The sequence below is a fragment of the Ahaetulla prasina genome, chromosome 3 (assembly GCF_028640845.1).
Source record: "Ahaetulla prasina isolate Xishuangbanna chromosome 3, ASM2864084v1, whole genome shotgun sequence".
Classification (NCBI taxonomy): Eukaryota; Metazoa; Chordata; class Lepidosauria; order Squamata; family Colubridae; genus Ahaetulla; species Ahaetulla prasina.
This window is the reverse complement of record NC_080541.1, coordinates 47,637,417-47,781,595: the sequence shown is the minus strand read 5'-3', so window position 1 is coordinate 47,781,595 and position 144,179 is coordinate 47,637,417. Positions and strand designations below refer to the sequence as shown.

At 37.3% G+C, this 144,179-nt stretch overlaps 1 protein-coding gene across 5 annotated transcripts; it reads left to right on the top strand.

The window, feature by feature from the left end:
- Window positions 1-65,711: 65,711 nt before the first annotated feature.
- On the top strand, window positions 65,712-143,252 carry FAM110B (family with sequence similarity 110 member B). 5 transcript variants are annotated; one of them, XM_058178175.1, is made up of 3 exons: window positions 65,712-66,109; window positions 126,374-126,447; window positions 140,373-143,252. In XM_058178175.1, the coding sequence occupies exon 3, from the start codon at window positions 140,705-140,707 to the stop codon at window positions 141,815-141,817; it is 1,113 nt and encodes a 370-aa protein (XP_058034158.1). In that variant the 5' UTR covers window positions 65,712-66,109; window positions 126,374-126,447; window positions 140,373-140,704; the 3' UTR covers window positions 141,818-143,252. The 5 variants fall into 5 exon arrangements, 3 of the variants coding, with proteins under 3 accessions (XP_058034158.1, XP_058034157.1, XP_058034159.1); XR_009154567.1 differs by lacking the exons at window positions 126,374-126,447; window positions 140,373-143,252 and adding an exon at window positions 78,124-79,082; XM_058178174.1 differs by lacking the exon at window positions 126,374-126,447.
- The last annotated feature ends 927 nt before the right edge of the window (window positions 143,253-144,179 follow it).

The following is a 144,179-nucleotide window of genomic DNA, read 5'->3' as shown; positions in this document are numbered from 1 at the left end:
ATTGCATGAGCTTCTAAGTAAATCATAAGAAAAATGCACACATTCAATTCTAAGATGGGAGTTAAAGTAATAAGAACCAGTTTGGTCTACTTCTAAGGCAGCACTCCAGAAACCAAGAAACCATGAGTGTTAGTTTCACATCAGACATGAAAACTGGCTGCATGACTTTGCGTCAATCATTCTCTCTCAGTCCAACCCATTTCACAGGGGTATTGTGAAGAAAATAGGAAGAGGAAGGAATATTAAGTATGTTCACCAATATGAACTATCTAGCTTACATAATGAATAGTCACAATTTTAGGACTCAGTGTGAATCAAATCAAGGGTAAGATGGAACATACTTGAAATGAATGTTAGAGTCAGTTTAACCCTTGTCCCTCTTCCTAGAAATGCATGAAAATCTACAAATTAAGGCATGGACCATGAATTTTCACTTCAGTATTGAATGCTTTTTGGTGAATGCCAATGTCAGGAATGCATTATATGTCACACATGTATAAAAACAAGCAAAGTAAACATATATATTAGTTATTGTCTGTTATTTATATGACTCACTCATCCAAAACAGCTGGCTAAAGATATTCATGTGCCACTATCTTACCTCCCACCACAGGCACAGATACATATATCCAAAAATTATGTGCTCCACTGTAGTAACACTATAAACCTAAGTCTTTGATTAATAGATGTTTATGGAGATTCTCAGTCATCCAGGTCCTGGTTGTCCCAAAGGTGCTTTTTTCAAGAGGCAACTGAACTTTCTGGTTTTTCTTTGAAGATGTTTCGCTTCTCATCCAAGAAGCTTCTTCAGCTCTGAAGAAGCTTCTTGGATGAGGATAGAAATGTCCAGTTGCCTCTTGAAAAAAGTACCTTTGGGACTTCAATTAATAGGTTTTATGTGGTTAGGGTTGGCTTGATAAGATGGTGGTAGCACATGTGTCATGCACCAGATTTTGGTCTTAGCACAGGTGTCCCCAACAAATGATGGGCAAGCACACATACACAGCTCCAATTGTATGGGCAGTGGGCTCTCCCCCTCCCCTTGCTGGGCCACCAAGCCAGAAAAGTTGGGGACTACTGGCTTAGCATATCATTAGAACACAGTCACATGGGGTTTCTGTTATATAGTAACAATTTATTGTACTATGAATATAATATCATTTTTTCTCAGGGCCTGAAACGCCAGAAAAGAATTCTGATGGCCAAAATAAAACAGGAATGTTTGTTAAAAATGGGATGATAAAGGAAGTAGAACCATTTTAAATGTTTTATTATTTTCTGTCCTCATAAACTCTTAGTGCATCCTGTAACAAAAACCCTTATGTGAAAGAAATTAAGCTGCTCTAGATTCAGACTAAGTGTAGCTTTGTTGCTGAGGCATTAATCCTAAGGAACATTCACTGCCTTTTTGGTTTAATTCATCCCCTGGACAACCACTTTATGCAAACAAAACCCTACTCCATTCCCACCAATGGAGAATTGATCTATACTTATAATGATGCCAGAAAGTCTCAACTGATCTACTGCCAAATGTACAAAAGGTATCAACTATCTCTCCAGGGCCAAGGTACAAAATCACAAGTCACATTATAAAACATATGTATCAAAGAATTATTGGCAATATAGTCCAGGATTTTCTTCATAGCATAATTGACTATGGTTTGCATTTTAATATGCTTCATTCTCAGTCCCTGTTCATTGTTTTCCAGGTGTTATTTTTGTTGCTAATAGCAAAAATTATATCTAGATAAGTATCAAAATATATTTTATAGAATGCTTAAAATAACATAAGCAATCACAGTTCTTCCATTTATTACTTTTTTACATTCAGAGTAACAGGAGGAAGGCAATTATTCTAATATCTTTCAGGTGGAGGGTTGTTGTTTTTTATTCCTATTCTGAAACAGTTCACAGAAAGCATGGTACATTGATTTTGACTAACGAGCTATAAACAAATTTACAAACAGAGAATGTATTTTGGGTTTGTGTTCATTGTTGAATTGATGTGCATCTTTAGTCCAAACAGATTGCCAATTATATTGAATCAAATATACTCATTTCAAAGTGATATAGCTTTAGGCATTACATTGCCAAAGAAGACATCTTTTCTTAATTTTAGCTATGAGTGTTCATTAAATATATGTGTAAAAATGTTGTATTAATAGATTTTTTAAAAAAGAAAGATTAATGTTACTGGGCTAAACTAATAAACAGAAGAGCTCTCTTCTTAATTGTACTCATAGCTACAGAGTTTAGACTGACTATGCTGTTTAAGAATTATAGGAATTGTAATCCAGCATATTTTTAAGATATCAGTTTGGGCAAGACTAATTAATTATCTATAGGGCAATATTGTACCACAAGACATCAGAAACAAAAATATTCTTCTGCCATCATCCTATGTATCAGTATAGCAAAAATCAACTTTTAATTAATGAGGCTTATGCCAAAGACCTTGATCATCTAACCGCTTGGTCTAAAATTTGGCAACTACAAATCTCAACCAGCAAATACTCAGTCTTACATATTGGAAAAAAGAACCCAATCACTAAGTACATGCTTGATGGACATTACCTTACAGATGACCCTCACCCTGTCAAAGACCTTGGAGTTTTCATATCTAATGATCTAAGTGCCAAAGCCCACTGCAACTACATAGCAAAAAAGGCTCTAAGAGTTGTTAACTTAATTTTACGTAGCTTCTTTTCCAAGAGCATATAAAACTTTTGCTAGACCAATTCTTGATTACAGCTCGCCTGTTTGTAACCTATACCACATTTCTGACATCAATACAGTTGAGTGTGTCCAGAGGTATTTTATGCGAAGAGTTCTCCACTCCTCCGTAACCAACAAAACACCAGACTTGAAATCCTGGGTTTAGAAAACTTGGAACTCCGTCGCCTCCGACAGGACCTGGGTTTAGCTCATAGAATCATCTATTGTAATGTCCTTCCTGTTAAAGACTACTTCAGTTTCAACTGCAATAATACAAGAGCTACCAATAGATTTAAACTTAATGTCAACCACTCCAATTTGGATTGCCAAAAATATGACTTCTGTAACAGAATTATCTGTGCTTGGAATGCATTACCTGACTCTGTGGTCTCTTCTCATAACCCCAATAGCTTTAACCAAAATCTATCCACTGTTGACCTCAACTCATTCCTAAGAGGACTTTAAGGGGCGTGCATAAGAGCACAAACTTGCCTACTGTTCCTGTCCTTTTGTTCTTTTCATATATATATATATATATATATATATATATATATATATATATATATATATATATATATATATATATATATATATTTATATATATTTATATATATATATATATATATATATATATATATATATATATATATATTTGTTTTCTGAGGTTTTCACGGGTGTTTGTATATAGGTCTTTGGTTGTTCGGGTTTTCTCCCGTGTAAAATTGGAAGTGTCTTGGCGACGTTTCGACGAAGTCTCATTCGTCATCTTCAGGCTTCAGCTTCGTGCTTCTGGGAGCAATGTGTGATCGCAGCTGTTTCTTCCTTTTAACTGCTAGTGGGGGTTTGAACTGATTGGGTGGGAGCTTGGCTGTGCTCTGATTGGATGGGGGTTTTTCTGTGCTCTGATTGGCTGGGGGTGTGTCAAACAAACACAACATCAAGACAGCATTCTGCACAAACAGAAAAATATCCACCATCCTAAGAAACCCCAAAGACAAAATTGAGTTAGAAAATCAAGGAGTATATGAAATCCCATGCACCGCCTGCCCCACCACATACATTGGACAAACCAACAGAAGAATAAGTGCACGCATTGAAGAACACAAGAACTCATTCAAAAAAGAGGAACCAACTTCTTCCCTGGTCCAACACTTTAAAGTCACAGGACATGTTATTGACTTTAAAAAGACCAGAACTATCGCCAAAACTGAACACTTTAACAACAGAATAATCAGAGAAGCCATTGAGATAGAAAAACGCCCACACAGCATGAACAAACGAGATGACACCTCCCGCCTACCAGCCATTTGGAAACCCGCCTTATTGACAAACGAGTCCCTAACACGAGGAATGACACCAGACCCACACTCACAAGGTCCACACAGGATGTCACCACCACATCCACCCAGAAAGCAGACCCAAACCCACACTGATCATGAAGCACGACCAAGGACCAGAAGCCAGACCGCAGCTGCAACATTAGCCATTTCAAACCCCTCCAATCCATTCATGCAGCAGACTGACACCCACTATGAAGATGTAGCACGACCACAAAGCCAAACAACAGCTATGCAGCTCACCAGCTCAAATCCCCCTGCAGCACAGACTAGACTGAGCACAACCAAACCCCCACCAACACAGAACACACCCCCAGCCAATCAGAGCACAGAAAAACCCCCATCCAATCAGAGCACAGCCAAGCTCCCACCCAATCAGTTCAAACCCCCACTAGCAGTTAAAAGGAAGAAACAGCTGCGATCACACATTGCTCCCAGAAGCACGAAGCTGAAGCCTGAAGATGACAAATGAGACTTCGTCGAAACGTCGCCAAGACACTTCCAATTTTACACGGGAGAAAAACCGAACAAACAAAGACCTATATATATATATATATATATATATATATATATATATATATATATATATATATATATATATATATATATATATATATATATATATATATATATATGCTTATACTTCCTTGTTTCTCCCCATATATATGTTTATATATTATATAATCTTTTTGTGTGATGCTTGTGTATATTGTTATGACAAAATTAAATAAATAAAATAAAATAAATAAATAAAGTAGCAATGCTTACTTATTTAATGAGATATCTAAACAAACTAAGGATTTGGAGAACAATCAACTATGATTTTTTTAAAAATTAGGTATTAGAAGTCAAGAGAAGTTCATACTTGGTTAGCCAATCTGATGAAAGCATTCTAAGTTAGTTTTCAATCTCTAAATGAGCACGATAATCACAAATATCTCAGATGCACTGGAATGCTAACGAACTCTATAATTCTGATGAAGCTCCTAAACTTTGGACAGGCACAGTTGAAACAAACATCTCTAGTTATAAGATTTAAAAAATAGAAACTAATAGTTTGAGCTATACTAGACTACGCATCAGGGGTGAAATGCTACCGGTTCGGACTGGTTAAGCCGAATGGTAACGATGGTGGCAGGTGGTTCGGAGAACTGGTAGCGATGGCAACATGAGGCTCCACCCACCCGCCCGGTCATTGTTACTTCCTGATTTTAACCAGGAAGTAACCTGTTTTTTACCCTCTGCACATGCACAGAAGAGTTTGCACATGCACAGAGGGTCTGCGCATGCACATGTGATGCATGCACACAGCACATGCACTTCCGAACTGGTAGGGAAGGTAAGTAGATTTCACCCCTGCTACACATACACATGAACCTGGCATCCGGATAGTAATCTCTGCTATAGTCAATGGGTTCAAACTGTTGTGGAAAGTCCATGGTCACATATAGGGAGCTTAATATCAGACGCATCCCTTACAGTCATAATGCATTGCCACCATTCTCATAGAGGAGCCAGTTTCATGCAGTGTTTAAGACACCAGGCTAGAAACCAGGGGACTCTAAGTCCTGGACTTATGCATGAAGTTCTAGTTTTTAGGGACTGATTTTAGGCATGAAGTTCTAGTCTTGACCTTAGGCATGAAGCCAGCAGAGTGACCGTGGGCCAGTCCCCCTCTCTCGACCCTACAAAGAAGAAACTAGCAAACCATTTCCAAAATCTTCAAGGAAAACTGCAGGGACCTGAAGGCATGTACATTCACTATCCACATTGAGAAACAAGTTTATTTCAGTTCAATGCACAGGTAAGAAAAATGTAAGTTTTGAACTTGATGGTGAATGGATGGAGAAAGAGGGGGAAAAATAGGGGAAAGAAAAGATGTTGCCTGAGGCTTACAGTTGGCAGTGTTGATTTTCTGCTCTAATAACAGCTTTAATGGAATTTGTAATAAAAATAGTTTATCAAAAAACCTGTGTCCTTGAATCTGTGCTTGCTAACCTTCATGTTCAAGTAATGATATGGGTGAAACATAACCAAAATAGTATTTCTAAAGGTGCAATTGAAGAGCAAATAAAATTAAATACTTTTTAAATACCTAAATTTTACTTTGTTAAGACTGCTTTGCTTCAAGACACTTCCTTTGAAAGTAAGAATCAAGTGAGATGACTTGGAAATGTACACATTTATCCAAAATATGAATTATTACAATTCTCTTTATTTCTTAAATATAGGCACAAGGTACTATAGGATTATAGGTGTTGAAATGATGTAGCAGAAGACATTGCTGAGAAAGAGCTATAAAGAAACCTTGATACAAGGTTTTAGAAGAAATGAATCACACAATATTAGGTACTATTGAGCTAAAATTCTGTAACTCATTTACATCATCACAACTCAAGTTTAACTGAAAATTTTCAGATTACAAGGTGTTTTTTTAAAAAAAAACTGGCATAAAATAGATTTTATCATGATCATTTAATTGTATTCCTCCTCAACAATACCTCTATTTATCCAGCTATGAAACTATTATCTTAATGTCATAAAATAGCAATTTGGTTGTATGGAAATGAATTGGATGCTACAATTGTAGATTCACACTTTAAGATCAAGAATAAATAAAGTATTAATACAAAAGTCCAGCAATCATCAAACTTTTCTGCAACTCAAGGATCAAATATGGAAATCTCTCTCACTTTCTCTGTTTGTGTGCAGACAAGTGGGAGAGTATAGCACTAAAAAGAAAATATATTAGTGAGACAACCTGGAAGGTTGTTTTGCTTCTAATTTCATTTCTCACATTCCAATACTTGACAGTTTTCCTGAATACACGAGTACACAGCATTCACCTCAAAGCTGTGGAATGTAAGCAATGGTATGCAAAAGACTACATTAGATATCTGTGGTTGAACAGTATGAGCAGCATGCTTGGAGTAAAACTGGACTTTAGTTGCCTGTGTGGTTTACAGGCCAAAATGTGCAAAAGCATTATAGATTATGTTATAGATGCAGCATGGTCCTTTGAGGAATTTCCTTATCTGTCTTGTAATTTATTTCTTCAGTAAGTAGGAACAAAAATAAATGAAGAAGAAAACATAATGCTAGATCTGTAAACACATTGAACATAATGAAGAAGGCCTGGAAATGCCTGCAGAATGATCCAGAGCGGCCCAATCTAGAAGAACTTTAGCTAGTGCTGTGGAAGAAGGGTCCATTCAGCAATAATTTTATTTCTTGGATTTGCTTTGGGAATATGGAGCTAGAAGAGAATTTGACCACTGTACCTGGTACAGACATTTGACAGTGGACATGGAATAATAAATCTCAGTTATAGGAAGGCAAGTTATGGTTTAGCAGAAGTGTTACAATAGCAAGAGCAATTCAACAATATGACCTACAACACAGAAAAATGAAGGAATCTTCTTTACTGAATGCATTAATCAAAGACTCAGAACTGTCTTTCTGGGATGCTTTAGTCCAAATTCCTGCATTAAGCAGGATTCTGAACTGGTTGGCCAAAATGGTCCTTCTCACTCTAATTACATATTTCAAACATATGTAATCATGGCCAGTATAAAAATTAAAATCTAGTTCACATTTTCTTAATGTGTCCTTCATAATCTTAAGACTTCAGGGCAAGTTTTCTGAGATATATATTCCTTTGCAATAAAAATATTCTGAATTGTAATACTGAAGAATCGTAATACTAACAAGATCACCTCTCTACATAGCCAAATAGAACAGCGGTCACTAACGGGTGGTCCGTGGACCACTGGTGGTCCACAAGAAAATTTTGGTGATCTGTGGAGAAATCTTTTTGCTGGTGCACCCTGGTAGAGGATCTGTGGCACAAGCGGGCCAAAGCAGCGATTGTGATGGCTGGAAGCTGTGGGAGCAAAGCACTACTTGCACTTGCGCAGCATCAGCATTCCGCTTTGGTATATTTCCCCAGCCATTGGCGCAAAGCAGCCCTTGTCTCCTGCCTCTTGGGACTTGGAGCTGTAAATGGCGATTGGTCCGGGGAACAGCTGGATTTTGCTCTTTCTTGCGGACACCAGATCACCCCCCTGCAAGCTCTCATCTCTCAAGTAGTGCTTGCTGAAGCAGTGCAGGAAACTTCGGCCGGGCTTCTCGAGAGATGAGAGCTTGCAGGGGGCTGGTCTGGCATCCACAATGGATAGCAAAATCTGGCTGCTCCCCTAATCAGACGCCATTTACAGCTCCAAGGCCCAAATGGCAGGAAACGAGGGATGCTATGCTCCACTGGCTGGGCAAATATACCGAGGCGGAATGCTGATGCCACACAAAATGAAACAGAGAAAAAGAGACAGAATAAAAGAGAGAGAATGAGAAAGAGAATGAGAGAGAGAGAGACATAGAGAGAATAAGAAAGAGAGAGAGAGAATGAGAGACAGAGAAAGAGAATAAGAGAGAGAATGAGAAAGAGAATGAGAGAGAGAGAGACATAGAGAGAATAAGAAAGAGAGAGAGAGAATGAGAGACAGAGAAAGAGAATAAGAGAGAATGAGAGAGAATAAGAGAGAGAGATAATGAGAGAGAGAGAGAGAGAGAGAGAGAGCGCACTGCCTTCTTGAAAGTTAAGTATCGACCCCCACCTCAATTTCACAAAGTTGGTGCAGCAGACAGTGGTCTTTCCCAGCCCGCCTTGTTTCTCTGGAGCACTCTGCCCCCCTCCTACTTTTGCCCACCTTCTCCTCCTGCCAGAGTCTCTGGGCTGCTTACTCAGCCAGAGGGAAAACTCAAAAGGCGCTCTGCTGCCTGGCTTGCCCACCTCCCCGGGGACATCGCCCAGTGGGCCGCTCTCTTTGCAGCTCTTGCTCGAAGCCTCCTGGCTCTGAAAGGAATGCACGGAGAATCAGAGAGAGAATCAGAGAGTGAGAGAAAGAAAATGAGAAAGAATCAGAATGAGAGAGAGAGAGTGGGGGAGAATGAGAGAATGAGAGAGGAAGAGTGGGAGAGGAAGAGAGAGAAAGAGAGGAGGGAGAGAGGGGGGAGAGAGAAAGAGAGAATGAGTGGGAGAGAATGAGTGGGAAAGAATGAGTGGGAGAGAGGGGGGAGGGAATGAGAGAGAAAGAGTGAGAGAGAGAGAATGAGTGGGAGAGAGAGGGGGAGAGAGAAAGAGAGAATGAGAGAGAGAGAGAGTGGGAGAGAGAGAGAGAATGAGTAGGAGAGAAGGGGGAGAGAAAGAGAGAATGAGAGAAAAAAGAGTGGGGGAGAGAGAGAAAGAGAGAGGGGGAGAGAGGGAAAGAGAGAATGAGAGAGAAAGAGTGGGAAAGAGAGGGGAGAGGGGAGAAAGAGAGAGAGAGGAGGGACAGTGCCTGAAGGACCCCATCCCGTCACTGGGAGTCCAGGCGCTTCAGCAAGTGGTGTGCTGGATTCATATTAGTGGTCAGCAGGATTTAAAATTATGAACTTGGTGGTCCCTGAGGTCCAAAAGGTTCGGGACCCCGGAAATAGAATGCATAAAATAGAAATAGAGTGAATAGATTGGCTCATCTCACATATGTATATTGATTATATAATCAATATATAAAATTGGCATTAGTCGCATTTTAAAAAAAAATTGTTGAGCATGATTGAATAAATCCTGTATCTCTTACCATTTTTCATTTGAGCCTTGTTAATATATCTCCCATTAAAGTGTGCTAAACCTCATCTAATGAATTTTTTACAGAAAGACTATCTATCAAGGAATCTTAGAAGAAAAATCTTTTCTTATTGATCCACAAGCAGATCCATTTTCACTTACTTCACAACTTCCCTCTCAGTTAGAGATAATGGAAATAAAAAGGCCTGATGAGAATGAAAAAAGAAAGAGAATCTCATCCCATTATCAATTCCCCTGGATATCAAAAAATATTATAGTATGTCATAATTTAAGAAAAGAAAAGGGGTTATTATGGCAGGATAAAGTAAACCATGAAAAACCTCTGCACAAGCTGCCTTGGAAATAAGATCTTCAGAACAAGGTTTGATGAGATTAACAAAACCAGTTGGGGAAGATAAAGAAGAATGAATATAATGAATGTGCAAGAATAAAGCATAAGTAAGAAAAAGAAACTAAGAGGTGTATAGGTTGGTCAGAAAAAAAGCACAAGAGCATACAATAACTAATGATATGATTTGAAGTCCAGTACATTTTATTTTTTATTTATTTATTTATTTGATTTTTATACCACCCTTCTCCCGAAGGACTCAGGGCGGTGTACAGGCAAGATAAAACCAACAATACAATATACAGGTTAAAATACCATTTAAAAAACTTATTTAAATTAGCCTGAAATTAAAATTACCGTAAACTAAAAACCCCGTTTAAAAATTAATAAAATTTCACATTAAAAAATCCAATTTAAGCCAGCCCCGCGCGGATAAAGAGATGTGTCTTCAGTTCGCGACGGAATGTCCGAAGGTCAGGTATTTGACGTAAACCCGGGGGAAGCTCGTTCCAGAGTGTGGGAGCCCCCACAGAGAAGGCTGGGGGCCGCCAGCCGGCATTGTTTGGCAGATGGCACCCTGAGAAGTCCCTCTCTATGGGAGCGTACGGGTCGGTGGGAGGCGTGTGGTAACATTTGTTTGTCATCATACTGAAGAAGGTTCTACAACAGAGTCTATAAAAATTGGGATAATTAAATATGAATCATGTAGAAGAAGGGAACTCGGTAACCGATCAGAGGCATACCACATTAGAAACCAGGTGACTGGGAAAATGATGAAACAGTCCACAACTGGAGAGAGAAAAGCACAGAGAAAAGTAGCAAACAGAAAATTTATGGTAAAAGTTAATAGAGAGCATTGTAAGAACTAACTCGATTGAAGTGGGATTCCTGCCTCTGCAAGGTAACAAGACAAGTGCTGGGATTATCTCACCACAAACTGAAATGCACCATCTTAATTGGCGATGAAGATAACATGAAAATGTATATTTCAGAAGTGGAACAGAAATGTCTGCCCTGTGGTTGCTTTGGCAGGGAGTAATAGAGGGCAATGTCATTTGTCATTTGCCTTTTAGGAACAGCTGGTTGAAATATAAAAATGAAGAAGCAACTGCACAATTAGACTTGCAAGATTCTGTTATAACCAAGCTTAGTAAAAGTAGTTTTAAGCCTTTTTGTGGTTTCCTTGTGGTACAGATAGCGATCTTAAAACTTCAATGAATTAGAGAAGTGTCTGGTCTGAGCTGAGTACAAATGTTATCTGTCATTTGTGCTATTAAGATTGGGATAAATAAATGCAAATTTATTATTTTGATAATGGACCTCTCCTATTTCTGTTAAGGTCATTTTCCTTTCTCTCTATACTGCTTGCTATTCTGGTGACAGGGCTGCCAAGCAATATATAGTAGATAAGTTGTGAGTCAGAAACATCTGATGTCACTTCTTTAAAACTTTACACAATTTCAAACATTCTGTGTCTGTAGGATGGAATCTTTTACGTGAACTGAAACTTCAAAAAAGAATTGTCTCAGCCACACACATGTAAAGCTTTTAGATATATGTAGGCTTTTTCATCTATGCTGGAAAAGATATTTCAGATACTTCAGGCATGAATATAGCAGAGCCACCATATGTATATCCCATATGCTCTACCATATAAGGTCTTCATCAGTCACCTTCCCAAGTCCTTCTACCTAGTTAGTTCGAATGGGTGGATATTGGTAACCTATTGACACTCCCAATAATCAAATGTCCTGTCTGAGATTATCTCATATTATTCTGGCTATATTTCAGAGTCAGTTAAACACATTTTTATTTGCCTAAGCCTTCAAAGTTGTGTTTCAGTATTTATTTACATTTTAGAATGTACTCTTTACCCTCCATATAGAGTTTGGATTTTAATTCATTTAACACTACTTTCTATATTGTTTTTAGATGTTTTATGAGTTCTTTCCATAAACTTGTAGATTTTAAATTTCCGTCATCATCTAGAGAAGTTGATTAATTGGATAGGACACATGCTATTTTCAAATTAAACTTCTCCACATACTTATATTTGTTCTGTTTTGGTCTAACTGTTCAATTAAATAGACTGATGTAAATGAATCTCCTTGACATGACAGTACTATACATTTCTCCTGATTCTTGTTTATAACATTATTAGATTACTTGAAGGTTAATCTAATTTTTTAATTTGTGAACCTTCTATTGATATAAAAGGTAAAGATAAAGGTTTCCCCTGACTAGTTGTGTCCGACTCAAACAAAAATATTTAACTCAATACAGATTTTTGCTAACTGTTTTAGCCACAATTGTAGCCATCCTCAGTTTCATCAAAATGACAAAAAATGTCATGAAGTAAAATGGTCTAAAACTTGGCAACTCCAAATCTCAACCAGCAAATGCTCAGTCTTACATATTGGGAAAAAGAACCCTAACACTAAGTACAAGCTTGATGGACATTACCTTACAGACGACCCCCACCCTGTTAAAGACCTTGGAGTTTTCATATCAAATGACCTAAGTGCCAAAGCCCACTGCAACTACATAACAAAAAAAGCTCTAAGAGTTGTAAATTTAATTTTGCGTAGCTTCTTTTCCAAAAACTCTACACTACTAACCAGAGCATATAAAACATTTGCTAGACTTATTCTTGAATACAGCTCACCTGTCTGGAACCCATACCACATCTCAGACATTAATACAATTGAACGCGTCCAGAAATATTTTACAAGAAGAGTTCTCCGCTCCTCTGAAAACAACAAAATACCTTATACCACCAGACTTGAAATCCTGGGATTAGAAAATTTAGAACTTCGCCGACTCTGACAAGACCTGTGTTAAACACACAAAATCATCTATTGCAATGTCCTTCCTGTTAAAGACTACTTCAGCTTCAATCATAATAATACAAGCGCAAACAATAGATTCAAACTTAATGTTAACCGCTTCAATCTTGATTGCAGAAAATATGACTTCTGTAACAGAGTTGTTAACGCTTGGAACTCACTACCTGACTCTGAGGTTTCTTCTCAAAATCCCAAAAGGTTTACCCAAAACTGTCTACTATTGGCCTCATCCCATTCCTAAGCGGACTATAAGGGGTGTGCATAAGAGCCCAAAAGTGCCTACTGTTCCTGTCCTATTGTTCCCTTTCATTATGTCAAATTAATACTTTTGCTTATATATATACATATTTAGCCTATATTTTATATTTTATACCTATTTTAGCCTATATATATGTTTATATGATATGTTGTTGTTTTTATGTCAATGTTTGCGTATACTGTTGTGACAAAATAAATAAATTTTAAAAAAGAGTGTAATATAAGCTCTGCATCTTGCACACATTTGTGCGGTATCATAACATAAATACAAAAGGGTAAATCCTGCTCTACAACATGCTTGCTTTGTTATTTGTCCCTTTGATGACAATAATGTGTACCATGGTACTACCAAATAATTATCATTTAAATACTATGACATTTATAATATCACCCCTTTGAGTCTTGATGGGACACTGTCATTTCAGACTGTGCCAAAAACAAGTTTGCTATTGAATAGTAATGAAATTCAGCCAAATGCTTTTAACATTCTCTATCCATAGATTTGTAATAATGTACAAATAGGTCACAATTGAACTTCAAATAATGTGATAGTCAGCAGTGCAAATTATAAAGTGATACTATCGTCCGGTCTCCAACCTTCGCTTTACGGCGAAGGTTGTAGAGAGTATGGTGGCATATCAGTTTCCCTTACACCTGGATGAAACTGTCTATCTAGACCCGTTCCAGTCCGGTTTCCGGCCCGGTTACAGCACTGAGACGGCTTTGGTCGCGTTGGTGGATGATCTCTGGAGGACCAGGGATAGGGGTTGTTCCTCTGCCCTGGTCCTATTAGACCTCTCAGCGGCTTTTGATACCATCGACCATGGTATCCTGCTGCGCCGGTTGGAGGGATTGGGAGTGGGAGGCACCGTTTATCGGTGGTTCTCCTCCTATCTCTCCGATCGGCCGCAGACGGTGTTGACGGGGGCAGAGGTCGGCCCGAGGCACCTCACTTGTGGGGTGCCGCGGGGTCGATTCTCTCGCCTCTTGTTCAACATCTATATGAAGCCGCTGGGTGAGATCATCAGTGGCTTCGTGTGAGGTACCAGCTGTCGCTGATGACACCCAGCTGTACTTTTCCACACCGGGCCACCCCAATGAAGCTATCGAAGTGCTGTCCCGGTGTCTGGAAGCCGTACGGGTCTGGATGGGGAGAAACAGGCTCAGGCTCAATCCCTCCAAGACAGAGTGGCTGTGGATGCCGGCATCCCGGTACAGTCAGCTGCAGCCGCGGCTGACTGTTGGGGGCGAGTCATTGGCCCCAATGGAGAGGGTGCGCAACTTGGGCGTCCTCCTGGATGAACGGCTGTCCTTTGAAGATCATTTGGCGGCCGTCTCCAGGAGAGCTTTTTACCAGGTTCGCCTGGTGCGCCAGTTGCGCCCCTTTCTAGACCGGGATGCCCTATGCACGGTCACTCACGCCCTCGTGACGTCTCGCCTAGATTACTGCAATGCTCTCTACATGGGGCTCCCCTTGAAGGGCATCCGGAGACTGCAGTTAGTCCAGAATGCGGCTGCGCGGGTGATAGAAGGAGCCCCTCGTGGCTCCCGGGTGACACCTATCCTGCGCAGACTGCACTGGCTACCTGTGGCCTTCCGGGTGCGCTTCAAGGTGTTGGTGATCACCTTTAAAGCGCTCCATGGCATAGGGCCGGGCTATTTACGGGACCGCCTTCTGCTACCGAATACCTCTCACCGACCCGTGCGCTCTCACAGAGAGGGACTCCTCAGGGTGCCGTCAGCTAGGCAGTGTCGTCTGGCGACACCCAGGGGAAGGGCCTTCTCTGCGGGGGCTCCCGCCCTCTGGAACGAGCTCCCCCCAGGACTTCGCCAACTCTCGGACCTTAGAACCTTCCGTCGTGAACTTAAAACACACTTATTCAGGTGCGCAGGACTGGATTAGATTTTTTAGCTTTTAAATTTTAAATTTTAAACTTTATACTGATTTTAATTGGTTTTATTATTTTTAGTTCAATTGGCCGGTTAAATATTTCATTTTAAAATTATTTTAAATTCATTGTCTATCTATGTATTTTAATATGGCTGTACACCGCCCTGAGTCCTTCGGGAGAAGGGCGGTCTAGAAATTTGATTAATAAATAAAATAAAATAAAAAATACCAGGTAGTGTGTAATGGACCCAACACTGAATTAATGTGAGGCCAGCCTGATGCTAATCTGTGTGTAAAATTAGTTATTTGAAAATGAAAAGGTATCCAATAAAACTGATACATTATACAGATTAAAAATACAGAGAAGACATAGAAAATACTTCAATGGGCAGAACTGTAGAAACTTCTATATTTAATATCTGCACAAGGCTTTCAAATTTGTTTTGAAATAAATTTCAGTTTTGGCTTTTAAGGTAGCCTGATCTGTTTCACAGAAGAATTTAAATCTGTTTGATTTTTGCAGAGGTGGGGTGAAAGAATCTATTCCTGCCAAAATAGATTTGAACCATTTACTGAATAATAGACAGAAAGTTGGACTTGGACCACAGAAGGTGAATTGATTTCCCTTCTCAGTCAAAAAAACCCTCATTTGGTACCATGTAAATTGATTGCTTATTTGTACCCTATGATTATCATTAAGTGTTGTACCTTATGATTCTTGATGAATGTATCTTTTCTTTTATGTACACTGAGAGCGTATGCACCAAGACAAATTCCTTGTGTGTCCAATCACACTTGGCCAATAAAGAATTCTAATCTTCTAATCTAATGTAACAGCTCTCAGAGAATTGCTAATGAAAGAAACAATATCTATCTATCTATCTATCTATCTATCTATCTATCTATCTATCTATCTATCTATCTATCTATCGTGTCCTGAACTTTATGGATCGGAAAGAAATGATAAACACATCTAAAACATCACAAATGCTTTCCTAGCCAAAATACTGCAAAGAGAAAAGTGTACTACAAGTTTCTAATGCCATTATTTACTCTCTGTCTGCCCTGGATCCAACTAAACTGATCAGCAAAGTCTAAATAGAGATGCCTCTCCCATTTTTTTAAGCCCTTGTAGTGATTTCTATAGAATTTCCCTGTCCTATTAATTTCTTCAGTTGTAAAGATAATTGTACTCATACTGAAGCTAAAAGTAATGGTTTCCCTGTCCAGTCGTATCCATTTCTATGCAGTGGTGCTCATCTCTGTTTCTGGGCCAAGGGAACCAGCATTGTCCAAAGACATTTTCTATGTGCATGTGGCTAGCATGGCTATATGCCAAAGGCACATAGAACACTGTTACCTTTCCACTGAAGGGTACCTATTAATCTACTCGCATTTGCATGCTTTCAAACTGCTAGGTGGGCAAGAGCTGGGACAAGGGAGCAGAGGTCACCCCACTGCAAGAATTTAGGTCTTGAACCTGGGCTGCCAGCTTTCCAGCTGACAAGCTCAGCATCTTTAACCACTGAGCCATTGTTGTTCCTTGCTCATAATGAAGGGAATTCTTCAATTCTTATTCTTAATATCTGTAGACATGTTTATTTTCTGTAGAGATAGGAAACAGCATGGAAACAAAGATTCTTTCATTGTCACAATCAATATGTCCTAAGTCTTCAGGCAGCAGTAGAGGTCTTACGATCAGTTTTACTACAATGTTAAAACTGTAGTAAAATTTTACAAGTAAAATTCCAGGATTTTTCCAGTCTGATCATCTCAGATGGCTTATCATAAAGCAGGACTGTTCAGGCTTACAAAGATGGAACATACATTTAATCATATGTCCCAGTTCTTTTCCTCTTTGCCTGAGCAAACCAGTGAGCTGTGCAGGCAAAGAGGAAATGGGTTTTGAAAGAATATTAAAGCTCACACTTCCTTTGTTTGGTCTATACAAGCCCACTGACTGTCTTGTCCAAAAACAAACAAACAAGCCTGGCTTGACCTCCCTAAACTATCCTGCAACCTCAATTTGTGTGTGTGGTGAGGGGAGATAAGTAAACAGATGCATCACCACTGCTAACATAAAATTTACAAAAGTCTGACTGGCTATTGAACAGAGTAGGAAAGAACTGCTGGGCAGTGATATATTCAGGCTAATACTCTAGAACAGGGGTGTCAAACTCAAGGCCCGGGGCCTAGATCTGGCCCATGGGGTGCTTAAATCTGGTCCATGGGGCTACCCTGGAAACAGCGAAGGATCAGCCCGCAGTGCCTCTGCCATTAAAAACGGAGCTCAGGAGGGATGCCCTTCTGAGTTCCATTTTTGCCCTGCAGAGAGTGTCAGAAGGCCACTGCAGCTGAAAACGGAGCTCGGGAGCCCATTTTTGCAGCAGAATGCTCGGAACACTACAGGTGCCCCTAACACGAGTGACATTGAGCTGGTCATGCCCACCCTGGCCACACCCACCCAAGCATCCCATGATCAAAAACAAACCTGATGCAGCCCTCAATGAAATCAAGATTGACATCCCTGCTCTAGAACACTAATTTGAGGTGTTGTTTTTTTAAAAAAAAAAAAACTGAAAATCAGGTAAATCTGATGATAGGTTGTTTGTTTTTACTAAGGCAGCACACTTGACTTTTGTTATAATAATTTTTAGTAAAATGTTCATTCCTCAAGAACAGTTTCTAGCTTGGTAGTTAAAGTCACAACATACAGCCTGCCCTGCCCATCTTCTAGCACTCAATATCAGTATCAATGCAGGCCTGCAGAAGTTTGCATGAAACTGTTCTTTATTTTTTCCATCTTTTGTTTCATTCTGCAGATGCACTCAGCCAACAGCTATTGAGCCCAATTGACAGTTGCTTCAACACACCTTAGTCAAGAATTTCAATTCTTGGAAAAAGTCCAACTCTTGCATTGTCAACTTTCCTTCATTCACAGACATCTTGTTTTTCTTTGTCTATGTTTTCCTTTCACTTGGCAAACATTTTTTATATTCCAGATCTGGAGTTTCGCACACCCGTTTCCATTCCACTTTCATTGACCCTTATCTTCTTGGTTAATTTCCAGAAGTCTCATCCACCAATATATTTGCATTTTAACAATAATCCATCTTTGATCCTGTGGCTTCATTTGCTCATGGTTGTGCCAGGCATCCATTACGTAATTTATCCATCTGGATGGTTTTTTCCAACTAGTACACTAAAATAGCATTGCAGTAATCTAGGAAGACTATAGCCGTGTGTACCATTTGTCTGTATTTTTAGTTCAGTCCATATATAGGACACATCTTATTTTAGCCAAGTCTTACTATTGCACTTGAACATCTGTTAAACACAAACAGGTGGCCTTCAAAGGACAGGAAAAGTCATTGCAGAGGTTCAGGACCCTCTCTTAAATGTCAGCATCCTTGTAAACTGCAGCTGAAGATTACATCACATCTATTGTGTAAACAGAGTCCTGGATAAAGGCAAGTCTCCAGCAAATTTGGCAGCTTGCTGTACCTTTCATTTTGTTTAATAGATCTCACTGCCTGGTGATATGCATTTTTTTTCAGCATCCCTCACAGTCCAATAAATGTCATATTGTTGATTGGGCTTCTCTGGCTTTGACGGGTGCCAAATAACAAGCCATTCAGTGGCCTGAAAGTAAAATAGTAGATACTAAAAATCAGTTCCTTATAGAAAACAATATCTTCCTAAAGACAGGAAAGAAAGATAACAAAGAGTTAACCATATCCTTATATAATATTGTTGCCAATACAACTTGGTTTGTTTCCAGAGCAATGCAGACGTTTTGGATTGCCAGCCTGACAAACTGAAAATGCTGAGTAAAGCAATAGTAAATGGAACAGATTGTGGCTGGATTGCCTTTGTATATAATCTGAATGTTTATCTAGAGCTGAAATATTGAACCAATAGCTCGTATTAAAATAAGATGGTGGTCCATTCAACATACTAGTACAATCCAAAAGCATTTTGCTACATCTGCAGGCAGCGTCCTGTTTAATTAGTCTGTGTACTGTACAAAATGTTTGGTTTTTAAGGTCTTATGTTTTTTTTATCCCTCAGCATTTTTGACTGAGCCTTAAAAGTATGCATCAGATGTGGCAAAAGTCCAAATTCCAAGGCAGATGAGGGTAATTTGGAACAGCTTTTCATTTACCAGATGGGGCTGAACTTCCTTCATTCTGGACCTGGGCCATTATGAAGCTCCAGTCCCAGTCTGTTTCTCCAAACCTCTGGCATGCTGCAAATGACAGCATTACAGCAGCTATGCCAAGAAAGACAAAGGGCTTTTGCTGTTTATATAAAACGCTTGGAAGGGAAGGAATATTAGACTTAGTAATTGACAGGTCTAGCCTCAAATCAAAATAAGTCTTGGGGAAAGGCCATGTTCAGCTATTTAGTTGCCCCAATCATAATGTTTTAGATGATCTCTCTCTCTCTCTCTCTCTTCCTCTCTGTGTCTCCTCTCTCTCTCCCTCTCTGTTTTCCTTCTTATTTTTCTTTTTTTATTTGAATTATGTCAGTCATTAAATCTCTCACTCACTCTCTTGCTTTTTTTTGAGAGAGAGCACAGTATCAATGCACACATGTGTATCATCTTTTTTTTGTTGTTGGCTTCAATTTTAAATATATAAATTGCATACTTTAGAACAACACTATGCCTTTTCTGAATCATTCACCCAAGCTGACAAGACTGTTTGGTGTAATTGTTATTCTAGACAATTGTCCTACTCATGATCTCGCAATGCTGCTCAGGTTTATGCCTCCGTAATGTTTTGTCATGTGCTTTCTCTTGGACACTTCCCAGATACTCAATCAAAACTTTCATACTGCTCCAGAGAATCCAATCAAGTAAATAGCCTGAGAAACTGCTGTAGATGAGAACAGAGTGAAGGGAAGTTGCAGCAAGGACAGAATCAAACATACAGTCTCTGCATTCCTACCCTTGATATAATTAAATATTGTCCTCCAATCCTATTAAAGGATAATTTAGAGGAAACATAATCCCAACCATAGCCAGATACTTGTGAGTGACATTACCTAATAATATTTAAGTAAAATATTTGAATTAAGTAAGACGGTAAATGGGTTAGTGTTAGTGGGAAAACAGCCACCTACCTCCTAAAAGCTGAAGTAGTTTAGATTATCACATGGATGTTATTGTCAAAATCCTCTGATTCTTCCCTTATTTTCATTTTCCTAGAAAAATTAATTTAACTTAAACACTCAGAAAATGCTTTATATCTGTGAACTTTCTGCTTAGTCTAAAGACTGTTTTCAAACATGATATGTTTGTCTACATTTTTATGAAGCTTGCTGAAAACCACAACTCCTGTGCACAATATTAGCTTTGAGGCCAATTCCTGTGATAGTCATAACTTGAATATAGCAGTCAGGAACTTCAATACAGCAGTTTTTAAGGATCTTGAGCCAAACCCTTTAGCCACTTTTCAATCTTATTTTATATCAAATTACTCTGGTTCCCAGATATCCAACAACAGTTAGGTTTCTATCTGTATCTTCATTATCTCCACAAGTGCATCAGGGTGAAATCTACTTACTTCCTTACCATCATATGTGCGTGCAGACCTTCTGTACATGCGCAAAACCTGTGCATGCACAGAAGGTAAAAAACACATTACTTCCTGGTTAAAACCAGGAAGTAATGACACCTGGGCGGGTGGTAATGACACCACTGGCCATGATCGCTACCAGATCGCGCGATCCGGTCTGAACTGGGAGCATTTTACCCCTGAAATGGATATTGTTCCAAAGGACCCTCTGTTGTATATTTCTGGACAATGTTGTTCTTAGTTGTGGCTAAACCCAGCTTGGGGTGTTTGGGGAACAACTTCTAAAGCATCCAAGCAAGCTTGCAAAAAAGATTAGGTGGTTTTAACCATTTAAAAGATAAGCTCGGTACATGCTTCTGTATACAGTATTCTGAAACATCTCTTTCAAAGGATTTGTACAATCTCATCTCTGTCTAATGCTCTTTGAACTATATATGAAGTTTTGCTTGGTTATTCTTTCTCTTAAACATGCTCCATTTCTTGTTTTCTTTGCACTTCCCCCCACCCACCCCCGTGATCTATCATTTTTTCCCAGTCACTAGACTTCCTTGGTCACCCAGCTACCAACCTGCCTATTTTAATATTTTTCTGCTTGAAATTAACTTTATTAAAATTAGCATACTTGTCCAAGTGCCAAGGGGTAGATATACACACCAAGTTTCTGTAATGTAAATGATTGCATCTTCTTTGTGTGTTTCAATAAACTTATACACTTGTTGAACTTGGACGATTGCCCAAGCAAATTATTCCCTAAGGAAAAGTTTGAAAGCACTATTGCACTGGCTAGTGTAACATGTAAAGATATGCTGTGTGTGAACCACAGTTTGATGAAAAAATATAGTTTAGTTCTGAATGCTTAAGACACTATTCCTAAATGCTTTTCTAAAAACAATTCCATTTAACAATAAAGTTTACTTCTGACTAGACATACGTAGGCATGGCATTACAAGTTTGTCTGGAGTTAGTGTAAAAAAAATAAGTAACCAAGACATTTTATATATATAGTTAATATCTTAATGTTGTCCTGAATTAAATAATTATGTTACCATCATGGCTGCTTATTTTCACTTACTAGTTGATTATTTCCAACTAGTAGCAAAAACCCAGAGAAATAATTTATATTTGGCTCACTGGCAATTTAACCAGTAACGTCTGAGTTATAGATATAACTATAGTTATTTAGTTATTTAGATAATTTTCTTATTATTTAGATACAGTTATTTGATTATTTAGATAGTTATCATTTCCACCATTCTGCCAGAACTGATGAAGCTTTTTGGTTAAGAAACGAAACATCTTCAAGGAAAAACAAAGAAAGTCCAGTTTCCTTTTGAAAAGACAGCTTTGAGATAACCAAGATGATTAAGAATCAATGGCCCAATTATGTAACTGAGCTTTGGGCATTCCACAACATGACCTCATTTATGGCCATTTCTAGCATCCCAGTCACATGATTGCATTTTGTCACAGTTTTGTTGAAAATTATGGACATGATTTTTTCAAACCATAGCCTTTGTTTAATGTCCACAGCATTCACTTTAAGACTGCCCAAAAAATCCCACATTATAAAATCAAGTTGGTTACATGACTGGCCTATTATGGACTCTTATACCATATGACTCTAATGGGCAGCCTCCATAACAGCCTCCATGTCAAGAATGACATGTACTTGAATATGTGATCATCAGAGCTGTAAAATATTCAGATCCGAAGCAAGCAAAGGTGCTTCCAGATCTGGGGTAAGCATCCTTTCTGTTCAGTCTATAGCTCCTTAAAAGAATTACACTTCTTCGTGGGTTAAGAAAAACATTTATTTGAATTCAGGAAGCATTTTGAAGATGGATACAGAGTACAGTCTCTGTCCTATTAATAGTCCCTTCATGTAGCCCCCTACTCCTTTTTCCTGTGAGGCTCCCCTGTACCCCCAGGAAAAGGCACATGCTCCTTAAGGAGCTTCAGGAAGGTACACTGAGGATGGCTGAGCCAGATTCAAAGTATCTTGGTTTGCTTTGGATATGAAGGCGGCACTACTCTGATGTTCATGAAAGTTTACTCATTGTAAAAGAAGAATAAGGAGTTGTTCTATTTTTCTATTAAAAATATGAGCTGTGATGGCAGGACTATAATATTCTAAGATAAGGTTACATTCATGTTGCTTCTGGGGACAATGAAAAGTGCTTTTACTGCAGATGATTGTTTTTATAAGCTCTTCCTCCTGAAAGAAGACAGAGCGAAGCACCGTGATAAAAGCAAACCTGATAAAAAAGCAACCAACAAAACAGTGAGAATGGAATGGAATGCCCTGAACTCTTTAGGCCTTTATAGATTTGTGACAGCTTTCTGAATTAGGGCTTGTAATCAAATAGTCAACAAAACAGTGTGGTACCACCTGACTTAACAATTGCACATCCATATTCTGCATCATTGGTAGATGTTCAGGAGCTTCATCTTGTCATAATCCAGTCATGATGTTTTTAGGGCAGGGATCATTTAAATCTGAGAGGATTCACAATGTGCCACAAACATGCCCAAGGTGTGTTTAATGAGAACTTCCTCATTACTTCATTTCACAGTGTGTTCATACCACCAACAAAGTTTATTTTGAATGTAATTGGCTGCTGAAAAGATAGGCTTTTAGACAATATTTATCCCAGGATTTTTTTATTGTAGATCCAAGAGAGATCAGGCCACAACTTTATATCTAACCAGAATTGCATTAAATTTGTTGAACAAAATTCAAGTCACCAGCTCTGTCTAACCAGCACCTAAAGCTCATTTTATTGAATTCCAATATCTCCAGGACATCTATATATGCATGCATCATTCAAAAAGCCATATTTTTCTAATTTTCTTTCTTTTTTTAAAAAAATAATTTTTATTAAATATTTTTCAAAAAACAAAAAAGAATCTTTAAACAATAGGTTCTTTCCAACAATTTCACAACGGTTAAACATTTCTTACTTGTCCATTTTTCTCCCTTATTTCAATGTATCCTTTATACATACAAGTCTAATATTAATTTATTTACATATATACATATAAATAACAGTGCACCCAATTTCATTTCTACAAACCACATTTTTTCTGTTTCCTCTTATTTGTTGTTACATTTCTATTCCTATTATATTTATTATATTTTCTTAGTGCAGCCACGTGATAAAACAAAAGCAGGCCTCACACCTCAGCTTCTTTCATTTGAGCTATCAAATTTGCAAAGATTAATAGAAAGCATTATAAGAAACAGAAACAATAACAGGTAGGAATCATCTGCTCTGTACCCAATAACATGGAAGCTTTGGTTGAAAAAAAAGTAAGGAAGCCTGAGTTCACTGGAGTTGGAACATGACAAAAAGGCTAAAGTGCAGTGAAAGGTCAAGACACTTATCATGAAATAGATGGTTAAATCCATCTGCCAAGTAGGTAGAAAGAACCTTTTTCTTTTTCAAAGAATTTTTTAAAAGATAGTCAGCTCCATGACTCCCATTGGCTCCAACCAATATCAGTTCTCTGTACTTTGGTTTGGACCTTTCAGCTCAATAATACTGCATTGTTCTGGGCAACTTTTCAGCTTCAGGTCCTCCAGATCAGCAGAACAAATTCTGCAACTTTTTGTATCTAACACATAGCAATGTTTTGTGGAAGTCTGTGCCATTCTGAACTCTCATTTCTGTCCCATTTGTCTCTTGATGACATTTTCCAGTCTCCAAATTCTTATCAATTCTTATCTTGCTTCCAGAGTTATAACATTCCAACAAAGCTTGTATTATAGCCAATGCAAGTGAGTCAAGAAATACAACCAAAATAGCAATAACTTTTAACACAAATTATTTCTCTCCTAAGATGTTTATTCCATAAAATAAAAATGAACATTTAGAGTATAACTAATTCCTTTCTAAGGTAATTGTAACCATACCAAAATATCTAATAAGAATTAGACAATTCTTATAAATCACTGTTTCATACCAGAACGATGCAGAGTAAAACATTAAAAATGGGTGAATAAAGAGTTCAAACACAAATACCTTTTAGTCAAAGCAAGTTAAATACATCTCAGGCAAAGTCATCTAAAATCACACTCAAATGTAGATTCAATCTGAACAATAATGGAAGCTAAGTTATCTCATTTATAAAAGGCATGCCAATCAAAGTAGACATAAACATTGAACATGGCATTGATGCCAAATGTAATAACCTGACATTTAGAGACTCCCATGGGTTGCATGTATTCCTTAAAGGCAATACTACCTCATCTAAAACAGATTACTTTCTTAATTCCTAAGCATTAAACACATTAATTCACAATATTTCTTTTTGTAACAGCTAGTTTTGAAACAGTTCAGGAGACTGTAAATGAACAAACTGTTGCAAACTACTTCATCATCGGTGAAAAGACTTACCTTATTTATCTTTCATAAGGCCAGAGGTGGTATTCAGCAGGTTCTGACCAGTTCTGGAGACTCGGTAGCGGAAATTTTGATGAGTTCAGAGAACCAGTAAATACCACCTCTGACTGGCCCCACCCCCATCTATTCTCTGCCTCCCGAGCCCCAGCTTATTGGGAGAAAATGTGGATTTTGCACATTTCCCCTCCCCTGGAGTGGGGAAGGAATGGAGATTTTACAGTATCCTTCCCCTGCCATGCCCACCAAGCAACGCCCATAGAACCAGTAGTAAAAAAAAAATTTAATCCCACCACTGCATAAGGCCCTAAAAGCCCAGCTATGTTACCAGGTCAGGGGGGTGTTAAGCAATATAGCCATTTCCTGACTGTATTGCTACAAGTATCTTTCTCCCATGTATATGTAATCTGGATGTTTTTAATGTTTTTACTGTTTTTATTGTTTTAAAATGTTTTTAAATATTTTTAATTTTAATTATTTTCTGAATTCTAAACCACCTAGAGTCATTGACTGAGATGGGCGGCTATAGAAATTGAATATATACATTCCCATCTGATCATATGAAATAAAATAAAATTGGAAAAAATCTATGTTTTAAAGTACATAGGGATATATTGGTTCTATATGGGAATATATCAGCTTCTGGAATAACAGAGTTTTATTTGCCTTCAAATTCTAGAGAACCAACAGAAGGCAAAAACTGGTTATAGAAAAAAACAGTAATATCTTAATAAATCCAGCCCACATCAGATTTCACAGGCTGATTTAGCTATAAAAAGCAATTAATTGCAGGTGCCAGTTAGAATTTACCTAAGGTACATCTATTAAATACATGCTAATATCTAGCCATTTCCAAGCAGAAAACATTAATTGCTCATAGAGATAGTGTCTTGCTCAAAGCACACAAAGGTTTTTTTTTAATCCGATATCCTACTCCTTGTAGGCTATTTCATGGCTGAGGTCCAGTCTTGTGGGTTTACCGATATCATCAGTGTCACCATCACTGCTATACCATCTCCTCTTTCAACTTTAATGGCAATTAGACAATTAGAAAAAGTCAGATTCTGATCTTCTGACATGGTCCTAAATTTTCCGGGATTACTGTTTTAATATGAAGTATACAAAGAGTAATAAAAGAGTCAATAAGATAAGAAAAACCAAAACAGGCTCATATTTTTAGGGCAGAGAAGTATCAAATGAAATGGTTTTGTTATTATTGTGGCTGTAGTTGCTGTTTTGTTAGAGGATGAATTGGCTCCTTTCTTCCTTCTTGTAACTGGATTCAATGAGTTCATCAGCATTATATCAAGGCTGCAGGGCACACTGGTAAAAATATTACTATTTTAGCAGTCATATATTAAAAATAAATCTATTAACACGATCTTATCTGTTCCTGCTCTGTTTTAGCTACAGAACATGAAACAAATTTTCAGAAAGGTCATTAGACATCCAAATCTTTGTTCTTTTTCTAAGCAACTTAATATTTAAGGAATAACAGACCTTTGTCTGCACTGGGAACTTGATTATATTTTAATTATCCTCTAGTGAAGTTAGTAATAGTTATTATATAAAAGCTGTTAAGACAGGTGACAAAAATTGTAGGAGCAAGGTCAAACATGAATGTTATCTGGCTGCCTTCACAAATTGTTTTAATTTGGTAGGGTTGCCTCCAATGTGGAGAACCAATAACTTCTAACAATGATAAGTAAAATTTATTTTCCAAGATAATCTCTAAACATGATTGTATGCATTTTATCTTGCCCATTTGATGTGAGGACAGTAGAAAGACAAGAGCAGGAAAACTGATAGGGAATTATTGTATGCCTTTTTTATTTTATGAATACTATTGAGGAAAAGGCATTTTAAATTATGCTGGTCTTGAATTTCAATGAACAGCACCAGTGCTATGATACTTTAAAGTTGCAATTGGGTTCCAAGAGAAGCTGGCAAGTGAGTATGTATTATTTTATTTTTATTTATTTATTTATTGTCCTCTCTCCATAGCATCTCTGATTAGTTTGTTAGTAGTTATTTGTTGTTTAGGTTGTGTTGTATTTATTTGTTGTCTAGGTTGAGTTGTAGGTTGTGTATTAGGTTGTGAATTGTGTAATACAGTCCAGAAATCACACAATCAAAGCCTGAGCCATTTTTTAGTTTTGACAATGCATGTGAAATGCATTTTTTCACTCTTACAGGTATTGAACCAAACATAGCCAGTGTATCTCTTATTGTGAACTTTATCATTATTCTCAGCAATTCCCATTTATTCTACATCCAAATTCTACTTTTGCTTCTACTAATCAAGGAAGATGTACAAGCTTTTTACTTCTTTACTTATACAATTTATAGAATAGAATATATACTATTTATTATTATTTATTATTTATTTACTTATTTTCCACATTTTCCAACTGCCCATCTCTCTCAAAGTGTGACTATATTGTACTATATGTACATACTATATAGATACCAATAAAGGAGAATATTTGTAGTTTAGGTTGAAATGAGGGGTCCTTAGTGCTCTCTGAGCTGGGTTGTTTTCTGTATTCTATTCTATTACCCAAACTAGGTAACATCATCATTAATTTGCTGATAAGCATGAATTTGGTCTTCGTTTATATACAGTAGCGTGCCCTGCAGTTTTATAATAATAATAATAATAATAATAATAATAATAATAATAATAATAATAATAATAATAATAATAATAATAATAATAATAATTTAATTTATATACCGCCCTTCTCCCGGAGGACTCAGGGCGGTGAACAGGCAGATAAAATAAAAACGATACATTTCAATAAAAACAATATTTAAAAAACTTATTCCAATAGCCTAAATTTAAAATACAATACGAAATATAAAATAAACCCCAATAAAATCCATATTTAAAACCCTATTAAGCCAGTCCTGCTCGAAAGAATAGATATGTTTTAAGCTCGCGGCGAAAGGTCCGGAGGTCTGGAAGTTGTCGAAGTCCTGGGGAAGCTCATTCCAGAGGTAGGTGCCCCCACAGAAGGCTCTCCCCTGGGGTCGCCAGCCTGCACTGTCTGGCTGATGGCACCCTGAGGAGGCCCTCTCTATGAGAGCGTATCGGTCGGTGGGAGGCATGTGGTAACAGAAGGCGGTCCAGAAGATATCCCGGCCCCAGTTTTGGTGGGGGTATGGGTTTTACCTTGGTATTTCCTTGATTAGGATATTATTTTCTGTTTGATGTTGTCTTCTGAATGTTTTCTGCCTAACATTAATTCTTGCTTATCTGGATATGGGCTGCTCTTTTTGTTGATTCTTTTTGTAACCTTCGTAGCTTTTCTTTTTTTTTTTTTTTTTTTTTTGCAAATTTTTTTTATTTTTCCATAATAATTCCCACAATTTGACCAGTGTACAATACAATCACTTATCCAACAATCAGTCCTATACTCAAATTATACTCAGTCAGGGCTGCTCGACTGCCACTCCCCCCTTTAATCCTTTTATCTTGGAATGTCAATGGATTAAACTCACCACAAAAGAGAAGAAAGATATTTCATTATTTGAAGCAATTTAAAAATGACATTGTATGTTTACAAGAAACACATATTAGAACATTAGACCAGAAATATTTGATAAATTCGAAATTGGGAATACATTTTGTTGCATCTGCTACAGAAAAGAAGAATGGACTAGTTGTTTATATAAAGAGTAATTTATCTGCAACATTAATTGAAGCGGATAATCAAGGAAGATATATTGCTATTGAACTTTTATTGGAAGGGAGAAAAATACTTTTAATAGGAGTTTATGCACCAAATCAACAACAAGAAAAATTTTATAAGTTTTTACATAAAAGAATAACATCTTGGGATTATAAAACTTATATATTAATGGGTGATTGGAATGGAGTGATGGATACCCAGAAAGATAAAAGAAGTCTTAGAAATATTTCCAATCGTGTAAAACTGCCAAAGGCATTCTTTGATTTGATGGAAGATTTAGAATTGAGAGATGTATGGCGAGAACGCAATGAAAAAGAGAGAGATTTTACATTTTTTTCTGACAGACATCAATCTTTTTCTAGGATTGATTTCATTTTAATTACTAATGATTTGTTTTTCAGAGTGAAGAAGACAAAAATTTGTTCTAGAACCTTGTCTGATCATAGCCCGGTATGGATTGAGTTAGATCGGGAAAAAGAGGCCAGGAGGTCGTGGAGGATGAATGAGAACTTGTTTAAATATGAACAAAATGTAAATGAATGTAAAACTCTAATGAAGGAATTTTTTTCTTTGAACATGGATAAAGGGACACCTATAGAGATAGTTTGGGACACCAGTAAAGCTTATATGAGGGGAATTTTATTAGAGATGAATAATAAATATAGAAATAGACTGCACAAAAGGCGAAAAGAACTAGAAGAGGAAATTAAAAGGAAGGAGCAGTTATTGGTAGGCAATCCAGGAGATAGTAAAACAAAAGAGTCAATAAATATATTAAGAGGTCAATTTAATATGTTAATGGCAGATCAGGTGGCAACTAATTTACAATATGTAAGACATAATTTGTTTAATAATTCTAATAAACCTGGAAGGTGGTTAGCATATTTATTAAGAAAGAAACAGAAACGACGATAATTGATAAAATAGAATATAGAGGTAAGGAAGTATATCAGCAAAATTTGATTAAAAAAGCTTTTTTAGAATATTATACTAAGTTATATTCTAGAGATGTGATTAGTGATAAAGATATAGATAGATATTTACAGGACCACGGTATTTTAGAAATTACAGTAGATCAAAGGGAAGAGTTGAATCAATTAATTTCTTCAGAGGAAATAGTGTTTGCAATTAAGCAGCTTAAAGCGAATAAAGCACCAGGTACAGATGGCTTGACAACTACTTATTATAAAAATTTACAAAATGAGATGATTGTACCACTTAAGGAGTTATTTAACAGAATACAAAGGGGAGGAGAAGCTCCTCCTTCATGGAGGACAGCTTTTATTTCATTAATACCTAAAGAAGATCGAGATGGTGTTAAACCAGAGAATTATAGGCCAATATCGCTTTTAAATACTGATTATAAGATATTTGCTAAGATACTAGCGAATAGATTGATGCCACTGATGAATCAATTAATTCATAATGACCAATCAGGATTTATTAAGGGGAGACAGATGAGATATAATATGAGACAAATTGTAAATTTACTTGAATATTTGGAAGGAAACAGCCAGGTTTCAGCAGCATTCCTCTTTTTGGATGCCGAGAAGGCTTTTGATAGATTGGATTGGCAGTTTTGTTTAAAGTAATAGAAAAATGCAATTTGGGGATTATTTTATTCAAGCAATTAAGGCTATATATCAAAAGCAAACAGCTCAAATAATAGTAAATGGTGGATTAACAGAATCTTTCAAGATTGAGAAAGGGACTAGACAAGGATGTCCCTTGTCACCATTATTATTCATTCTAACTTTGGAAATATTATTGAGTAAGATACGTGGTTTAGATCGAATAAAAGGAATTAGAATTAAAAATCAAGATTATAAATTAAGAGCGTTTGCAGATGATTTGGTTGTTTCTTTATCTCAACCAATACATTCAGCTGTATATTTGATGGAGACAATTGATCAGTATAGTAAGGTATCTGGGTTTAAAGTGAATCAACAGAAGACAAAAATGATAATTAAAAATATGAATACACATCAGAGGGAAGAATTAGAAAGAATAACTGGATATGAAGTAGTTAAAAAGGTTAAATACTTAGGAGTATACATTACAGCATCGAATGTAAAATTATATAAAAACAATTATGAGGTATTGTGGGGAAAAGTAATTAAAGAAATGGAGAAATGGAAGAAGTTACAATTATCATTGTTGGGAAGAGTGGCAGCTATAAAAATGAATGTTTTGCCTAGATTTTTATTTTTGTTTCAAATGATTCCAATTTTGAAGAAAGATGCAAATTTACAAGAATGGCAAAAAGGGATTAATAAATTTGTATGGAAGGGTAAAAAACCGAGGATAAAGTTAAAAATAATGCAAGACGTTAGGGAAAGAGGGGGTTTAAAAATGCCTAATTTGAAATTGTACTATGATGCAGTTGTTTTAACTTTAATTTCTGATTGGATTAATTTAACAGAGGAAAGGATTTTGAATATAGAAGGTTATGGTTTGTTATATGGATGGCACGCATATGTAATATATGACAAGAAAATTGATAAGACATTTAAGAATAATATGGTCAGAAGTGCGTTGTTGAGGATTTGGAAAAAATATCAATATAAGTTAGATGGAAAGATACCAATATGGACCATCCCCAGACATATGATAGAGAATATAAATATATTACAAAAAATGGAAGTTATCACTTACAAAGAGCTTTTGACTATGGAAAAAGGGGAATTACAGTTGAAATCTAGGGAGAAATTGAGGATGAAGGAAGAAATTATACATGGTTCCAGTATGGACAATTGCAATCTAGATGGAAAATAGATCAGAAAATTGGTATAAGGCAAAGTGATGATAATCTGGTAAAACAAATAAAAGATCAAGGTCAACAGCATATAAAGAGATTATATAATGTATTGGTTGAAATTGATTCAGAAATGGAGTTGGTTAAAGATTGTATGGTAAAATGGGCACAAAATTTTCAACAACCTATAATGTTAAAAACATGGGAAAAATTTGGGTGAGGAATGTTAAATTCATAAGCACAAAATTTAAGAAAATTTTATAAAATGTTTTATAGATGGCATTTAGATCCTAAAAACTGTCATGTATGTATCCAAATGTGAAAGCAAAATGTTGGAGATGTGATTGTGAGGATGCTACCTATTATCATATATGGTGGACTTGCAAAAAGTTAAAGCCTTTTGGATTAAAAATATGGTGGATTATGCAGAACATTTTGAAAAGAAGATCAAGTTTGTTCCACAGTTCTTTTTATTAGGAATAATCTCAGATTGCACTGTTATAGAGACAAAACTGATTCTGAATTTAATAACTGCTGCAAGATTATTGATTGCACAATATTGGAAGAAAGAAGACTTACCTAGAAATGGAGAATGGAAGAAGTTACAATTATCATTGTTGGGAAGAGTGGCAGCTATAAAATGAATGTTTTGCCTAGATTTTTATTTTTGTTTCAAATGATTCCAATTTTGAAGAAAGATGCAAATTTACAAGAATGGCAAAAGGATTAATAAATTTGTATGGAAGGGTAAAAACCGAGGATAAAGTTAAAAATAATGCAAGACGTTAGGAAAGAGGGGTTTAAAATGCCTAATTTGAAATTGTACTATGATGCAGTTGTTTTAACTTTAATTTCTGATTGGATTAATTTAACAGAGGAAAGGATTTTGAATATAGAAGGTTATGGTTTGTTATATGGATGGCATGCATATGTAATATATGACAAGAAAATTGATAAGACATTTAAGAATAATATGGTCAGAAGTGCGTTGTTGAGGATTTGGAAAAAATATCAATATAAGTTAGATGGAAAGATACCAATATGGACCATCCCCAGACATATGATAGAGAATATAAATATATTACAAAAAATGGAAGTTATCACTTACAAAGAGCTTTTGACTATGGAAAAAGGGGAATTACAGTTGAAATCTAGGGAGAAATTGAGGGATGAAGGAAGAAATTATACATGGTTCCAGTATGGACAATTGCAATCTAGATGGAAAATAGATCAGAAAATTGGTATAAGGCAAAGTGATGATAATCTGGTAAAACAAATAAAAGATCAAGGTCAACAGCATATAAAGAGATTATATAATGTATTGGTTGAAATTGATTCAGAAATGGAGTTGGTTAAAGATTGTATGGTAAAATGGGCACAAAATTTTCAACAACCTATAATGTTAGAAACATGGGAAAAATTTGGGTGAGGAATGTTAAATTCACGCAAGCACAAAATTTAAGAGAAAATTTGTATAAAATGTTTTATAGATGGCATTTAGATCCTAAAAAACTGTCATGTATGTATCCAAATGTGAAAGCAAAATGTTGGAGATGTGATTGTGAGGATGCTACCTATTATCATATATGGTGGACTTGCAAAAAGGTTAAAGCCTTTTGGATTAAAATATGGTGGATTATGCAGAACATTTTGAAAAAGAAGATCAAGTTTGTTCCACAGTTCTTTTATTAGGAATAATCTCAGATTGCACTGTTATAGAGACAAAACTGATTCTGAATTTAATAACTGCTGCAAGATTATTGATTGCACAATATTGGAAGAAAGAAGACTTACCTACAATTGGAGAATGGATTAGTAAAGTATCAAATTTAGCAGAAATGGCAAAATTTCTGCCTACTTGAAAGACTGTACACAAGAAAAATATATATTGGAATGGAGGAAGTGGATTGATTATATTCAAAATAAGTATCAGATTAAAAATATCAATTAGTTTTTGAGTGAAGTTAGGAATTATTATGTATTAGTTTAAGAAAGAAGGAATTGATAGTGTGATGGTGTGAAATGGAATATGTTTTATGTTATATTTTAGATTATGTTTGTTAGTTACAATACCCTGTATTCTGTTCTGGGAAGTCTCGGGGAAGGAGGCGGGAAGGGAAGACTATAAATTGATTGGTTGCCATTGTACAGGAATAATGGTAGAATTAAACAAGTTGGAATGGTGTAATGTCGGGACTGCTCGGCAAACACTCCCGAAGGGAAAGGGTAAGGAAAGAGGAGTAAAGAAGGAAGAAAGTAGGTAGGTAGGTGGGTAGGGAGGAAAGAAGGGAGGGAGAAGAAAGGATAGGAGGAGGAGAAGAAGGAGAAGATAGAGGGTTAGAAAGGATGGTAGTGAGAAGTGGGAAAGAGGAGGGGAAGTAGGAAAGCGAGGAGAAGGTGGTGGGGGAAGTTTAAGAAGGATGAGAAGGGAAGAAAGCCTTCGTAGCTTTTCTTATTGAACGTTTTGACTGGTTTATAAATATGGTTTATTTTTATGCATCTCTTGTAACCTGTAACTGATTTGTTACCAGTTTGAATGCTAGGCTTCTGGGAATTTTCTAAGATTTTTGGATTTCACTTGGACTAGGATGCTCACAGCTTTCCAGTTAAAACTGGCTGAGTCTGTTTGTATGTTCTACGATGAAAGAGTTTTCATTGTGTCTTCTGACTTCTAATTGGTGTTCATGGATGTGGTCTGCTAGTCTTCTGCCTGTCTATCATCCCTAGTGACTGACAGTACTTATACATACTTGTAGTTCACCACTGTTTTTTCTTCTCGGGCAACTAGCATGCTGCAAACTAAAACACACTGACTAAATTTTAAATTTTTGCTACACCCATCCCAACACTCACAAAATCAGTTGTCTCCGAATCCTCATTGACAAAAGAAAGATACTATCACTAGTGATCTTTGTGGCTTTCTTTCTTTTCTTTTCTTTTCTTTTCTTTTCTTTTCTTTTTTCTTTCTTTCTCTTTCTTTCTTTCTTTCTTTCTTTATTCATTCATTCATTCATTCATTCATTCATTTATTTTTGTCAAGCATGATAATAGATAACAGATACAAGTATAATACATTCAGAAAGAGTACAGATTCTCCAAATATGGTGCCTTCCATGCAATTATCTGGCAAGGGATAAAGAAAGTTGTAATCCAAGATATGTTAAAAGTGAAAATATGGTTCAGGGTGTTTTTAAGTACGATACTATTAAGGTAGCAGAGGACAAATTACTTTTGTCTGCTTGTAGTGAACAATCCCAAGTGTTTGGAAAGTAGGTCTTAGAAATCTAAAGATACAGATGTCTTAGTTTGCAACACTGACCAAAGCTGTTGTTTATCTTGATGCTGCTTCTTACATTACATTCCATATCTGCAATCCTAGTACTAGTTTCATTGATTTGTTTTATAATTATAATGGAAAAGTAAAAAGTGTCGTTTCAAAACAATGTATTTTATTTTGATAACTTGCAAGGTTCTTGATTTATAGGCTAACAAATATGAATGTTGAGAAAATTTCATTTGCAAGTAAGTTATATTAAATAATTTAACGAAAGATCTTATCTGCCTTGCCACTATATCCTAACTGGCATTTCATTACCCTGCTTAAAGCTTATCAATATGATTTCCATAACCACAGATTTTGCTTTTGCGGTCATATCTTCAAAAGCTTTGTTTCATAGAATTGGGAAATCTATCTTATCAAATGTCTTAAGTAATATTTATGGTGGCCTTCTTTAACAAATTTAAAACTATATATCAGGATTTTATTATTTCATCTTTTATTTATGGGAAAGAAAGAGATAGCTCACTTACACATTTGCCAGGATTGGTACATACAATAGCTATTTCTAAGTTAAAGTATTAAACTCTTACATAGAACAGCTTAACGAAGGAAAGTACAAAAAACAGATGAGTTCCTGTTTCAAAATGATCAGTATGCTGTTCACATATACTTTCTTTTCCTGTGACTTCTACATTCATCCCACTTTTCTGACCAGTGAATAGTTCTGGCAATTATGTATTTTATTTGAATATTTACAAATAATTTATATTTACAATACAGTCAACTTTGAAAGAAGTATTGCCTTGGGCCCTACTTGTGGACAGAACTTAATCCAGTATATGTCCAGTAACTGAAGGCATCCGACTTTGGTTTTATTTTAAATCTAACGTGAACATGGACTGAATTGCTAATGATACACAGAGCTGTCTTGAGAACTATCTTGTAAAAATCAGGACATGCAGCCACCTGCACAGATACTCATATCCATTACCTCCACATCAGTTTTTCCAAAAGCAGATTTGACAGCTTCAGAAACCCCAAAATGAGTCTTTTATTTCTCTTAAAAGAAACAGGCTATGGATGGGAGTGGAGAAGGAAGAAAAATGAATAATTTTAAAATCCAAACTCTAAAAAAACGGTACCGCATTAATAAATGCAAACTTCTTTTCTTTTTCTATGTTTTTTTTTTTTGCTGTAGCCCATAGATATAACCCACATAAGAATTCTCAGTGACCACTGAAATGAACCACTGAAATGACAAGTGCAGCAGTTGTCCCCACTTTCTTTCATTTTAAGGGTGGCTACATAGGAAAAGTTTCTGATAAACTGTGTCCTCTACCATCATTTTCTGACTCAGTGAAAGCTGCTAATATTAGAAGAACTGACGATAGAAAAGAACTTGTTTCTCTTTGTGACGCTTCTTTAAATAAACATGAAACATGATTACTGGGATTAAAATAAATCCTGGCCCACAGTGCTTTTTTCTTTCTTTTAACAAAAGGGCAAGAAGACAGTTGACTCATAATAAGGGTCCATTCACTCTTTGGTAACCAGTGAGTAGTTTTCTGGGGCTTGCAAGAATATGATGAAAGGGCAAGAAACTTTGTTGAACTCTTGGCACACTTCTCCCTTTATAATCCAGAAAGAGGGGAAACTGTTATTGCTAGCACAATAAAGCTGAGCTTGTTGAATATCTAGTCTTTTTTTTTAAAAAAATCAGGCTGCTTCAGCATAGAAATGACTGCTCTGTCTGTTTAGAATCTTTTTTTAAAAAAAAATCTTTGTTCCCTTTTGCCTCTGAGATTTTTAGATTAACTCTCAAATAAATTAATTTGTTCCTGCTGAATAGATCTCATAGACATAATATCTTTAAAAGTTCCTCTGCAAGAAGTTGGGGAAAAATTTCTCCAACTTCTATGAACTTGGATTTCAAAAGTGTGTAGATTAAAATCATAGATACGTTGTAATACTGAATTCTTACCCATTTATCATTCTACTTTATAATGGTACAACATGCTCACAGGCTAAGGGCATCTTACTATGTTGTGGTTTGAGAAATACAGCCTGTCTATAAAATAATTTTATTAAAGCAAAAAACAATGTGCACAGAGTCCTTCTTTTTCAGTGTTAACCTTTATTTACCAAAGGAAGTGCAACAGAAAAGATTGCAGAAGCTATTTGTTTTGTCAAATGCTTACATTTATTTATTTATTTTATTTCGTTACAACAATATATGTAGGTATCATACAAAAAGATTATATAGTATATAAACACATATTTGGGTAAATATTAGGAGTTATAAGCATATATATATATATATATATATATATATATATATATATATATATATATATATATATATACATACATATATATATATATGAAGAAAAAAGAGGAACAATAGGACAGGAACAGTAGGCACGTTTGTGCGCTTATGCATGCCCCTTATGGTCCTCTTAGGAATGGGATGAGGTCAATAGTAGAAAGTTTTTGGCTAAAGCTTTTAGGATTATGAGAAGAGGCCACAGAGTCAGGTAAAGTATTCCAAGCACTGATGATTCTGTTACAGAAGTCATATTTTCTGCAATCTAGATTAAAGTGGTTGACATTAAGTTTAAATCTATTAGTTTCTCTTGTGACGCTTCTTTAAATAAACATGAAACATGATTACTGGGATTAAAATAAATCCTGGCCCACAGTGCTTTTTCTTTCTTTTAACAAAAGGGCAAGAAGACAGTTGACTCATAATAAGGGTCCATTCACTCTTTGGTAACCAGTGAGTAGTTTTCTGGGGCTTGCAAGAATATGATGAAAGGGCAAGAAGACAGTTGACTCATAATAAGGGTCCATTCACTCTTTGGTAACCAGTGAGTAGTTTTCTGGGGCTTGCAAGAATATGATGAAAGGGCAAGAAGACAGTTGACTCATAATAAGGGTCCATTCACTCTTTGGTAACCAGTGAGTAGTTTTCTGGGGCTTGCAAGAATATGATGAAAGGGCAAGAAGACAGTTGACTCATAATAAGGGTCCATTCACTCTTTGGTAACCAGTGAGTAGTTTTCTGGGGCTTGCAAGAATATGATGAAAGGGCAAGAAGACAGTTGACTCATAATAAGGGTCCATTCACTCTTTGGTAACCAGTGAGTAGTTTTCTGGGGCTTGCAAGAATATGATGAAAGGGCAAGAAGACAGTTGACTCATAATAAGGGTCCATTCACTCTTTGGTAACCAGTGAGTAGTTTTCTGGGGCTTGCAAGAATATGATGAAAGGGCAAGAAGACAGTTGACTCATAATAAGGGTCCATTCACTCTTTGGTAACCAGTGAGTAGTTTTCTGGGGCTTGCAAGAATATGATGAAAGGGCAAGAAGACAGTTGACTCATAATAAGGGTCCATTCACTCTTTGGTAACCAGTGAGTAGTTTTCTGGGGCTTGCAAGAATATGATGAAAGGGCAAGAAGACAGTTGACTCATAATAAGGGTCCATTCACTCTTTGGTAACCAGTGAGTAGTTTTCTGGGGCTTGCAAGAATATGATGAAAGGGCAAGAAGACAGTTGACTCATAATAAGGGTCCATTCACTCTTTGGTAACCAGTGAGTAGTTTTCTGGGGCTTGCAAGAATATGATGAAAGGGCAAGAAGACAGTTGACTCATAATAAGGGTCCATTCACTCTTTGGTAACCAGTGAGTAGTTTTCTGGGGCTTGCAAGAATATGATGAAAGGGCAAGAAGACAGTTGACTCATAATAAGGGTCCATTCACTCTTTGGTAACCAGTGAGTAGTTTTCTGGGGCTTGCAAGAATATGATGAAAGGGCAAGAAGACAGTTGACTCATAATAAGGGTCCATTCACTCTTTGGTAACCAGTGAGTAGTTTTCTGGGGCTTGCAAGAATATGATGAAAGGGCAAGAAGACAGTTGACTCATAATAAGGGTCCATTCACTCTTTGGTAACCAGTGAGTAGTTTTCTGGGGCTTGCAAGAATATGATGAAAGGGCAAGAAGACAGTTGACTCATAATAAGGGTCCATTCACTCTTTGGTAACCAGTGAGTAGTTTTCTGGGGCTTGCAAGAATATGATGAAAAGGCAAGAAACTTTGTTGAACTCTTGGCACACTTCTCCCTTTATAATCCAGAAAGAGGGGAAACTGTTATTGCTAGCACAATAAAGCTGAGCTTGTTGAATATCTAGTCTTTTTAAAGTCACAGGACATGATATTGACAAATCAGTTCAAACACGAGGAATGACACCAGACCCACACTGGCTACAAGGTCCACACAGGATGTCACCACCGCACATCCACCCAGAAAAGCAGACCCAAACCCACACTGATCATGAAGCACGACCAAGGACCAGAAGCCAGACCGCAGCTGCAACATTAGCCATTTCAAACCCCTCCAATCCATTCATGCAGCAGACTGACACCCACTATGAAGATGTAGCACGACCACAAAGCCAAACAACAGCTATACAGCTCACCAGCTCAAATCCCCCTGCAGCACAGACCAGACTGAGCACAACCAAGCCCCCACCAACACAGGACACACCCCCATCCAATCAGAGCACAGAAAAACCCCCATCCAATCAGAGCACAGCCAAGCTCCCACCCAATCAGTTCAAACCCCCACTAGCAGTTAAAAGGAAGAAACAGCTGCGATCACACATTGCTCCCAGAAGCACGAAGCTGAAGCCTGAAGATGACGAATGAGACTTCGTCGAAACGTCGCCAAGACACTTCCAATTTTACACGGGAGAAAACCCGAACAACCAAAGACCTATATATATATATATGAAGAAAAAAAGAGAAACAATATGACAGGAACGGTAGGCACGTTTGTGCGCTTATGCACGCCCCTTATGGTCCTCTTAGGAATGGGGTGAGGTCAATAGTAGAAAGTTTTTGGTTAAAGCTTTTAGGATTATGAAAAGAGGCCACAGAGTCAGGTAAAGTATTCCAAGCACTGATGATTCTGTTACAGAAGTCATATTTTCTGCAATCTAGATTAAAGCGGTTGACATTAAGTTTAAATCTATTAGTTGCTCTAGTATTATTGCAATTAAAGCTGAAGTAGTCTTTAACAGGAAGGACATTACAATAGATGATTCTGTGAGTTAAACTTAGGTCTTGTCGAAGGCGACGGAGTTCCAAGCTTTCTAAGCCTAGGATTTCAAGTCTGGTGGGATAGGGTATTTTATTGTTTTCAGAGGAATGGAGAACTCTTCTTGTAAAATATTTCTGGATACGTTCAATTGTATTGATGTCAGAGATGTGGTGAGGGTTCCAAACAGGTGAGCTGTATTCTAGAATTGATCTAGCAAATGTTTTATATGCTCTGGTTAGTAGTGTGGTGTTTTTGGAAAAGAAGCTACGCAAGGTTAGGTTTACAACTCTTAGAGCTTTTTTTGCTATGTAGTTGCAGTGGGCTTTGGCACTTAGATCATTTGACATGAAAACTCCAAGGTCTTTAACGGGATGGGGGTCGTCAGTAAGGTAATGTCCATCTAGTATGTACTTAGTGTTTGGGTTCTTTTTCCCTATATGTAAGACTGAGCATTTGCTGGATGAAATTTGGAGCTGCCAATTTTTAGACCAAGCAGTTAGATGATCAAGGTCGTTTTGAATGGTAGAAGTATTGTCTGTGGTATTAAATAGTTTGACATCGTCAGCAAAGAGAACACAATTACTTGAGATGTGGTCACAAAGATCATTAATGTATAGTATAAAGAGTGTTGGTCCAAGGACGCTGCCTTGAGGAACACCACTCTTGACAGGAACAGGATTTGATAAAGCATTGCCAATTTTGACCACTTGTTGTCTGTTAGACAGAAAAGCAGATATCCATTTGTGAAGGGGTCCTGAGATGCCATAGGATCCTGAGATGCCATAGGAGATTATAGATAATATAGATACATTATAAATAAAAAGTTGGTTCTTACAAACCAAAAAAGATATCAAATGCTTCTAATTATGGAATAAATATTGCATGTTGTATTCTGGATTTACTAGGGAACTGAAATATCTGTCTTGTGTCCAACACTTAAAAAAAACAAACCATGGCGCTCCGGGAGTATCTAGTCAGGTGGTTCTTGATATTCAAGTTAATTGTGTTTCTACTATTAGTAGACAACCTTGAAACTGTTGTTGAAGCAAATATAAATAGCTGTATTCTGATGCCTTGATTGTAGAAGCAACTCTGAGTTAAATTACGTAGGTCATATGCAGATTTAATCAATCAGTATTTTGTTTCCCCTGGTATATTTCTGCCACTGTTTCCTTCTATGCCTACTTTTATTGCCTATTTGACCTACCTTAAAGTGGTATGCCCTTGATGGGATCCTTTTAGGGGGAAAAAGTAGTTAACAGTTTTAGTCCAATTACTAGCAGAGAGATTATGCTATATATTTTTTAAAAAAAGTTCTGTATCTCATAGAATTATATCTCATAGAATTCACAAGTTCTGTGAACTAATTATGGTAACTACAGTATGCTTGTGCTTCTACCGTAGCTCTCTAAAATCTCCAAACAGTTATTACATCTTTACTTAAATTTCTCTTAGAATCTCATTTAAATATTTTGAAATCCAGCTACTTTTAGAATGTATGTAATATTATCTCTTAATAAGCTAAGAGATGTTATGTTTATAAAACAACATTCTTCATGATTTGATGTTTACAAGGCAACATTCTTCATGTCAGTTTTATGGTATCAGAACATAGGTATCATTTAATAATTTGACACATTAGACAATTCTGCGTAAACTTTCCCCCTCCTATCACCCATGTCTATGTGTAATACACTGTGAATAAAGCTGTTTTCTTCTCAGTTGTGGACTATTCCATGGTTTCAGAAAATTATGTAGTGATGATTAAATTGGAACACCTTCTCCTTGCATTTTAATTTTACTACTTCATTTTTCATTATCCAATTATCAAATTTCCTGTTGTAATAAAAGCACTCCACTATCCTAACTGAAATCTCAGATATGAAATATATAGTTTTCAGTATCAAGTAAAATATAATAATGTGCACAGTAGCCATTTTTATTGAACTGGTAGTGATATGTTTAGTAAATGAGAACTCTCAAACACTATCAACAAAAGCACTATATTCCAGTTCATACAGCAAAACACAGTTGGAAACATTTGATAAATGAGTGTGCCTTGAATTATATTTACCTCTTCCTGCTGTATAGATGGTGGTAAATGTTCATGCATAGCCTGCAATAATTAGACATGGTAAGTTGTCTTCTGTGGTGTGTATGTGTATAAGTCATTTCTTTGTTCATATATTTTTTTATGTTTCCAAAACTCAAAAACTTAAAGCAATGGAGTAACAAAACAACATCCTCTCTTGTGCAATTCTTTTTCTCCTATATTATCATACTGAAACTTCAGCTGTTTCCTAAAATTCAAAAATATGGTCCAAATAACATATTATGGGGAAATATGGTCCAAATAACATATTATGGGGTAATATGTTAGCTGATATATGTCTTTTCCATATCTTCCTATCAAGTTGCATAGTTGTTAAAAAGGACATGACTGAATTTTTCTCATGCTTTTCATGAGGTTCCCAATGAAATCATGCAAAGTGTAACAATACCAGTGCTAGATTTAGGCATAAGCTAAACAATTTATAGTTGAGAGCATCACAATCTGTGAGGCCTCACAAAAATTTCAGAATAACAGAATATTGATTTTGCAAATGAGTGCATACTACTTACACTGAAAGTAAAAGTGATTCCAATTACTTATTTTGAAGGTATTTTGTGTGTGTAGGAGTTTTTGTGTGGATATATTAATGTATATTAAAATCATTTTAAAAGAAGTAAACATTGTTTCCAGGTTAAGCTATATTCTAATCTATGAGGGTGATCAAACAAGCCAAATGATAAATATCAGTATTTATAGTATTTATTTACAATATTTATAATCAGCAAATGTATTTATTTGAAAATAATTTGTATTTTTCACTTTAAATATCTTGCTATTAAATTATTAAAATACATATATGGCTTCCCAAATCTAAATCCATCACTGACAATGACATCATATCACATGTCAATGCCTTAGCAAGTGCATACTTAGAAAGAATTTTATCCAATTTGATAAAAAAGACAGTAGTATACTCACATGTGTTCCTATAATAAGTTTGAAATATTATTTTATTTTATTAAAAAAACTTTATTTATTTAGTTCTAGTTCCTTGAAAAAAATAGGAAATTAAACAATGAGCTCATATTAAAATATTTAAAATTTGCATTTTAAATATTTTAATATTTTTAAATCTAATGTAATATTTTTAAATCAAAAGTGTGAAAGGAGCCATGATATATGATTCACATGTTTAATTTGTATAACTGTAAAATTATCGAAATACATTTACCTTGCCAAGTTATAATAAATTCCTTGTGCATTGTTTTTATGTCTATTAATACAAGTTCCACAAGCTATTTATAGTACAATCAGAAGTGTCTACAGTTATCTGAAATTATGTCAGAATGATGGCATGCACGTGTAATGTTATTATGCAAATCCAACCTTACATATTTGGTTGGATGGGATTATCAACAAATATTCTCCATCTATCAATTTGATTATTCCAAAATGGCTGTACAAATAATATATGAAGAACAGGGATGTGCTGCTTGTCAGATCTGAATGAAAAAGATGCTATGGAGCAGATATGGGCAAGTTCCAATGACCTCCTAACTAAAATGTATGCTTTCTTGAGTTTGTGCAGTTATCATGTGAGTCCAAGAAAATATGCTTTCCAAGAAAATTCTTTAAGAAGATGCCAACAAATAAAATGGATGGAAAGATCAACAGTCCTACCAACAGTAATGAAGATATAACAGCTAGAACAAATACCAACTTTGAGTACTTAGAATTTACAAGAATTGGTTGTCAATTTGAAATATAGGATTCTATGTTGAACTGTTATTATTTCTATCAGTGTTTTCAGGAGACGAAGGGGGGGGGAGAGAAAAATAAATGATATAGTAACTAATTGTGAACAAATGTTGTAATACACATATGCAGGATTGGATTTGCATAATGACATTACACGTGTGTGCCATCATTCTGACATAATTTCCCGTAACTGTGAACACTGCTGATTGTACTATAAATAGCTTGTGGAAATTGTATTAATAGGCATAAAAACAATGCACAAGGAATTCATTATAACATTTGGCAAGACAAATGTATTTCAATAATTTTAGTTATACAAATTAAAGATGTGGATCATATATCATGAGTCCTTTCCAACTTTTAGTTTAATTACATTTTCATTAGAATTAAAATGCAAATGTTAAATATTTTAATATGATGAGCTCATTGTTTAATTTCCAGTAATATGGAAGTTCTTAGTAAAAATGTTCACAATGATGCCTTAATTAAAGGTGGGTATTTTAAAACGTTTAAAAATTAGACCGAATTACATGAAAAAAAAGGAATTGTTTTTACTATTAAAATGTTAGCTTATTGCTAGATATGTAACTGAGCTATATAAACAGGTATATAGATTAGTATTTCTTTCAATGTAACCTTCAGTTGTATTAAGATCTTGAACTGTCAAAACTCATTATGCACAGGAATAAAATGAAAATGGAAAGTAGTGTTGCAACAAACATCTAAAGCACAAAGGTCCTGCTTTCCTTTGCACATTATTTCAAAATATGACAGTCATATTGCTTCCTGAAGAGTTTTTTATTTAAACTTTCAATTTAAAAAATGAACATGCAGCAATGATTCCTTTTTTTCAGCATTGCACAACTAGTCACTGTCTAAATTTGGAACTAACAAGTTTTCCCTGGCATACAGCAAGAAGCTGTTTTACTCAAATGGAAATATATTTTTTTAAGTGACATGTTATATTTTTATTTTCAGTAAAATATTACGGAAATAACACTGTCAAGCTCAATTGAACAACCTCCACATCTGTTTCTTTACTTTTATGCAAACACACTTCCCTTACATCTCAGACTTCAAAGATAGTAAGCACTAAGAATTAGAAATATCACATTTTTTAGATTTCAATTTTCTTCTCTGTTTTCCTTATTTAAATAGCAGAAACTTCCCCAGTTATTATGACATCAATATTCCGGTTGTGGTATGGAGAAAAATGCAGGAATGATCTAGGCACTGAAAGAATATGATTTGAAGAAATGGGGAAGCTATGAAAATTTGGTGGAATTTTGAGGGCTGCTTTCCTAATATATGGAGCCCCTCAATCTGAGAAATGCTGCTATACAAGAAACATAATAGCACCATTACAATATATTTCAATTTATCTTTAAGCAATGTAGATACAAAGAAGAGTAATACCTACCATTTCTATTATAGTAGCAGATTTGACACAAAATTGGATTCAGGTATTCAATTTCAGATGCTATAATCTAAAAGGAATATAGCCTGAAGTCTTGTGGCATCCTACAAATCAACTTTTTAGTTCAACACACAGTGATAAGCACCACTTATCTTCTTCTTGAGGGAAACAATAGTTATAGCTTTGAAATTTTAATGATTTTATGGCTTTATTACTTTGAAATTTTTATGATTATGAGATTTTTAAAAACTTTAAAATATGTGTGTCCCACCTTTTACAATCAGTTCATAGTTTTACAAGTTAGTACATAGCAAAACAAAAACATTCAATAGAATCACACATAAATAATAAAAAGATGATAAAGAAACAAAAAAACAAATTAACAAATTCAGAAAACTTGATGGAAGTTTCATGATTACTAAAAAAATATAAGAGCAAGCCTCAGATAAAGAATTGATGGGAAAATATTTCAAAGGTAGAACATTTTAAGTTAAAGGGAATAAGTATGTAGATATAAACAGGAACGTACTTGGAGTTAATTCCATTCTTACAAACATGTCTAGATACAGCCTCAATATTCTTAGTTGCTCCTTTTGTCGCAGTTGCTATTCAGAATCACAATTTTCTATATTTATTTATATATTTTACAAAATTTATTTCATATGAGCTTTGTGCTCACAATTAAATTTATTTTTCCCTCTGGATCAATTCAGTTTGGACAATTGAACAAAAAACAAATAAAATGGGGACAATTTCTTAGACAGCCAGACCTTGAGCCGTAGAACTGCTCCAATCTTGATTGCAGAAAATATGACTTCAGTAACAGAATTGTTAATGCCTGGAATGCACTACCTGACTCTGTGGTCTCTTCCCAAAATCCCCAAAGCTTTAACCAAAGACTATCTACTATTGACCTCACTCCATTCCTAAGAGGTCTGTAAGGGGCGTGCATAAGAGCACCAACATGCCTACTGTTCCTGTCCTAATGTTCCCCTTAATTGTACCCAACTCATAATTATTATTTCATGCTTATACTTATATATATGCTTATATGTCATATAGTTATTTCATGCTTATGCTTATATATACTGTTCTGACGAAATAAATAAATAAAATAAATAAATAAGACTTTGAAAATTATTATTTTTTATTTATTTTTATTTATTTATTTAAATTTTTATACCGCCCTTCTCCCGAAGGACTCAGGGCGGTGTACAGCCAAAGTTAAAACAGTTAAATATACAAAATTAAAATATCAAATTAAAATACATATTCAATAATGGCCAAATTAAAACTGTCAAATTGACCCAGCCTAAAATACCCCATATAAAATTACTCAAAATTAAAAATTTGAAAAATTTAAAAAATCTAAAAAATCAAGCCAGTCCCACTTGGATAAATAAATAAGTTTTTAATTCCCGGCGAAAGGTCCGAAGGTCAGATAGTTGGCGCAAACCGGGGGGAAGTTCGTTCCAGAGGGTAGGTGCTCCAACAGAGAAGGCCCTTCCCCTGGGGGCCGCCAGCCGACATTGCTTGGCGGACGGCACCCTGAGAAGACCCTCTCTGTGAGAGTGTACAGGTCGGTGGGAGGCATAAGGTAAAAGCAGGCGGTCCCGTAAGTACCCGGGCCCTAAGCCATGGAGCGCTTTAAAGGTGGTAACCAGAACCTTGAAGCGCACCCGAAAGACCACAGGTAGCCAGTGCAGACTGCGCAGGAGTGGTGTTACCCGGGAGCAACGTGGAGCTCCCTCAATCACCCGCGCAGCTGCATACTGGACTAACTGGAGTCTCCGAGTGTACTTCAGGGGTAGCCCCATGTAGAGAGCATTGCAATAATCCAGACGAGAAGTGACGAGAGCATGAGTGACCGTGCATAAGGCATCCCGGTCCAGAAAGGGGCGCAACTGGCGAACCAGGCGAATCTGGTTCTCCAGGAGACGGCCGCCAGGTGATCTTCAAACAACTTTCCTGGAGATGGCCGCCAGGTGATCTTTGTTTGCATCTGCAAACAAACTTAACAACTAAAATGGGCCTAGAGCAACAGTATAATATGGCAGTATTGTTACTGGTCAGGAAGCACACAGACGGTTGCATGACAAGGGCATGAATGACTTATTTCTGTGTATCCTATATTACACAAGGCTGCAATTGGTATACCAGCTGGAGTTGGTCATAGCTCTAGTCATAGCTTCCACTTGTTCTTAAAGCAGAAGCCATGAAGGACTTCAAGACTGAGAGAGATCTTTCTTTGGGAGACTCAAAGCGGTTTTTTCAGGAGGCAACTGGACTTTCTTGTTTTTACTTTGAAGATGCACTTCTCATCCAAGAAGCTTCTTTAGCTCTGACAGGATAGTGGGAAATGGAAGGATTTATATTCCTTGCAGACAGCTGGTCATCTGCATGCTTTTAGAGGGTCGTTAAAGCACTTGGAGGTTTATCTGTGTCTTCAGGGTCGCCTGAGTAGTGTTCCTGGTTCCTGTAATCTGCAATGTAAACAGGAGCAAACCAGGAACACTACTCAGGTGACCCTGAGGACACAGATAAAGTTCCAAGTCCAATCTCCCCTTGAATCTATGGTGTAAATGTAGAGCTGGATATTATTCACATATTGATGTCACCTCACTCCAACTAGCACTCTTCCAGAAGCTTCATGTATATGTGAAATAAGATGGACAAGGGACTGATTTATGGGTTGTCCAAGCACTTATTACCCAACAAATCATATTTGAAGATGCCTGCCAGGATCAAAACTACTGTTATGTAATGCCTGCACTCCTAGCCTTTATACTTGTTCTAATATTTAATAGTCAACAATATTGAAAGCTGTCAAAAGATCCAGCAGGACAAAGATCAGAAGTGGGTTTCAGCAGGTTCTGACCAGTTCTGGAGAAACGGTAGCGGAAATTTTGAGTAGTTCGGAGAACCGGTAGTAAAAATTCTAACTGGCCCCACCCTCATCTATTCCCTGCCTCCCAAGACCCAGCTAATTGGGAAGAAATGGGAATTTTGCAGTAACCTTCCCCTGGATTGGGGAGGGAATGGAGATTTTGCGGTATCCTTCCTCTGGAGTGGGGTGAGAATAGAGATTTTACAATATCCTTCCCCTGCCATGCCCACCAAGCCAATGCCCACCAAGCCATGCCACGCCCACCAAGCCAGCCTACAGAATCGGTAGTAAAAAAAAGTTGAAACCCACCACTGACAAAGATGGTCATATTCTCTCCACCCAACTCCATCAGAGTTTCCATCTCTTATATAGGCTTGATTCCAAACTAAAAACATTTCATTGTGAGGCATCTAAGTAAACTGAGTAGTATGCATGAATGTAGGAAATGGAAATTGCTTTGTTACTATTTCACTAGGCTTTATGCTCTTATTCATAATGAGTATTGTTGTAGTGATTTATTTATAAATATGGTTTCTAGTTGAGTAGTTTAATGAAATAAAGACAGATGACAGAAAATTCTCTCTAATGCTTCTTGAACATCAGGGCAATCATTCCAGATATTTCTAATGCAGCAGATCCCCATTCAACAAAAATTTCTTATAATTTAAGTCACAAGCCAGGCAGAAGGGAGAAAACTAAAAGCAATTTGTAATTTTTGAGTTTTAAATATTAATGACTTAACTTGATCAAGAAGCAAGGCTCCTGCATCAACTGGGCCAATCCAAAATTCCTTTAATGCATGAGGCATTCCCAGAGGTGAAGGAAAGTCAGTAATAGAAGTTTTTACATGTTTCGAACCTCTGTATGGGAATAATATTTTCTTAAAGAGATATGAAAAATGATAATTGATCCTGCTTCTTTTCCCTAGACAGCATTATCCAAACTGGTGAAATTTAGATTATTTCAGCTACTCCAAATTCCCAACTGATCACTAGCCACCTTTTTAGATATTTTTGAGTTATAACTTCCCACCAACCTGGTTTGTGTCCTGAACAGAGTAAATAAGGACAAAGTTAAATCCCTTAATATGGAAATGGAACTCTATATTATTTGCAAATAAGGACAAAGTGAAATCCCTCTCTGGAGAGCTAGGTTTTTGGATGATGTGTCTGAAGTAAAATAACATGACCCTGGTCATTTGTGCCTATATTTGTGCCTATAATAAATAAAAATAATAATAAAAAACTATTACTCACATTTTAAAACTGCCCACTTTTTTCACATAGGGATTCTAGGTGGTGTTCAATAAAATATTAAAAAATAAAAAATAGTATATAAAAATTAAAAGAGCGTGTAATGTCAAAATTAGTTTAAAATATGGATAAAGTTTTCAGGGTACTAGCCAGCCCCATAACTCTCTGTGCCCCAGGCAAGGCTGAAGAACCATGTTTTCACACCTTTGTGGAAGGCCAGGAGATTCATAATAATATGAATTATTGCAAAATCTCAATAGATTTATTCCAAATACATTGTATGTATAGCAAATACAAAACTACAGTATGCAGAATGGTATTTCATTTCTATGACATAATATTTCCATTATGATTATTTTATGTGCTCCAAGTTGTTTACTCCTCTTATTGTCTACCTCAAGGTCAGATTCAAGTTCAGACATGGGTATCTTAAACACCCTCTAACCCAGTGGTACCTGATCACAGAAAAAAGCCAAATGATCATTTGGAAGATGTTGGGAAAGCAAGCAAGCAATTTTAATGCAAGAAAAGTTACATGTTATGATAGATGATGGATGGATGGATGGATGGATGGATGGATGGATGGATGGATGGATGGATGGATGGATAGATAGATAACAGAATAATAGTTTCCAAATATTCGGGTGTTATATAAAATTCTTCTACTATAGCTATTGAAAATTGTTATATTTTAAAATTGAACTTAGTTTACCCAAGCAAAAGTATAAAAAATGCTGTAGTTTTTCTCTCAGGTGCAGAGCTTACGTTATTGAAAATCCTTTTCAAATGCCCTTTAATAGGTCTATTGAGTTGAACATGCTGCTATTTTATGGATATTATATTGTTGTGGTTTTGAAATATTTATAGACAGGATGCTAAATTATACCTTAATGTACTCATGGCTCTCTGTATTTTTGAATCTTACAATTTTATTATAAAGTACACAGAGGTGAAATCTACTTACCTTCCTTACTGGTTCGAAAGTGCATGTGGCATGCACAGAAGGTAAAAAAACACATTACTTCCTGGTTAAAACCAGGAAGTAATGACACCCAGGTGGGTGGCAAAGCTTTGCTCTGCGATCGCTACCAGAATACCGAACCACTGGCCACGATCACTACTGAATCGTGCGAACCGGGAGCATTTCATCCTTGAAAGTACATAATAAAAACATTAAAATACAATTTAACCATCCTTTTTCTCTGTAGTGCCTACGAGAGAGTTTTGTACTCAAGGCCCATTATTTTTCTACTGCTTATCAATCTAACCAATTTTCAACCGCGGACCTTCTTGCCCTGCGAGACTCCCCTCTCTCGCAGGTCTGGCCCTCCACATTATCGAGGGCACATCTTGAGGACGGGTTTTGGAACCCCGAGAGATGGCATGCGAAATCTAGGAGGCTTAGGGATTTTAATGAACTCTTTAGTCGTTTTTATTGGGGATTTTAAGGGAAATTTTAAGGGGAGGAAAGGGCGGAGTTGGGGTAGCCCGTCGAGGTGGGGCCAGTCACTGCGCGTGTTTGCGGAGTGGTAATAGGCCCGAAGGTTCCGGGGGAGGGTGATGTTCCAGGTGACAATTGTGGTTCCATCTGTGTGGTTAGTGGGAGAGGCAGATATGGCGGAGGGGGGGGGCCGTATCGAGACCTGGGAGCACGTGTTCGATGTCTGAAGGCGATCACGTGCTCCGGCCCCTCAGTTCCTACCCGTTCCTCAGGAGGCCATGATCCTCAGAGCTTGGATCTTCGGCTGATGTTATGTAATGCCCGGTCCGTGGCTAATAAAGCTCCCCTGATCTGTGATCTTATTCAGGGGGAGTCCGTGGACCTTATGGGCATTACGGAGACCTGGTTGGGCCCGGAGGGGTGCCTTGTTGAGTTGTGCCCCCCAGGTTCCCGAGCATTTCACCAGCCGAGGGCCCAGGGTAGGGGTGGGGGGGTGGCGGTTGTTATTAAGGAAGATCTAGAGCCGAGGGAGGCCACTGTTCCTCAGATTGCCGGCTGTGAATCCCTCTATGTGAGGTGGGGCCATAGGAATCAGTTGGGCTTGTTGATCGCCCACCTGGCTCCTTGCTGCGTGACCACAGCCCTGCCCGAGCTGTTGGAGGTACTGGCTGCTGTGGCGGTTGAGACCCCCAGACTTATAGTCATGGGGGATTTCAACTTGCCATCAGTTGGCTTGGCATCGACGGCAGCTCGGGAGTTCCAGGCTTCCATGACGGCCTTGGACCTGATTCGAGTAAATGATGGCCCTACGCACATGGGGGGAGGCATGCTGGATCTGATTTATATCTCTGGACAGTGGTTAAATGATCTGGTATTAGATGATTTAGTAACAGAACCAATGTCATGGTCGGATCATTTTCTCCTTCGCCTAGACTTCCGAACCGCCATTCACCACCGCAGGGAGACGGAACCTATACGGTGGTTCCGTCCCAGGCGCCTGATGGACCCTGAGAGGTTCCAGACGGAGCTTGGGCCATTCCCTGAGGATCTGGCCCACGGCACGACTGAGGAACTGGTCGTGGCCTGGGAGCGGCGTGGCCTCTGACCCGGCGTAGATCTCGTCCGGCCCCTTGGTTCTCCGAGGGGCTGAGGGAGATGAAACGCTGGAGAAGACGCCTAGAGAGCACCTGGAGGTCCAGTCGCTCCGAAGCTGATCGGACACTAGTTAGGACCTATTCTAGGACCTACCTAGTGGCAATGAGGGAAGCGAGGCGCTCCTACACCTCCACCCTCATTGCGTCGGCAGATAACCGCCCGGCCGCCCTGTTTCGGGTGACCCGCTCTCTCCTACATCAGGAGGTGCGGGATGACCCTTTGCAGGGACGAGCCGAGGAGTTTAGTGGTTATCTATACGATAAAATCGCTCAGCTGAGGGACGGTCTGGACCGAATTTGGGATGATCCAAGCGAGGGAGAGGAGGCACGTCTTGTTGAGCACATTTGGGATGAGTTTGACCCTGTGGCTCCCGAGGACGTGGACAGGCTGTTGGGGAGGCTTCACGGCACGACATGTTTACTGGACCCGTGTCCTTCCTGGCTGGTACTGGCCACTCAGGCGGTGACACGAGGCTGGCTCCAGAGGATTATCAACGCTTCTTTGTTGGATGGGGTTTTCCCTGCCACCTTGAAAGAGGCGGTGGTGAGACCCCTCCTTAAGAAGCCCTCTTTGGACCCAGCTATTTTGGGTAATTATCGTCCAGTCTCCAACCTTCGCTTTGTTGCGAAGGTTGTAGAGAGTGCTGTGGCGCGACAGCTGCCCCAACACCTGGATGAAGATGTCTATCTAGACCTGCTCCAGTCCGCTTCCGACCCGGATACAGCACGGAGACAGCTTTGGTCGCATTGGTGGATGATCTCTGGAGGGTCAGGGACAGGGGATATTCCTCTGCCCTGGTCCTATTAGACCTCTCAGCGGCATTCGATACCATCGATCATGGTATCCTGCTGCGCCGGTTGGGGGGGTTGGGAGTGGAGGCACCGTATATCGGTGGTTCTCCTCCTATCTCTCTGACCGGTCGCAGACGGTGTTGACAGGGGGGCAGAGGTCGACCGCGAGGGGCCTCACTTGTGGGGTCCCACAGGGGTCGATTCTCTCGCCCCTGCTGTTCAACATCTACATGAAGCCATTGGGTGAGATCATCAGTGGTTTCGGGGTGAGATACCAGCAGTACGCTGACGACACTCAGCTGTACTTTTCCACCCCAGACCACCCCAATGAAGTTGTCGAAGTGCTGTCCCGGTGTTTGGAAGCTGTACGGGTCTGGATGGGGAGAAACAGGCTCAAGCTTAATCCCTCCAAGACGGAGTGGCTGTGGATGCCGGCACCCCGATTCAGTCAGCTGCAGCCGCGGCTGGCTGTTGGAGGCGAGTTACTGGCCCCAAAGGATAGGGTGCGCAACTTGGGTGTCCTCCTGGATGATCGGCTGTCGTTTGAAGACCATTTGACGGCCATCTCCAGGAGGGCCTTCCACCAGGTTCGCCTGGTTCGGCAGTTGCGCCCCTTCCTTGATCGGGATGCCTTATGCACAGTCACTCATGCGCTCGTTACCTCTCGCTTGGATTACTGTAATGCTCTCTACATGGGGCTCCCCTTGAAGTGCGCTCGGAGGCTTCAGTTAGTCCAGAATGCAGCTGCGCGGGTTATAGAGGGAGCTACGCGTAGCTCCCATGTAACACCGCTCCTGCGCAGACTGCACTGGCTGCCTGTGGCCTTCCGGGTGCACTTTAAGGTGTTGGTTATGACCTTTAAATCGCTCCATGGCTTAGGACCTGGGTACTTACGGGACCGCCTGCTGTTACCACACGCCTCCCACCGACCCGTACGCTCCCATAGAGAGGGACTTCTCAGGGTGCCGTCCGCCAAACAATGTCGGCTGGCGGCCCCCAGGGGAAGGGCCTTCTCTGTGGGGGCTCCCACACTCTGGAACGAACTTCCCCCGGGTTTACGCCAAATACCCGACCTTCGGACATTTCGTCGCGAACTCAAGACTCATCTTTTTATCCGCGCAGGGCTGGCTTAAATTGGGATTTTAATGTTTAAATTTATTAATTTTAAACGGGGTTTTCTTAGTATGGTAAATTTTAATCATTGGGCTAATTTAAAATAAGTTTTTTAAATCGTATTTTAAACTTGTATATTGTATTGTCGGTTTTATTATGCCTGTACACCGCCCTGAGTCCTTCGGGAGAAGGGCGGTATAAAAATCAAATAAAATAAATAAATAAATAAATAACCTATCTTAAAAACAAAATCAGAGAATAATTTGAATTAGAATAATTTTAGAAGTATTACCAGAACTGTGAAAAATATTTCCAACTCTTAAATCTATTATCAAGTAAAAACATGTATTCCATGAAATGGCTGGAGGATGGTAGACTTTGCCTTCAGCGCTAAACTTACTGCAAAAACACCAGCAGATGGGACAGCCAATAGAAAACTACACTGATGAAAATAGGGGAGGTTTAGGAACAGTCAGTGTCCAAACCCTAAGGCAAGTTGTTTAGCTTGGACATCACAGGTTCTGTGCCAGCAGAACAGCTCGTATTCTCCAACAGAGTGATGAGTTCATCTAGGTATATTGTTCAGAAGTGGGGTGCTGGCTCACTATAACATTTTACCTCAAAGATATCCTTTACACAAGTTTTCATTAAAGTGAAACAACATTCAAAGTTCTTCATGGTCATAAATGGCACTTGTAGCAAAGAGTGAAAACATCGAAATGACAAGACCCATGCAGTAATTTCCTTATGTAAATGCCATAGTTATGAATTTACATTCTGGCATCTGACCTAAATGCATTACTTGTGACTTTTGTATGATGTTATCATCATGTACACTTTGTCATTTGTCTTCCCTTACCAAACAGACACGGACACTGAACCACTGATTGGTTCAAAATTGGGAAAGGAGTCCGGCAAGGCTGTATACTATCACCCTGCCTATTTAACTTATATGCAGAACACATCATGAGAAAGGCGGGGCTAGATGAATCAAAAATTGGAATTAAGATTGCCGGAAGAAATATCAACAACCTCAGATATGCAGATGATACCATTCTAATGGCAGAAAGCGAAGAGGAACTAAAGAGTCTCTTGATGCGGGTGAAGGAGAGTGCAAAAGTTGTCTTGAAACTCAACATTAAGAAAACTAAAATCATGGCATCCGGCCCTCTCAATTCCTGGCAGATAGATGGTGAAGAAATGGAGGTAGTGACAGATTTTATTTTCCTGGGCTCCAAGATCTCCGCAGATGGAGACTGCAGCCAAGAAATTAAAAGATGCTTGCTCCTGGGGAGGAAAGCTATGGCAAATCTAGACAGCGTACTAAGAAGCAAAGACATCACCCTGCCAACAAAAGTGAGTATAGTCAAAGTTATGGTTTTCCCAGTTGCAATGTATGGCTGTGAAGGTTGGACCATAAGAAAGGCTGAGCGCCAAAGAATTGAGACCTTTGAACTCTGGTGCTAGAGAAGACTCCTGCGAGTCCCTTGGACTGCAAGGCGAACAAACAAGTCAGTTCTAGAGGAGATCAATCCTGACTGCTCTTTAGAAGGCCAGATCCTGAAGATGAAACTGAAATACTTTGGCCACCTAATGAGAAAGAAGGACTCACTGGAGAAGAGCCTAATGCTGGGAAAGATTGAGGGCAAAAGAAGAAGGGGACGACAGAGAATGAGGTGGCTGGATGGAGTCACTGAAGCAGTAGGCATGAGTTTAAATGGACTCCAGAGGATGGTAGAGGACAGGAAGGCCTGGAGGAATGTTGTCCATGGGGTCGCAATGGGTCAGACACGACTTCGCAACTAACAACAACAACCAAAACAGCAGGTGCTCCTGGCCATGCTAAATATTTTGGAATGATTTTTCTTTCTTTCTTTTACAATTTAAAGAATAAAAAAATAATAAAATATTAATGAAGGCTCAATTTTTACCCTGCTCGTCTATGCAAATATTTATGTTTCTACCCTTTTATTGGAGCACAGGTGAACAAATACCTGAGGTATGGATTGATTACTTGGATTCTCTTAAATATTCTACATAAAGCTATTCAGAATACTATCATTTTCCATAGAGAACTCCTCTTTGATGCTGCATTAAGTCAACTGATGATCTCCTCCCTTTGATTCCTTTCCTTCTGCAACTTAACCACATAGGAGAATGTGCTAAAGTTACGTTCCTTTCAAAATAAGAATGCTGATTCAGTAAGAATGTTCTTATTATGTACATCAATAATAATGAACTAACGAAAAGTTGAGGTGGGTGGGAAATAATGTGTTCTGCAAGATTTTTCTTAGCAACTTCTGGAGAGAGAAGGGGGGAAGGGGAAGAGAGAGAGAATATAAAAAAGCCACTCAACTGAAATTATTTTCGGTAATATATCCTAAAACACTGCTTGCATGTAGCTTCACTATTTCTGTATTGATGTATTTTTCCTGATTTCCACTCTCAGAATCTGTTCTATTTTTGTCTCATCTTCTTTTTAAAAGCCTGCAAAAGATTCTTTATGCTCCTGATTGATTCTTTAAGGCTTGATTTTCTCAGGCTTTGATCTTCTTTACCTTTACCTGGATTGACAGTTTCAGTTTAATTATCAGATCAGAACTCTTTGGAGATGAGAGCTCTCCTGACTCATTTCAGTATTTTGGTCATGCTTCCTGGTGCCAGTAATTCATATTAGACATAGAATAATAGGGCTAGAGGGAACTTTAGATATCATCTATTCCAGTGGTAGTCAACCTGGTCCCTACCGCCCACTAGTGGGCGTTCTAGCTTTCATGGTGGGAAGTAGGGGTTTTGTCCGATACTGAAGCACTTTCCTTTTTTTTTTATTTAACTGACTTTTTAAAAAAAATTCATAGCATTATTTAAAAACATTTTCATTAGGTTTTCATAAAATTCCCCGTGACAATTTAAATTTCTGAAAATATACTATTTGTATCGCCCACGCATTAAGTTTAGCTCACAGTACGTAAGTGAAGCTAAATGGCACTATAGTGCGACCACAAACAAAAGAGCCTCATCCCAGAATAGCTCACGCATCTCTCCCCACACCACCCAGCTGTAACAGGCAAGCAGAGCTGGTAGCTGGCGCCCCCCCAACCCAATCCACGATGCGCGAGAGGTATGTGCAGATGATGATACATGGTGCATTACTGTGGAAATGGTGGGTGGTTAGAAAATTTTACTACTAACAGAGATACAAAAGTGGGCGGTAGGTATAAAAAGGTTGACTACCCCTGATCTATTCCAACCCACTTCCCAAGGCAGGAGACATTGTACAATTTCAGACAAATGGTTGTCCAGTCTTTTCTTGAAAATCTCCAGCAACAGAGCACCCACAACTCTATGAGATAAGCTGTTCCACCAATTGTTCTCATTGTCAGGAAATTTCTTCTTAGTTCCAAGTTGGATCTCTCTTTGATAAGCTTCTACCCATTGCTTCTTGTCCTACAATCAGGTGCTTTGGAGAATAAATTGATCTCCTCTTCTCTGTGAGAACCCCTCCTACAATTAGCCCTCTGGCTAATGTATAAACTATTCGTTGTTGTTAGTTGAGAAGTAATGTCCGACCCATCGCGACCCCATGGACAACATTCCTCCAGGCCTTCCTGTCCTCTACCATCCTCTGGAGTCCATTTAAGCTCATGCCTACTGCTTCAGTGACTCCATCCAGCCACCTCATTCTCTGTCGTCCCCTTCTTCTTTTGCCCTTGATCTTTCCCAACATTAGAGTCTTCTCCAGTGAGTATAAACTATAGTGTATGCTTAAAAATTTGATCCTTGGTGGACTGTTCAAATGATACTATGAGCACTTTTGTGGTTTAAATGGTTGAATTGAAAGATATACTTTAAATTTTGGAGTCTGGAGCTGAATATATTTTTCCAGTTCTTTACAACATTAAATATTATTTATTTTGAGGTGAAGACAAATAAAATTTAAGTTTATGTCTGTACAAAAAAAATTATAAATGCAACTCCTTCTCCATCTAGACATTTATAATAATCAATGAAAATAACTATTAGTCATAAAAATATGATTAGCTGCAAGTCCATAATAAATTCATATTTGGTTACAGTAATAATAATACCACTTATTTTTAACGTAGAAATAAAATAAATTGTTTTACTATGGATTCATTTTTCAAATTTTATTGAAATACAATATTTATATGCTCTCTTCCTCATTCACAGAACTGAAATTTAGTAAACATCCAACAGGTTAATCTCTTTTTGAAAAATGCCTTTTAATGCCAAACTATTTATCAGTGAAAAAATGTGCCAAGGATTTTGCTATTATATTGTTTTAATATAATTAAAGGCTAGAAGAATATAATGGCTTGGATTTAAACAAAAACCAAAGCATTTGCAAATAATTGTTGCTTATCCAAGAGCTGTTTCTCATGTCAGAAGGCAAGAATCTCATATACATAATAATGTATATGTCACACACATTTTCTTAAGTAAAACTTAATGTTACTAAAAGTGCCAGCTGGGGATGGGGGGGGGGAAGTGGAAGAGTACTGTATATATCCAAACTGTAGAATCTACTATAACTCTTCTTTTTCTCATAGACTATTTATATTTCAGTTTAAGACATTGCCATAATTCAATGAGCTTTCAATAGATTCTAGGACTGCAATATCACTTTCACCTCAATTTCACACGTGCTGCCCAACTGCTTTCTTTCTGACTGAAAAATCTGGCCTTGAATCAACAGGTCAAATGAAACATTCTTTAACTAGCGTTTTATCAAGCTTGTGTCATATAATCCAATTTTCTACTGCTGTTTTGCTCATAATTGTATAAACCAATGCCAGAGAGCTTCCATTCAAATATGCCCACAGAGATTCTATTTTACAACATTATATAAATAAGAAATGAATGTAGTCTGTTCATTCACATATAATTAAGTATATTTTTAATCAAATTTCATGTTGTGAACTACTATAATTTAAATTCTAGAAGATGTCATATTTAGAAAATGCATTGTTAAGGGCCCTAAAGAAGACAAGCAATAAGTACATTACAATCTTCTGTGTGAGAAAATAATTTATGCTAACCAGTAATGAATGAGGTAAACAATTTTAAGACAGACTGGTGTTTGGGAAAAGTATGAGCAATCAAAGATATTAGGGCCACAATTGGTATTCTTGGGTTATTAATTGTTCTTATTTGGCCAGGCAAGAATGAAGAAACAGGAAGATAATTTTGGCTGTGACAAAAATTGTAATACAAGTGGTCCTTGGTTTATGACCTCTTTTTCAGCAACTATTTGAACGTATGATGGTGCTGAATAAACTGATATAACAATCCGTTGTCAGCCCTCCCAGATAAACCTAACAGGAAACATGACTAGATATACTAAATCTATTTCATTGTAAGGCTACATTAACAAAATTGCTCAAATCATATTTCACAACCAGATTGCTTAGCAATGAAAATTCCAGTCCCAATTAGCATTGTTAGACGAGGACTAGCTATAATCCATTTTAAGAGAAAGGATCTGATGTGTTAATTTCATTTCTGTACCTCAGTTGAATTTCTGTGTCAAGAATTACTGACAGTATTATGAAATTGAAACCCATTGGCCCACAAAATATCAGATGTTATGATGTAAAACTCTCAGCATCTTTTAATTTAGGATATTATTAATTGAGATTTATTGAAGCATTCAAGCAAAAAATTACTTCTCTGGGTTGCTTACCTGATTGTGTGAATTTATTGAACATGATTCTGGGGGTGATGCAGCCTTTATTCACATGAAGAAAAGCATCATAAACCTATTCTCAAGGCGATTAAAAATTTAACTCACCTTTTTCTACAACCAGGTTGTACTGATAATATTTCAGTAGTGGTAGGTTGACTCTTTACTGCAATTTGGTATAGTTGTTGTTAAGGCACCTGGTTAGAAACTCGAAGACCTTGAAGGACAAATCTAGTTGGTAACCTTAGTCCAGTCATTCTTTCTCAGCCCTAGGAAGGAGGCAGTAACATACTATTTCTGAAAAAACTCACCAAGAAACTACAGACTTATTCCTGGTAGTCAACAATAACTTAAAGGCCCTAGCAATCAGCACCAAAAAACCTTTTTTATTATTCAACAAATATAGACTTCTCTCACTTTATGCTAGGGATATATTTCCCAACGAGCTCTTATAAAACAAATTCACCTAAAGCAAGACATTGAGCCAGTGGAAAAGGGGGATTAGAGTGTATGATGTCAAATTTTTAACTCATGCATTGACAAATTTGCTCATAAATGTTCAGAGCCTTATTGTTATGTACCAGGTTACTTAGATGTTTTCTTCTTTGTCTGTGCTCTGTGTACAATGAATGCTTTTTCTCCATCTTTTTTTTCAACTGGAATTCTAATTTACACTGTTCCCATGACCTACGAAGAGGTTGAATGCACAACAGCACTACAAATTATTAACATTCTTTGTTATACAGGAGATGGCTTTAACCTATCTTAAGACTTGGGCTCCTCTACCTGCTGCAATCCAACATAATATGTCCAACTTGATTTCCAATATTAGATGCTTTTCTTTGTCAATTGGGATAAGGGCATTGGTCAAATTGTTATGCCTGGGTTGACCACTTTTAATAGTAATATTATTGCAAGTATAAAAGTACAGTAAGTGAGAGATAGCACATATGGCTAGAACCATACTTCAGTACAATGGTAAAAGCAGGAATGAGGGCAGAAAGCAGTTTTGGCATATTTCTAGACCTATGGTGCAAACTGATATATTGATACAAACATAACAGCCATTTTGTTCATAAAAAATAATTACTTAGATGAAAAGTCAATCAGATTAGAGCAGATTTGCATAAAGCGGGACAAATCTGTATTACTGATATCAGCTGAACTACTGGGAACACAACTCAGTTTGGATCATTTGCAAGTTATCTGGTCAATCAAGAATTCCATTAATGCTTTCAGGAATTCTGATGATTTTGGAAATTACCTAGTCCTAAACTCTGCCTGGTGTAAGATTTTACTGCTATAAGTAAACATTCTTAAATACTTTAAAATACTTTTAAGTATTTTAAAATACTTAAAAGCCGAATTGTTGTATCTGGGGCCTTAAGAGACAACAGATCAAAACAGGACCCGGATTACTTTTGTAAAGAAATGTTTTAACTTTATTGCTCATACTGGCTTTGTCAAACTGGAAGATAACAATTTCTGCAACAGTTCCCCATATTATACAATTCTGATATCAATAGATGTAGTATAAATCAAGTTTTCATGGGATGCATACTATAGCAGAAACCTACGCCTACTATATCAGGTTTTTTTTTGACAAACATTTGTATTCAGGTAGAGAGTCAATGGGAACCTGAATTAATTGTCCACTGACTGCATTTGGGTACAGCTTCGATTATAGAGGAAGTTGGCTGTACTGTCCCTGATATGTATGCTTTGTCACATTTTCAGTTTTGCTTTCCCAAGGATTCTATTCCATGTGGAAAAACTCTTTGCTCCTGGGAAATTTTAGAAAAGATATACATGCCTTGTACATGTGCTAGAAAGAAAAGGGTTAAAGTACCTGGTACCTAATACAATCTTTTGTTAAGCATTTTAGCATTAGAGTAAGGATTTATTCTGTGCTCCCTCACTGTCTCTCACTCTGCCTACTCTTCCTTCTGCCTTTATTCCCAGACCTACAGGTAGTTCTTGACTTACAACAGTTTGTTTAGTGACTGTTTGAAATTACAAGAGCACTGAAAAGTTACTTATGACCATTTTTCACACTTACAACCATTGCAGCATCCCCATGGTCATGTAATCAAAATTCGTATGTTTGGCAATTGGTTCACATTTATGATGATTGCAGTGTCTCAGGTCATGTGATCACCTTTTGTGACCTTCTAACAAGCAAAGTCAATGGGAAAGCCAGATTCACTTAACAATGGTGTGACTAATTTAACTACTGCAGTGATTTACTTAACAAAGATGGCAAGAAAAATTGTAAAATGGGGCAAAACTCACTTAACCAATTTACCACTTAGCAACATAAATTTTGGGCTCAGTTGTGGTCGTAAATCGACAACTACCTGTATATGCACAGAACATGTTTTAAATCTTTTCTCCAGTCAGGATGTAGTTAGCAATGGCAGGCTGTTCCTATTCTTATAAATAAATCTCCTTTCTGTTATAATGCCAACTACACTAAAACTTGCTCAGGTTAGATTCTCATTTCAGGAATATTCATATTAACATGCTGAATTAGTATTATACATTGTATTATTTAAGTGGCTGAATATAATGTAAACATATCTATATAGTTAAAGAGACTTAGTCCTCCTTAAGCATGTGAGGAATGTATTCTATAATGACAAGAAAAATTGATTCAGTCCAAACTGCAGAATAAAAAGTGGTTAAAGCAGCAGGCTTGAAGTCAGGACTGTGAGTTTTAGTCCCATCATAAATATGAAAAACAAACTGGATGACTTTGAACCAGTCACTCTCTGTTGTGTGGAAAAAGAAGAAAGGACTATTAGAATGATTTATCAAAATAGTAAAAGCAGGATGTAAAAAAAACAATAAAGTTTGAAAGTTGTTCAAGTGTCAAGTTACCAGGTAGCAAAAGTATTTCTAGGACCAAGTGAACTGATGTTTTGATATAAAGATTGCACTGCTGAGAAGAATAATAGTAATCACCTTCTGTTGTGAATCTTTCCAATTTGCTTTATAGTGCATAAAATATTTCCCCCAAGGGAATATAATAACAAAAATTCCACATATGTCTCTATTCTATATCACCTGAGAGTCACCATTATCAAAACAACTAAAGAAAAAGCTCTAGTTGGCAAAACATAAAAGCTCTACTGTGATTGTTAAATGGCAAAATCCAGAACTTGCTCAGAGGACATCCAAGGTCTTTGTTTCACTGTTGCCATCTCACGGTTGTCTGGATTTCTTCAGTCCAGATCTGTTAGATCTTAGATTTTATAATTTATTAACATTATAGTATAGGTTATATCAGTGGTGGAATTCAATTTTTTTTACTACTGGTTCTGTGGGTGTGGCTTGGTGGGCGTGGCAGGGGAAGGATACTGCAAAATCTCCATTTCCTCTCCACTCCTGGGGCCAGCCAGAGATGATATTTGCCGGTTCTCCAAATTACTCAAAATTGCTGCTACTGGTTCTCCAGAACCCATCAGAACCTGAATAGCACCCCTGGATTATATTAAAATATATGTTAAAAATATTTTGGATCTGACATAAAACACAACTCAGGAGACATTACAATGTTAGTTGTAGATGGTGTCATAGAGGTATAGAAAATTCTAAATCCTAAACAAGTATCCCACTGGCCAAAAGAGAACAGCAATCCTAGAATGCAATTTTTAGATTTCATTGTTTCCTCGGCAGCCTTGACATCTATGGGAAAAGGTTTGTGTGACTTCAACCATGAATAATTGAAAGGGCTGGTAGTTGTGGTAGAACAGAGATGGGACTTAGGACCTAGTGGGAAACAAAAGGTAGGAATTTCATGCTTCTATTTCTTTTTTTCACTGGCATGAATATAGTATCAAACTGAATGAGTATATCAAATTAGAATAAAAGTTTACTATTTAAACTTGCTTTGTCATGGAACACCAGTTATGAAATTATTGTTTACCTCTAGAGAAAAGCAGAGGCAGAATGAATGCCATTTCAAGACGTATTTTTCTTTCCAATAATTGTACAACCTCCCTTATTCTGAGCCCCTCACCATAATAGCATTAGAGGAGGGTCCTTCTCTGTTTCCACTCTTCTTAATTTACACCTATACCACAACTCCAGTACATTGAATTTCCAAGACTGTCAGAATTATCTCAAGATCTACTCTGCTTCTCCAAACAGCTATATGTCTAGCTCATGAGCATGTATACAGGGGTGCATGAAAATGTTCATTCAAATGGAGGGAAGTGTGGAATAATCATGAGTGAAATGCAGCAGGTTCTGACAGGTTCTGGAGAACCGGTAGTGGAAATTTTGAGTAGTTCGGAGAACCAGTAAATACCACCTCTGGCTGGCAACAGAGTGGGATGGGAATGGAAATTTTGCAGTATCCTTCCCCTGCCACACCCACCAAGCCACACCCACAGAACCAGTAGTAAAAAAATTGGATTTCACCACTGGGAATAATGTATAGCTTGAAACCTGGAAGGAAGCAGCTTTGCTAAACCATGATTTATATTGCCATGGCTTATGAAATTGAACACTATGTGGTTGAATTTGCATATTGTGTTAACTATATATTTGGTTTGTAAACTCTCATTTAGGCTGGGTTGAATGCAATTGCTAAACTGAAATTTGAATAAGCCACATAATACAGTGTAATGTATAAACCTATAAGGAGCATTTATACAAATAATGATGGGATTTTGGCTGCAATTCATACCACCTACCATCCTTATCTCAATGTAATTTATTCCAAGCCACTTGGCATACATAGGGCTGTATTTGATTTACTTATATTACTAGCATGCCCAAATGTCTGAATGAAGCATTTAATCAGCCACTAAACTAAAGATGAACATTCTACAGTTACTTACTGTTCAGATGAGTCCAAATCATCATACATTTAATTTTGTTGTATGAGGTGCAATGACAATAAACTAAATTAAAGATTAAGCTAAATCAGGGGTGTCAAACTTGCGGCCTGTGGGCCAGATGCATCACATGCTGGCCACACCCACCATTTTAGTGAAGGGGGAAAAAGTTGATACGCCACGTGGCGTGTCATTGCAAGTTTGACACCTCTGAGCTAAATATATGTACAACGTTCTTCTGGATGAATTTCAAAAGTATTCTATGATCAATTAGGAAAGGGGGAAAGCCACATACAAAGCCAAATCTATTGAAAAATAATATGTGCAGAATTATATGGGGGCATTAAGATGGGAAATAATAAAATACAGATTGTAAGTAAAAGGTAGCATGTCATCTTGATCCTGGCTTAACATGTGAGAACCCAGGCATTATACTTCCTAAATCACTTGAGAGTTGTAGCTATGTTCATATTGCACACTGAACACAAATTAGTCACATACATTTTAATCTAGTACATTGACCAACTGGTTTATGTTGTTTATTTATGGCTCATTGCATTGTGCAAGCCCTCTTCCCAAATTGGATAGCATTCAGACTATGCTCAAACCATTCTTTATTCAATAAACCACTGTTAGGCAAGTATGACACAATGTGTTGTGTAACTTCAGTTTCTATGTCATACAACAGATATAAGCTTAATGGGAGGATAATTTTTTATGAAACTGAGTGAGGTTGGCATTCCAGCTGACATGCAGGAACATGGACTGCTAGTTCTGCAAAATGCTAGTTATGGATTTGCAGACTGTAACTGTCTGCTGAAATTAAAAAAACAAAACAAAACCACAGCAGGGTAAACCAACATTCATTCATTCAGCTACATTCATAAAAAGTTGGGATGGCCTCAAGATGATGACAATTGTGGCATGCCATCAAGAGTTAAGTACTCTTGTGCCTCATCATTACACAAAAAGAAGTTGCATCATTTGTGTTGTGACATCATTCCCACTTGCTCATGCATACAGTAGAGCTCCCCAAATTATTTTATTCATACAACGGAAGTAATCATGTCAGGGAAAAACATAGTGCACAGTATCCTGAATTTAACATAACCATGGACTTGTTTAGTATTGTGAAACCCCAGTTCCATTGATTAGGTGTTAGACCAACAAGCAACGTTTTGTGAATAGTTTAAGCATGCTTGGCGAACACAGCCTCAGAGCCGTGCATATCTCCCTGCTCTGCCCACCTTTAATTTCCTAGTCTCTTATCATCCAAATCCAGAACACCACCTTTGAAAAGGAACCAAGGTATATACGTAGCGCTGTTTCTGCTCCGTTACATCGCGGAGCTCGATTCAAGCCTATTGTATGAGAGCAATAGCATCCCCCGCCCCGCCCCCTACCCATTTCAGGATGGACCGAGCCATTCAGAGCGCAGAATGGGGGACAAGGCGTAGGGAAAGGAAGAGAAAGCAAGCGAAAGGAGGAAGAGTCTGTGAAAAATACAAAGGCGAGACGGGAGCTCTTCTTCTTGCTGCCTTCCGGGCCATCCTGGAAGGCCGCCCATATAAAGGGAGCACCCTGTCCGCCGTTCTTCAACTCCCCCCCCTCACACCCCCGCGTTAGCAAGAAGTGGGAAGGACGGAGCTCGGCGCCGCTTGTGGCTGCGGTGGCAGCAATTCGGCCGTGGGAGAGTTTTCATTCAATGTGCGGAGGAAGCCCGGGGGCGCGTGCACCGCGTCGCCTTCGCAAAGCCGTGCAATTTCGCTCTGGTCCCTTGGCCACCGGAGCGTTGGCTCCCATGGCTTTCTCGGCAAGACCGCGTCTCCTCGCGTAGGGTTTACTCGGAGGAGACGACCGAAGCAGGGCACCAGGTAAGTCTTGACTGTGCTCGGAACGAGGGAATGTGGCCGCCCAGGGCTTCTGGACGGGTGGTCGTGGCGGAAGGACACACAGACAGCAGAGCCTCGAGATCGGAAAGGGTGGAAAACGCTCCCTTTTGCCCGTAGCCTCGTCTCTCAGCTCCGAGGCGGCGGCGGCGGCGGTTCTGCCTTTTTCGCTCCTCTCCTCATCTCGGGTTATCTGCGGCTGGAATGCCGGTGCCCGCTTCGTAGTGCTAGTTAGTACGCCTGAGCAAACGCTGCCTTTCCACCGCCAACGTATCTAGCGGCTGATGCCAATTTTAGAGGCGGCAGCGGCCGGGGTCGGTATGCGCTAATGTATGCGCCGGTCACTACACCTGGGTTGTTGTTCCTCCTCCCTGCGATAGCAAGGGGGCGGGTTGTTTTGTTGATTTTTGTAATAGCTTTGGGAGGGAGTCACTTGGATCGCGAGCGCAGAAGCAGGAGGGAAGTTTAACGTGCGCCTGCTCCGGAAACCAAGAACCGGGTTGGTACAGTATTACACACACAGAGAGAGAGAGAGAGGACGGGTTATTCGCTCTTTCATTATTGGCGCGCGTGCATGTATGTGTTTGTGTATATGTGCGTGGGTGTAATGTTTCATTTTAGACTTGTAGAAATGGAAGCGATTCCGGGAGAGTAGGAAGTTCTCCTTCGTTAAGGCCGTTGCTCTACCTGCGAAGCGCTGTAGAGCCTCGGGGGCTGCCTTTCCAGAATCTCCGCTTTTTAAGAAAAGACGCAGTTTTGTACACTCTTGGGAATGATTGAATTCGATGTCTGTGGAGATTCTTAGTCATCCAGGCCATGGCTGTCCCAAAGGTCCTTTTTTTCTCTCCTTTAAGTGGCCTCAACGACTCTCTAAAAGAATGCAAATATCAAAGAATATAAATCCTTCCGTTCCCCACCATCAAGTCAGAGCTGAAAAAGCTTCTTGGATGAGAAGCGAAACGTCTTCCAAGAAATGCGCGAAAGTCCAGTTGCCTCCTGAAAAAGCACCTTTGGGACATTGAAGTCGAAGGCAGTTATATAGGTTCCGGAACGGAGATGGAAGCGCTTGGAACACGCATCCTTTACCCTAGAAGAAATGTCTAGCACCCGTGTGTGAAAAGTATCTGTATCACTTTTAGGATGGATGTTAGCCCAGCTTTAATTAAAGCTAAGCTTTGGCTGTTTCATTGCTGTATGGATACTGGAGCGATGTGTCTTTGTGGTGTTTGTGTTTGACAGCCTGAAAAGTAAATGTTGTGTGGGTGTTTATTCTGAAGAAAAAAAAATTCTGTGTTTAACATTTTGTCAGTGTGCTTACATCTGAAGTTTAGTAGCCTCTTTTTAACATGGATAAATACCATTTCAAGTTTTATACTGCATATATATCAGAAGATAACTGCTGCTGGATATATTGATATTTTCTGTCTGGCAGCAGGTACAGCTGTCTTTATATTTGGTGAACTCCAGTTAAAGAATTGGAATACCAGTGACAACTGTATGAAATTATATAAACGTTTTGTTTTAGGATTTCATTGTTAGCATGATTCTAAAACATTAATTCCAGCAAAAAAATTACCTGTGGTTTGCATATCAACCTGGTTTAACTTCTTGATGAGGTTTTTGCAGTATGAGTATTACAATATTTCCTCAGTCATGTTCTAATGAAATGGTTAAAAAGAAGTTCCTAATCTCAGTTTTAAACTTGCCCCTTATGTTCATGCCTTATCTACAATACAGGAATAACAATAATAGTTTATTCCATTGGATTGGTATCATTTTGACCGAATCAGATTTGATTATTAAATTGATGTTAAGTAACAGTTCTGTCAGGAAATTGAAATTTGGGCTTGTCAATAGTTCCTCGTTAGTTGGAGGAAGGTTCAGATTTAAGAGTTAAGTCTTTATCCTGGATTAATCCTTGTCTGCCTTTTATTGGTTACTGTATTGCTTCAAGATGGGGAGATAGTTGGATGGCAGCAATAGAGGTGAAATGTATTTTGGTCAGAAGGTAAACATGAGTCAGCAGTATGAGTCTGCTACAAAGGCTGCAACTGTAGGTTATGTTAACAAAACCATAATTTAAAAAATAAACCTTTATTTTTTGCTGTTATGCTTTATGCTGTTTTATACTCAGATATTATCCATATGTAAACTTAGAATGAAGATATAAGGATATCATATCCAAATTGGAACAGAAGCCTAGAAGCCATATGAAGATGTCAAAATAATGGCTTTGGAATACTTAGTTTAGAAATCAGAAGATTAAGAATATAGTGTAGCATAGTGTTCAAGTGTTTTATCACATAGAAGATGGCAGTAGTTTAAGTATTTGATGCCAAGACATCAGTGGCGGCTCTAACTGACTTCCATTAAAAGGATTTTGAACTATAAACTAGCAAACCATGTTTCAGTGAATAAAATGATGTTAACATTTAGAAAAATGGGATAATTGAGTAAAATCATGGTTAAATTATGGATGTGAGTTCTACAAAGCTTTTAAATGATTAGAGCATATAACATCTAACTAAAGGAGCATCTGAATATGATTGGCTGTTCTCGTGGACGGCATTCAAGCAGAAGCTGGACTGCCATCTGTATAATTGATAGCTTATAAAGATACCCAGCAGACATGTCCATGAGTGGGATAGTAAGGCATTTTTTACAGCTGCAGTTCTCATTACATGAATCCTTAGTTTCACATTCCTCCATATGTGTCTTCAACTAAATTATCTGAAGAGAGAATTTTATGATGAAGTTCTTCATATTAATTTATTCAGTGAAGATGCCATGGGTTCCAATCAACTCTGTGCAGTGTATTGTACAAAAAAGTGATAGCATAAAAATAGTAGTAAAATATTTATAAAAGATGAAAAAATAAGATATTGGAACAAGAGTTGACTGTAGTCCACCATAGTCAAACACAGTCTAAGAGGGGACCCAACCACTTGGGGAGAACAAGACCTGGGAGAACAGCTTTCTGGAATGCCAGAATATGGGAATATTGGGGAATCTCATTCAAGAGGGAGACATCATGACAGTGAAGGCATGCTTCTAGGATCCTTATAGATTGCAGGTGGACTTGGAGAGCACCAATTCTGTCAGATTGAATCAGCCAGGTTGTAATGGGAGACAGGCGGTCCCTCAAGTAAGCAGGCCCTATGCCATGCAGGGCTGTATAGATTATAATAAGCACCTTGAATAACACCTGGAAACATTTTGTAGCCGTCGCCAGGGGAGCATTTTATCAGGTTCACCTGATTCGCCAGTTGCGCCCCTTCCTTGACCGGGACTCCTTACACACGGTCACTCACGCCCTCGTTACTTCCCGCCTGGACTATTGCAATGCTCTCTTCATGGGGCTCCCCTTGAAGAGCACCAGGAGGCTCCAGTTAGTCCAGAATGCGGCTGCGCGGGTGATAGAGGGAGCACTGGGTTGTTCCCATATAACGCCTATCCTGCGCGGCCTGCACTGGCTACCGGTAGCCTTCCGGGTGCAATTCAAGGTGTTGGTTACCACCTTTAAAGCGCTCCATGGCTTAGGACCGGGTTATTTATGAGACCGCCTTCTGCCACCGATAGCCTCCCAACGACCTGTGCGCTCACACAGAGTGGGCCTCCTCAGGGTGCCGTCAACCAAACAATGTCGGTTGGCGGCCCCCAGGGGGAGGGCCTTCTCTGTGGCAGCACCGGCTCTTTGGAATGAGCTGCCTCCGGAATTACGCCAACTCCCCGACCTCCGGACCTTCAAACGTGAACTGAAAACTTTATTATTTCATAGTGCGGGACTAGCCTAAGCATAATTTTAATTGTAATTTTAAATGGGTTTTATGTTGGTCTTTGACCGTTTTAGTTGATCTGGCCATTAAATATTTGGTTTTAATTCATTTTTAAAATTGTTATTTGTATTTGGTGTTTTTAATATGGCTGTAAACCGCCCTGAGTCCTTCGGGAGAAGGGCGGTATAAAAATTAAATTATAAATAAATAAATAAATAAAAACCAGTGAAGTTTGTGAAGCAGAGAGGTCACATGCCAATCAAAGATAATGTTGCTGAATTCTGGACCAGTTGATGTCCAAAAGGTCTTCAAAGTCTAGCCATGTAGAGCACATTGCAGTAGTTAATACATGTGGTGACTAGAGCATGAGTGACTGCACAACTTTTTTGCTGATCTCCTTTTTTGTAGCATTTTTTTTTTTAAAAAACCAACCATTGTGTGGAAATTTGCAAAGCAAAAGCCTATTGCCTATAAAATGGTCTGGGCAGAGATTGAACTCAGTTCTTCAAGATCCTTTCCTAATCTGATTATATCATTTTATATTTTTTACAATTACTTTTTAACATCCTATTGTTTTCCAGCTTTCTCATTTGTGTTTAGGGAAATTGCTTGCTACAAGGCAAGTATTATCTGATCAGCATTTGATTTTTGAAAATGTTATGAATAACCAGCAAACTTTTTATGAAATAGTTATCCCAAAATATTAACCCACATTTTGTTTGTAATCTCGGTTCTGTTCTGAGCCTCTGATATCAGAAATAAGCTACATCATAGATTTTTTACATAGTAATTCAGCTAAGTGGTTACTCTATATTTGAAGAATAAACAGGATTTACTAATGTTTTGTTTTAAAGAAATGATTTGGCTGTTACATTTGTTCTACAGAGGTAGAGGGCAATGAAGATAATTCAGTCTCTTGATCCACTCCTTGAATGGTAAAATAGTTGGAAACACCTTTGTTGTTGTTAGTTGCGAAGTCGTGTCCGACCCATCGCGACCCCATGGACAAAGTTCCTCCAGGCCTTCCTGTCCTCTACTATCCTCTGGAATCCATTTACTCCTGCCTACTGCTTCAGTGACTCCATCCAGCCACCTTGTTCTCTGTCGTCCCCTTCTTCTTTTGCCTTCAATCTTTCCCAGCATTAGGCTCTTCTCCAGTGAGTCCTTCTTTCTCATTAGGTGGCCAAAGTATTTCAGTTTCATCTTCAAGATGAAACACCTTTAGTGGGCTGCTTTGAAGCCTTCTCAAAGGGTTCCGAACATTTCCGATGAGATAACTGAGGAAACAAAATGACTCATAAAATTATTTCCACAGCTGTAGTAAGTACCAAATTAGATATTAGAAGAGTAGTTTAAGATAAACAAAATCATCAGAGAAATCTGCTACAGTTTTTATTCATGGAATGTGTAAAGTGCTCTGTTTTCCCAGGAATAAACAGACAGCTCTTTCTTCAAGCTTTGGTAGCTTTGCCAAATCTGATAAATCTGTCATAACTTTACATAGATTTATGATTGAGACATAAAATTGTCATTGTGGCAAAGATATCAATTATTTTAGAAAAGTAGCTGATAAAGAGTTATCTCAGTTTATAGCTGGAAAATAATGGGAGGTACTGATTTTTTTTAAAAAAAAAGTAGAGAAGCATCTGAATAAGCTAATATAAATCAAAATGTTTGTATTGCCTCACATCAGTGGCTCCTAACTTTATGATAATATTTATTTCATGTATGATGTTTTTAATTTAATATTTTTTCTTCTTTTTGTAATTATTTTTGAGAAGAGATTCCACTGAGCTTTTAAGTTAAAATATACAGGTGGTCCTTGACCTACAACCATTTGTTTAGCAACTGTTCACAGTTACAACTGCCTTGAAAAGAGTGACTTACTTTTTGATCTTCACACTTACAAGTATTGCAGCATCACCACGGTCATGTGATCAAAATTTGGGAAATTAGCAACTGGCATGTATATACAACTGTTGCACATTGCGATCTTTCCAGCCAGCTTCCAATAGGTCAATGGGGAAACCTGATTTGCTTGATGATTGCATGATTCTCTTAACAACCACGGCAAAAAAGGTCATAAGATCAGTTAATCAATCAGAATAAGAATAGGAAGGGACCTTTGAGATCTTCTAGTCTAACTCCCTGCTCAAAGAGAAGACTCTATACCATTTCAGACAAGTGACTGTCCAGTCTCATCTTTAAAACATCCAGTGATGAAGCACCCACAACTTCTGATAGCAAGCTGTTCCACTGGTTAATTGTCCTCACTGTTAGGAAGTTTCTCCTTAGTTCCACGTTGCTTCTCTCCTTGATTAGTTTCCATCCATTGTTTCTTGTCCTGCCCTCTGGTACTTTGAAAAATAAGTTGACCTCCTCCTCTTTGTGGCAACATCTCAAATAGTGAAATACTGCTATCTTGTCCCCCCTAGTTCTACTTTTCTTTAGACTAGCCAAACCCAAATCCTGCAACTGATCATCATATGTTTTTGTCTTCAGGTCTTTATTCATCTTAGTTGCTCTTCTTTGCACTTCTTCCAAAGTCTCAAAATCTTTTTTGTAATGTGATCAAAATTGGATGCAGTATTCCAGGTGTGGCCTTACTAAGGTTAAGTGCAATTCACAACTGCTTTATTTAGCAACAAAAATTCTTCTTCCAATTGTGGTTGTAAGTCATGATCTATCTGAAGATTCTTTCCAACATCATATGCTTAAGTATATGGAAACCTGTCGTAGAATTAGTATAAATATTTTGAGTGAGCCCTTCCCCCCAAAATTTGTACAATATTTAAAAAAATAATATTTATTGAATTTCCAACATATAAAACACGGAATACAAAAAACATAACAAAAAGAAAAACAAAGAAAGAAAGAAAAACATAGCATAGAGATACCAATATGGAAAAGCTGTCATTAGTGTTAATGTAATATTTAATTGGCACAAACTAGTTTCAAAACTCAGTTTGGGATTACTAACTGATTATGGAGTATAAGCTGTTTGTATAACTCTGTGATGTTCATATTCCCTTTTCCCCCCACAACCTTGCAAACTATACTTAATCTTTTCTAAACCAAACTCAAGTGCTTTTATGTGCTTTTGTCAAATGTAATTACATCCATTTGAATTCAACTTTAGAGACATTATTTTGCAGGGGTGAAATCCAGCAGGTTTTGACAAGTTCTGGAGAACCAGTAGCGGAAATGTTGAGCAGTCCAGAGAACCGGTAGCGAAAATTTTGAGTAGTTCGGAGAACTGGCAAATACCACCTCTGGCTGGCCCCAGAGTGGGTGGGAAGGAATGGAAATTTTGCAATATCCTTTCCCAGGAGCGGGTGGGAATGGAGATTTTGGAGTATCCTTCCCTTGGAGTGGGGTGGGAATGGGGATTTTGCAGTATCCTTCCCCTGCCACGCCCACCAAACTAAACCACACCCACCAAACCACACCCACCAAGCCACACCACACCACACCCACCAAGCCACACCCACAGAACCGGTAGTAAAAAAAAATTGGATTTCACCAATGTTATTTTGTTTTGATGTTAGTCTTGAGCTTTAAATACAATGCAATTTATAGCTTTGTTGGTCAATATTTATTTATTTATTTAATTAATTAATTAAACTTTTATACCGCCCTTCTCCCGAAGGACTCAGGGCGGTGTACAGCCCGCATTAAAACAATTTATATACAAACTAAAATAACAATTAAAAAACTTATTCCAAAAAGGCCGAAATTAAAACCGTCCAATTGACCATATAAAATACCCAATAAAATACAATTAAAACTTAAGATTTAAGAATTTAAAAAATTTAGCATTTAAAAATCAGGCCAGTCCCGCTTGGATAAATAAATAAGTTTTCAGTTCCCGGCGAAAGGTCCGGAGGTCAGGCAATTGGCGTAAACTGGGGGGAAGTTCGTTCCAGAAAGTAGGTGCTCCCACAGAGAAGGCCCTTCCCCTGGGGGCCACCAGCCAACACTGCTTGGCGGACGGCACCCTGAGAAGACCCTCTCTGTGAGAGCGCATGGGTCGGTGGGAGGCATGTGGTAACAGCAGGCGGTCCCGTAAGTACCCGGGCCCTAAGCCATGGAGCGCTTTGAAGGTGGTAACCAAAACCTTGAAGCGCACCCGGAAGACCACAGGTAGCCAGTGCAGACTGCGCAGGAGTGGTGTTACCTGGGAGCAACGTGGTGCTCCCTCAATCACCCGCGCAGCTGCATTCTGGACTAGCTGAAGTCTCCGAGTGCACTTCAGGGGTAGCCCCATGTAGAGAGCATTGCAATAATCCAGGCGAGAAGTGACGAGAGCATGAGTGACCATGCATAAGGCATCCCGGTCAAGAAAGGGGCGCAACTGGCGCACCAGGCGAACCTGGTAAAAAGCTCTCCTGGAGACGGCCACCAAATGGTCTTTGAACGACAGCCGTCCATCCAGGAGGATGCCCAAGTTGCGCACCCTTTCCGTTGGGGCCAGTGACTCGCCCCCAACAGTCAGCTGCGGTTGCAGCTGACTGTACCGAGATGCCGGCATCCACAGCCACTCCGTCTTGGATGGATTGAGTCTGAGTCTGTTTCTCCCCATCCAGACCCGTACGGCCTCCAGACAACGGGACATCACTTCGACAGCTTCGCTGGGGTGGCCTGGGGTGGAAAAGTACAGCTGAGTATCATCAGCGTACAGGTGATAACTCACCCCAAAGCCACTGATGACCTCGCCCAACGGCTTCATATAGATGTTGAACAGGAGAGGCGAGAGAATCGACCCCTGCGGCACCCCACAAGTGAGGTGCCTCGCGGCCGATCTCTGCCCCCCTGCCAACACCTTCTGCGACCGGTCGGAGAGGTAGGAGGAGAACCACCGATAAACGGTGCCTCCCACTCCAAACCCCTCCAACCGGCGCAGCAGGATACCATGGTCGATGGTATCAAAAGCCGACGAGAGATCTAACAGGACCAAGGCAGAGGAACAACCCCTATCCCTGGCCCTCCAGAGGTCATCCACCAATGCGACCAAAGCTGTCTCTGTGCTATGCCCGGGCCGGAAGCCGGACTGGAACGGGTCTAGATAGATAGGTTCCTCCAGGTACTGAGGAAACTGCCACGCCACCACACTCTCTACAACCTTCGCCACAAAGCGAAGGTTGGAGACTGGACGGTAATTACCCAAAATAGCTGGGTCCAGGGAAGGCTTCTTGAGGAGGGGTCTCACCACCGCCTCTTTCAAGGCGGCGGGAAAGGTCCCCTCCATCAAAGAAGCATTTATAATCCCCCGGAGCCAGCCTCGTGTCACCTCCTGAGTGGCCAGCACCAGCCAGGAGGGGCACGGGTCCAGTAAACATGTAGTGGTGTGCAGCCTCCCCAGCAACCTGTCCACGTCCTCGAGAGCCACAGAATCAAACTCATCCCAAACAACATCAACAAGACGCGCCTCAGTCATCTCATCCGGATCATCGCAATCTTGGTCCAAGCTATCCCGGAGCTGAGCGATTTTATCGTATAGATAACCGCTAAAGTCCTCGGCACGTCCCTGTAAGGGGTCATCCCGCTCCCCCTGGTGAAGGAGGGAACGGGTTACCCGGAACAGGGTGGCTGGGCGGTTATCTGCCGACGCAATGAGGGAGGAAGCGTAGGAACGCTTTGCCACCCTCAGTGCCACTAGGTAGGTCTTTGAAAAAGACCTAACTAGTGTCCGATCAGCTTCGGAATGGCTGGACCTCCAAACACTCTCTAGGCATCTTCTCCGGCGTTTCATCTCTCTCAGCTCCTCAGAGAACCAAGGATAATATGGGATGAATATCTGAAATCTATCGAAGGGGTATTTTTAATAGGACCAGCAAAATGGTATATAAGGTTTAAAATCATCAAAACCTTCTGGCACAATGTTAAAAGTTATGTGGTCTGTAAATTCACATCAGGTTCAAGATAGTAGGTGCCAAATGAATGCAAAAATGTAGATATTTTTAGCATAAGATTTCACCCAATCTTCAAGTTGCGGAAAAAATAGTTGAATAGTTGCTCCTTCCCACATCTCTAAACAACAAGACCATTAGTCCCCAGTCTGTCTTTTGCCATGGGTGGTGCACAAAGGCATCTTGATTTGGCAGAGGGCAATATAAATGTTGCAGTCTTGCCTAAAGAAAGCTAGAAAATAATTTTGCGCTAAGAATAATATCAGTTAAGTCAAATTGTATAATATATGTGTGTCTATATTCAAATTGTTTAGGGATTCCAAGATATCTCCTTGACAAAAGTGTTTATTGTATAACTAGATTACAGATAAAATATATTGGAAGTAAAGGTTCTAATATAGTTTTTAATAACACTTTTTTCAGCAAAGCATTTTAATTGAACATTGTAAGCACATTAGTAAAAAAGAGATTCTTCCTTTTATTCCTTGTAATTCATATGTGGAATATGTTGCTTTTCAAAAATGTTGACTTTTCTTTTCCTGTAACTCTGAAATATCTAGGTCAAGAGATTTGATCTTATTAATAATTTATGGGCAACTCTCCTAGTTACTTGGTTTCACAAATTTTATTCAAAGAAAATACCTGCTGCTCCTGTTATCCTACTGGCTTCTTTGTGGCTCTAAACGTGTCTGATTTAGGGGGATTCTTATCTTAGTGCAGTTAGCATCTTCCTGGACTGCAATCTTAGGGTTTTGTCAACATCTAGAGTGTACCAGCTTGGAGAACTTTACATTTAAATGTTTGCTGTGCAATAGAAATATTTCCTAATAGAGTTTCATGGGAGCATTAATTACATTTATTCAGAATTCTAATTTTATTTGGTAATTTAATGTAATTCATATGCTTTGAAATGTGGCAAAGTTTTGTGCTGTCAAGTCATACTCTTAGAAAGGGTCCCATAGAATTTTTTTATGAAACTGGTCCCTTTCCTTCAAGGCCCCTGCTTTCTATTAGAAGTACATTTTTATTTTTAGCAAACATTGTTTCAGGTGAAATATACCCAGTGGCAGAATTAGCATAAAGAATATATACACATTTTTTGTTTGTTTATTTTTTTGATGCAAAAGTTTGTGGAAAAAGTTGCTGGGTGAGGGAGATGTTTCTCAACTTAAGGTCAAATTGAGAAGACAAATCTAGAGAAGACTGGAATGAACAAAACTGCTATCTGAAGCATGGATTACAATAAGAGTGACAATAAAATAGATTTGGTGGATTAACACCCATGTGTAGCTACAGCCATCTACCATATATAAGAGTTTCTATTATTCTAGTAAGAGGAGGAAAATAAGCATTCAAGAAAATCTCGAGATTTAGGAAGCAAATATAAGAAATGCTTTCTACCCCAAAGCCCAAACTATATTAAAGATACATTGGCTGGGTTCACATATTGAATGTAGTATGTTTTAACGATGTATAATTGACTGGATCCCAACTGATAGATTTGAATATTTGTATGGATTTGTGTGTTAAATTCTAAACCATGTAAAACCATAATGGATAAGATCACACAATAGTTAAACTAAAACAAAAGGAACCATATAGAATAGAATAGAATAGAATAGAATAGAATAGAATAGAATAGAATAGAATAGAATAGAATAGAATAGAATTTTATTGGCCAAGTGTGATTGGACACACAAGGAATTTGTCTTGGTGCATATGCTCTCAGTGTACATAAAAGAAAAGATACGTTCATCAAGGTATATTATGGCTTATATTATTATATTATATTATATTATATTATATTATATTATATTATATTATATTATATTATATTATATTATATTATATTATATTATATTATATTATATTATATTATATTATATTATTATTATATTATGGCTTAGTAAGATTTGTGGACCAGGTATAATTATCATTACTTTTTCTAGCCTAACAATTTATAATTCTGCGCTTTTCTAAGTAAGGAACCATGTAAATTTTATAATCTAGGAAATAGTGTTGATATTGTCTGCAATATTACAAATGAAAAAGAGAAAAGGCTACTTACTACAAGAGACTTCATTTACGGTTATTTTTTCCTGAATACTTTAAGTTGTACTCAGCCCCATTTGGTTCTAATTTTTTCAGTTTCATTCCTCAAAATATTCAATTAACATTGTGATATTAGTGGCAAGCACTTGAAAAATATCAGAAACATTTTACCTTGCTAATTGGCATTTATTAGTTGTGCTTGCTTGTTTATATCTTGCATATACTCATATACTTCTTTAGGTGTGATCATGTTTTTTTATAGAACGTGTGATGCAGAAGCTTAATGACACTGGAACTGCACTTCAGTGGCTCAAGCCTGGCTTCGTAAGATGGTGAGTGAGCTCCCGCCACTCGCTCTCTGGCTCCTGTCCACCAAACAATTCAAGTAAATAAATGGGTACCACTTTGGTGGGAAAAAATTTAGCTGCATTCGTGTGTGCAGAAAGAGGAAGCGAGCACTGGATCAGGCCAGACAACATCAGCTGAAGCAAGACCGATGGAGGAGCCTGGAAGAGTCATCCACTTGAGCGCTGCTAGTCAGCTGGTATAAACTAGTTCGCCCCCTGCAGTGCACCAAATATAAGCATGCAAATGCTGAAAGGAACTTCAGCATTTGCTTCAAAACAAGCATTTAGGCTGTCAGAACTGCGTTGTGTTGGGTGCTTGTAAATTTCCTGGACAATGTATGCCATACGTTAAATAAATAAATGACACTAAACACACAAAAAAGGGTTAAATTGAGTTGTTATTCCATTTGTCTGTCCATTCAAAATAAACTAGATTGTACAAGATTAAATAATATCAAACAAAATCATACTGGAAATTCATAGAAAATGAAATATTTATAACCTTGACAGTGCACTAAAAATGGTAGTTATTGGTTCCAGTTGTAAACACTTCGTGTCAATGTTATTCATGGTCTCTCCCAACCCTCTGTCATGTTACATATTATAGTATAATCTATGAACTATGTAGTCCAGTATATCATCCGTAGTACTTTGAATAAGCTTCAGCTGAACAACTGAACTTTAGATTGCACGTTATTTCTCTGTGAGAAATATAACTTGATATAGTCTCCTATGTACAGGTAATCCTCAATTTACAACCACAATTGAGCCCAAATTTATGTTACTAGGTGAATGAGTTATTAAGGAAGTTTTGTGCCATTTTATGACCTTTCTGCCATAGCTGTTAAGCAAATGCTGCAGTTGTTAAGTGAATCATGTGGTCTTTAAGCAAATCTGGCTTCTCCTATTGACTTTCCTTGTTGGAAACTGGCTGGAAGATTGTAAATCCAGGATAGTGCAACTATCATAAATGCATGCCAGTTGCCAAGCACCTGAATTCTGATCACTTGACTGGGGATGCTGCAACAGTCATAAGTGTGAAAATCAGCCAGAAATCACTGGCATTGTAACTTCAGTTGCTAAATGAATAGTTATAAGTCTACTTGTATGGTAACTTTTATTTAATAAGTTTTTCCACAATACAGAAACAGATAAGAGTAATAGATAAAAATAATAGAAAAGAAAAAAAGAAATAGAAAGAGAGAGAAAAGGGGGAAAAAGAATAATAAATAGTTTCCACTCTTTCTTAACAGTATAAATTAAGAAAGTATAAGTACATTTGTAGTTTAGCATCTCTTTTAAGCTCACATTAAAGTTTCCTTCTTTATCTGTTGTTTCTATAAATCAAATCCATTAAAAATGAACTGATGTTTTATGGACTTTTTGTGGCAAAAAAAGAACTTAGTTTTCCAGAATTTTGAATTGACATTTTATTCAGTTTCATTGCTTGTACCTGTAGACTTTTACCATTCAATGGCTTAGAATAAAAGAACTTGTCTGTGTTCATGTTTCAGATTTTTATAAATACCAATTTGTCATTTGAACTAAAAGTAAATTATTAAAAGGCATAAATCTAAGCAAGTTATAGTTTACTTCATCAGATGCATCTGATGAAGTGACCTGTAGCTGTACAAAGGTTATGCATTTTAACAAAATATATTAGTCTGAAATAAAAATAATACTTAGACTTATATATCACAGTGCTTTACAGCCCTCTCTAAGCAGTTTACCCAGAACATTGCCCCCAACCATCTGTGTCCTCGGAAGGATGGAACGCTGACTCAATCGAACTGGTGAGAATCAAACTGCCAAACTGCTGGCAGTCAGCAGAATTAGCCTGCAATACTGCATTCTAACCACAGAGCCACCATGGCTTCTAATGCTTCAGTATTTTTGGATTACCATAAATTAGCATGTATCATAATTTGACATTTGTGTGTGCGTGCATGGACATGAATTTGAAAGCAATGCTAGAAAGTTTAAATTAGTGTTCATCCTTTTTTTGATACTAATTTTGATGCTTTTTATTTTTGCCCCACTTTTTTTGAGTAGATAATGACAGAAACTCATAGTCCCTTTAGAGAGCTACCTCAAATGTATCAGTGTATGACAGTGTATGTAAAAGTCTGGGCAATTTGTACCCAATGGTCTCTTTTCATTATTCATGTGTCTCTTAAAAGTACATTTTTGGAGCCTATAATTCACATTATATATCCTTCCATCATTTTTGCTTGCATGACTACCATTTACATTATTTATGTCCTTGTGCTCAAGGAACTCACTGAAATTTTAGAGATGACATCATAAACAATTCTTATAATAAACTATAGATAGAGGAGTGAGCTGCTTCCACTGCGCTGATTATAGAAATGGTATATAATGAAATGAATCAAAATAGGCACAAAGAAATCAACTTATTTGGGTTCTGCAATCTACCCAAGATAATTTGTATTTATATCTTTATCCAGTTACATATTTGTGTAGTCAGATATGGTTATGGACTCTTCGTATGCATGAATATTTTGTTTATTTTTTTTGCTTTATTAAAAACTAATTACAACAATCTTGAAAAGTTTAAGAAAATTATAGCTCTGTTTAGTATCATGTTCTGCTTAACCTTGATGTGTTCCATGAGATTTGTAATAAGACTAATTAAATGTTAATGTTTTCTATATTCTCTTCCAGTATTCTGAAAATCATATTTGTATGTGATGTTGTATGTGGTTGTAAGTCCTATTTAATTCTATTTAGGAATTGTGAAACATTTTCCTTATTTTTAATAGTTTCCACAAACAGAGGTCTACAAGTGATTGATTTCCATATCCTTGGTTTTTCAAATGATTCCTATATATACATAGTTTTGAGTCTTCCTTTTCTCCCCCCCTCCCACCTGGTTATAAAAAATAATTTTTCATTTATTATGGCAGGCATTGAAATGCTTTAAAAGAACACACTAGTATATTAAAGACAGGCACATTATTTTACCCACTAGTTTCCACACCTTGCTGGCTCTTCTTTCTCATTTTCATTCGATCCTCCTAGTTAGCAGAAAATGAATTGAATAATTTATTTCACCCATCAGTAGAATATAAATACCTGCCTTGGACACTGACAAAATGCCAGCTTCAAGTCCAGATAGGTTGTTCAGTGTTAAAAAGTAGGGCAATTCAATGTTCTGAATTCAGAAGGCTCTCAAAGATACGTATAATTCTTTGGTGTCAGCAATGGCTGTGAAATGGCATTTTGGAGCCCAAGACTGCTTTTAAAATCCTATTATTTAATTATATTTAATTTATATATTTAATTTATATCCCACCTTTATTATTTTTATAAACAACTCTAGGCAGCAAACATATCTAATGTTCCTACTACCTCCTATTTTCCCCACAACAACAACAACTCTAGGTGTTGGGCTGAGGAAGAGTGACTGGCCCAAGGTTACTCAACTAGGTAAGGCTAAACTTGAACTCACAATCTTCCTGTTTCTAATCTGGTGCCTTTAACCACTAGACAAAACTTATACCGTTTTAATTACTTGCTAATGATAATATATATCAGTGTCCTTTGAGTACTAGATATTCACACTGTTCATCAGTATTTCTCTTTCTTGCCAAAAGTTGTAAAATAGCATTAGACATGTTTTTAAAGCCTCTGCAATACATGAGAAAATGATGGAAAAACTTTCTCTGCTTGCCATTGTAGAACTTCTTTACAAAAAATCTGTTTCACATTAAGTGAAATTGTAGAAGGCCTAAGCATGTTCCAAGAAAGCTAGATGTCAAATACACACTCCTAAGTAAGAACTAGAAAAATACTAAACAGTATAATAGCTACAATATGACTGAACATGTGCTATACACTTCTATTGTAGAAATGGAACTGCTACATATAATGTTTTAAGTCTAACAGGAGTGATGGCTTGCAATATGAAGTTTATAAGGCTTGAAGACTATTAGGTGGTGATACATCAAATTATAACTGATTAGCAGGAGTGTCATAAAGATTGTTCATTAGGACTCCAAGATCCCTCTCACAGTTACTACTATTAAGCCAGGTACCACCTATTCTATACTTATACATTTGCTTTTTCTTGCCTAATTGTAGAACTTTACTTTTGTCACCCTTGAAGTTAGATAGAACCTAGTGTTCAAGTTTGTATCTTGAACCTATCTTCTGGGGTGTTAGTTATTCCTGCTAGCTTGGTGTCATCTGAAAATTTGAAGAGTTTTGCTTCTGTCCACTCATCTAAATCCTTAATATTTTGAATAATACTAGGCCTAAGACAAAGCCTTGGAGTACCCCACTGCATACTTCCTTCCACTGAATGTGGTTGTTCAGCCAATTATGAATCCATCTAGTGATGATGCTATCTATCCCATATTTTTCTATCGTATCAAGTAATAGGTTGTGGTCTACTTTATCAAATGCCTCACTGAAGTCCAAGTAAATTATATGCACAGCATTTCTGTGGTCCACTAATTTTGTCCCATTGTCAAAGAGTGCAGTAAAAATTGTCTGGCACAGTCTGTTTTTGACAAAACCTATATTGGCTTATGGTTATGATTTTGCTTGCCTCTAAGTGCTTGTAAATTCAGTGCTTATCTTTTCCATAATCTGCTAGAATTTTCCAAATTTTTGATGTGGTGATTGTCATTCATGGCTTTGAATGAGCTACACCATACCAAATATGAAAAAATAAAGATTTGACTCAATAGAGCACAGTTCTATATCCACGTAGTTTTCTTGACAACAGAATTGGTTTGCTGTTGTCCTCTTTTGAGATGTTTTTCTGAATTTTCAGTCTAATCTGTAGCTTTGAGATTTTCTGGTGATCTCCCATTTATATGGAAATCAGACGATGTATCAAACTTTTTTTGAAAGCAATGGAAGCATTTGCTAACATTTGTTTTAGTGCAGGGGTCGCCAACCTTTCTGACCTCAGGAACCACTAAATTCATAATTTGAAATGAATAAGAATTTTTTAAAAAGATAAATAGTATTTAGTGCAGGGGTGAAACCCAGCAGGTTCTGGAGAACCGGTAGCGGAAATTTTGAGCAGTTTGGAGAACTGGTAGCAGAAAATTTGAGTAGTTCGGAGAACCAGCAAATAACAATATAACAACAGAGTTGGAAGGGACCTTGGAGGCCTTCTAGTCCAACCCCCTGCCCAGGCAGGAAACACTACACCATCTCAGTCAGATGGTTATCCGATATTTTCTTAAAAATTTCCAGTGTTGGAGCATTCACAACTTCTGCAGGCAAGTCGTTCCACTTATTAATTGTTCTAACTGTCAGGAAATTTCTCCTTAGTTCTAAGTTGCTTCTTTCCTTGATCAGTTTCTTGTTCATTGCTTCTTCTTCTACCCTCAGGTGCCATCTCTGGTATCATCTCAGATACATCTCTGGCTGGCCCTAGAGTGGGGTGGGAATGGAGATTTTGCAATATCCTTCCCCTAGAGTGGGGTGGGAATGGAGATTTTGCAGTATCCTTCTCCTGCCATGCCCACCAAGCCACGCCCACCAAACCATACCATGCCCACCAAGCCATGCCCACAGAACCGGTAGTAAAAAAAATTGGATTTCACCACTCATTTAGTGCAATATAAAAATGCAAATAATTTTTCTGTGGACCACCAAAATTTTCTTGCAGACCACCAGGGGTCCACGGACTACCAGTTGGTGACCACTGCTTTAGTGGAATATTGTATTGTTACTCCAACCCAGTTAATGAAGCAAGAGCTCAGACTAAGAAAAAAAAATGATGAAGCTAAAGAACTCTATCAAACAATAAAGCAGCATTCTATCCAACAATAAAACAGCATTAAGGGCATATCCATCTCCAGCAACATGGGCATATTTCTCCTTCATTATTCTTTTCCTTAAAATTGGAGAAATAGGTTCCCTAGAAATTGAGGTAGAAAAATGTGTGTATACTATATTAGAGAGCCAATTGGATATAGTGATTTTTTTTATTTGCATTTATATCCCGCCCTTCTCCGAAGACTCAGGGCGGCTTACACTATGTTAGCAATAGTCTTCATCCATTTGTATATTATATGCAAAGTCAACTTATTGCCCCCAACAATCTGGGTCCTCATTTTACCTACCTTATAAAGGATGGAAGGCTGAGTCAACCTTGGGCCTGGTGGGACTAGAACCTGCAGTAATTGCAGGCAGCTGTGTTAATAACAGACTGTCGTACTAGTCTGAGCCACAGACTGGTGATTAACGCATCGTTCTTGAATCTAGAAAATGTAAGTTCTAATTTATCATAGGACATTTCTTTTTGCAAACACATATATCTACGCTTGTTTGTCTTGCTATATTGTAAGTGTATTCTTAGTAGGATTCTTATTATTATGCCAGACTACAAGGATTTTTTTCCAACTAGATGCAAGGCTATGACCTCCCACTTTTTTATTTTGTTTTGTGAAATTATTCCCCTACCCCTTTGCCCCCAATAATCATACTTTCTACTGTAGGTCACTTGCAGTGCAGAAGGTGTTTGCATCTTTTGGGAACAGACAGTCATGCTTCAATCAATCATGCTTCAATCAGAAAGCTACAGAGCCTTTTAGCTCTCTAGTCACAGTTAACTATTATCATAATATTCTATTTTAATCATCAGTATGTGCTTCTGTTTAGTTTTCAAAGTAGCTATATTGGAAGTCTTTCGTTAACTTTCTGTTCAAGTGTCATTAAGGCTGATGAATAGGTTAGAAAGTTTTCTGTAGATATGAATAAATGTGGAGGCTCTTTCTGATAAGTCAGTTCAGCCTGTCCCACATTAGCCTTGGGTTGTTTTGGGAACTTTATATTGTATATTTTCATGAGTATTGGAATGCATGCAGGAGAGAAAAAGAGGTCACTAAATGTCAGTGAAACAAATGATAGCTAAAGCAAAACAGAAATGATTATCCCAATAGATATTAAGGGCAATGGGCTTATCAAATATCAAGCATTCTTGAGTTTCCAGAGTTAAAAATGGAATGTGTGCAGCACATACCAAAGACCAAGACCACTAATGCTAAAAAGAATAACATACTACGTTTGATGGATAAGTGATTTCAGCAGAGTTGTTCGAAAATCTACATTGATTTTTTTCTTTTTTAAAAATAAATTTATTGAATAAAATTTTAACAAAGTAAAAGCCATAAAAGAAAATGAAAAAAAAAATTGTAGAGAAAAAGAAATTTGTAAAGAAGTGGTTTCTGATCTTAAAGCAGTTATAGATTCAAGGACTACATTAATTTTCCAATCTAGCCTCCTGCCCTTGCTTCCCCCATTTATATACACTTTGATGTGTGTGTCTTTGTGTGTATGTATATACTCACATATATACATACATACATACATACATACATACATATAAAGTGGAAGATCTTATATTTGTTATACTAGGATACCCTGAATCTATGCTTGAAGATACTTACCTGGTTTTTAAACAGCAAAACATCTGTGAGCCAAGTCCACTATATCCTATTTTTTGTGCTTGTAGATGCCCATGATGTTTGCATGAATATATTGGGTATATATTGGGATTCTTTAGGGTTGCTATTCACAGACGTTTTGCCTGTATTTACCTTGTATTCATGTACAGCTAATCCTTGCCTATCAAGGATAATTGGGACCAAGAATTCCATCACTAAGTGATGCAGTAATCAGACATGTTACCTGACTGCAACAATAATCCCAATTATTATTGTTAGGGGAATCCTGAACAATTGAAGTTCGCTGGGTCACATGATCACCATTTGCAACTCCTTGCCAGCTTCTTCATTGTTTTTGCTTGCCAGAAGTTGGCAGTGAAGTTTGCAAATGGTAATCACATTACTTCAGAATGCTGCAGCAGTATAATTTCATGCTAGTTGCCAAGTTCCCAAATCATGATCATGTGACTAGAGTATGCTCCGACAACCATGTCTACAAGGAATATTAAGATTCTTAAGTCCATCTTATTCAGCATTGTCATAACGTTGACTGTTTGCTGAACATGTGGACATTAAGTGAGGACTAATTATGGTTTTTTTGGTTGTAAGAGCATCTCATCAAAAATAGAGTTCTGTATATCCCAAAAAATATTTAACATTATAAAAAGGATAAGAATAAAAATATTAAGCTTTCAAGTGAAGCTTTAGCTAAATCTATGTGCAACAATAGTGTCTGTGTTCACATTTATGGCAAGAAGTATTTGCTCAGTCCATCGCAGTTTGCTTGGTTCTTTCTGCCTTAGTGTAAAATGTAAACCCTTTTCAAGGGACATTTAGCTGGCCTCTGCATTGTTTCTTTACAAAAACAATTGAAGATCTGCCTTTTTATGCAGACAATCTGATCCAAGATTGTTGTATATTTTTTCTGATTTTTAAAATAAGCTTTTAAGTGTTTCATTGTTTTTATTTTGATTATTTTGTTATTCCATCCTCCTCCTTTATAGACTGTTCAGCTTTCCTCTAGAGAAGAAAATGTTATGGAAAATAGATAAGCTCAGGCACTGAAGTTTGAGTGAATCAGGCAACTGTAAAAATAAAGTTCAGCTTAGCTCCATATGTGACATCCCTCCTCCCCACACCCATTAGGCTTAAAATCTATACAGGTTTAGGAACTAAAAAAAGAACCTACATGTACATCTGGGACACACCCAAGCTCTTAACTATGGATAATTCACTTTATAGAGGGCATTTTGTTCTCATGCACAAAATAGGCTCTTATTTGAGATCGGAAATAACTAGAGAATTAGCAAATACGTAAATTTAGAGGTTGCTAGATTTGAATGATATTAGTTTTAAGAGGTATATTCACATATTAATCCTGAACGGGATTTGCCTTACTCATTTATTATAGCTATTTTAGCCACTTCAATCAGGCAAATAAAAGAGGCTTACAAGTATCATGGTTAAACAATTAACCATAACTTAATGAATTACAAGTTCTACAAATAGCTTCTAGTACATCAAAAATACTTATTTATCACAGCCTTAATCCTTAATGCCTATTTGAAAAGTGATGTTTTTAACTTTAAACAATATAATGTGGTTAGATCTGTACCTATTCAGTCACCAACTTTACTATTTTATTTATTGTTAAACAATCTATATCGCCATGCAATTTATACACAGGTGACACTGGGCAGTTTACAACATTAAAACCACAATATAAAACCATACCACCATTCCCCCCACAGCCTCGTTGTTAAAAGGCTAGTTCTAAAGAATAGAGAGTAAGGATCTCTACTTAGCAATTCTATTCCTATCTATAGAAATTTCTGCTTCATTATGATCTTCGTGCACGAGCCTTATATGCACGGTTGTATGTCCATTTAGAACTTTTAGAATCCAAGAATTGCTCACACTCCTGCTCAGTTTGTTCACCTTCAACCATCACAACTATAGCCTGTTTGTCATTGTTCGGCTTTGTTATGTATTCATGTTTGTACCTTTAAATATTTGAGCGGGAAATCAGCACGTTGCTGATTGGACGAAGCCTCCAGTAGAACTGTATAAAAGGAGAGGTTTTTCCCCCAGCCTGTTGCTGGGTTCACCCTATATTAAAGAGCTGTTGTCACTACCCTGGTCTCCAGCCTCGTTACTTCCCGAACTTAACGTTGGCGACGAAGGTGGGATCTCGAGGCTAAGGAGAACCAGAACCGAGCTGAAGCACGATAGACCCGAACCCAGCAAACTCAGGGCAGAAAAGCGGAGATGGCCAGTTACACTCCGCCCGCACCGTTTGACCCGGCTAAAGAGAAATGGGGAACATATATGACCCGTTTCAAAAGCTTTCTAGAAGCCAACGAACTGCAAGGAGTTCCAGATAACCGCAAAAGGGCTTACTTCTTAAGCCACTGCGGTCCGGAGGTCATTGATATCGCGGAAGCCCTGGCAGAGCCAACGCCGTTACAATCGGTGTCGTGGCCAACTCTACAGACTTTATTAAAGAACCACTTCGCACCAACGCCGTCCAAATACGTGCGGCGGTTTGAATTTGGAGAGCGAAGACAGATGGAGGGCGAATCCATAGGTGACTACGTGGCGCCTCAGGAAAGCGTCCAAGGACTGCGGATACCGCGACCTGGGCGAGGTGCTCCTCGAGCAACTCATCCGGCGTCAAAGACATCCGTTTGCGGCGGCGGCTGCTAGCAAAGAGCAACCTAACGCTGGCCACGCTCTGGGCGAAGCCAGAGCACATGAAATGTCCACCCAAGCGGCGGAGACACTGCAGAAGCCGGTCCCACCAAAGGCGAGCGAAGGCAACCCGGTGCACCAGGAGGAGGTTCAGACCGAATCCGGCGGTGAAGATGAGGAAGGGTCTGCCGAACCGAGAAAGCGACAAAGGGGACAGAGACGAATGCGGAAGCTGCGGTGGTCAACACCAGCGGCAACGCTGCAAGTTTAAGGGCGCGACATGCCGGCGGTGTGGGAAGAAAGGGCACCTAGCTCAAGTTTGTCGAGCGGCCCAACCTTCCCGCCGAAAATTCAAATCGGCCAATCAGAGCGCGGAATCGGCAAGGCGGCCCGCGATTGGCTCAAACAAAAAAGGCGCGGATTCCAACCAAACAACTGTGGTCATAGGCCGCGCCTCGACCCGAGTGGAGAAGAAGATCTTCACCAAACCAAAAATAGAGGGAGTACGGTGCCGGCTCGAAGTAGACACGGGGTCAGCGATCACCATCATGTCCTGGGACACTTTGGCGAAGTCGCTGCCGTCCGTCGCGAAGCGCCATCTGCAAGCACAACGACTACGAGTCCACGACTACCAGGGGAATCGCATCCCTGTTCGAGGGACCACCTCCGTCCGAGTCGAGTAACGGTCCACACAAGAAGACCCTGCCCATCACGATCGTCGAAGGAACTCTGCCCAGTCTGTTGGGACTAGACTGGTTTCGTGCCCTGGGCATGGGAGTGACTGGCATCTACAGGAGTGACTGTAACCTGAAAGACATTCTCTTTAACGAGTTCGAAGATGTCTTCAAGGACTGCCTGGGCAAGTACAAGGGGACCCCTATTTCCTTCAACTTAGACCCCCAGGTAGCCCCCATTAGGCTTAAGGCGAGGAGAGTCCCTTTTGCCCTAAAACCAAAAATCGATAAGGAGCTGGACAAGCTCATTAATCAGGGGATTTTGGTGCCAGTCGATCACGCAAAGTGGGAGACGCCAATCGTCACCCCAATAAAGCCGGACGGGTCAATTAGAATTTGCGCTGACTACAAGGCGACGCTTAACAAAGCCTTACAGAAAAGCGCTTACCCGGTTCCCGTGGTGCAACACTTATTGCACTCTTTGGGGCAAGGGCAAGTCTTTGCAAAGTTAGACTTGGCCCAAGCCTACCAACAACTGCCCGTAGACGCCCGCACAGCCGAAGCCCAAACGATTGTAACGCACAGGGGGGCCTTCAAGTGCACCCGATTGCAATTTGGGGTTAGTGTGGCACCAGGGCTGTTCCAAAACCTAATGGAACGACTACTGCAGGGGCTCCCAGGGGTAGTTCCCTACTTCGATGATGTCCTAATTTCAGGGGAAAACATGGAGGAATTGGGGGAGCGGTTAAGAAAGGTTTTGGGCATTTTCCGGACAGCCGGATTAAAAGTCAAGGCAAACAAATGCCAGATAGGGGTCGAATCCGTCGATTTCTTGGGCTACGAGATAGACAAGAAAGGAATTCACCCTACTGAGAGCAAGGTTAAGGCAATTAGGAAGGCTCCAGCGCCCAAAAACAAAGCAGAGCTGCAGGCATTCCTGGGATTGGTGAATTTTACGCGGTCTTTTAAAGAACAAAGCAACTGCTATGGAACCGCTGCATAGGCTCTTAGGAAAAATACTGTTTGGTCTTGGGAAAGTCAGAAAATAGGGCTTTTGAAGCAGTAAAGAACCTGCTCTCAAGTGATAGCCTGCTCATCCAATATCACAACTCATTACCCCTAGTGCTGGTTTGCGATGCCTCCCTTATGGGGTGGGGCTGTGCTCAGCCATAGACTTCCAAACGGCACAGAAGCCCCTATAGCTTTTACTCTAGAACGATGTCCTCCCAGAGAGAAACTACAGCCAATTAGATAAAGAAGCACTAGCCATTGTGTCAGGGGTTAAAAATTCCACGAATATGTCTTTGGGCGGAATTTTGAAATCGTGACTGACCACAGACCGCTACTAGGGATACTGGCTGGCGACCGCCCGCCTGTGGCACTTTCGCCACGACTGACCCGATGGACTATATTCCTAGCCGCTTATTCGTACAAGCTGCAGCATCGACCAGGAAAAGAAGTGGGGCATGCAGGCGCGTTAAGCCGATGCCCACTACCAGGGCAACCGAAGACCCCACTCGGGGACGCCCATCCTACTTATTGACTCTTTGGACTCTGGCCCAGTCACATCTAAGGAAGTGGCTCGGGCATCATACCGGGACATTGTGTTAAGGACTGTACTCGGTTGGGTACAGAGAGGGTGGCCGCTGCGCCGGGCGAGCAGTTCAAAGAATTTGTTAAAAGCGAGATGAGCTCTCGGCTCAAGGGGTGCCTGTTATGGGGTGATCGTGTAATAATTCCTGACAAATTAAGGGAAAGGTATTGGACCTCCTCCACGAGGTCACCCAGGGATCGTAAGGATGAAGGGTTAGCTAGAAGCTATGTGGTGGCCACTCATGGGCGCAGAGATTGCTGAGAGGGTAGGAAATGCCAGGCTTGCCAAGAGTCCAGACCTCTACCCCAACGGCCCCAGTCAGGAATGGGAAAAGCCCCAAGGGCCCTGGTCAAGAATCCACATTGATTTTGCTGGCCCTTTCCACGCCAAACGTTCCTAGTGGTTGTGGATGCATTCTCCAAATGGTTGGAGATCATACTCATGAAATCCACTACGGCGAGCAGTAATCGCAGCCCTCGCCACCTATTCGCAACTCACGGGTTGCGGACACTCTGGTGTCCGACAATGAGCCCAATTCACGGCAGCCCAGTTTGAAGAATACCTGGCAGAGGAGGGCATCCGACATGCCCTCTCTGCGCCTTTCCACCCTGCGTCGAATGGCCTTGCAGGCGTTCCGTCCGGGCGCTAAGGAGGCATTGTCCAGGCTCAAGCCAGGTGACTGGCAAACAAAGATAGACTTTTCCTAGCCGTTCAGCACAGAACCCCAAGCACGGCCACCGGAAAAGCCCAGCGAATTACTAATGGGACGGAAACTCCGATGCCCACTTGACCGTTTGAATCCCATTACACACCAGAGGGTTACAAGGGGAACTAGAAAAGACAAGGAAATGAGCATAGGCGACGGGTGTGGGCCGAAACTATGGGGACGGCCCTAGTTGGTTCGCAGGACAAATAATAAAGATAACCGGCCCAAAATCGTCGTGGTAGAGCTACCAGACAACCGAGTGTGGGCGCCACATAGATCAGATAAGGAAACGAATAACTGATCAAACCGAACCAAATGAAACAGATCATGACCAATACCAATTTGAATTCACAGCTGACAATGACCCGGGGGAGGCGCAAGACTTAGCTGAGGTCCCAGAGTTCCAGCGACGCCATCAGGTTCCCGAGGGAAACAGCAGGGATAGTTTCAAAAATAATCCAAGGCCGGATGGCCAAGAAAAAGAGTCGACCAATAATCCGGAGCCCGTTGGCTCAGAGAAAGAGCTGGGAGGAGAAAACAGCCCCTCCGACCAGCTCAAAACACCACCCAGAACTGAACCGCGCAGGTCAGAAAGAACTAGGAGACGCCCAGGTTATTTGCGTGACTACGTCGAAAAATAACATGTAAATAAGTATGTAAATAGAGGCAAAGTGTTTTCTGGGAGGGGAGGAGTGTTATGTATTCATGTTTGTACCTTTAAATATTTGAGCGGGAAATCAGCACGTTGCTGATTGGACGAAGCCTCCAGTAGAACTGTATAAAAGGAGAGGTTTTTCCCCCAGCCTGTTGCTGGGTTCACCCTATATTAAAGAGCTGTTGTCACTACCCTGGTCTCCAGCCTTGTTACTTCCCGAACTTAACAGGCTTCATCAAAATTATTTACTCTTCTGAAAGTTTAAAATCTTTTTGTAACTTTTCGTCAGATCTCTTTAGAATTATTAATTGGGACACTTTGTTCTCTTGTTCCAACTAGCAAGCATTCTCACTTGGAAGACCTTGAGGTACCCATTTCTCAAATGCCCCTTAAGATATGCTGAACTTTTTTTTTGTTTTTTTGAGTGAAGGTCACAAAATAAATTAATCACACATTTACTAAAGAGGTAAATCACCTCATTCATCACCTTATTCCTTGCTATTTGTATGCTTTAACAACTTTTAAAGGTGGCAGACCCTGAAGTTTTTGTAGCTGTCTCCCATTCCTATCATATTTCCAGATTATCTGCTAGATACACAAACTAGGTTGCAAGAGTTAAGGCTATAATTTTTTATAAAGAACTGTGGGTTTAACTGTAGATGCTACAAAGACCAATATACATCTGCTATTCTAACTTGAAATGCATTAACTTTATACACTTTAAATTTCTTCACAAAGCACTTCCACAAGCACATATTCAACAGCTTTTTATTAGGTTCAAGAAAATGATAATGCTATGTGGCACCTGCTTTCTTCTGTACAAAGAGACAAAGACTTCTATTGAGATAAACAACTGGATCACATTTTTAACCAAATACTTGCTTGCATGCTGTCATGGCAAGATCCTATTTTATTCTTCAATTTAATTTTGACTATATTTTTTCTCATAAGACTGGCATTCAACCATAAAAGTGTAGATAAACTGACTACTTAGGATTGTTGAAAATAATCCCATTTTATGTTCTAAAACATAATGGAATACATATAAATATATGATAGTCTGCAAAATGTTTTTAGGATGAATGGGAGAAATTAGAAGGACATTTTTTTTTAGTTAGAAGCAACTATTAAATGATAAATTCTCTTTCTTTCCAAGATTTTTGGAGCTCAAATCTTCAGGATTTGAGCTTGGTTTCTACGCTCACTTGAAGGAGTTCAGCTCCCTCCATGCATGGAAGGGAACTACTTTGGCAGGGTGCCAGAATGGAGCTCATTTCTGCACTTCCCCAAAAGAGTTCAGGTCTCCTCAGCTCAGCCAGCCCCAAGATAAGAGGGAGTTGTTTTGGCAGGCAGTAGCTTGCAACCTTCCCTGCCGGCTTCCCCGTTGCCTTTCTGGGGAAGCTGACAGAGAAAATTGCAAATGGTTATGACATTAAACGTATTTGTTACATCTGCAAGAGTTTTCTAGGATGAGTGCTAGGCCGGAAGTCTTTTCTTTGACATAGCTTTCTGCAAACATTTTTTCCATTAAAATTGGAAGATGCAGATTTAATTCCTCAGTGATAAACAAACTGCCAGAATATAAATATTACAACAGAGATAAAAATGTGACAGAACTACACAGATTCTACAGTTATAGCAGCTCCAAATTATCTGTTGTTGAACTTTTCAGATGCTTTATACTTTTTTTTGGCTCCTGTGCAAATCATGTTCACATATGCGCCAAGGCTTAATTTTTTAAAGGGGTAGAAATGCTAACTGAAGGAGTTGTTTCATGCTGCAGACTTTGTCTACCATTTAAGCTAGCACTACTACCAGTTACAGCTCTTTTTGCATTTGTAGGTAGTCCTTGATTACAATTTGAGCCCATAAGTCTTTGGGATCATAAGTCAAATCATCACATGTGGGACTTGATTTTATGACTGATTTTACTACATAATTAAGCAAGTCACTATAGTTGTTAAGCAGATCACATGTCATGTTCAAATATAGCTTATCCAATGGGCATTTCTTATGGAAAACAGCAAAAAAAACACCTTGATTATGTGACTACAAAATGCTGCAACTAGTTTGAGTCTGTTGTAACTTCAAACAGTCATTAAGCAAGTGGTCATAAGTTGAGAACTACCTGTAGTGAAGAGTCCTTCTTATGCTGAAAATTTCCCCCTATTTTAGGGAGACTTGTACCTATTTACTATGGATACCAACAGATGCTTTTTTTACAAGTTGCTGCTTTTATAGCTACAATGTTTTAGACCAGGGATGTCAAACTGGCGACCTGCAGGCTGGATGCGTCACACACAGGCCATGTCCACCCCAGGCCCACGAAAGGAAAAAATGTCCCCAAACATTACATGACACCACAAGTTTGACACCCGTGTTTTAGACTGTTTTAAGTGCTTCATATATTGTTTCTTGAAATTCTTATAGATACCCTGTGTGATAGGAAAGTATTCCTGGTTATCAGTCATTCATTAAGTCTGCTAAAATCCTAGAGTGAGATTAATATCTTGCTGGTCATGACAAACTTTCTATTAGCTGCAAAGAGATGTGGAAGAAACATCAAAATATTTTATTGAATTCAGTTGATTGCACCAAATTAGGATGAGGGAAGGAGTAAGTGGAACAGTGTGGTTACTTCGCCTTTCATTATATATGCTACTTCTGTTCAATAACATTGTTCCATTGAAGTATTGATTTTCAAATTTCAGGATCATTTTGAGAAAGGAAGACAATAAGCCAAAATCTATTAGCTTGGGTTTTCCAATTCAGTTTTTAATTCTGCTGCCAATTTCTTTGGGCCAACAATTGATATGTAATTAGCCTCTACTTTTAATTACTCATCATAAAGATGTGAGGCTTTGAGCTCAGTTTTAAAAAGAGGTTTGATTTTTCATACCTGCTTTTTCTTTTGAATTATTGAAGGCATTGACAACAACAGTTTGAAGAAAGTTGCAGTGCCAGAGAAGCATATTCAAAGGAGAGTAATAGGTACCCCATTTAAAGGCCTTAGTGTGCTTAATCACAAATCATTAAAAGCTGGCAATAGATTAATCTTCCATCTTTAATATGTTGCTTGGCTAATAGGGCATCACTATATCTGACATGTTGGAAGACTAAAACACTCACAAAAATATGGCCAACTAACTCAGCTATGTGCAGGCCCTATCTGAGCATTACCAAAGGGAAGGCACTTATATCAAAACCAGGTTTCTAAACATTGGGATTGTAGTTTGACATAATTAGCTGACTAACATTAGGAGCAATTGATGTGATTCACAATAACTACTTTATAAAGTTAGGCTACTTTTAAGAGCTGTTGCCAACATAGCACTTAAAAAATAAATAATTCAGGGAACAGAGCTTTCAAATGGGACATCCTCATTTGAAAAATATCTTTTGAATAATAGAAGCAATTTTTACCTCAAATTTCTCCTTGAAGTGGTGTTCTGTTTCTGGTAATGTCTTGGATCCACCTGCGTAGATATATTGTCAGTTTCATGGAAGTGATTTGGCCTTCTAACCAATTGTGCTGGCTTTTCTTTCACCCATGTATTTCCCTAGCCTAATTGTGATTAGTTTCTGAGCCCAATATCTTTTGAATAATGGAGGAAGTTGTTTTATCTCTTTATCTCTTTATGCCTGCAGAAGTTGTAAATGCTCCAACACTGGAAATTTTTAAGAAAATGTTGGATAGCCATTTGTCTGAAATGGTGTAGGGTTTCCTGCCTGGGCAGGGGGTTGGACTAGAAGACCTCCAAGGTCCCTTCCAACTCTGATATTATTATTATTATTATTATTATTATTATTATTATTATTATTATTATTATCCTTAAAATGACAGTGTGTTTGTCTTTTAAGGCTGTTGGTACTCAGAACTATATTTATATTGCTGAGAAATGCAAGTGAAACTGGACATCCGTTTTGATCAAATGAGAAAGCAGTGGAGCTTTGGCCTCCATCAACCCTTCTGTATTATAAATATTTCCTTTTTTATCTGCCAGTTTCTTTTTTAGAGATGTTTGGGATTTCTGTTTCTACTGCTGAACAGTCCCATACAGGAATACATTTACACCTGAAATATGTAGATCTGCTTATTAAATGTATTAGTACCAATAAGCATCACTGCCTATAAAATTCTCTTTCTATATTGTATCATTTGTGAAACATATAACTTATTTGGCAAGAAGAAGAAATTAAGTTTCCTGTTAGGAAATTCATGTGGCACTTTATGCATGTTATCTCAACAATAAATATTATTTATTTCAATATAACTGACTACCTTAAAACTGCTTTGTCCAAACATACTATCACAAATTGTGACCGATATATTTGAAATGTTTTATTTATTTATTTATTTAGTTTGTCACAACAATATATGTAGGTATCATACAAAAAGATTATATAGTAAATAAACACATATATATATGTTGCCCTACAATGTGGCCTTAATTCTGTTACCAAAATCAAAGTGTTTAATCATGTAATTAAATATAGATAACAGGGAGGACCATTTTGGTTGCTTCCTGATAGGCCTCTGTTCCTATCAACCCAAACCTGCTTAACCTGTGGCAAAGAATTATGAGAGTTATCTTTAAATATTCAGATGACACCATGTTGCCTGTCTCTAGCGTAAAGGATGGTGAGTTTCCCTTAAACATCTTTGTTTTGTAGAAAACCCACTTCTTGTTTCCCTTCCCTCCAAATATGGATGGGACCAGGACACTAATGAGAAACATCTGGAATAAAGCAGTTGCCAGATGTTGAAGGAAAATGGATTATTCTTTTTCAAGTTGTAAAGATGTTTGTCCTACTTTATTCCTCTTTTCTATTGCAATAGATCAAATGAATAATTTATCAAAGATTCTTTGCATGTTACCTGAAATCATAATTCTGCTGGCTTCCTGCTCACAATGATATTTTATCCTTTGCCGTCTCATAGCCTCTGCTTGAATATTTGTGAGGTCTCATTCCCTAGAGGAGAGGCTGACTTTTGCTTTAATTTCCTCCATGCTTTAAAGGAAAACTTCAAAAATGAACACTGCTATTAAGCAAACAGTAGTTCTCCCCTGCTTCCCACCCACCCACCCCCACTCTCACTCCACCCCCCCAAAAAGAAAAAAATAGTTCTGGAAAGCCAGGAGCATAAAGAAGTGTGTTCTTCTTAAGTTTGAATACTCTGCCTTTTACACATTTTAAACAACGGAATGGCCACATATAGCAGTATTCTGTAACTGGTTTCAAGCAGATTGAAAGACAGCTACATCTGCCGTTCAGTTAGAAACAGAAGACATTTAATTTGCCTTTTAAAACCAGCCTCAACAGTGATGCAATTCAGCTGAAGTAGATTTACAGTGCTTTTTTCCTCTACAAATCAATACAGCTTGGAGAGGCTGTCATGGGAACTGGGTGACTCAGAGCCAGCTGTGTTCAAATATAAACTTCTGTACCACAAACTCAAGGTAATGACTCTTTGCTCTTGTTTTTTAGTCAGCACTTTTAGTTGTGAGACATTGCAGAGTAAGTTTTAATTGACTACTTAGTTTCCATTAGAAACTGGCTGAAACTTTGTTCTGGCAACATCAAGCAAGTTAAAGCAAGTTAAAACAAATATTGCTTTACTTCTATAAATGTAGGTAAATCTTCATTGTGGGTGGAATGAATACTGGAACTGTTGCTCAAAAGAATTTTATTTCATTAATATATAGGAAGCTATCTGCAGATGCAACACACCTCATGGGCATGTTCAGTAGTATCATAAACAACTTTGTTATGTAGTTACTTTACTAGTGGCACGTAGGTTTGTTGTTTTGTGATAATTCTAGGATTTATTTTTTTTTATGAAAAGACTCACTGTATATAATCCTACCACATTTTTTCAAATGCCCCATCAGTGTTTCAAATTGCATTGAAAGTTCCCCAACCACCATCTTTGGTCCTTTATAGTCATAAACTGTATGCATTGTCTGAAAGAAGTAAGAAATGGACATTATCCAAGGTGGACAAACTCCTAGCATATGAAATAAGTTGTTTCTCATCTTTAAAATATTTTGCACTATTCAATTTATAAAGTTAACAGTTCTCTACCTTTAATCCATCCATTATTCCTTTTACTGCTTGTATCTTTTTTCTTTGTCCCTTAAGTCTGTTAAGAAAGAACAAATCATACACAATTTTTGACTGTTATATCTATTATTTGTTCACCTGAAACCACATCTTATTAGCCAAGATGAAACCAAGAGGTTGAAAATACTGAAGTTGAACTACTACCATAAAATATGAATGTTGACTATACATGTTCGATATTGCATTACAAAATGTATAACATTTTTATATTTTATTATATTGGTTTATATTTTTCATTTGCCTGTACTGTGCTTATTATAAGTGCATTCTAATAAAACTAAAATCATACAAAGATGTTCATTTATACCATAGTTTTTCATATAATTATAACTCCACGAGAATTGCATCTCACATATGGTTTAAATCTCATTCAAGGAACCAAGAAACTCCTTTCTATTTTAACAGAAGATTCCACTGGAGGAATGGAAATGCTAGATGCAACCTAATACTATATTAATTTATAAACATAAGTATAATTATTTGTGCTATGGGACATTTTTTTCCACCATATATTGTATAATTCTGGGAGGAATTGATTCCAGAGAGTCTGAGCTGAATGGAAAAAAGCTGTAACAGGTGAGGTTACCATTTTAACACAAAGAACAGCTAATTGGCATTGACTGTATAATTGAGCTAAGTGCAAAGGAAAGTGAATTGTAATCAGGTTTTTCAAATAATTGGCTGTTCCTGTACACAGGCCTATGAAGGTCGACATCAGCAATCCAAATAAGACTGGCCCAATCAATATAGAGATTGATGAAAAGAGATGGGCTATATATTAAAACACATGAAGAACGGTTGCAGTAATTGGGTATGTCTTATGAAAAGAAGGACTAGACATACCCAATGTGTGACACGACAGCAGTGTTCCAATATTTGAGGGGCTGCCACAAAGAAACAGGTCAACCTATTTTCCAAAGCACCTGAAGGCAAGATAAGAAACAATTGATGGCAACTAAGCAAGGAGAGAAGCAATAGAAATAAAAAAAATTTTCCTGACCGAACAATTAGTGGAATTGCTTGCCTTCAGAAGTTGTAGGTACTCCATAATGGAGGCTTTTAAGAAGGGACTGGGCAGCCACTTGTCTGAAATGGTATTTCAAACTTGCGGTGTCATGTTGCTGTCATATTGTGACATTTTTCCCCTTTGCGGAACTGGGGTGGGTGTGGCCTGCACATAACACATCCAGCCTGCGGGTTGCCAGTTTGACATTCCTGGTAAAGGGTTTCCTGCTTAACAGGGAGTTGGACTAGACCTCTAGAGTCCCTTCCAACTCTGTTATTCTGTTATAATTATCTAGGAGCATACAGACTATGCTATTCTGGATGTAGTGCTGTGCTCAGAAAAATCAAGCAGCTTTGTCCCCAAACTATTACAATAATCGAAACAGAGGCATGAACTTACTGCTTAGCTGCTTTTGAAGTAAGATATGAATGCATTCTTTGGATAGTTGTAAGATAGTTACACATTCTTATAGTTAGCAATTAATTACTTCAATTTAAGTTTGACACTAAGAACAACTGCCAAATTATGTACTACATTTGTAATTGACATTTGTAATTGACAGTTTTGAAGAGCAAAAGAAGTCAAGAGAAAGGGACAGTCAGATTGAAAAAGAATTAACTGAAAAATTTTTAGATGTAATTTAAGGTAATAAGATTTTATTAAACTGGCAACTCAAGTTAGACATTTAGAAAAAAATTATATTGCATCATCCAAGACTAATCGCTTTTCCCATTGTATCCTCAAACTAGAGGACCAATCTCTGCAATGAGCTAATTTTATTTGTGCAAGCTGTATGTGGTTGACGTTGCGTATGAGTTTTCATTCATATACTAAGCACCCTGTTCATATTGAAAACATGATTTTATATGTCAGTAACCTTGACCTTAATGCAGAGAATCAAAATTTGCCAGGAATGCCTTTATCCTACCAAAATTAGCTGTCCCAGCTGAATCTATTTTCAGAGAATGCAGCTCTGGCCAGAGAAATGTTTTCTCTTATTTATATCACATCCAGATATTCAGAAGTTACTGCTGATTCAAAATTCATCATGTTTGTTAAGAATATAAGCATAACATATTTTTATAATTCAGAAGTCTGCTAAGAGATTTGATTAGAAAGAGGTTCTTTGGAAAACAGGGCTAGAGTTTCATGAACGCAATATATGGTGTCTTCATTCCCCTAAGCATTCTGGAACACCTTTTCTAGATTAATCAAAAACATTGAATAAACTACAATTGTTTCTAGATACAATTCAAAGCTGTTGGAACTTTAAAACTACATGGTTTAGGAACAAAGTATCTTAAACTGTATCCAACTGTCATCTGTTGAGAGGACAAGAGGATACCTAAAACTCTTTCCGAGAGAAGACCATTTCACATCCTTACTGACACTGTTCACAAATCGGTGAAGTCTTGCTTTTTAAGAAAAAGGCATTCCTTCCCTTCTTGCTTTAATTCATTGCTCTTGATGAGGTGTGGTAGTGCTATTTTTTTTTCTATATATAAAAAATCTGAATGATTTAACTTATTTGTTGTGACCCAAATATTCTGTGGCATGTTAAGGTAAGTAAATGTTCATTCTTTAAGCAGGATGATTTTAAGAGAGAAAAGCGACTCTTCATACTGTTTCAACCACATGGAAGATCAAATCAGCTACAAAAATAGAAAATATGAATCCATAAAACAATTAACCTGCATTAAGCATTTATGAACTCTTAACATTATTTCAGTTACCTGGATTCTTGTCCGGTTTTTTTTAGAGTATTATACCTTGACATGGTAAGACTTCTCCTTCCCAGGGTCAAAAGAAAAGGGATGAAGCCAACACTAACCCCCAACAGAAGTCAGAGCAGTTAGGGTTCTTCAGGGGTGGAGTAGGATAATATTGAGGAAGATACTCAATAGCCAATAATAGTAGTAAACATCCACTTATGTCTGAAGGGAGGAAGGAATGTAATAGAAACTGGAAATTGACTTGCTTTCTCATAAGAATAAGATGGGAAAGAGAATCTTCTCAGGCTTTCAAAGTTCTGATTTTTATAAGAGTAAAGTTACAGCTGTTGTTTGTTTGACAGATGCTATCTCATTTAGGAAAGTAATTCTAAAATTAGAATCATAAGTGAACAAGAACAAACCACTCTCAATTATCATCAAGAAAATTCCATGCATGTTAGAAGATGGCTCTACATCCCATATTGGAAGATGCTTCTCTAGTTACTTGAAAAAAACAGTGAATCACCACAATTAGATTTTGTGGTGATGGGGTGGGCTCCCAAAGCTGCAAGGAAGTCTGGTCACTTATGGTGCCAATATTGAAAGCATTCCTCATTTTACAAGGACACACAGAAACCGGAACATGGAATGTATTATTTTTGCTCCTAATTAGGAGACTTTGGTATTTCTTTCAGGATCTGGACTTACAGGAGACAGTGAAATTCCAGCCAGCTATAGGGAAGAGCTGGAAGCTATTACTTCTCCTAAAGAGGGGACAGCTGGAAATGCTGAATTGCTTGAATCTGCTCCTCTAGGTCCAAGAGAACAATTGAGACTGCTATGGTGAAGATGCAGGGAGTCCCTGAAGTTAAGTGTTGGTGGAATCAAAGTCTTTCTAGCACAGTAATTAAACAATACCTGGGGAGATACTCCTCTTTGCCGATTTATGACTACAGTTTGATTTCCCTTGTTATTACTTACAATTGAAATTCTTCTCTGAACATTTCATGAATCTTACTCATGTGTTTTGAAATGTGAATCTGGTTCCTTGAATCACCATGTGGCAATCTCATTTTAACTACTCTTTCAGATTAGACTGCTGCAACAGAATGCTGAGAACGATCCAGCTACAAACTGCTTTGTCTTGTAAAATACCTATTATTTACTATAATCTTAGGCTATACTATTTTCTTTATTTGTGTTAGGAACTAACAAAATTGCTACATAACTCTGAGTGAATTATAGCAGCAACAATGATAAAACAACAGTGATAAAATTCAATGTAGAGTTTGAGACATATCAAAGAAGATTTAAAATTTGTGAAACTTTTCAGGATACGTTCAAATCATATGATTATATGATATACTATTAACTGACATGATAAGGCCATATTTATTAGAATTAATGCATAATGAATGTCCAACAATATATGCATATTCTATAGCTGCAGTAGTAGAAAACACCCAGAGAATTTTGTCGCACATTGCAAGAGAATCTAAATGTAACATTGAGGAAGGAAATAATAACAAGTGATTTGAATGTAAGAATGGGTGATTTTCAAATCATTGCATGATTTGAATGCAAACATAGATGAAATGAAAAAAGCTGGACTTACAGCATGATTTTGATTGGTTACATAATAATGTAAGAGATGGGATAACAGAGTTTCCTGGAGAGAATTCTTTGCTTATTGTCAATGTAAATGCAAATTCTACTGAAGGATATTACTGGTTGCACAACATCAGAATCAAACTAGCTACATAATAATAGAAAATGGGCCAGCAATTTTGGCTAGCAATTATAAGGGTTAAATTTAGAGAAAAGAGATACAGAGGACATATATAAGAATATACAATCAGTGAAAATAATAGATTAAATCAATTAACATGCAAAATAGAACCTGGGGCATGGGGAAGAAGCAAGAAACATTGTGAAGATTGGATCAGAAAAAAAATGTTTTCAAAATATGAAAAAGGATAAGATCCTGTACTTTCCATGAAGCTGCTCTTGAAGGTTACAGTTGATCCAGAATGTGGTGGTATAAGTAGTTTTGGATGCACCTCAGTTTGTACATGTGACATCTCTCTTTGTGAACTACCTGAATTATCAGATCAGTTGCAATTCAAAGTGCTGGGTGTCATCAGTAAAGCTCTTTATGGCTTAGGATAGCTTTAACAATAGCTACAATTGTTTCTGCCCGCTCTATAAGATCTGGCAGGGTTGGCATACTCCTGGCATCCTCAATATCATAATGTATTTTCTGGAACTTGGGACATGTAATTCCTGTTGTAATCTTTGTCCCCTGAATGGCATTCCACTAAAGCCGAAGTCTTCAAACTTGGCAGCTTGAAGACTTTTGGACTTCAACTCCCAGAATTCTCCAGCCAGCATAGCTGGGAGTTGAAGTCCACAAGTTTTCAAGCTGCCAAGTTTGAAGATCTCTGCACTAAAGTCTGTCTAGGCCTCTCTCAGTTAAAGTGATTTGTGAACCTCACATCAGGAGCATGCATTTTTTAATTTTCTAATGTAGTGTTATAACTTTTTGCTTTTATTCTTTCTCTTCCTTTTATTAAGCATTTTAAACCCTAGTATGTCTCTTTGAGTTACTTCATGATTAGATGGCTTATAAATCAAATAAAAAATCAAATTCAGAATACATTATGATAGCTGAAGATGGAAGGTGAAAGCCTTGGATAGCAAGGATGTACCACGACTGAATACAAATTTCTAAAAATCAAGCACACAAGGACAAAATGTTTTCTTAATCAAGAATATGAACAAAAGAAGAAAATTTTAAAAAAGAAAAATGTTTTTAAGATGATGGCAGAAATCACAGGAAATTTTATAAGAATGTTACTCAAGAATAATCACAGAAGAGAAGTGACTAAGGTTAAACAATTATGAAAGAACACTGAAAAACTATAAATAGAATACTAGAATGGAAGTATTTTTACAGACAATGTATATTCATAAATTTAGTACTAGAACGTGAGAGGGTTTAAGTTGTCATATAAGATCACAGGTGCGAATGAAAGGCTTATTAAACTGAAATTGTAGAAGAAAGGAATTAAAAGTGCTAGCAATTCTGGGTTAACAAATATAAAATCAAACTCTGTGGCATGGAGATTGAAAAAGTTCAGTGCATATATTTAATTAAAGGAAGATGCAAAAGAATGTGCAAATTGATGGAGTTGAAATCAAGTTGCGTACATAAGCACAAATTCTGTTATAAGAATGGCAGTAGTGAAGAGATGCATCAAAATAGGATGACAAAGCGTTAAGAATGTTAGTTAGCAGACAACAGTTTGTTATCAGGAAAAAGAAAAGCGTGTGTGAACTTAGTATGCAAGTAAAACTGGAAGGTGAATCTTGGGTGAATTTTTAATATGAAGGAGACAAAAATATCGTTTAGCCTGCAAGTCATCTTGCGGGTGGTTCTCTTTATTTTCACCCCACCAGAAAATTGCAGATAATTATGTTTACTCTTTGGTAGTATTCTTTGTCCATCAAATACAAATATTTTGGTTTTTTAAATCCTCTTTACAATTTATTTCTCACCATCAGAAATTGGTTATTTTTAATTTTCTCTATGTATAGATTATATCTTGCTATACATATACAGTTGTATACAAGAATACAAGTATCCCTTGTCAAGAGATGTCTTAATAGATCTCTTAAGTGAACAGGAACTGATACTATTAAAGATGACATCTTTCTGCAAATTTGAATGCATATTTTTTATGTGTAGTTGTTTATAAATTCAAAAGAAGAAGATTGAATATGGCATGCACAAATGATTGGATGCCCTTTTAGTCACTACTTTCTAACACCTCCTTTGACAGAAATAACAGTTTGCAAATGTTTCCTAAAGCCAGCTGATACTTGCTTTTGGAAAGTTTTCCTACCATTCCTTGAAGAATTCTTCTAGCTCAGAAATAATATTAGGTCTCCATTCATGCACTGCTTGTTTGAGTTTGCTCCATATATTTTTATAAGGTTTCTTTCTATTCAAATTTGAAGACTGCAAAGGCCATTTCAGCAGTTTTACTTCCATTCCTGTATTTTAGGGTTAATTTGGAACTTTGTTTCAGACAATTATCTTCCTAAAATATCCAAACTCTCTTCAGCTTTCTATGTCTGCTTATGCTCAAAATAGAAGATGGTCTCTTCTATTGCTTGACAAACACATAAAATGGAATTGGTTTGCATATAAAAATTTGGCATAATAATTATTAATAGATTATCTGCATGCTTCTCAGTTTCTTACAGCTTTATCCAATAATTGCTCTACAATACGAATTCTGTTGAATGGATAATTTTTTGATCAAAGTGGCAGAGCCATATTGATGAAGAGCTTTTTCTACTGCTCAATTCAAGTGCTGTCAAGCTGTTCTGGAGTCAGTAAAAATTATAGAGTCCTTACTTAATGATGCTAATTGGGACTGGAAACTCCATCATTAAGTGAAGTAATTTTAAGACGAAACACTGCATGATCATGTAGTTCAGTAATGACAGTCCCAGTTGCTGTTAAGTCCAATCCTCATATGACTAGAACTTGCATTTTCCTCTGGCTATCTTACTGATTTTGCTTGTTGGAAGCCTGCAGAGGAAATTGCAAATTGCAGTCATCTGGCTGTAGAATGATGAACCAGTTGTCAGTACAAGGACTCAATGTAACTGTCACTTGTTCAACACCATTGTAAGTTCCAAAAGTTGCTGAACAATTAACCATTAAACAAGGACCACCTTTTCCAGCAGGAAAGTTGTCACCATTGCTGTTATGTATTCTGTAAGCGATGTCCTGGCTTGGCTTGCATGGTGAGTGATCAAGAAATTGGTTGGTTGGCTGGAATGGTGTAGGTCTGACTGCAATCACTTGTCACTTTTAGGTGGGTTTTTTTGTGCTTATTCTTTTTATAGCCTTTTTGAATGAATGAAGTTTTAAAAACAAATCAAGGGAGTTGACTGAAAAGCAGGATTTTACATCTCTATTTGTGTACTATAGGCAATAAATTCTTACTTTTAGATTATGGCTTTTCTTTTTTTGAAGGTAATGAATGTTGAGACGTTGTTGGTCATATCATTCTGTTCTTTCACCATTTCAGCTTTGCACTCCATGTTAAAGGCTGTGGTGTTGGAGCACTTACAGTACTGCCTGTTCAGCAGTTTAACACAACTGCATAATTCTGATAAACCAGCACAGCATAGATTTTTAGGAGAAAACAACAGAATGGCAACAGATGAGCTCAGGCCAGAGTTGCAAACTAGAGTCTTGATCATGTAGAAAATAATTTGTTGCATAAGCAGCCAAGGTATTTTTAATCAATGGCTTATTTCTGTAACAAAGTTATCTGTTTATACCTGCAAGATTAGTTTGACTGGGCTTAGTATAGTTGATCTTGATGACATGCATATTGCAGCTGCAATACTATCAGGTAACTAAAATAATAAAGTTAGTTGAAAAAGTGCAGATGGCTGGTCATCTGATTATTATATTTTAAAGATGGATTTACCAACCCCCCTCCCCCCAAAAAAAGCAAAGTTACTTTGCTTACTGTGATTGGGTGTCAGTGATGATAAAAATAAAACAGTAAAAACTCTTCCAAAAAGCTATGCCTAGAAAAGTCAAAAGAAAGACCAAAAAAAAAAAAAAAAGGAAATAAAGTCATACAAATATCTACCAACATGAATTTCCTTCATATTTTGAGGTGCTGTTTCAAAAGCATGTGCAAAAGCATGTGCAGATTTATTTGCCACATAATTTTCATTTTGTGTACTTATCTAGAGTAGCTTACCCAAAACTATGACTTATAAAAATATTCCCCTGAAAGTTATTTTGTATAGCCTTAGCCCTACTTGAATTAAGACAGTAGAAAGTATACACTGGAAAGTTTTGTTCAGAAATGGAAGGCAAAGTTTCTTTCACTTTCTGTTCCTTTTCAGATCTAATTTGGATCCAGAATTTACTTTTTGCTAGATGTATTCTATGATTTCAAATTCTTTATTCATTTTCTGTTTGCATTCTCAGAGAGAAGCCAGTTACTAAATTAATTAAGATACCTCTCATATAATTATGCTTACAGTTATCTATTTGACACAGATTTTTATTTATTTATATTTCCCATTTCTTAACTATCTCCCTCGGAAGAGTATGACATTTAAAGCTTAAAATATGATTTAAAGTTTTTTTAAAAAAATAATAATTTTAATCGGTTTTATTCTCAAGTGAAGAAAATCTGGTCTTTATGATATGATGGAGAGGGAGGATAGTGGCCAGCCATCTGGACTTTTTGAAATAACGAAGAATGAAGGTATATGATTGTTAAGGGCAAAGATTTATTGGTCTCAGAAGAATAGAGGGAGACTAAAAAGATTGGGCTGGGAGCCTTGTTCCCTTTGGTTACCTTGCTATTGGCACTAAAGGAACCTTTGTGGCAGTGACTGCAATGGAATTACTTTATTAGAGTTAACTAATGGAAGTTTTTTTTGAGGGGGGAGGCAGAGTAAATAGGTCATACTGTACCTAGAAAGTAAAACATGCTATCTAACCTGATGCTAACAGCCATGGGCTTGGGTGTGTGTGAGTGCATGCAAGAAAAACAGATGCTGTCTCCTCAAGGATGTCCTGTTCTCAAAGAATGGAATTGTGTCTCTATGTGTTTGCCATGCTGGCAGACAAGGACAGAATCCACACACTTCTTTATAGACCCAAAATATTCCATGTAATTCTTGCATGTGAAGGTTTGTGAGAATAGAAAACAAAAGCAAGCATGTATGGTTTTGACACCAGTTCAGTGTTTTCTTTCATGTGCACTGGGAATAGCCTCCTCTTGCTGCTTGGTAACTTACTATCTAAGTGTAAGTATGTTAGGTACCTACTCACGGTAGCATGACTTCCTAGGATGAAGCAGTCAACAGAATACTGTAAGGTTACTCTGAGACATAGCTGTATGTTCTCTGGAATAAGATTGTAAAAGTTCCTGGCATGAGGAATCCTTCATAGAATATTACTTTAATCCAGTGGTGGAATTCAGAATTTTTTACTACCGGTTCTGTGGCTGTGGTTTGGTGGGCATTGCAAGGGAAGGATACTACAAAATCCCCATTCCCTCCTCACTCCTGGGGAAAGGAATTGCAAAATCTCCATTCCCACTCCACTCTCAGATCAGCCAGAGGTGTATTTGCCAGTTCTCTGAAATACTCAAAATTTCCGCTACCGGTTCTCCAGAACCAGTCAGAACCTGCTGAATTTCACCCCTGCTTTAATCTAAGGAACAAGAAGGCTTATTGCTTGATAGAATGTTGCTTGTACTGTTCCCAAAACCGTATATTTGCTGTGACTAGCTTTATTTTTCTGGGCTCCAAGATCACCGCAGATGGGGACTTCAGCCAAGAAATTAAAAGATGCTTGCTCCTGGGGAGGAAAGCTATGGCAAATCTAGACAGCGTACTAAAAAGCAGAGACATCACCCTGCCAACAAAAGCGTGTATAGTCAAGGCTATGGTTTTCCCAGTTGCAATGTATGGCTGTGAAAGTTGGACCATAAGAAAGGCTGAGGGCCAGATATTGAGGCCTTTGAACTATGGTGCTGGAGAAGACTCCTGCGAATCCCTTGGACTGCAAGGTGAACAAACAAGTCAGTCCTAGAGGAGATCAACCCTGACTGCTCTTTAGAAGGCCAGATGCTGAAGATGAAACTGAAATACTTTGGCCACCTAACGAAAAGGAAGGACTCACTGGAGAAGAGCCTAATGCTGGGAAAGATTGAGGGCAAAAGAAGACGGGGACGACACAGAATGAGATGGCTGGATGGAGTCACTGAAGCAGTAGGCATGAACTTAAATGGACTCCAGAGGATGGTAGAGGATAGGAAGGCCTGGAGGAACATTGTCCATGGGGTCGCGATGGGTCAGACACGACTTCGCAACTAACAACAAAAGCTTTAAAATTCTGCTGTCATTTTGCCTTACTTTCATATGAAAAGGATTTTGGGGTTATGGGAACCAGTTTGTTTGTATAGGTAGTCTTCGATTTACAACAGTTTGCTTATGACCATTCAAAGTTACAACGGCACTGGAAAAAAGTGGCTTATGACCATTCTTCATGCATGAGAGCATATGCACCAAAGACAAATTCCTTGTGTGACTAATCACACTTGGCCAATAAAATATTCTATTCTATTCTATTCTATTCTATTCTATTCTATTCTATTCTATTCTATTCTATTCTATAGATAGGATGCCTGTGCTTCGCTACAAAACTATGTGCTTGCCTTGATAAATTGACACTTACAGCCTGAAATTTAGAATGTGTAACTCCGTAGCATCAGAGTGTGTTAATATAATGCAACTGGCAGTTGGAACAGAGGGGGAGTAGACTGTCCCAGCCCACAGCATCCATCAGTATTCATCTGGGTAGCATCCTGTCAGTGTGTGAGGAGTTGAAGGGTGTTTGGAAACTCAGACAGTATTTGCTGTGTGAGTGAGAAGGAGACAGGAAGGAGGCTTAGCTCAACTCTTTTGTAGTAAAGCTGCTTGCTGCTGTGAAAGTAAAACAAAGTGAAACTCTCTCCTCTGCTTGTGTTTTGCATTTGGAACAGATTTCTTTTGAGGTGGGGAGGGGGAGTAGAACTCCTTAGCATCAGAGCATGGAACAGATTTCTTTTCAGGTGGGGAGAGGGACTAGAACTACTTAGCATCAAAGGGCTTTTTGGAAAGTGAAAGAGTATTTGCTATGTGAGCAAGAAGGAGACAGGAAGGAGCCTGGCCATAGCTTTGCTCTGTATTAAAGCTGCTTCCTGCTGTGATAGTAAAACTGAAAGTGAAACTCCTCTCCTCTGCTTGTGTTTTGCATTTGGAACAGATTTCTTTTCAGGTGGGAAGGGGGAGTAGAACTCCTTAGCATCAGAGTGTGATAATAATAATATAGGAAATACTAATGCTGTGATGGTCATTTCAAAAAATCCTTTCTTAGTGAGCACCTAGAAGCCAAGAGGAATATACATGGCAAATTTCAAGTTTATAGGCTTTATGGTTCTGGAGATTTCATGATTACAGCATGAGTGGTTTTCGCTTTTATATATATAGATGACCGTTGCAGCATCCCCAAGATCACATGATTTACATTTGGATGCTTGACAACTGACTTGCATTTTTTAACGTTGCAGTGTGTCGGGGTCATGTGATCACCTTTTGCAACCTTCTGATAAGTAAAGTCAAAGTCAGATTCACTTAACAACCTTGTTAACTAATTTAACAATTGCAGTGATTCACTTAACAAATGTGTGACAAGAAAAGTCATAAAATGGAGCAAAACTCACTTTAAAAAATTCTCAGCAACAGAAATTTTTGGTTCAATTGTGGTCATAAGTCAAGGACTACCTGTAGTGTTTAAGGCTGCAAAGTATTTTGAACCAAGACTGTTAAAAAAGGGTATTCATTATAGAACTTTTCTTATTTCCGTGTCTTAAAATAGCACTCTAATGGGATATCTCCTCTTTCTTCCACAGATATTTATAGACAAGGTTAGTTGGCAGACACTGAAAATGGAACAACAATGATGTGACATACCTATCTTGCAAACCAAAGATTATAATGACAATTTTAACAGTTTGCAGAGACTTGTTTAAAATAATCAACTACCAGTAAATACATAGGGGAATTTTAATTTCTTAACACTTAATTTCTGACCTACATCTTCTATATGAATATAAGAAAACTGTACTTCTCCAGATGTTACTCAGTATATTTCACCTTAGCTGATACATGTTGGACTTCTGAAAACTATAGCTCACAAATAAATCCTGGATTGCAGGTGCCCAATTTTTTTTCTGTTTACTTTTGTTATTTTGTTTTTTTTTTAAAGGCATCATTTTCAGAGTCTGCAGTCCTATGTATGATTAAATTAGTGTTAATAAATGGGAGCTAGATACACTATCAGTATTTTAATGAATGGAAATAAAATTCTGGCACATCCTTACGCCATTCAAGATGCATCACTTTTGTTATCATTTTCATTTAAACTTCTTAATGCTTGCAAAAATGTGGACTTGAGCAAAGAGGTCATTCTCTCTGCATGTCAAGGGAGTTAGTAATTATGTCAAGTTGGATATTATTTTGCTGAATGTGAACGTTTGATTGTATAATGGACATGAAATTCTTTTCCATCACCAAGTTAAATCACTTTACTGGCTAATTTAGCTTTAATGTTACAAAAGTTTTCATTTGTGTTAGATGCTGCAAAGAAGTTGCAAATTTAACTTATTCTGGCACATAGAAGATATGCAGTAGGAAGATAAAAACATGTGACAGTAGCCACAAGCTAAATATTTATATTAGTCTTGTAAATACTGAAATCCATCCCAATATGTGAAAAAAATTTTTTATTACCAGTCTTATGTTCATGGTAAAATAAAGTATAATAAAAAATAAAGTATAAGCTGAAAAGAAAAGCACAGGTAAGAGATAAAATAGATTGCAGCTACAGCTACCTTTAGATGCACTGAAGATGGCCTTCGGAGAGAATATTTCATGAGTGCATTTAACTCTTTTTTGTAATAATGAGGAAAACTTATGTTTTGTTTATTTTTCTGAGATAGAATTATTGGCATATGGGGAAAAACAATTCTATGAATGGAGAAACTTAATTTGCAGGCAATAGGTATACATTAGTAATTACTAATTTGATTAATATATATCTACTCTGGGCCTCTTTGGAGTGTACTTTTTGGCAGATATATGGTTACTCATACTCTACATGTATGTACATACACACACACAGAGACACACACACACACATCATATGCATGTACCCATTGGAAACAGTTGTCTTTAATTTAGATTGGTTTGGTAATTTTAGCAAAGTTGAGATGGAAATATATGAGAAAAGATGCTTCCTGTCTATCCCTATCCTACTTGATTTCTGGATGCAGAGAAAGTATAGAAAGCTCCATCACTCCCTTCCTTATTACTCATTTCCATGAGACTTGTGTTTAAATACAAAGTACATCCTTATTCTTTTGGCCACTTACCTAGAATCAAAATAGTTCAACTTTCCCCACTTAAATGTTTCAGTGTACATAACTACACCTTATATAAATATATAGAGTTTGAGTTGCAAAGAATGAAGGCTAATAACATAACAATTGCAGGTTATTAAGAAAATTGATGCAAAATTGGTGAACGCTATTTGGGACTTCAGATATTATGAGGAAGTGGCTGAAGTCAGCTGGTTATCTAATTGGGACTTCTTGCAGTGAAAGAAACTAGAATGCATGTGCATATGCTTACATCCATTCTTGTACAGGGATATACCTGTCTTGGGGGATATTTGATTTTTTTTGGTCATGTGCCCTCCTTTCATCGTTCTGTGCTAGCAAATGGCTATAATTAGATTAGCAGCCTGCTAAACAGCAGTGACAGTATCCAAGCCTCAGAGAGCATGTGCTAGATTCTGCATATGCCTTTCTGCCATTGGCTGGCAACATTTGCTGCTTTCCAATTTGATAGGTTTCCACAGTAATCTTTATGCTGCATTAGAGACATAGATACAGTGGTATAATGTTCATGCAACGGTGGAGGAACTCTTCTGTAGCATAAAAGAAAAGCATACAGAAGAAAGAGTAATTGCTCTTTATTATAAACCTATCAGCATTTTAACAACTGCTGGCTGCAGGCAGAGGTCAGTGAAGGAGTTTCAGTTCATGGTAATTACTTTCAGGTCTTTATCTCCTCCCATAAAACACATCCATGCATGAAATGAATACAGTTAATCATGTCATCTATCTAATTTTCTTCTGTTTTCGTTAACATGTGCAACCTCCCGGAATGGTCATCACATAACAAAACATATAATTATATTTAAGATTTAGCAGGAAAATATACTGTTATTGCATGGGGAAACGGTTCTCGTGAAATCTTCAATCCTGGCACTTGCCTATTTTTGTTGTGATAAGAAGAGTGCTAGTATTAGTTTGGATTTTTTAAAAAAGGATAACAACAGCTGAATTAGAACATATATAACTTTTTTTCATTCAGGAAGAATGAATTTTTTCTACATAATGACTATTAATCAGGGATAATTCTGGAGGTAGCCTTCAGTTCAGCCCAGGCAGTAACAATAAGCCTATTCATGCAAAGACAGGAACTTGGATTAATATGCTCTATTGTCTGTCTGCAGCATGTTTGTGTGGATTCTTTGTTTGATCCTCCGAATTCCTTATTAAGTAGTAACTCACTTCAATTGCCGTAGGTCCATCATTGCATAGCTATTGTTACAAGATACTAGTTTTAAGCTTGTGTATGTGTGGTATATGTCAAAGATCGTTCCCGGCGTGTAGCAAAATGGAATTTGGTATAACTGGATGGTGCAGTGAAACGTTTTGACAAGCTTGGCTGGTTTATTTTTTTTGAGGAAGGAAAGAGTATGTTATGATTCTCTTCCTCTGCCCTCTCCATTAGATTCTTGTTTATAGGCAACTCGATATTTGAGATTTCCTCAGTAACTGATACAAACTTATTCAGAAGTGTGTTGATTGAAGATATGTACCTTGCTTGATTATTTAAAGGAACAGCTGAAGCAGGAAGTGTTACAATAGATCTTTAGTTGTGTAGTTGCATTTCTTAGAAAAGAAAACACTCGCAACAAACCTCTGAGAACTACTTCGGTGTAGATTATTTTCTTATGTGTGGGCATTAGCACATGAGTATGGTTTGTTTCTGTGGAGGTTTTTTTAAATTGGGTTCTTTGAAGTTGCTCCTGGGAATGTTTTGACTGCTGACGGCCAAGTAAATGTGCGTTAGGTCACGGATTGTCCAGCTGGCATTTAGCCACCATGCGTCTGGATAACAGGAGAATGAACTATTTGCTTTTGTTTCAAATCCTATCTCTACTCCTAATTTCAGGTTTTTCTCTAATTAAATTTTACCAAACACTGCTCAGTTGTAGGTTTCAGTTTCTAATACAAGTGTGTATTTGTGTGTATATGTGTGTATGTATTATATATAGTATGTGTGTGTGTACGTATGTATGTATTATATACTGTGTGAGAGTGTATGTGCGCGCTTGGTATCACCATAGGATAAAGCAGAATGGCATCTCAAATTTAATTCTCATCCAAGCTGTGAACTTAGTTTAATTTCCAAAATAGAATTTTGAGATATTAAGCATAAATTAATAATATATTATATGGTGGTATTGGACAATTGCTGGGAATGAAGAATCATTTTACCATTAGGGGGAAAAAACTAAAGTTGGGGGGATTAAGATAAGACAAAAATAAAAATAAAAACTTTATTATTACCCTTAAAGGCAATATGATCTATGGAGCTCCATCTTTTGGAGTTTGGACCCAATTCCTGTGATTCTTGACTTTTATATTAATTCCAATATAAAATATAAAAGTGCTGTCTGAGCAATCGGATTCATATAGATATCCTACAACTTGGACATTAGGATAAAATACATTTTATTTTTATTTTATTTCATTTATTTATTTTGTCACACAGTATATATAAGCATAAGCATGAAATAACTATACAATATATAAGCATATATATAAGCATAAGTATGTAATAACTATATTAATTGGATATAATGAAAGGAAACAATAGGACAGGAACGGTAGGCACACTTGTGCTCTTATGCACGCCCCTTATAGTCCTCTTAGGAATGGGGTGAGGTCAATAGTAGACAGATTTTGGTTAAAGCTTTGGGGATTTTGGGAAGAGACTATAGAGTCAGGTAGTGTATTCCAAGTATTAACAACTCTGTTACTGAAGTCATATTTTCTGCAATCAAGATTGGAGTGGTTAACATTAAGCTTAAATCTATTGTGTGCTCATGTATTGTTGCAATTGAAGCTGAAGTAGTCTTCAACAGGAAGGACATTGTAACAGATGATTCTATGAGTTAAACTCAGGTCATGTTGAAGGCGGCAGAGTTCTAAATTTTCTAAACCCAGGATTTCAAGTCTGGTGGCATAAGGTATTTTGTTGTATTCAGAGGAGGGGAGAACTCTTCTTGTAAAATATTTCTGGACACGTTCAATTGTATTGATGTCAGAAATGTGATATGGGTTCCAGACAGGCGAGCTGTATTCAAGAATTGGTCTAGCAAATGTTTTATATGCTCTGGTTAGCAGTGTAGTGTTTCTGGAGAAGAAGCTATGCAAGATTAGGTTTACAACTCTTAAAGCCTTTTTTGCGATGTAGTTGTAGTGGGCTTTGGCACTTAGATCATTTGATATGAAAACTCCAAGGTCTTTAACAGGGTGGGGGTCATCTGTAAGGTAATGTTCATCTCCTGCTGTGTTCAAAAGCATTTTGAATCCAGTATGAGAAGTAATGTAGAGACCTGTCATGTGTATGGCACTAGTGACTTATGTACTGAACTATTTTTTCCATTTCATTTTCCAGTTTCAACTTTTTCATAGTGAACTGGAACAAAATGGAGATAAAATTGCTCATGTCCATTTTGATTGATCTTTGTGATCCAAACTTTGTTTCTACAGCCCACCTAAGATGCTTCCCCCACCCGTCCCCTGGATAAAGGGATGAGGAAATCATCCTTCAGCAGGCAGAAGCAGCTTGCAACCTTCTCTGCCAGCAAATGGTGACCACATGATTTTAGTGATCAGTCGAAAGCCAATTGAAAGTATGACTAAGTTGCCAAGTGCAACCTGCAATTGCATGAGATGCAATCACATTGAAAGAGTGATGGGGCAGTCGTAATTTTGAGGATGGCTCATAAGTAACTTTTCCTAACAGCCGTAACTTCAAATGGTTAAGCAACCATTGAAGACTACCTGAACTACATATGATCAGGTGATGTTATAGATCTTGAAATTAAATTAAATTATAACTTCAAACGGTCACTAAACAAATGGCTGTAAGTTCATTTAATGACCATTCAAAGTTACAATACCACTGAAAAATGTCACTTATGACCGTTTTTCACAATTACGAGCTTCACAACATCCCCATGATCATGTGATCAAAATTCAGATGCTTGGCAACTGTTTCATACTTTGCTGTGTCCCAAAGTCGTCTGATCTCCTTTTGCAATCTTCTGATAAGCAAAGTCAATGAGGAAGTAAGATTCACTTAACATCCGGATTACTAACTTATCAACAGCAGTGATTCACTTAACAACTGTGGCAAGAAAGCTCATAAAATGGGACAAAACTCACATAAAAAATGTCTCACTGAACAACAGAAATTTGAGGCTCAATTGTCATAAGTCAAGGACTACCTATATTGTAGTTTTTAATTAGATTTTGGGTATTGTTTAAAACACAATACCCGAAATCTAATTAAAAACTACAATACAGGTAGTCCTTGACTTACAGCCATTTGTTTAGTGACCGTTTGAAGTTGCTATGGCACTGAAAAAAGTTACTTATGACTGTTTTTCATACTTATGACCATTACAGCATTCCCGTGGTCATATGATCAAAGTTTAGGTGCTTGGCAACTGGCTCATATTTATGACATTGCATTATCCCAGGGTCCTGTGATTCCTTTTACGACCTTCTGACAAGCAAAGTCAATGGAGAAACAAGATTCATTTAACAACCATCTTACTAATTTAATAACTGCAGTGATTCACTGAACTGTGGCAAGAAAGATCATAAAACAGGGTGCAACTCAACAAATGTTTCATTTAGCAATGGAAATTGTAGGCTCAGTTGTGGTTGTAAGTCAAGGACTGTTAAGTAAAATACTACATTAATCATTGCCCTATTTCCTATACATTCTTTCTTTTCTTTGCAAACTTTACTGTTTGTAGTCCATAAATACCATTTGTCTATGCATGTCTACTTCAGGATACCACTACATTTTCTGTTGAAAGTTGATGTTTTATGGATTTGTTTATAGATAAGGGATGGCATATGGATGAAGAAATAACTGTTTGTAACCTTACAGGGGTAAAGAGTTATTAAATTAGTTATACTTGTGATGAAGTCTGGAAATCACTTGTTTATATATTTGTTTTCTTTTTCTTTATTCATTCTTTGCTTTTTCTTCTTTTTCTTTTTCCTTCAGTTTTTTTCTTTTTTATCTTTTTCAAACTTCAGTTTGTAATAGAATGGCATGGCATGGCATGACATGGCATGGCATGGCATGGCATGGCATGGGCAAGGCATAGAATAGAATAGAATAGAATAGAATAGAATAGAATAGAATAGAATAGAATAGAATAGAATAGAATAGAATAGAAGGCTATGCAAACTATAAGTCGTGCATTTATTTGCAGTAAACAATGCCCAATAATGCCAAATTATGATTGGGAGCCACCCAATCATATTTTGGTTAGAAGATCGGCAACTGTATAAATGTTATAAATAAAGAATAAAAAATATTTTATTTTTCAATATGTTTTCATTTTGAAGACAGGAAAAATAATTTATTATCCTACTATCATGGAAGCAGATTCCAAATTTTAAAAAGAATACTTAAGTTTGAAATATTAATATTGTATCTGTATGTATTAAAAAATATACTAAAGATCTAGTATTTTGTGTCACCTTTATGAAAACATTCTGAACCCACATAGAATCTTATTCTATTTATGTATTCTGGATATCTCTTAAATTTAATATTTCTGACAGTTTACTGAGTGTCACAGAAGTAACAAATAGACTATAAGGCTCCTTTTATAATAAGAATTAGATCCAATTCAGTAAAGTTCCAATACTTTGGAATTATGAGTAACTGTTGCACAACATGCTGGTACATGCTCTCTGTTTGGCTATCTAAGTTCCTTGCTTACATCATCACAGATCCTACTCCACAATTCGCATCCTGTACATGGACAACTCAGGGGTAAGAAAGTTATTTGCCCTGTGTCAATCTCTTTCTGACGATTCAAGTAACACAGCTTTTACATACAGTAGTCACTGTATGGGTTGGCACTGTTTCCAAAACTCAGTAGGAAGAAAGATCATTGCTATGTTTCCCTCACTTCTAACATTTAAGTTCTTCACCAGAATTTTGCAGGAGGCAAAAACATCAAGATGTTATTGGCACTTTCTGAAAATCCATTCTTTTTTCATTTTATTCCCTGCAGAAAGAAATATTTAATTCACAAGTAGTCCGTGAAGTACTGCTTTGATTTCTGCAGCAGTCTTGACTTGAAACAAATTGACCACTTCTTTCCATTCCATTCTGGAGCTGCAGGGTAGAAAGGAGAATTTAAATTCATCCAATCATGTGAATTGGACTTTTGGAGACTGCAACAGCTATACCAAAGAGGCTTCTCTTGATTTGCCCAAAGAGTAAAGAAAGTCTAATTTCTTTTCATACTTTTTGAGTTTTTGTGAAAAACATTAGAAACATGATGACATTTATTTATGTATTTAATGAAAGCTAATATTTTTCTTATTGGGGGTGAGCAAGAAATTATGGTGCAAAAAACGTTATTTGTCTTGACCAAAGAGACAAATGGGGAGAAATCAAACTCTGAATTGTTGGATCATTTATTTGCCTTTGCCCTGATTGACTTATCTCCCAATCTTTTTATAATTTTACAGACTGAAATTTGATTCCTGGTGGAGCTAAGGACACTGGGTCAAGATGTTGGTAGTTCAAAACCATTTATTATATGGATTATGCTCCCAAGGGCTGTGTGGCACTTCAGATCTGAAGGGAGAAATATTTTTCAGAATACAGGAGGGCTACTCCTGCAGCCATTTCTCACAAACTCCTTTAAGGAAGCCCATCTACTTCTAGGATCACCAGGTTCCTTCTGCAAGAACTGTTTAGTTTAAGAAGATGCCAGCAAGTGCTACCTTTCCATTCATGTGTGTTCCATAGACTCTTGTTCCCTTTGGATCTGAAATGCTGCATAGCCATGGCTACTAAAATTGCTTCTGCTGCCTTGGCAAGACCAATTATTTGTCTTGAAGCCAGCTATAGTTTTGCAAAGATTTTTAGCATAGTATTCAGCCCTTAGCAAATGGTGGTGAAACATTATGATATAAAAATGACAAAAGAGATAGAAAGTGTTTCCAGGCACTTTTGATTAAAGTGTAAGTGCAGATATGAAGGAATATTTGGAACAGGTCCACTCACTGCTATAATCTGTTGTCAAATATCTATAATCATATGCTTCTATTTACTACATTAATCAGCCTGTGCTAACCCACTTGTCATCTATATGAATACTTTGTGGGGTGTAATCATTTAATGTCAGTGACTTTTCTGAGTTGGGGTAAACCCAGCAGTTGACAGGCTCATGGGTGGGCCATCTGTGTCTTACAAATACACAGGCATAAATTGTCATCTGACCTACTGATTGTGAACTAGCATGGGTTTTTTTTTGTCCCACTATTCTTTGAAAGCAGCACTATTAATTATATTGAGAAGAATCATTAATGAGGGACATGAGGATTTTGACAACAGTTTAATATTACTGTTACTAAAATAATCCTGTCTGTGATGTGAACTTTCTGAAACTTTTATTTCCTGCAGTTTGATAGGCTGCAGAGTGTCTGAAGGCCATATGCCACCCATGACTGGCTAACATGGGTCATGAATTATCCTCCTAGCTATGTAGTATTATTAAAAGACAGATAATGAGAACCATGTGTATAATATCACACTGTGTAAATTCTCAGACGCTATTGTTTATTCATACCTATCCCATCTATTTACTATTTTAGCTCATTTCAGATTCCAGTTCTTTCACTAATATTCTCATCATAGTTTTATATTGATCATTTTCTTAGATTTAGCATCTTGACTACATTTTTAACTTCTTCAGGGTACCTCATATGAAACATTTTAGTCTTTTTATTTTTGTACTGATTTTGTTTCAACTTTTTAAAAAAGCCCTGTTCTTTGAGAATGAATCTTAATCGTGGTCTACTATTCACCATTCATAGTTGACAATTATGATGGCATATAAATTTAATGCAGAAATAATAAATTAAACCCAGTGGTGAGATTCAAGTAATTTAACAACCGGTTCTCTGCCCTAATAATTTCTCCCAACAACCAGTTTGCCAAACTGCTCAGAAAGTTAACAACCGGTTCTCCCGAAGTGGTGCAAACTGGCTGAATCCCACCACTGATTAAACCCCTTCACAAATGGATATCTGCTTTTCTGTCTAACAGACAACAAGTGGTCAAAATTGTCAAATCCTGTTCCTGTCAACAGTGGCGTTCCTCAAGGCAGCGTTCTTGGCCCAACACTCTTCATACTATACATTAACGATCTTTGTGACCATATCTCAAGTAATTGTGTTCTCTTTGCTGACGATGTCAAACTATTTAACACCACAGACAATACATCTATCATTCAAAAAGACCTTGACCATCTAACCACTTGGTCTAAAACTTGGCAACTCGAAATCTCAACCAGCAAATGCTCACTCTTACATATTGGAAAAAAGAACCCAAACACTAAGTACATACTTGATGGACATTACCTTACAGATGACCCCCACCCTGTTAAAGACCTTGGAGTTTTCATATCAAATGATCTAAATGCCAAAGCCCACTGCAACTACATAGCAAAAAAGGCTCTAAGAGTTGTAAATCTGATCTTGCGTAGCTTCTTTTCCAAAAACACTATACTACTAACCAGAGCATATAAAACATTTGCTAGACCAATTCTAGAATACAGCTCGCCTGTCTGGAACACTCACCACATTTCTGACATCAATACAATTGAACGTATCCAGAAATATTTTACAAGAAGAGTTCTCCATTCCTTGGAACACAAAAAAATACCTTATCCCACCAGACTTGAAATCCTAGGTTTAGAAAACTTGGAACTCCGTCGCCTTCGATAAGACCTAAGTTTAACTCATAGAATCATCTATTGTAATGTCCTTCCTGTTAAAGACTACTTCAGCTTTAATTGCAATAATACAAGAGAAACCAATAAATTTAAACGTAATGTTAACCGCTTTAATCTAGATTGCAGAAAATATGACTTCTGTAACAGAATCGTCAGTGCTTGGAACACTTTACCTGACTCTGTGGTCTCTTCCCATAATTCCAAAAACTTTAACCAAAAACTTTCTAATATTGACCTCACCCCATTCCTAAGAGGACCATAAGGGGCATGCATAAGAGCACAAACGTGCCTACCGTTCCTGTCCTATTGTTTTTCTTTTTCTTCTTCCTATACATATATATGCTTATACCTCCTAATATTTACTCATATATATGTTTATATACTATATAATCTTTTTATATGATACTTATATATATTGTTGTGACAAAATCAATCAATCAATCAAATAAGTAGTTACATTTTACATCTAAACGTTGCCAACATTTATGGGTACAATTGCAAAAGTATCCTCAACCTCTCCCCCCCAAAAAATCCAGTTTTCTGTGAAATAAGTTCACATTGACAAGAACTGAATGGCAACTACCAGTTCATAGAGCAGATACTTTGCTTTTGATGTGGTAGGTAAGATTAATAAACATTGTAGTAAATGCATATGCTTATACATCTGTTATGCCTGCCAGATATTACAAGAAACAGGCATTTAAATTATATTGATGCTGTTCTAAAATAAGTACAAAAGCAACATTATCAAATTTTGTGAGTTCTGGAGTTCTCATGCTCTCGCCCATTTTCTGAAAATAAAACATTTATAATACATTTGTTTTGAGTTGAATTCTGTAGTCTCTCTCTGGAGATGTGATTTATGCTGCATTGATAATCCATGTTTTATGACAATCCCCAGAGACTTTCAAAGATGATATAGTTGTTTGTATAAAACAGCAAACTGGAGACCACTGGATTGCATTTGTCACAATCTGAACTGAACACAGACTTATTTTCTATATTGTAACAAATAAAAATGTTTCCCAGAATATTTCTTATCTGTATATACTGGAAAATAGTTTACCAGCATTCTTTTAACGTGATATTTCTGCTATTGTTATAAAAGTTTAAGGCATATAAGAGTTGTTTTAATAACTACTAAAAATTGTTCTAATATTTAGTCACTATATTCAATTTATTAATAGTTTGTACTTTCTTGGTATTTAATTTGCTGAACAAAAATTATGGGAAACTGTTATTTTAGCCTCCTTTTTGTCCTTTTGAGATACTTTTGATTTACTTTAATTAACTTGACTGACTGTATTTGTGATTTGAATATAAAAGCTTCCCTGCCAGATTCATAAAACTGTCCAGGGATCCACCCATTACCATCATCATCTTAAAGTCTCCCTTGATTTTTTTTTCCTGTTTCTTTTTCCTTTTTATTTAATCACATACATTCTATCAAGAAGGCCCCTGAATGTATTATATAAACAGCAGATATGCAACTCAGAGCATGTTTTTGCATTGAGGCATTCATATACAACCCACTTTTTATTTTTACATTATAAATCACATTATATTATAGAATGACTGAAATTGCATTTTAATATGCTAGCTGGAAGTAGCATCCTGTTTTGCAATGTGCATACATTTTTATTTTAAAATCCATGAAGATCTTAGCTACTTGCCTATTAATAAAAAGCCCACCTTACTTACTGCATATTTTAATGCTAATTAATGCTTGGCTATGGAAACTATCTTTAGTTTTATTATTTGTCTGCCTCTGTTTATATAAAAATGCTTTACTGAAATGCATAAAATAGTAATGATGGTTAGTTTAAACAGCAGGGGGAAATCCAAAATCCATAATTAGCTTAATAACTTTCTTAGAACTAGTCAAAATGGCAGTAAAGAGTTTGCAAGTTTTTGTGAATTTGAATGAATTTTTGCTGAATTTGTTCAGCAAGATGTTAATGTATTGTTTTATATTATATAATAAAATGGGGGAAAGAAATAATTCATAAAGGCAAACAAAATCTTTCATTTCAGAAGTAGAATGTAGACTTTAACTTTTAAACAATTGCTAATCATTGCTGCTTATCTTTGGATTGCTATTTTCATCTATTCATCAGAACTTTGTAATTGTGTACCATCAAAAAAGGTCTGCCAAAAGTATACAGATTATTCATTTCAGTAATTTCTCACTTTCCCTTTTCTGGTCATCATGCTTCCTTCCTCTTATAACCCTTCAAATACAGCTACTTTGCCACCTTTGTTGTATGTTGATAGGATTTCCTAAGTTACTGCCAGATTTTCCAGTGGTTGATTGTTAAGTCAATGGTGGGTCTTAATGACCATGTAAATAAATATTATGCATGACAATCTGTCGTCAAATTGGTCTTTTATTTTCCAGTTCATCAAACTGGTTGCTATCTTCCCTCCCCTTTTATTGCTTTTCTTTCCTTCCACTTTCCCAGCATTATAGACTTCCGAAGGGTACTAGACTGTTTGTTCTCTTGGCTGGCCATGCTATTCTCAATACCAAATTTTGTAGTACTTTCTATGTATTACTTTTCTCCATGGCGCTAGATAATCAATGGATTGTGCCAGATGTGGCAGAATTAGGAATCTGACAGAATGAGAAATTGTTCCAGACAGATAGGCATTATCAATAATTTTACAGAGATTTTCATAAATTTCCTTTAAGTGGAACATGTCTCTTCACTATTCTCTACAAGCCAAAGCTTGTGAGATATATATAGATCAAGGCTGGCCTCCATCACCCCTGATTGTTTAATGAAGTACTCACAGAGCTGGACTTAGTTATTCCTTTAATTAAATTTACTGAACTGGGAGAGCAATTATGTTTTCACAGTGGCACATCACATTTTAAATGAGCACCAAGCTTTGCTTTTTCTTCACTAGAATTCCCTTTGTGTACCACAAGTTCCTACATAAAACGTTAAGTTCAGAGGTAAAGATGCACATAAGAAAATTTAAAAAGGGCTGAATATCTTTTTGCAGAATTGTGGAGCAACAGTTACTTCTTACCACACAGTTGTATAAGAGGAAAAGACGTGAATGGTTTAACTTTATAATAACATTTGTTTTTAACTGGGAAGGATTGGAGTGAATTCCCAAAAGAATAGAAAGTCTTATACTAGATGAATTTTGCTATTTTCATTAAGAATAGAAATTTCTAAGTCCCAATATCAGTTGAGCAAAAGAATGTGTTGACTTCTTTTGCCTCACAATTTTCTCCTTGCAGCATATTATGTTATTTATAATAACAAACATCTATATTTATACAAGTGGAAGAAACAGATGCAGCGATCTCTCTTAAGAAGCAGGTTTTATTGGATTCCATTTCAGCAAGAATGGAATGGAGAAAAAATACACACTTTTCTGTGACAGGATTATTATTTTTCACATCTTACTTAGTAAAAGTATAGGAATGGTTCACTTCACAACTGCAAATTTCAAATGACCTTAATTTAGTGATAATTACAAAAGAATTAATATCCAAAAATTTATATATGCAGCTGCATATATAACCTATTTCCTGCATCCTGTATTTATTTATTTTATTTATTTATTTATTTTATTTGTCGTAACAATATATACAAGCATTGCATAAGGGGTTATATAATATATGAACGTATATATGAAGAGAAACGAGGTACTATAAACATATATATACATAGGGGAAGAAACAATAGGACAGGAACGGTAGGCACGTTTGTGCTCTTATGCACGCCCCTTAGAGTCCTCTTAGGAAAGTGGTGAGGTCAACCGTGGACAGTTTTTGAGTAAAGCCTTTGGGGTTATGAGAAGAAACCACAGAGTCAGGTAATGCATTCCAAGCATATACAATTCTGTTACAGAAATCGTGTTTTCTGCAATCTAAACTGGAGCGGTTGACATTGAGTTTAAATCTGTTGGTAGCTCTTGTGATATTGTTATTGAAACTAAAAAAGTCATTGACAGGAAGGACATTACAACAGATGATTTTATATGCTAAACCCAGATCCTGTCAAAGGCGACGAAGTTCCAAGTTTTCAAGACCCAGGATATCAAGTCTGGTGGAATAAGGTATTTTATTGGTTTCGGAGAAGTGGAGAATTCTTCTCGTAAAATACCTTTGGACACGCTCAACTGTGTTGATGTCAGATATATGGTATGGGTTCCAGACAGGAGAGCAGTAATCAAGAATTGGCCTAACAAATGTTTTATATGCTCTGGTCAGTAGCGTGGTGTTTTTTGAAAAGAAGCTATGTAAAATTAAGTTAACAACTCTTAGAGCCTTCTTAGCTATATAGTTGCAGTGGGCTTTGGCACTTAAATCATTAGATGTAAAAACTCCAAGGTCTTTGACAGGGTGGGGGTCATCTGCGAGGCAATGTCCATCAAGCATGTACTTTGTGATTGGGTTCTTCCTTCCAATATGCAAGACTGAGCATTTACTGGTTGAGATTTGTAGTTGCCAAATTTTAGACCAAGCAGTTAGATGATCAAGGTCCTCTTGAATTGTGGATGTATTGTCAGTGGTGTTGAAAAGTTTGACATCATCAGCAAAGAGAACACAGTTACTTGAGATATGATTACAAAGATCATTTATGTATATTATAAAGAGAGTAGGTCCAAGAAGACTACCTTGAGGAACACCACTCTTGACGTATCACGTATCTAATATGTGTAAAATGAACACATCAGTGAATTAATGTTGAGCATCGTATATACTAACAGTGAATTCATTCCCATTTTCTAAATATCTAAATAATATTTAGTTAGCTAAAATGACTCCCACAATCAAGGCAAACATGATTTAAGTCAAGGTAATCCTTGATTTAACAACCATTCAGTTAGTGACTTATCTTCACACTTACAATTATTGCAACAACATCATGATCATGACCATGTGATCAAAATTTAGATGCTTGGCAATGGGTTCATATTTATGATGGTTGCAGTGCCCCAGAGTCATGTGATAATCTTTTGCGACCTTCTGACAACTAGGTTAATGGGGAAACCAGATTCACTTAACAACCATCTTACTAACTTAACAACTGCAGCAGTTCACTTAACAACTGTGGCAATAAAGGTCATAAAATGGGGCAAATCTCACTTAACAACTTAGCAATAGAAAATTTGGGCTCAATTGTGGTTGTAAATTGAGGATTTTCCTATATTTATAATCAACTGGAAATTCTGACATGCTGATTAAAGCTGAATATTCAAGTTGTCTTTCCCAAGGATGGACGTTGACTGTGGAAATGCTGCCTTCTTGTGTCAGTATATATACACTCCAAAAATATTTTTGGTTAAATGCATTTTATATCATTTATAGCCAATTAAGAAAATGGAAGATTTCTATTATTTTCCCCCTTTCTTTCTTTTTCTTTTGTTATCCTGAATCTGAAGTATGTCAGACAATTTTTATAATGAAGCTGCTGTTCCAATCACCTAATAATTTATTTCAGGCAGCAAAGCCATGTTGAGTATGTAACTATATTTAAAGTGCAGTTATATATTTTTTTCATTCCTACAAAACCAAGTCAGTGATTATAACCAAAGATGCTTGGGATTTTATTTTAATGGAAGCTCTAACAAATTAGTATACAAATTTTGTATACTAAGGGCTTCTGCTTTAGTTTCACTTAAAAAGAACAACACCCTGATCCTCTTGTAAAAATGAAGTGCTTTCGTAGTGAAATTTGTTAGAACCAGAGCATCTCCCATCATCATTCATATTGACCATTGTATATTTTTTATTTAAATGCAGAGACACAGATAACACCACACCCTGGGCATTACAGCATACTGTATCCAGTTCCCCACAAGAGAGATTGAGATGAGGTGAGATGGACAGCATATAAATGTAATAAATAAAAAAGCAAGCAGACCCACCTTAACTTTTCCCACAGTTATTTTCCATTGCCTTTGCCTCTCCCTTCTACTGCAGTTGTAGAATTTCAATCATCCATAGACACATAGAGATAAATCACATTCAAAAAAGATATAATGGAAAAGCTAAGAAGGAAACAAAAACAGGAGAACATATTTTCTCCATCAATCAACATTCAGATAAACAGGGATTAACACCAGACAATCAATCAAGTAAAACATTACACACCAAAATACTGACAGGGCAAGCCACTTTATATAAACAGGGAGCAAACCAGGGGTGAAATGTTCCTGGTTCGGACCGGATCATGTGATCTGGTAGCTATGGTGGCGGGTGGTTTGGAGAACTGGTAGCAAAAATCTCTGCCCCTCCTCCCCGCCCCAGCTGAGCCGCACAATCATCAGAGATTTTTTTTTTTACTTTTAAAAGCATTTTTTCTTCGGCTGAAAAAATGCTTTTAAAAGTAAAAAAAAAGCCTCTGATGATCCTGCGGCTCAGCTGAGGATCATCAGAACCCTTTAAAAGCATTTTTGCTACAATCTCTGGCTGAAGAGGTTGTAAAACAAAAAAGCTTTTAAAAGGCTCCTCTGGAGATCCCAGCTGAGTTGCCTGATCGCCAGAATCTTTTAAAAGCATTTTTAACAACCTCTTCAGTTGTAGAAAAAATGCTTTTAAAAGTAAAAAAAAAGTTAGCCATGCCCACCCAGTCACATTACCCCCCCACCAAGCCACGCCCACAGAACCGGTAGTAACAAATTTTACATTTCACCCCTGGAGCAAACCCCACGTTCAGCAGCACTGATGATATTACCAAGCCACTCAATAAAACAACCTGCAAGGCAACAATTGTCAGGAAGACCAGATCCACACATGAAAGTTCAATTAAATGGATGAATGTCAGGCACAAATGACCAGAAAACAGAGTTGAGTTAAAAGCACTAAGAGTTTATTCTTGCCATCTACACACAAGAATCTAAGCACTTAATATGGTCCAAGATAAAATGATGCTAGAGAAGGGTCAGTGGAATTAACAGGAAGGAGGCTGGTTTTGGGTCTTTTGTGGCTACGCAATGATTCCAAAGTGATGGTGTGTTTAACCTCACCCTTCAAGCTCGGCCTGCTCATTTCCTACACTAATTGCTAAAAACCAGTGCACAAGAATCTTTTCAACTAATGGTTAGAACCTGATTAGAATTAGATAAGGGTCAATTGTACTTGGGAGGAGTTGGACTTAGTTTGCTTGTGGCTACATATTCTAGGCTGATTCTCCCTTTTCACTCTGCCCCAGGTTCTGCCATTCATTTTCTTGTAACAATCAAGTTCAGAGAGCACCAAAGATTCCACAATTGTGAAATATTCCGTACTGAAGAAAAGTATATTTTGATTTAAATGTTTACAGCAGAGGTCTTCAACCTTGGCAGCTTTAAGACTTGTGGACTTCAACTCCCAGAATTCTCCAGCCAGCATAGTCCACAAGTCTTAAAGCTGCCAAGGTTGAAGACCTCTGGTTTACAGCATCAGTTTCTTAGCTGGGAAAGGGACTGAGGCTGTATAGTACAGTCTTTCCTTTGTGAAACTTCAAGGTTTCCACTCAATTAGAATTATATAATGTTAGACCTTTATGGATGCAAGATATTTCCTTGTTTCATTATGCACAGTAAGGCTTGTGATCAAGGAAACATAGTGGAAGGGGGCAATATATAGGCTTTACAGCATATTTAATGTTCCATTCTTGACACATGTGAAATTTAAATAAAGAATGAAGTGACTCAAGAATTACACTATCAACATCAATTTATTTCTTTTTCTGTAAATATAAATTTAGCAATTTGGAGTTACTAAGTTTTTTCTGTTCTTCATGGCAGTTCAGTAATTCATAGAAATGACAATTAGAATAGCTAAGGGTACTTGAGCGCAGAACAGTTTCCATTCCCCAATCTTGCAAGGCATTCTGAAGTGTCTTTGTCTTCCGCTAATTTCAGACTATTGAGCACAGATAGAAAACACAATAAGCCAATCTGTGCTCCCTCTGGTGGACTCATAGGAGAGTGCAGAATGTATTAGATCCTATAGTAAAACTTGTTTAAAAGAGAGGAGACAATTAGTGAAATCAGCTGTATGTTTTAGCACTGCATAGTTTAATCATTAGTAATGTTTAAGCATTTCACAGATTTGTGAAATTGTATAAACGTAGATTATGCAGTCCACCATTTTACTGCAAAAATTAGATAAATATTTGAAAAGCAGTTCAGTTGAAGATTGAGAATTTAAAAACAAGTCACAGATATTCTATTCCCAATAACTTGCAATACAGTTTGAAATTAGCAATGTTTGTTGTTGCATTTATCAGTCTGAGATCTCCATGAGTTAATTCTGTTCTCCCACCAGATGATTATTATGCAAACTCAGTTCGAGGTTTAAGTCCTAAGGCCTTCGTCCCCATAGCAAGGAAAAATGAATTATTTCATTCAGCATTGCATTCAAATCCCTTATTGGATTCAAATTTCATTACATGCTATGTACATTTTGGATATGTGTCTGTGTGTGTTGCACACGCACACACACACACCTCCATTTAAAACAGTTCATTTAGTGACAATTCAAAGTTACAATGGCACTGGAAAAAGGGACTTATGACCATTGCAGCATCCCCATGGTCATGTGATCTACATTTGGATGCTTGACAACTGGTTCATATTTATCACGGTTGCAATGTCCTAGAGTTATGTGATCATCTTTTGCAACGTTCTGACAAGCAAAGTCAATAGGAAAGCCAGATTCACTTAATAAGTATTAAATTAGTAACACCATAGTGATTTGCTTAACAAATGTGGCAAGAATAGCCATAAAATGGGGCCAAACTCACTTAACAAATTTATCAAATTTAACAAATTTCTCTTAGCAACATAAATTCTTGGCTCAATTGTAGTTATAAGTTAAGGACCTGTATGTGTGTGTGTGTGTAAGCATGTATTTCAGATGAACTGGCACAGAAACAAAAAACCCCACTGTTTCAGCGCTGAATAGAATAGAATAGAATAGAATAGAATAGAATAGAATAGAATAGAATAGAATTTTTTATTGGCCAAGTGTGATTGAACACACTTGGTGCATATGCTCTCAGTGTACATAAAAGAAAAGATACGTTCATCAAGGTACAACATTTACAACACAAATGATGGTCAATATATCAATATAAATCATAAGGATTGCCAGCAACAAAGTTACAGTCATAGAAGAGAAGGATGTGGGATGTAGACAGATGTGAGGCCAATCCAGGAATAATGCAATGAATGTGGGTAGTGGTGCCTTAACTATTTATTTAGATTATGGAAATTGGTTTTATATAAATATAGCACAACAGCAAAGTTTTTTTTTCAAGTGTCAATTACGGGTATAAATTTATTTCACCGTAAACATCTTGGTATTTTAAGACAAAAAGAGAAAGTAATTGAGTTATTTTAAAACCTTTGACCAAGCTAGAAGTCACTCTTTTTCACCCTAGGAAGGAAGTAGTGGCAAACCACTTCCGAGAAACTTTTCTTAGAGTCTAAGCAGTTCACTAGGAGTCAATACTGATTGAAGGTATAAAAACAGAACAACGCTGTATACTTTGAAACTGCTTTGCTTTGGGCTAAAACAGCAATCATGATGACCTCAGGACTGTATAAATGAAACTGAAAGAAACTACACATGATTGACTATGAAACAGTTTATTTGGAAATTCACTAAAAGCAGCAGCAACCAGGAAATTAAACTGAAGGATGGGCCATAGGTTGTTTAGAATAAATTTGTGATGTATGCGTAAAGGAATGTTTAAATGTAAACAATTTTCCCCCAAAGCACGTGGATTTCTGAAATACCCTCTTGCAAACATGGATCAGGTGACATTTGCCTTTTCTTTCCACATCTTCTCCCTGTCAGAATAAGGACAAACACATCACTTCCTGAAGGTGACACAGTGACTTCTTCTGTGGGCAGCATTCCCGTTGCAGCTGCATAAGGTCTTCTAAAGTTCAACATATCAAACGCTTGCATTATTAGGCCAGGAAATCTTTTCTTTATTGTACTTTCAGCAGAACATATTTGCATTTCATCTGCATTAGATAACAGTGCACATTGCTCTGCCACTATTATAGGCTGAATCTCTCCTATAATTTAAAAGCAGTTCCTCGCAACATGAAATCTGCTTTCCTGTAAAGCACTTTGAAGTGAGAATTATGTCAATCCTCACACCAAATTGTTCCCATAGAGAGGAAACAATTCAACCTGGAATGTGGTTTATTGAAGCTAATTAAAAAAGGTGAACCTGCTTCATACCACTATAGATCAAGTTTTATATTTTCAGATCCTCTGTAAGTGAACCTGATGTCTTCCCAATCATTTTTCTCCTTTATTGTCCAGTGTCCATTCTGAGTCCAAAAGCTGACTAAATGCTGAAGTTTTGTAAATGCTTTTTAAAAAATTCCCCATTACATGTTTTCTAGGACTTGATCTACAGCTGTACAAATTGAATTAGGTTCCTTTATTATTGCTTGTGTTCATTACTTCCTCATGAAATTTCCAAATAACCCTCTCATTATTCAGTAAAATAAATTAAGGGATAAAGTTTACAATCCTAAAATATCAGCAGTATTTTTAAGAATCTGCCCAATAGAGGTAGTTCTCAACTTACGACCACAATTGAACCCAAATTTTACGTTGCTAAGTGAGAAATTTGTTAAGTTTTGTCCCCATTTTACAATTTTACTTGTCACATTTGTTTAGAATTCTTTATTGACCAAGTGTGATTGGACACACAAGGAATTCGTCTCAGTGTATATAAAAAGAAAAGATACATTCGACAAGAATCATAACATACAACACTTAATGATAGTCATAGGGTACAAATAAGCAATCAGGAAACTATCAATATAAATCGTAAGGATACAAGCAACAAAGTTACAGTCATAAGTGGGAGGAAATGGGTGATAGGAACGATGAGAAGATTAATAGTAATGCAGACTTAGTGAATAGTTTGACAGTGTTGAGGGAATTATTTGTTTAGCAGAGTGATGGCCTTCGGGAAAAAACTGTTCTTGTGTCTAGTTGTTCTGGTGTGCAGTACTCTATAGCATCGTTTTGAGTGTAGGAGTTGAAACAATTTATGTCCCGGGTGCAAGGTTATTAAGTGAATCGCTGCAGTTGTTAAATTAGTAGCATGGTTGTCAAGTGAATTTGGTTTCTCCATTGACTTTGCTTGTCAGAAGATTGCAAATAGTAATCAAATAATTCCATGATACTGCAACTGTCATAATTGTGAGTCAGTTATTACACATTCAAATGTAAATCACTTGACCATGGGATGTGGCAACGGTCAAAAGTGTGAAAAATGGTCATAACTCATTTTTTAAGTGCCGTTGTAATGGTCACTAAGCAAACTGTTGTAAATCGAGGACTACCTTTACTTGTTCTTCAGCCTGTCCTTCTGCTGAGATACATTTATTCAGCAGCAAGCAGTCAAGGATGAAGTTCAGAGACAGCATGAATTGCACTAATAGATAACCTTTGCCAGAATGTAGATACAAAAAGTGTGTCCAACTTGCTCTTTTTAGACCTATCAGCAGCTTAGAATACCATCAAACATGACATCATTCCAAACTGCCCACACTGCTGAGAAAATTATATTCTATTCTATTCAGGGGTAATTTTACCCTCTTAAAAGGCACTGTTGGAGCTGACAGTGAGCTTGGATGGACAAATAAAAATTCTGTGTTAACTAGGATTCAGTTTAAATCCTAGTCTCTTCCATCCAAATTCTTACAGCTCCCACACATCAGAACAGGACTTCAATGGACCATTCTGGCCTGGAATAATGATATGCAGCTAGATATCGACAGCATATTGATCATGATCAAACCACAATATCTTTCGACGATTTCTCCTAGAGGCTTAATATAAATGTTATATTATAGAGAAGAGGGACAGTAGCCATCAAGTCCATCTCTCCTATTCTACCACTACCAACTACAATCATCCTTCAACAAAGAAATGTAGCCACTAGAATATAGTACCCTTAATTTTATTGGCCAAGTATGATTGGACACACAAGGAATTTGTCTTGGTGTATATGTTCTCATTGTACATAAAAAGAAAAGGTAACAACACTTAATGATAGTCATAGGGTACAAATAAGCAATCAGGAAACAATATCAATATAAATTGTAAGGATACAAGCAACAAAGTTACAGTGAGTCATAAGTGGAAGGAGATAGGTGATGGGAATGATGAGAACAGGTTCTTGAGGAGATTCCTGGACTCAATGGCTCTTAGGCAGGAACCTGGCTTGGAAGTAGGACTGCTTTTTTTCAGTTTCAGTTGCTGAACTAGGTAAAACCTATCTGGTAGTGGAAGTGTTTGTGGCACCTTAATTAGGGAATTTATACTTCAGCAATGTTCCAGCGGATGAATTTTTGGTTTGTTTTTTGTTTTGGAAAGTTTGATTTATCTTTCTGTATCAACAACCATTTTAATAATTTTTTTCATCATGGCTTCTATGTAACGCATGAATAGTTTCCATACTTACGTGCAAGACCCATTAGAATCTTCCAAGGCTGAGAAATTTGTCGTATGGTATATGTATGGTATGGCTACAGGCACAGTTTCTGTTTCCTCACAGTTCCTTTTCAGTTGCTATAGTAACTTTGAGCATTTTGTCCATCAAGAGTTAACTAAATTATTTTTTTAATTGGTTTTCCTTTTCTCTTTTTCTTTTCCATCTAAAAATATTGCCGTTAATGATGATAATGAAGATAGTGATAATTGATAATATACCTGTGCCCCTAGAGACTGAGCTGGTGAAAGGCCTTCTTAAAAAGGTGTAAACTAGCAGCAAATTATCATTGTGAAATGGTAATATTTTTCCTTTCTCTGTCTGGGAAAGATTGATACTATGAACTTTTAGAATCTAGATACCTGTCTACACTTCCCCAAAATGTGCGAATTAAATACAAGGGAATCAGTCATTCGGTTTTTGTCCTCCAGTTTGGAAGAAACTATTTTTGGCAACCAAGCTATCAATATCAAGAACTTTAAGCTCAGTCCTTATTTGTCTTCTACATCATTGCTGCCCAGTATGGTCTGCACAGACCTTGATGAGGATGATGCTATCTGGTTTTAATTTCCAAGTTCCAAAGTGTTTAAAAGAGGGGTCCCCAACTCCCATGGCTTCAGCCCACTACCAGGCCTTGAGCCGTTCAGAACTGGACCAGTCTGCAAAGGCAGAAAGGTTGGGAAACTCCGGTTTAAAATATTAATAAATAATTATTCAATAAATAAATAGTAATAAAATATTAGGGAGGCAGTGAATTGCTGCAGTATATTTCAAGACAATTGTTTCTCAGATGCTATCAAAACACAAAAGTACAATACGGCTACAAAGTGTTACGAATCTTTATTTATAAAAGTACATTTCAACAATCTATTTCATACTTTTAATTAATTTGATAACTGGTCATACTTGTCTATTGATTGTTGAACTGCCAACAAAGAGGTGAACCTCTAAAAGTTCTAAGAGGCATTTAGAAGGATCTTAAACCTTGAGAAAATGGTATGACCCTCTAAGATCACAAAAATCAAAATAAATAAAACATGTCTTATAAGCCGTGGAAAGATTCTAGACAAGCAGACATACAAAATATCAGAATCTCTTCAGTCAATGGAGAAGAGCTTGAAATAACGCTAAAGCTTAAGAGTGTGTTGGATATGTGTTATATTTCTTAGAAAAAGATATCTGTAGTTCTATAATCTACCTGGAAATCACAGGTTTTTTATAAAAGACAATTCTTCTGAAGACAGCTCTCTTTGATATCTAAAACCTGCCAAATGCTACATTCCACTTTATTTTTACCTATTGTTGCTAGTTCTTTCTATTGATTATTGTACTTGAATACTGTTGTTTTCATTGTAGAAACCTCTTAAAATAATGAAGTCTAACTATTAATGGGCCTTTACTTTTAAAGGAATTCAACTGCTGTGAAATAGAATTCTTCAGCATACAGACTAGAGTATATTGTGCAGGGTAGCACAAGTCTGACATAAGTTTGCTGCCCATTATCTTACTGAGATCCGTATCAGCTTTTTTCTCCTTTTAAACAAAATATGCAACAGGTACCATTTGTGGGAGTCTACTATTCAGATTCCATGTCTGAAAAGAGGTGTTTGGAGGGATGAAAGCAAGTACATTCCAAGTCATAAATGATTGATTTATGGTGACCACACAGGTAAAGCAAGATGTATATCCAAGTCACAAGTTTGAGAGTCAAGTTCTTTGAGAAAGGTTAGAGAAAAGTATGAGATTAGCTATGGACAGGTAGAATGGTGTGCTTTACAATCTTTCTTGGAAGTCAGGGTCTTATTTATACTTACTGAAGATATGTCTTCATTCCAGGCCAGATAGTCTTATTTATCTCTAAGGTCAGGCATCTAGGTAAGTTGATCTCTTCTGAAACTTCTCACACCTTCTTTTCATGACCAATTGCATGCTGCAAAAATTATTTATGTTGCAACTTTGAACGTGCTTCTGCATGGTTGGATTCTTCTGATCCAGACTCTCACTCTTTTCTACCTATGATAAACTTCTATCAACAGTTAGTTGTCCATTTGTTTATATGACTTACATCATAGTTTTTTGATGTTGCCTCTTTCCATCCCAAATTGCACTTTTATAATGGTAGGAATAGGACTCCTATCAACATTGGCACTGCTATAAAGGGAACACCTCCATCCTTTTGCAAGCTATTTAATAATTCAAATTGCTTTGGTTTTGTTTGAACAGGCTATTTAAGCAGATGAATTTACCGAGAAAGGATATCACACCATTTTATTCATTGTTGGTGTGTTAGTGTTTATATTCAATTGCTATATATTTACAAAAGAGAATTAAAATCCTCATTTACTGAATTTAACACTGCATGTCTTTGGTACAGGAAAAAGAGAAGATACTGGAAAAAAATAAATCATAGAACTAATACATACAGATCAATAGCACAATATAAGATTTAAGTCATAAATGATCCTGTATATTTTGAATTGCACATATAATAATAGAGTAATATAACTTTGCCATTACTTTACTACCATATTCTACCATCTTGGAAATTGTAATACATTATATAAATTATTTTCTGTCCAAATATTAGCAGCCTTTTCTAATCACCATTTTGCAGCCAGATTTCTGCACCATTTTTCTTTTCCCTATTCATATAAATCACATATGCTTTTTTTCTTGAGGTCAGTGAAGGATAAATGAGAAAAGTCACTGGGTTATAAATTGGGTACTTGCATGTTTTGAGACACAATCTCTGTGTGTCTCATTCACACACATATACATATATTTTAATATTCTAAGGAAATCTAAAATTTAGGAATTGTAATCAATTTGACAAATTGAAGACAGATAATTGATATAAAAAAACTTTTGAAATGTGTATTCTGTATGAATGCACGTTACCCAGTCAAATGTAATGGATATAATTATTTAATATCACTGGCTTATCTATTTGAGATTTAATAAGATAGATTTTCTCAAGAAGAATAGAAAAAATGAAAATTAAAAACTTTTAATTTTCATTTTTTCTGTTCTTCTTGAGAAAATCTATCTCAAGTTAAATCTCAAATAAAATAAAAAATAAAAATAATACAGCTAAATGAATATTTGTAGAGCTGGAAAACACAGTACTCTCAATAAACTAAATTTGCATTATTATATTTCTAATAGGAAATTCAGCACAGCTTTGTTTTATAACAATTGTATAGCTGTCACTACTTCATAACTTGCCTGGAGTGCCCATTAAAAAATTCTTCATATTTTATAGCACTTAATGCTATTTTATTTTGTAATAGCTATTTTGTAATAGCTCAGTATTCATTTAAAAGACGTAATAATATATTTATTATTTATTTAATCAAAGATTAAATTATGTATTAGATTTCATTATATATGTGAATAGCTGGTGCTTTAATTTTATAGCAAATAATGTTAGAAAGAAGCATTGTTATTTTATAGCAAGTAATGATAAATATATTATTTTATACCCATTTAAATGACTCTTATTGTTACGTGGCACATATCAATTCCCATTGTCAAAACATGGTTTTAGTATAGTATTATTGTTGGTTGTACGCTGAGCCAGATGTTTAGACTGGATTTGGCAATTTTATCTACCTATCCACTACTTTCCAAGGCCCTGGGATAGGGAGATGTGGTAGAAATACCTGGTGGTGTTGTAACGTTGCGATATTTCAGAGAGAGAGATGTCTCAGGTTATTTATGCTTGGTTCATAATGTATGTTTTGATACAGAATTCAAGATACAGAATCTGAGCAGTTCCTCTCCCAAGTACGGTATAACTTGTGGATTTTTTTTTAGGTAAAGAAGCAGTTTCACATGAACTGGAACCTTCACATTTATCGCTTTGCAAGTTTTGAATTGTATATAGAACTTGATTATATAGGCACGATTTGTCTCTTCCTACAAATTAACAAATTCCTGGTACTTTCTGCATTCAAAACCTTAATTGAACCTTCTGAGTGATAGTTTATTCTTAAATCTTCTGAATTGTATGTAGGAGCATAAGTGATTTAAGAGTCTCCATATAAGTCAAATCAACAGCATTGCCCTGCTCATTGCTGAATATTTGATACTGAGAAATATGTTGTTCTTGTGAGTAGAGGTATTGCATATTTTTATCCTAATATGAGGATATTGATATTCTTCTCCCCTTTGACTTTGTTTAATCACTTGTTAAAACTTAAGCAACCAATACTGGATATACAAATGATAAATTCCATACTTTTAATTGGTAATTCTGTCCATGCTGAATCATTACTTAATTGATTTATAATTAAACATAGTATAAACATCATGATTTATTTATTTAGCCTTTTTAAAAGCTAAAAAGCTTGAACATTATAACATTTTTTTAGAGAGAGTTTTTTTAAGCCTTCAAATCATTTTGGTTGTCCTTTCTTTCCTGCATGTGTTCCAGCTGTTCTGTGTTCTTTTTGTGAGATGGTATTCAGAATTTTATTGTCATCCAGGGGTGTTGCAGAATTCTATTCCAAGGATTGTTGCTCTGGAGATTTGTACAAACGTTATACTACTACTACTACTACTACTACTACTACTACTACTACTACTACTGATTTTGTTTTCAGTACCTTTCCACATAGACTTCGCATTTTTGCAGCATCTAGATGCAGCATCCAGATCAGGAGTCTCCAACTTTAGCAACTTTAAGCCTGGCGGACTTCAACTCCCAGAATTCCACCAGGCTTAAAGTTGCCAAGGTTGAGGACCCCTGCCCCAGATCATTAGTCAGTAATGATAGAGCCACCGTGCAATTAAAATTATGTGTCCTGAACTGCATTTCTTTCTATTCTAGTGTTTTTCAACCTTGACAACTTTAAATTGGGTGGACTTGAGCTCCCAGAAATTCCCAATAAATATGCTGGTTGGGGAATTCTGAGAGCTGAGGTCCACACAGCTTAAAGTTTCCAAGGTAAAGAAACACTGCTTTTATTCCATTTAACAGAATTTTCAGTTTCAGCACTTGTATTTTTCCTCTTTAGATGAGTTCTTCTGACGGCCTTAATATTATATAAGCTGTACTAATAATCTTGGCCATCCCATTGTTATGTTTTTTTTCTTCTCAATCAACTATAATTGCTGTGGGGGCGGGGAGAATGATACCTGGGAGATTTTACACTCATTGCACTCTTCAATTGTAGGAGCAACCTGTTTAATCTTGTTTTCTGTTGTTTTTTAAAACAAATTCTGTATACAGATTTCTACTTGAAGTTGCATTGCAAAAACAAAACATTGCAGTGAGGAAGAATGTTTTGCTCAGCTATCTGATCTGAATAAAATCTTCCCTTTGGAATTTCTCTATACAGAATAGTTTGGAAACAGCTTATATAAGGCAGGTGTCCATGTGTGTTGAGGATGCATATACCATAGGAAACCTTCATATTTGGACTCCCCTCTTTTCAATTTAGGGATTCATTCATAAATCCAGTTTATGTGCAAGGAAACTGTTTTATAAAAAAAAAAATCAGCAATATTTATATAGCTTATCATTGTTTGAGAATAAAGGAATGTTCTATTGTGAAAGGTATTTTGTTTATTTATTCAAACAAATGAGAAGCATTATGCCAGCAAGGTTAATTTAGCCATAAAAAGGTTACTTCTTTGGCTTCATGTACCTGTCATGTATAATAATGAAATATGAAAGGATTTTAATTTATAATAAGGTAATCAATCATAGCTAATTATGGTTTATGACAATACTGTTGTTCTGTGTTACTTCACTGAGAGATGAAATGGAATATTTTAAAGCTGAAAATCAAGATGAGACAATATAAGGGAAATCAAAGTATTTGTTTGAAGGGAAAAGTTAACATTCTCCCTGAGAGTCTAATATATTTAAGTAAGCATCATTAAAAATAATTTGAGTTATTACTGTAATTTTAAACGAAAAATTAGCTTTACTACCACTTTAATACCAAAGCAGTTACATAGTAAATGCCACCTAATAGAACTTGCAATATATATATATATTAGTTGTTTACAGTTTAATTATAATTACCATACTGGCTTAAATAAATTTTCTGACTGAAATTACGTCTTCTCATGGAAATCACCAAATACTGTGAAGACTATATATTTGTCATGTTGTTTTCCCCTCCTAACATTAGCTAATCATAAATATGTGTCTTGTAACAATATACCAGATATTGCATTGCTTTTTCATAGCTATTAATGCCTTATGGTATTAAATAATTAATACCAATCAACTTGTAATTATTATTTCTGCCTAATTTGATAAACTCTTGTTCGCCTGTCAGAAAACCTGTCTTTCAATTATCTCAGTAGCATCTGTCCCAGAGGCAGAATATAGTAATGCTTTTTAGCTTTCCAATGTCACAACTATTTCCCTCCTCTTTTGGTTATCAAAGTTTCTAATTGAAAGGAAGGTATCTATTTCTGACTAGAAACAATGAGTAATGAAAATAGGATTTACAGGAAGTACAGTTGGAAAGGGAAGACTGGAATGGAAGCTTTGAAGGAACGTAAAGAGAAATATTAGGGGGCGAAGGCTGAACATAGATGGCAGACAGAATATGCAAAAGAAATTAGAGAAAGTCCCTCCCTCTACGTTTGCAAAGCTGTTTCATATAGTCATATATAGTTTTCTATATTTTCTTAGTGGCAGTGTTTGTCATTAAAAAAAGGTTCCATAAAATAAATATTATATTCTGATCTTAAGGTCATCTGAAATATTTGTATTCTAGGCATACATTAAAAAATACATGCTTTTTTAAAAAATTCCAAATAAACTGTGTACAGTATAAACTATACAGCAAGCCCCAGACTCCTACTGCTTTCTTCTATCTTAAGGATATAAAAGAGAAGACAATAGACATTTTTTTTAGCTAAAGCTTGTTGCACTCAGCCTGCTTACTCTAACGATAGACACAGCTTTGAGAAAGCCAGAAGCCATATACTGTAAATTATGTATGCAGTATAAGCTTGGAACTATGTAACTGTAATATTTAGATCATTTAAATTAACCCTTGATTTTAATTGTGAGAAACTAGTATCAGAAATAAATGCATGCTTATACCTGAATAGAAGAGCAGTAATCCTTACTTTGCTTACAGTCTTAGTAAAAGGCATGCTTTTCAGTGTTGGTGTGAGGAAATGCATCAGCTAGAATGACCCACTGCTTTAGCTCAGCCAGCAAATGAAGGGGTGGGGAAGAAGAGAAGGCTCTGTTGCTACAGTGGTGATATCACACACCATTGCTAACATGTGGTTGGCTATTTTATGTTTCAGATCACTGCTTGTAGTGGAACACAAAGAAACCGCAGAGACTTCCGCATCCTTCAGTGAGAAGAAAGAAACCAACAGAGCAAGATTAATACTGGCTTGTTTCTGGTGGCTTGTTTGTACAAAAGGCGGGTGGGGGGGTGGGGGGGACAGAAAAGAAGGAAGCATCCCTGATATTTAACAAGCTGTGAAATGAAGCACTGCTGCTTCTCCTGCTAACCTTCAGATTCCAAGGCTCACCTGCTATTCATTGTGCTTAATATACATGTTTCTGCACTGTGCATTTAGAAGATCCCAGAAAGGAATTCAAAACGGCTGCGGGGGAAAAGCCACCAAACATGCCTACAGAAACACTACAGACAGGTAGCATGGTCAAACCTGTCAGTCCTGCCATCACTTTCACTTCCGCTGTTCCTCTCCGTATTCTAAACAAAGGACCTGATTATTTCCGCAGGCAAACGGAGCCTAATCCAAAAAGACTTAGTGCTGTGGAGAGGCTGGAAGCTGACAAGGCAAAATATGTGAAAAGCCAAGAAGTCATCAATGCCAAACAAGAACCCGTGAAGCCAGCAGTGCTTCCAAAGCCGCCAGTGTGCCCTGCAGCTAAGCGAGCCTTGGGCAGCCCTACCCTGAAAGTATTTAGCAACAATGCAAAGACTGAGAGTGGTGTCCAGAGAGAGAATCTGAAGTTGGAAATTTTGAAGAATATTATAAACAGTTCAGAGGGCTCCAGTTCAGGTTCAGGTCACAAACACAGTTCGCGAAATTGGCCTCTCCACAAATCTGATACGGGAGAATTAAATCGTCACTCATTTGCAGAATCCCTAAAGGTTTACCCCAGCCATGGTTCTAACAGTCCTCAAGAAAGCAGCTCCAGTGTAAACAGAAGGCTACTGGAACAATCAGCAGAATCTTTCTTGCATGTTTCGCATAGTTCCTCAGACATTAGAAAAGTATCCAGTGGTAAACCTTTAAAAGCAATACCCTGCAGTAGTTCAGCTCCACCTTTGCCTCCAAAACCCAAAATTGCAACCATTACTACGTTGAAATCACCAGAGATGGACTCAGTGGAATCCACTTGTGGAGTAAGCAGAAGACCTTCCCTTCAACGATCAAAGTCGGACTTAAGTGATAGATACTTTCGAGTTGATGCAGACGTTGAAAGGTTCTTTAACTACTGTGGACTTGATCCTGAAGAGCTTGAAAATCTTGGAATGGAAAACTTTGCAAGGGCTAACTCTGACATTATCTCTCTCAACTTTCGCAGTGCAAGCATGATCAGTTCAGACTGTGAACAGTCTCAGGACAGCAACAGTGACCTTAGAAATGATGACAGTGCCAATGACCGTGTGCCATATGGTATTTCTGCAATAGAAAGAAATGCCAGAATCATCAAGTGGTTATACAGCATCAAACAAGCTAGGGAGTCACAGAAAGTGTCCCATGTGTGAGTGAGTTTTGGGGAGGGGAGCGGGGAGGCGAAGAAAGTCTAATTTGTGTATATTCAGTTGTGAAGGGTTGTGAAGTCTACTTGAAGTCTTAATACACTTCTCAGATCTCTTTTTATGTTCCTTGTTGTGCAATGTTTTCAAGTTGCATGCCTGTCAACATGTGAACTGACCTGGCTTCTACTTGAATAATAACTAGCTACAGAGCCTGGCTGAGCATACACACATTATCTGCCAAAAGTTTAAGACCAGAATCTAAACAGGGCTTTTGTCTTTAAATAAATTGTTTACATTGAATGGTGATATGGCTTCTTTATAATAGATTGTAGTCTCTTGGAGTTGTGTGGTGTGTTTTTTTTTTTTAAATATTTGGCCACTTTTGGTATTTTAAGCACAACTTAATTTGCTTAAGAAAGAAAAAAGAGGAGACATTGCAAAAATAAGGTTATCACAACCCTTACCTAGAACTGCATAGTAGTTTGTGGAAAAATGGATCAAATGAAATTTCTGTTACCTACAATGCATAATGCATCTTATTTCATTCTTTGTTGTTTTTCTTTTCAAGCTGTGTTCCAAGGTTCTCTGTTTTAATATTCTAACCAGAAACCCCTTCATACATTCTTCCTATGATCTTTTTATAAATACCATAAGTGGTTATGAGAAGGTTACAGACTTTTTAAACTACTATTGTGGATTGTGATGTAAAAAAGATCTGTCATATCTTAGTTTCCCTAATAATGGGCATTTTTTCATTTTTTTATTTTTTGGAACTTAATTAAGATAGTGAACAATGAAAATCATGATGCCTTTAAAGGAAGGTTCCTTGTCTTAAACTTTTGACAGGAGTTGTTAAATCCTGTTTGCTGATCTTGAATGCCTTTAAATAGACAAAGCACATCATGATTACAAGCTCCTGCTGCTGACTACATTTTTGTAGACCTGTTTGAGCATTTCATGAATAGAAAATGGAAATACACAGCCATAGCAGTGTAAGAACTTCTTACCCAAAAATTTAACATACAATATAGCTGAATTATATCTGAGAAAGTGTCATTATGTTGTCTTAAATATGTTATATCTTAAGGCTGTGGAAGTTTGTTACAGCTCTAGGAACTGTAGAAACATGACAGTATGTAGCTTTATTTTTGATTGTCCCTTACTCCCGTTCCTCCAGTGTTCAGTGCTGCACGTCAATCTGTTACACTTTTTTTTTTTTCAAACTTGTGTCTTCCCAATGGTTTAACTGTCACATCAATGTGACAGCTGTGGTGCATAGCAGAGAAGTTAAAAGTGCAGTGGTCTATTTCATTATTATTATTATTACTATTCTTATTACTCATGCTTTGAAGTATTTTGCAGCACTATCTTATACTTCGTCAGCTAATAGGAAACTTTTTAATGTGTAAATGCTGTAAGACTTTGTATATATTTCAGTTGTTACGAGATCTTTAAGAAAAGTGTTATGCTAATAAATAGCTATTGTTGCAGCTACTGCTTATGTGTTTTTCTGTTGATTTTAATTTATGATGCAATAAGGGAGGAATAAAAGCTAGGGACTAAAATAAAATTTCTGATTTAGTGGAGGATGAAATAGAATGTTACAGAGAAATGCTGTTGTATGTGTAGATAACAAATGGGGATATTAATTATGGGAAGAAAGCTAACTTCTTTGGGATTCTCTTTCCATTATCATTAGAAAACATGATAAATAATTAATTTAGCCTTCCAAAACAATTTGTTTTTAAAACCCATATTGAAAGATAATTGATAAGTACCACTTTTAAAGGGACCCATAGAACTAAGATTATTATTACAATATCATAATTGTGGGCACAGTTGTGATTGTATGTCAAGAACTACCTGTATTAAATACAATTCCCAGCCACTAAAACCAGGGGTCCCCAACCCCCGGACCGCAGCCCACTACTGGGCCTTCAGCTGTTCGGAACTAGGCTGCAGAAGTGACAGTCAAGTACATGTACGCACATCTCCACTTGCATGAATGGTGGCCATGTGTGTCCGTGCTCCTATGTTTAAAAACATAGGACATGGAGAAGGTTGGAATCTTCAGACTGATTTTTATTTCCGATTGCTTCAAACTAGAAATAAGGTATATCGGCATTTGCTACTTAAACTAGTTCTATGATCATGCTGGCTTTTCTGTAAACTTTGAAACTTAGTTTGAAAAAGTCCTGTCACTATTGAAACATTTTGGTAAATTTACAAGGTATTCCCCACAGAATACCTTCTCATGAGCTGAGAACTCTGGGGATGTTGAAATCCACACATCTTAAACTTGCTAATTTGAAAAACATTCTCCATTTGGGCCATTGGCTACCAAATGTTATTAGACAATAATAAAACA

Bases quoted from the DNA above. Each gene is read 5' to 3' on its own strand.
- FAM110B (XM_058178174.1), top strand. From the start codon at position 140,705: ATGCCTACAGAAACACTACAGACAGGTAGCATGGTCAAACCTGTCAGT.